Source organism: Sylvia atricapilla, chromosome 8, assembly GCF_009819655.1.
Source record: "Sylvia atricapilla isolate bSylAtr1 chromosome 8, bSylAtr1.pri, whole genome shotgun sequence".
NCBI classification, from domain to species: Eukaryota; Metazoa; Chordata; class Aves; order Passeriformes; family Sylviidae; genus Sylvia; species Sylvia atricapilla.
In genome coordinates, this window is record NC_089147.1 from 8,349,986 (window position 1) to 8,492,841 (window position 142,856).

Below are 142,856 nucleotides of genomic sequence, written 5' to 3' on the forward strand. Positions count from 1 at the left end.
TCGCTGAAGACATGCAGCAAGGCACTGCCAGCAGACGCTGAGTCCCCAAGGAAAGGCACCTGGTCGATGGCCTGGAGAACAGCAGAGTTGCTTGTGTGGGTGTCCAAAGCAAACACAGTGTGAGCTCTGCTGCCATAGGTCACCAGGGCAATTTGAGTGACATCCCGGTTGATGACGAAGTGCAGACAGCTGCTCCTGACAAAGTGCCTCAGACGCAGAAAGTTCTCCAGGCCAACTCCAGATGAGGCATCCACAGCAAATGCCAAATCAATAGACTGAGCCTGGCAGCCTGTGGAAAGGAGCACAAACATGGCATCTCTCAGAGTATATATCTATTCCTTTCTGACAGACAAACAGCAGTGACAGGAGGAAATCATGGGCAAAATTTGACACTGCTGATCACCGATAATGAAGGGTGATCTATGTCTCTTTCACACCAATAGGTAAAGACTCATCACAAAAATCACTCATGGAAAGTTAGTCCCTGGATCTGTGGCTGACAAGCAAAAACAAGGACATTCGTCCTTCTGTCCTTCCCTCCACCCTGTTGGAATTCAGGACACCTCTGCACAGTTTGGCAAACTTGTCCCATAATGCCTGTACCACAGTCTTACCCTCAGGACTGCCCACGCTGCAGATTTTTCTCTGCAGTTCCGGCATCCTGTTGAACAGGTCCTGAGGGTCTGAGTAGACAATGGTCTGCTGTGGATTGCCAGTCACCGTGGTCAGCTCTGCCCTCATGAAGCTGCTGCCTATTCCAATCAAGAAGAGATTTTGGTCCTTCGCATACTTAGCGGCTTCTGCCACCGAATCCTGGGACTTGGAGTCAGTGAGCAGGACAACCACACGTGGGAGATCATCCTGCACATCTGCAAAGACTGGGGTACTCCTAAAACCGTGCTGTGCAATGTATTGCAGGGCTCTGCCTGTCAGGGTTCCTCCTCCACTGAAATTCAAGGCATCAATACTCTTCATGAGACTGAATGGATCCTTGTGTGGGCCCAGTTCAATGGGTATCTTGACATCATCATCATACTGGGCGACCCCCACACTCATGGGTGAGTCCTGGCCCACCACAGCCTGGAGGAATCTCTTGAGGAAGGCCTTGAAGCGCAGGAACCCTTCCAGAGAGACCCCTGATGAGCTGTCCACCAGGAAAAGGAGATCCACACTGCACTCGAGGCTCAGCTTTGCTGCTGGAAAGGGAGAAGGCAATTAGTCATTTGCAGAGCAGCCCCAGCAAGGGCCTGCTGGAAGCCTTGTGGAGAGGAGAGGTTGTGTACAGTGACCCAAACATTTTGCCATTCATATCATGAGCTGGAGGACAAATGAGCCAGGAGCAGGCTTTGTTTTTGTTGGATGCCATATAAGCCTTTAGAGACGAGAAATATCTGTAGGAGCTCATGAACTTTTGGATGGCAAACTTCAAATCGGAAATTACAACTCCATTCTGTTAGTGCTGTGGGCAAAACACTCTGAATGACACAACAACATACTGGAGAAAGGAGAGAGTCCAAGCACCAGACCCTCACCTATGACACGCTGAGACACTTTGAAGTCAGAACCTTGATTCTGGGGAAAGTAAATACAAGATGTTTTCTAATCATCAGGAGGTTTTCATTTTTCACATTGAGCCCCCAAAGCCAGGAGCTCCTGCTGCACCCATGTGTGCAGAGAGGGAACCAACAGACACATCCCTGTCTCTCCGAGTGACTCTGTGTTCTCCTGATCCCATGGCATTTAGACACGAAGGCAGCCGTGCCGGAGTCAAACTGCCAATATTGGTGCTCTTCACACCCACACAGTGTCTGAACAGCAGGACTCAGTCACTGGGTCTGACACAGTCATGATCATCATGACAGTAAACTCAGCCTGCCTTTTGGAGAAAAACACAAAGACTGTGGCCCCACCCCGAGTTGTGCCCAGGGTGGCACAAAGGGAATCACAAAGGCAGGACTCAGCCAAGACAGAAGGGGACAAAGCACAGGTTCACACCTACCACAGTGGGCATCTCCTCCATACCCCAGCAGACAGAGGCAGTGGTATCTGTCCAGTCCCTCTGGGACACATGTGCCACCATTCTGGCATGGCTGGGAATCACAAGGGTCTAAACAGGACAGGGAAGAGAAAAACAGTCAGGAGGGAGCCTGACTCTCCCCATTCTCTGCCAGTATGAGCATCACCATTAGTGGAAAAAGGGTCACAGCTCTGCCCCTCTTGCTAGAGTTTGAACTAACACAGGGCCATATGTACTCTCACCTCCATGGCAATTTCCATTTGGGATGGCTCTCCAGCAGGCTGTGGCAAGAAAGCAAACCAGACTCTGACTTCATTTGATTTGGAATAATGCCAGTGACACCATATTTGTATAAACAGAGAATTGCTAAAGGTCCTGCAGCCCTGACAGATTTTCAGCAGCAATGAAGGGGTCAGGGTCTGGCCTGCTGCTTGGACAGTATTGTACTGATAAAATAAAGCCACTGTCACTTGAATTTGAAAAAAGGACTGAAGGACCACAATTATTTCAACAGCCACAGAAATAGACTGGCAATCAACACATGACAGGCTCCCTGCTCTGCTAATGCTGCTTATGGTACCAAGTGTATGACTGGAGGCATCATTGCATGCTCCTCTGGCTGGAGAACAGTGACTCTCTGCAGGCACTGGGAAGCAGTGCAAGACTGCACTGATGTTCATGTCCCAGGACATGGACAGGTAAGAATTCACTGGCTCCTCAAGTGGAGGAGAAATTAGTGGGAGATATTTTAATCCAAAATAACACTAGTCATAGATACCCATGAGAAACAAAAAATGGATTAAATATCTACTGATATTTACTCAGTCTCTCACTCAGAACAAAAATTTTGAGAAGTGAAAGCAAACCCCTGTCTTTTTGTTCTTTAGTTATTACCTTTCCTGCTTCATAAATTAAAGTTTTGGAGAAGCAAAATCCCACCTGGACACACAGTTCGGAAGCATCTGGATGGGTGTTTTATCAAGACTCGCTTCCACCTGAAACAGGAAGAATAAGACCTGTCATGAATTTAAGTATTAACAAGGTGCCTTCAAGGTGGACCTTACTGTGTTTTCAATGGAACAAATTTTCCTTCGAAAACACAGGTTTTTGAAACAAGTATTTAAAAATAATCACAGAATCACTAAGTTGGAAAAGACCTTCAAGATCATCGAGTCAAACCTAGCCCTAAACTTCAACTAAACCATGGCACCAAGAGAGCCCAGAGCTGGACACAGCATTCAAGGTGAGGCCTCACCAATGCCAAGTACAGCGAAGGAATGACCTCCCTACTCCTGCTGGCCACACTATTCCTGATCCAGGCCAGGAGCTATTGGCCCTCTTGGCTACCAGGGCACACTGCTGGCTCTTGTTCAACTGCTGTCACCAGCACCCCCAGGTCCCTTTCTGCCTGGGCACTATCCAGTCACACTGTCCCCAGCCTGTAACATTGCAGGGGCCAAAATGCAGGACTCAGCACTTGGACTTATTAAACGTCATCTTATTGGACTCTGTCCATCCATCCAACAATTCCAGGTCTCTCTGCAGAGCCCTCATCCCTTTCAACAGATTGACACATGCTCCCAGCTTAGAGTTGTCAGCAAATTTACTAATGAAAGACTCAGCACTGTCATCCATGTCATCAATAAAAACTATTGATTGAACAGAACTGGTCCCAGCACAAACCCCTGAGGGACAACACTAGTGGCTTGCTGGCCAGTCTAAATTAGATAGCAAAAGCAAAAGCATAATTTCATCAAATCTACCCTTTTGTTTTTGAATTCAACTCTAATTTTTACATTTTAAGATTATGGATGTATTTTTAAGACTCAAAAAATGATTTTGTTTGCTTGCTTCTCAGCCAATAATCAGAGCAGAGACTCTTTCTAGGACTAGAGAGAGTCTTCATCAGCCTTCTGAGGGATCTTCATCCCAGTAAAGAGTCAAGGTCAGATAAAAGCCTCAATACTGTCTTTGTTATCTCTCAACCCCACTCATATTTAGGGATGCCCAGCTCACCTGATGAAAGGGCACAGCGAAGCCTGCACTGCGTTGGGCTGCTTTGAGCCTTTCCAACACACATAGGTGCCAGCCACCTCTTTCACAGTCTCCAGGGTCCTTCGTTCACAAGGATGGGACTCAACTTTGCAGCCTGTAGCAAAGTAAACGGCAAACTAGCAACAATTGCCTGAAAATACAAAGGCTGTAAGAGCAGGCAACCACTTTCAACTACCTGACAACAGACTGGGCAGAACTTCCAAGAGCCTCTGTGAGACCTCAGAGGAGAAATTTCCTCTGGAAAAGTCCACCAGCCTACTCCACTTTCTAGGGACATAAATATTCAGCCTCCTTTGCTTTGGTATAAACCTCACGCTGCTGAGTTCATGGTTCAATGTCAGCTTTTCAGTCCCTTTGGTGCCTTTATCATTCATCTGATTTTCTGCTACCTCTGGACCATCCCAGTTCTATCCTTTCTAACTCCTGCAAGCCCCGGGTGCCTCCCTTAACACACAGAGGAGTCTGTTAGAAAATTTAACACAACTGCATTTATCCTCCCCTGTCACATGAGCAAAAGCAAATATTCCCATATTCAGAGGTGAACCAGGATGCAGAAAGATTTAGGATTCTGCAGCTTGGAGGTATTTGGAGAGAATGCCATCCAGTTTGGGCACCAGGAGCAGGTTACCTCGAAGTGCAACATCTGCCAATTCCCCTGTATGCTTCCTGAAACTGCCTTATCTTCTTCGCTCAGTGCCATGCCCAAGCTACAAGCACGGGCACGGAGGTGGGGCCAGCAGGGTCACCTGGAGCAGTGGCAGTGCAGACAGGGTCACTCAAGGTGCTGTACAGGCCGTTGGCAGCATCGTCAGCATCTCCAGCGAAGAGCAGATGCCGCTCAGGGGGCTCGCTGGCCAGCACGTGCAGCTCCTCCCACCTGCCGAGCAAGGCATGGGTCAGCTGCCCGGTCTGCCCTCAAAGAAATAAGAGTCAAGACCAACCCTGTGCAACAAATAGAGGGTTGATGCAAAACCTTGACACTCTTCAGTTTCCAAGATCCTGGCGTGTTTAGTCTCAGTCGGCAGCATAGCCCTAAGTGGAAACGTTTCCTTCATCAACTCTGGTGATCCTTCTACATCAGCTACTAAGTCACTGTTCCCCCCATGCCTGCATTATCCTGCAAATTCCTTTTTGCCATGGTTTAAGTATGGTATTCCCCAATTTAGTCCTCTCACTGAAACCAGCTTACACTTGCTTCCCCTCTCACCTCCCACTGGAAACACAAAAGGCAAAGATCATGGATTGAGATAAGAATGATTTAATGGGAACAGAAATGAGATGAGAAATCAAGCAGTAACAGCAGCAATAAAAATATTAATAACAGAAGGTATAATACAAAATCAATTTACTTGGAAAGCCCATCTCAATACTGACTATTTTGTCCATCACACTTTCTCCCCTCCTTGAAAGGAAGGAATGCCCTTACTCTCTGAAGGGAAAAAGTCCCATTCCCCCACCCCAGGCAAAAAAGCACTATGGATTGTCTCCTAGATACACCCACAGCTATCCCCCCTCAGCTACAGAAAAAAAAAACAAATCAATCCTTTTCTGGCAAAAACTAGGACACCTTTTCTCTTTCCAGTACTCATATGTAGCCAGAGATGACTGCTCACTCACCAGGACTGGCCATTTAGCTAGCTGGGTGTCTACTGCCCACTCTGGAGAGGTTCCTACCTTGGAAACTTGATTCCCACTGCAAAAACTGTGATGTGTCTCTCCTTCACCTGCATTGCAGGCATTGCAGTGCTGCCCTGGGACTTTCCATCCGAAATGATAATCAGGACTTCAGGGACACTTGAGTTCCTGCCACCAGGGAAACCCTTCTGGAGAATGTACTTCAGAGCCTGACCTGTCTCTGTGCTTCCACCTCTAGAAAGCAGGGAGATATTATCAGAAAAGAAGAAATAAAAATTCCTCTCCTGCTACTGAATTTACCATTTTGGGTTTCAAAATTTTACTTTCCGTAATGGGAAACATAGCCTATTTCTGCTTGTTGCCATACAACATATCCTTGGGGGTGTCTAATCCTGTCATTCTTATCATCTTCCTACCCACTGGTGCCATCTATTCGCCCTCATGTCCCTTCTCTCCAGCTCAGAGTGGTCTCCAAGAGACTTTGAACATACAGCAGAGTGTTTCTGCAATTGGTGCAGTAACCAGAACTCTTGGACATTTGAATTTTATTTCCATCTTTGACAAATGTCTACAGCTTCTGTTTTTCCATCTGAAAATTGTGGTAATTTCAGCTGTTGAAGAGGTGCCAAGTGTGGCCCTTTGTGAGACAGGCGTGTTGTGTCAGGGCCCTGGGTGATGTGGGACATTGTGGTGCCCAGGGGCCCTTTGTGACATGGCAGGGTCCTGCCCTGCCCTACCTGTGGTTACCTAAGGAGAACACAGCCCTGGAGAGCTCAGTCCCTGAGAGCCACTCGCTCAGGAGGAAGCAGCTCCCAGGATCCGTGTACCAGACGACGTCAGACATGGAGGAGGACAAGGTGAACCCCAACTCCCAGCCCCCCTAGTCCCTTGCCCCCCCTGGCTGGCCCTCAGCGGGCAGTGGCTGAGGGCAGGGGGCAGCTCAGGCCTGCCCCTGTTGGGACACTGAGGAGGAGGAGGGCACCTTTGCCCTCATGGACGAAGACTGGGAATACAATGTGGATCAAGAGCTTTCCCAATGGGGAGGCGCTACCGGCCGAGAGTTTTGCCTCTGGGAAGAAGTGACACTCCAAGAGTTTTACCAATGGCAAGAAGAAGTGACGATCCAGGAAGTTTCCCCGTGGGGACTGGTGAGACACCAAGAGCTGCATCAGAGGGAGGTAGGTGTGAGAATCCAGTGGAGGGATGGCACACAGCAAGAGCTGTACCGCTGGGAAGAAAGTGAGACAGTCGAGGAGCTGTACCAACTGGACAGAGAGCATGAGATATACCAAGCGCTGTCCCGGTGGGAAGGGGATGCATACCAGCAATTGTCTCCTTCGAGAGAAGAAGTGCAAGGCCATCTGCACACGTACCAGCGGGAAGGAGCCAAGAGAGAACCAGAGTTGTCCCAAGTGGGAAACAACAAGGACAAGGAGCTATTGGAAGGAAAAGACTACAATGTCCGGGAGTTGCCCCAGTGGAGTGGAAGGAGTGACCAAAAGCTGCCCCAGCGGGAGGGAAGGGTCAGCAGCCAGGAGTTGTCCCAGTGGGCAGAAGGCACCAGTTACAAGATACGGGACAAACCCTTGCACCCAGAGCAGGACGAGGATGCCCAGACTTATGCCCAGCAGGGGCCCAGCCCTCCCAGCAGTGTGGACACCCAGGTGGCAGGAGAGGCAGCCCATGAGCTGCCCACAGCCTCTCCTGCCCCGGGGAGTCCCGAGGATGAGGCGGCAGCTGCTTCTGAGGAGGCGGGAGCTGCTGAGGAGGAGGAGCTCCCTGAGCCTCTGCAGGCCGAGGTGGAAGAGATGCCAGGTTCTTCTGCCCTCAGGGAGGAGGAGGAACTTCCCCAGCCTTTGCCAGCCGAGGTGGAAGAGGTACCAAGTTCTCCTGCCCTCAGGGAGGAGGAACTTCCCCAGCCTCTGCCAGCCGAGGTAGAAGAGGCACCAGGTTCTCCTGCCCTCAGAGAGGAGGAACTCACCGAGCCTCCACAAGCCGAGGTGGAAGAGGCACCAGGTTCTTCTGCCCTCAGGGAGGAGGAGGAACTTCCCCAGCCTTTGCCAGCCGAGGTGGAAGAGGTACCAAGTTCTCCTGCCCTCAGAGAGGAGGAACTCCCTGAGCCTCCACAAGCCGAGGTGGAAGAGGCACCAGGTTCTTCTGCCCTCAGAGAGGAGGAACTTCCCCAGCCTCTGCCAGCTGAGGTGGAAGAGGCACCAGGTTCTCCTGCCCTCAGGGAGGAGGAACTCCCCGAGCCTCCACAGGCCGAGGTAGAAGAGGCACCAGGTTCTCCTGCCCTCAGGGAGGAGGAACTTCCCCAGCCTCTGCCAGCCGAGGTGGAAGAGGCACCAGGTTCTCCTGCCCTCAGGGAGGAGGTGCCATCGGCAGGGACAGAGAGCCCGGTCCCTGCCCCACACAGCCCCCCAGGCTGCAGCCAGGCTCTGTTGGATTTAGCAGGGCACATCAGCAGTGAGATCGTGCACGAGGCTGTGCTTGTGATCCAGGGATCTGGCCAGCAGCCAGAGGAACAGGGAGACCTGGAGCAAACCACAGCTGCTGAACTACAAGCAGCAGCTGCAGGAGGAAGAAGGGAAGAGAGCCCCATCTCTGCCCCCCACAGCCCCTTCAGTCCCCCCAGCCCCTCGTCCATCCCACTGAGAGCCCAAGCCCCCAGTGAGGAGCAGGAGGAGGGAGACAGGGAATCAGTCCTGAAAGAACAAGAGACTGAGGAGGTGGCCTCGGCTGAGGAGTTTGAGCATTCTCAGTGCGAAAATGAGGAACAAACAGAGCTGTCCCAAGGAGAAATCAACAAATACCACGGAGGGTCCCAAGGGGAAGCCTCAACTGAGCAGGAGCTGTCCCCAGCAGAAATCTGTAGTGACCAGGAAGGGTCCCAGGCGGAAGCCTGCACTGAGCAGGAGCTCTCCCAAGTGGAATCCAATGGGTTTCAGGAAGTGTCCCGGGAGGATGCCAACATTGAGCAGGAGCTGTTCCCAGATGAAGCTGGTAGCCATCAGGAAGGGTCCCAGGAGGAGGCCTGCACTGAGCAGGAGCTGTCCCCAGATGAAGCTGGTAGGTACCAGGATTTGTTCTGCTGGCCCTGCCAGGCACCACAGCCCCTGTCCCAAGAAGAAATCAACCAATACCAAGAAGTGTCCCAAGGGGAAGCTCACACTGAGCAGGAGCTGCCCCCAGCAGAAATCAGAAACTACCAGGAAGGATTCCAAGGGGAAACCAGTACTGAGGAGTTGTCCCTAGAAGAAGTTGATAGGTTCCAGGAAGAGTCCCAAGGGGAAAGCAGCATTGAGAAGGAACTCTCCTTGGAAGAAGCTGGAAGCCACCATGAGCTCTCTGATTGGGATGAAGGCATGGTGGAAGAGTTGTCCCACGGAGATGTGGGTAGCTACCAAGAAGTTTCTGACTGGGAAGAGTCCATTGGCCAGGAGGTATCCAAAGGGCGTGGCAAGAGACCCTCTGTGCAGTCCAGTTGGGAAGATGACACTGACCAAGATCTTGCTCAGTACAGCTGGGAACAGAGCATGGTTCCCACAGCCTTGCTGCCGGAGGAGGATGAGTGGGATGAAGTGAGTGTCCCTGAGCTATATGAAGGAGCTCTGCCTGTCTCTCATGAGGATTGGGTTGAGGGTGGGGCATCTGAGCTGTGCCCCCGAGCACCCCTCTCTGTCTCACCTCCCCATGTGGAAGCCCAGTCCCCCAGCCAGCAGCAGGCCCCCTGCCAGAAACGTCCCTCCTGCCCGCGGCGGGCGCTGCGGTCACTGCAGAGGCTGTTCTGGAGGCCCTTCCTGGCACCACAGCCCCTGTCCCAAGAAGAAATTAACCAATACCAAGAAGGATCCCAAGGGGAAGCCAGCATTGAGCAGGAGCTCTCCTTGGAAGAAGCTGGAAGCCACCATGAGCTCTCCGACTGGGATGAAGGCATGGTGGAAGAGTTGTCCTGCAGAGATGTCAGCAGCTACCAAGAAGTGTCTGATTGGGAAGAGTCCATTGGCCATGAGGTATCCAAAGGGCGTGTCAAGAGACCCTCTGTGCAGTCCAGTTGGGAAGATGACACTGACCAAGATCTTGCTCAGTACAGCTGGGAACAGAGCATGGTTCCCACAGCCTTGCTGCCGGAGGAGGATGAGTGGGATGAAGTGAGTGTTCCCAAGCTTGGTGAAGAAGCTGTGCCTGTCCTTCAGGAGGATTGGGCTGAGGGTGGGGCATCTGAGCCATACCCTCAAGGGCCACTCTCTGCCTCACCTCCCCATGTGGAAGCCCAGACCCTCAGCCAGCAGCAGGCCCCCCAGAAGAAACGTCTGCCCCTCCTGCAGCGAGTGCTGCGGGCGCTGCGGAGGGACCTCTGCTTCCTCTGCCTGCCACCACTGCCCCTGTCCCAAGAAGCAATCAACCCATACCAAGAAGTGCCTCAAGGGGAAACCAGCATTGAGAAGGAACTCTCCTTCCAAGAAGCTGGAAGTCACCATGAGCTCTCCAAATGGGATGAAGACATGGCAGAAGAACTGCCCCATGGGGATGTTGGTAGCTACCAAGAAATTTCTGACTGGGAAGAAAGCATGGAGCAATGTGTTTCCCAAGAAAATATCAGTACCTCCCACAGTCTCTCTGACTGGGAAGAGCACAGCAAGCATGAGCTGCCCCACAGAGATGTCAGCAGCTACCAAGAAGTGTCTGATTGGGAAGAGTCCATTGGCCAGGAGGTATCCAAAGGGCGTGGCAAGAGACCCTCTGTGCAGTCCAGTTGGGAAGATGACACTGACCAAGATCTTGCTCAGTACAGCTGGGAACAGAGCATGGTTCCCACAGCCTTGCTGTCGGAGGAGGACGAGTGGGATGAAGTGAGTGTTCCCAAGCTTGGTGAAGAAGCTGTGCCTGTCCTTCAGGAGGATTGGGTTGAGGGTGGGGCATCTGAGCCATACCCTCAAGGGCCACTCTCTGCCTCACCTCCCCATGTGGAAGCCCAGACCCTCAGCCAGCAGCAGGCCCCCCAGAAGAAACGTCTGCCCCTCCTGCAGCGAGTGCTGCGGGCGCTGCGGAGGGACCTCTGCTTCCTCTGCCTGCCACCACTGCCCCTGTCCCAAGAAGCAATCAACCCATACCAAGAAGTGCCTCAAGGGGAAACCAGCATTGAGAAGGAACTCTCCTTCCAAGAAGCTGGAAGCCACAATGAGCTCTCCAAATGGGATGAAGACATGGCAGAAGAACTGCCCCATGGGGATGCTGGTAGCTACCAAGAAGTTTCTGACTGGGAAGAAAGCATGGAGCAATGTGTTTCCCAAGAAAATATCAGTACCTCCCATGGTCTCTCTGACTGGGAAGAGCACAGCAAGCATGAGCTGCCCCACAGAGATGTCGGTAGCTACCATGAAGTGTCGGATTGGGTAGAGCCCATTGGCCAGGAGGTATCCAAAGGGCGTGGCAAGAGACCCTCTGTGCAGTCCAGTTGGGAAGATGACACTGACCAAGATCTTGCTCAGTACAGCTGGGAACAGAGCATGGTTCCCACAGCCTTGCTGTCGGAGGAGGACGAGTGGGATGAAGTGAGTGTTCCCAAGCTTGGTGAAGAAGCTGTGCCTGTCCTTCAGGAGGATTGGGCTGAGGGTGGGGCATCTGAGCCATACCCTCAAGGGCCACTCTCTGCCTCACCTCCCCATGTGGAAGCCCAGCCCCTCAGCCAGCAGCAGGCCCCCCAGAAGAAACGTCTGCCCCTCCTGCAGCGAGTGCTGCGGGCGCTGCGGAGGGACCTCTGCTTCCTCTGCCTGCCACCACTGCCCGAGGATTAGGGCCCACTGCCAGCCCCAGCCCGGGCCCTGCAGACAGTGGCTGGCCTGCAGTCTCCCTGGGTCTGGGGCAGTCACATGGGCTGCTTTTGTCTGGATGTGGCCCTGCAGCTCGAGCAACCCCACCTTCCATGAAGCATCCCAAGGTAATCGACACAAGAGGAAATATTATCCATGTGGCCAGCCACAAACCAACACTTGGGGCCAGGTGACTCAGTGGTGAGGGCCACAGACTCATCAAGGTGTAAAGAGACCTTCAAAGTCATCCAGTCATCACCACCACCCTAGCATCACCCCAAAAACATGTCCCCAAGTGCCACATCCAGATGATGCTTGAATACTTCCACAGATAGAAACTCCACCACCTCCCAGAGGAACTTCTTGCAATATCTGACCACTCTGTCAGGGAAAAATTGTTTCAAATATTTTATCAGAACCTCCCCTGGTGGAATCCAAGGACATTTCTTCTCATCCTGAAAGGATTACATGGTGATCCTTTGGGATTTTATCCGTGAGGAACGGGCACAGAGAGGAGATGTTTCTCCCAAGACCCCACTACACACTGCATGACTTTGCCAAACACAATTTATCCAAAACAGAGGGAAGCTGGGTTTTAGAAATAGTAGCAGTAGTAAAATAAACCAACCAAACAACCTAACACAAAACACAACAACAACAAAAAAAAAAACACAAAGAGAAAAATAATAGGAATAGGACTAATACAAAGAAGGTTAAGAGGATGAAGAAATAGTAGTAGTAAATAAGAAAATAATTAAGCATAAGAATAAGAAAAAAAGAGTAAGAATAATAATAAGAACAAGAATAGGAATAATAAAATTATTAGAATAAGAACAAAGGAATGAGAAAAAAATAAGAATGAGAATAGGAAAAGGAATAAGAAAGAGAATAAGAAAGGGAATAAGGAAAAGAGTAAGTTGATGTAGAAGAAAAATAGTAGATGTGAAGAAGAAGAAGGAGGAGGAGACAATGAAGGAAGGATGGAGACAATGAAGACAACTACTAAGACGAAGAAGACGATGAAGACAATGATAAAGAAGAAGAAGATGAAGAAGGAGGAGAAGGAGACAACGAAGAAGACCACAACAAAGAAGATGAAAAAGATGAAGAAAATGGAGAAGAAGATGGAGAAGAAGACGACCACAAAGACAATGATGGAGAAGGAGGAGGAGAAGAGGGATGATAATAATATGATGAAGAAGATTAAATAGTAGTAGTGAATCTTTGTTGTTATTATTATAACAGTAATATCAAGTTGAAATACGTACCCACACATCCTCTAGCATCACAGAAGGGTTTAATTTGGGAAGGACCTCAAAGATCACCTAGTTCCAACAGATTCTCTTATGCTCTTTCTGAGACCACTTTCCTATTTCTAGCTCTCTCCCTCACATTTCTTGTAAATAAAATCCATGGTAAATAAAATATGTATGTTGTCATATGGTCTCACTTGTGCTTTTATTCAGGCAGAGGCATCTCTCCCTAAAACACATTCTCTGCCCAGCCTGTCTTCAAAGCAGTGGTTCTCCAACCCTCTGAGGATCTCAGTTGCTCTCCTCTGAAATTGCAACAGGCCCATGTCCTTCTTATGCTGGGGCCCCCAGACAGGGATGTAGTGCTCCAGGTGGGGTCTCAAACAATGGACTAGAGGGTCACAATTACCTCCCTTGACCTGCTGCTCCTCACTCCTCTCCATGCAGCCCAGCCCATGGGTGGCTTTCTGGGCTGGCAGCACAGATTGCCAGCTCACGCTGAGCTTCTCCTCCAACCACACCCCAGGTGCTTCTCCTCAGCCCCTGCCACGCTCAGCTTCTTTTCACACGTGCTACACATGCCACAGACCTGGTGATAATAAAGCCACTAGAGAAGAGTGAAGATTTCCAATTCGTCCAAGCAATTCCGCTATAAATAATTTCCTGCAATTGCGCTTTAGGACTGTTTTTACTGCTGTCCAGAGCAATTCAGGGGAACCAAACCAAAAGTATCACTCCTTCCTTGGAGTATTCGTGTTCTTTGTCTGCATTGACACAAACACACCTCATTTGCTTTCTGAACACCTATCCTTTGCCCTCGCACCTAATTCCTGATTTGTTTGCTCTAGAAAAGCATTTCATCATGCCCAAGTTCATTGTTTTTCCATCTGCCCTCTGATTTTCACAGAAACATTTTTCATTCCGTACTTGTCACGCCTCTTTGCTTTGAACTTCTTCCTCCTCCATCATTTCCAAACATACTCAGTGACCATGTATTCACAGCAAGTCCAAATTTGCCTTTTTCTGACCAGATGTCTGTGAGATGTTTCAGTGTATAGTGCTTTGCACAAGGAAAAATACACTGTGCATAGTAAGTATGGTGACTGAATCTTGATGAACTCAGTACACTGTGCCCATGTGAGCCTTGAGGATTGAAAAAAGTTATTAAAGAGCTCATTAAATTCAATTGCTTATAAATTTGCATTTGGAGCTTCACTGGGTTTTGGCACAGTGGAAGTATGTTTGAGGCATTACTCCAACAAGGATTTTCTGAAGTACCAGGAAATCTGGACTTTACCTGCTGTCTTTCTTCAGGGACAGCACTAAGAAGGTTCCTCTCGTGTAATCAGCTGCTGACTTATATGAAAGAAATTCATATGAAATTTAGCTCGAGATTACCACAGAGTATGGCTGGAACTGGCCAATGAATTCCAAAGCTATTTGGACAGCATTCACAGAGAGAGACCAGCAGTCTCCAAATAAATCACAAAAGCTTCACTTTAGTCTTGTTCTGCCTCCTTCCAAGTGCTGTCAGCTCTGGGCTGAAGTCAGGAAATGCCTCACTGGCCAAGGGCTCATCAGAAGCACATCAAGGAACCTCTCAACCAAGATGCCAAATACCCATTTTTTTTTTTCAGAAGCCAACTGGAACCCATCCATAACTATTTTATCAACTTCAGAATGTCAGGCTTTTCATTTAGACTAGATGAAATAGCCAGGCAGAAAGTCGTTATTTCTGTTTGATCTGTCAGCATCCCTCTGTTGTCATCAAGGAAATGCAGTGCCAGACAGCAAAAGCTGCTTCACTTTCTCTGCTCTCACAGACTTTCAATAACAACCAGAGAGCGGGAATGTATCTTGTTTTCTGTAAGTTTTTCCTGTAACAGTACAGAAGAGGTTTTCTTGTTATGCTAAACTCATCAAAAGAAATACAACAAAATCCAGCCAACTAATCTTGCTTGAAAAATGCAAAATTGATCACATTTGCTTGCAAGATGTATATCCTGAGAGCAGCAGATATCCATGGGAAATGTTGATCTAACCCTTAGTGCTAATGCAGATCAGCTAAAAGAGTAGTCATCCACAGGCCTTACCAATATCTCATCTATCATCAAAACAAGTGATATTTTCGGCTTATTGTCAGATCCTTAGTAGATCCAAATGTATTTCTCCACGATGGAAAGTTTGGATTTTGAGGTCTAAAGACAGCTCTTCTTTGGACTTCTGGCTTCATTTCCTGGGGTCATGGGAAGACATCCAAGTCTTAACATTGAGGAAGAAAAAGGGTTTCCATCTGAAAACCTGATCCTCCTGAATTCAGCAAGCACACATAGATATCTACAGACCAGCAGTTTGTCACTAACTCACAGGACAAAGGAAATTGTAACCACCAAAAAATGAAGCAGCACACTGTGCTGCCTTAGTGCAGCCATGAGGGAACAACAGGCTTGCTTTTCCATGGAGAATGTAACCCACTGCCTGGCTCAAATAGACAGAAAAAACTGGAAAACTCTCTATTTATCATGTTATAATAAGAAACTGAAAGCTTTTTACCCTATCAGCTTTCACTAAGGTAGACCAGGTTTCACATTTTAGTGGGTTGTGGATCATGGACCACAGTGTTCATTCACCTCCCTCCCTGGAGACATCACACTGTTGTAAGCACAGCAGAGGCAGAGATTTTTAAACCTCAAGAACTCTCTCAATCCAGAGATTATTCATCACCCAGAAAAGAGAAGAGCTGTAAAATAAACTGACCTGAACACAGTCCTCTTGATTCTCTCTTTCACTTCTTGTTTGGTTAGATAAGAATCCAGTGGGAATTCAAGGTGGGGAGTTGAGCTAAACTGTATCATTCCCACACGGACCTAAAAGAAAAGGTTATGAAAGGTTATGAAAAGTGTCTGTGCAAGGTTTACTCTTTTGATCAATATACAAACTTGGGAAGACTAAATTGTATAGAGGCAAACTATGTTTTTGCTGTTGCGCCACAGGCACTCTAAATGAACTTAAAAATAGAGCAGAAACACCAATGTTATCTATACAGACTATAAACAAGGCAAAAAAAGTTTATCTGAAAACAACGGGAGCCTCTGCTGCAGTTAAAGGCAGCTCAGGATCATATTTATCCACCCAGAGCAGTTTGCAGCCCTGGGGGCAGTAAGTTTATAAATAACACCTTCTACACCAACTCATTCATACACTATGCAGGCAACCTTTCCATTACTGAGAGCAGCTCCCTCTGGCACTGGGGACAGCAGACAACACAACCCAAAACTTTATCTAATAGTTCCTCTAAAACCATTTTCTGTAGTTGAAAACATAAATAGACTAAGTGGTCTGTACTGGGCAATACATGCAAAATACTTCACTGAAGTCTTACGAGAAGTATTATGGACTGTGATAATTTCAAAGGTGAAAAGACTCCTAATTTTCAGTTCAGTCTATGTGAGGATTAAGTGAAAGACTAGCAGAAAAATGGTATTTAAAAAATAAAGCAAAACACACCACCAAATCTGAAAATACTAAATATTCCTTGACACAACCTTCCCAAAGAACTGACATTTATTTGGAAAGGCTCTGGCATGGAATCAAGTCCAGCAACTGTCCCAGCCTGCTCCAAGACCCTCAGCTGAGGCAGTATTGTGGGACTGATGCACACCTAGAACTGCAGCCAGTCTGGCTTGAAATCCCCTCAGACAAACCCCAGGCCCAGAGGTGCCTCAAGGCTGACTCCAGGGAGCAGGACCTGAGACTACAGCAGCACAGCACTCACGTCCTTCTGAGGGAAGCAGAGCAAGCAGAGTACATCATTTACATCTGTACAGAAAGGTGGTTAACTTCCCAGAGATTAATTTTGCAGCTTGTCAAGGAAAAGCAAGAGAAAGATCCAACTAATCTATGAGCTTCCAAACCAAAATAAAATTGCTAACAAAACCCCAAATCATAGTCTTTAACCTGAAGGACTATGTCTTTTCTCAAGTTCAAAAGGAACTGCTTGAAATCTGAAGAATTAAGAAACCCTCCAATTCTAATGCTTGGCGCACCATTATGTCTAAAGTGCATCTTTATGAATAAATACTCTGCCCTCATGGCAGCTGGTAGGTTGAATTTTGCAATTTCACTCAGCACGTTACCACTGGCCTTTGGACACACTGCCAAGCTGTTTGAAAATTAGAGGAGATATTCCTGACACTCACTCTGTCTGTCTGGATGTCCAAGGCATCACAGAGCTTGCCTGCAAAGTGCTTGGACCTTTCAAAGCTTCCTTTGCCGATGCTGTAGGAGCCATCCACGAGGAAAAGGACATCTAACGAGGCAGAGCACTGCATCACTAGGAGAAAAAGTTATACACTGTGAAACTGTGCTTTGTTAGCCCCACTCTCTGAAAGCAGGCAGCCAAGAGCTGAAAATCCAGACAAATTGCAGAGGGTCTGGGGCAGACCAATGTTCACAGCCCAAAGCCCACATGCACCCCTGCTCTGGCCTGCAGCAGCTGCAGCTCAGCTCTCAGTGTGCCAGACTCACCTCGGAGCTCAGAGCCCAGCCTGGTGTCAGTGACAGCACAGGAGCAGCCAATGCAGGGAAACATCACCAAATGCAGGGAGAGAGGCTCTCTCAGAGAGGACACAGAGGAAGGGGTGAGCACAGGGAAAGGGAGCCCTGCCCAGTGGGACCTGCAGACTCCCCCAGCCCAAGGCACAGGGGTAAATCCAGGAGGCATTTGTAAAGTCTACCAAGGCCCACAGAGCTCAATGTGTTTCATCTGCAGCACATTTTTCAAAACAGGCTCTGATTTCCCGAAACATGAATTCGCTGAACAGCTCCCAGACACTGACAGAAACACTTCATAAAAATCTGCCTTTATGTCCTCTTCAGAGATGTGTCTTTGTATCACCCCCACCTGCATGAACATGGCTGTTCCCAAGTATAAGTTTCTCAGGTGCTTTTGCTGCAGTTGAAACCCACAATTTCACTGACATAAATAAATGAATGGCAGATTGCAGACTATGAAGAATCATTTTGAAAACATCTGAAGGAAAATTTTTAAGTCTCCTCTGCAGCATTTGCCAGAATCACCTTCAAGAGAAAAAGAATCCAGAAGTTCAATAGAGATCAAGCACACCAACCCCTTAAGAGCTGTTTTGGCCAGTGATGTTACTCTACCCCCCTTATTATAATCTTCTTATTATCACTACTTTTTCCAAATCATTCTCCGCTAGCCAAAACCTGAATTTATAATTAGGGTTTTCTAATACCAGATTACAGGGATTGAAAGTTGTGAGGCATTCCCTTCTGGGTCACTGATTCTCCCAACAGGGCACCCAGCCTTGCCCTGGGGCACTGTGTTAACAGAGGACAAGCTGCAGCACAGCCTCCCTGCCAGCGCCGTCCTGGCTTGTCAGCCTCGCCCTCGGAGCTGCAGCAGGGCTGTTATCCCTGCCTGAGCACGCACAGAGAAAACTGCAGAGCCCCCAGGTTGGGCTCAGCACGGAGAAACACCCCTCAGGTGGCTCTGCAGTTGAGGGGTGCAATGCAGCCCTTCTGCAGGGACTCGCAAGCAGGATGTCTGCAGCCCAGCAAGGGACTCTTAGGGATGTGCAGCAGGGAGAAACACCCAAACATGCATCCTCAGGATGGAAAGTCTGAGCTGAACACGTGGTGCTACAGGATAGAACTGGAGGGCATCCCTGACATAGGAATAAATGCAATCTAACCCTTGAGAGACAATAGAAAAAATGGCTATCAAGAGAGAACTCACGACAGAGTTTATCAGTATCTGATTGCAAGTACAACAAGGGAGCTGCAGGTGAACATGCACTGGCCAGCCAGAGCCCCATCACCCCTGCTTCCAGCAACCTGACTGTGCTGGCTTTACAGCCTGAAAAAACTACCCATGTGGGAGGTCTGATCAAGCCTGTAATTAAACACAGCTCTTTAAATCAGAATTGCTTGGAGCAGGCTCTGAAGGAACTGACAGAAACACCATCCAGTTGGCAAATAGCCAATTTGGGAAAAACAGAGTAGATCACGTCCCAGGAGAGCTAACACCAATGAGGAAGGAAGCCAGGCTAGGGGAGAGGCAGCCACAGTGCTGTGATTGCCACAGCATTGCTGGGGACTTTATGGACTGAAGAGGGGCTAATAAATGTAAATAACTATTACAACAAAAAACTTTAAAAACCCTCAAAACAAAACACACCAAAACAACCAAAGAAAGAGGGAATTCAGAACTAGAAAAGGCTTGCTTTATAAAACAAACTTACACTGGCCAGCAGCTGAGATCTTGCCAATCATCTCCTGGCCAACGTGGATTTGTTGCATACCCAACACCAGGAAAGCTGTGGGATCAAACAGATAATCATCCATGAACAACACATACAGGATTTAACCTATAACAGCAAAAATGCTGGTTTGCTGTATAGGTTTCATGATTACAAAATATAATTTGGTGACACAGCAGTGTATCTAAGTCAGGAAATTCCTTCTAGCAGGGACACAGAAAGCATGACAAATGACATGACTCCAGCACACAGGACAGTCTCCCTGCTCACTGTATGCAGGGACACAGGGCAAGAGTGAGAGCTAGGCCAGCCTTAGGCTTCTGAGATTACAGCCATAAACAGTGGATAGATTTATGTACTTTTAACATCATAACATCAGCTTTTCCCACATCAGCTAGACACTTTATATACAGATCAGTCAGTGTTTGAATTCTCAGAAAAGATGTTTCTCCAGGTATTATTTTCTCCCTTTTTGTATGAAACTGTGTTTCAGAAGTTTATCCCTAAACCTCCTGGATAGGCGCTGACTTGGCTCTCACTCCTCAGAGTGAAGGACTCCAGCTGGAAATAGGGAAGCACCCGAGACAAAAACCTGATGCAAAATGGCAGCTTTAAACATACCTTGGGAAAGCAGGAAAATGCAGATGGGCTCAAATGACAAGAGGTTCATGGTGACAAATCTGGAGGGAAAAAAAAAAAAGCCAACAAAATGAAACAAAAGAGGAGAGGAATAGAAATCAAATTCCTAAAGCAAATTTCTTTTCCTGCAGCTGATCATCTTCTTCCCGGGTGTCTCATGTAATGAGCTCAGAAACATTTTGGCTGAGGGGCAAATGTAACTCCTGCCCTGGGGAGAAGGGTGGGCAACAGATAGAAGGAAGGGAAAATGAGGGAATAATAGAAAAGGAAATCTCTCAAGAGACTCCTCTCCTTTCCCATCACATCCAGAGTGAGCAGCCCTGGCGGGGAAGGAGTGACAGCCAGCCCTGCCTCTGCTCCTCTCCATGGCCACTCAGACCTGACCTCTCCTCTCCTCCCTCCTCTGGGCACCTCCCTTTCACAGCTGAGTCCCACCAGGGCCCCGTGTGCCTGGGGGAGCCGGGGGAGAGCTGAACGGAGCTGCTCGGGGGCTTCACCGAGCACAGTCCGAGCCGCATCCCCCCGACTCCCCACCAGCTCCGGCTGAAACGTCCCGTCCCCGCTCTGGAGCCAGCACAGGGGAACTGTCCCTCGGGTCCTGCCTCGAGCAGCGCTGCTGCCCATCCCCATCGCGGGTCTCCAACAACACTCAGCCCCAGGCTCCTTCATGCCTTATGTTTTACAAGAACTGGCTTTCTGGAGAGATGTTTTTATACATAACTGTCCGGCAAACTCAATTTTCTGCTCATTTTTCCTTTGAAATCAGCAAGGCTGCCATCACATCATAGGTAGATTTCAGTGGCACTTTCAAGCATGCCCAGATTTAGACGAAATGTATCTGTTTGAGCTCTTGGCTTTCTATTTCAAACATGTATATTTATTTTTTCTCCAGATTAAAAGCACTCACTAGACCAGATTCCTGATGGGTCTCTACCCTTGTCATTGCAAAAGAAGATTTTCTTCACATAGTTAAAGACAAGTAAGTGTAGTTCTTGATAACCAGCTCTATTCATTGTTTTTTCAGGAAACACGGGGGGGGGATTTTTCTCAGGAATGACCTGTCTCTGCAGCAAATGTTATATATCCCTCACATCAGACAAGGCAAGATGCCTAAAGCAGGCTGTGCTCAGTTACCTGCATGGGTACAAAATGAAGAGGGGATTAAGAAATCCCCTCTGGGATCACCCCACTAGGGATTACAGACACAATAACAGTGTCTTGCAGTGCCAGGTGCATCAAAGCATCACCCTTCAGCACATCCTCCCAACACCCCCAGGCTTGGCTTAATAAAGGGATTTCAACACAAAACATGATTTCATTGGGGAAGCCCCGGTGTGTGTCCCTCAGGAGCTTCAAGCTCTGCAAACACCACAGAGGGAAAGGTTATTCTTCTGCCATCCTCAAGGACATTGTTCCTAGGAGCCATTTCCAGATTGCACATCACCTAAGGCTGGACAGGTTCCTGCTTGCAGTCAGATGTGACAGGTGTTGTGGGATTTTACATTGTTTTCATACAAAACATTGACAGGCCAAGTTGTTTCTACAACTTGGTTTTATCTTGGGTTTGAATCAACTAATCTGCAGGATGAATTCTTTGCCTTTTAGCCCAGACAGACTCTCAGCAACAGGAACTCAAAGAAAGCTTCATCATCACCTGCTGCTCATCTGCATTAGCCCAGGATTAGCAGCAGCAACCTTAGCAGCTTTGCTGGGGGGGGTGGAGTGGTGAGTGAAGGACATTTTCATTTTATCTTCTCAGCCATTAACATAGGGAATTTTAATAATGTTTACCTCAATAATGAGTAAAAAATATTTGGTTTTAAACCACACTAAATCAAAACTCCTATTTTTTACCAAGATTCTCACTCACTTGGACACATGAATGTGATGGCAACTTACTCAAAGCTAAGTAAGAGTTGTAACCATGTGTACTGTTTTTGGAGGAGTGAGACCAGAGATAGGAAAGAGAGATAAAGAGGGAAAAAGCTCCTCTTGACAAGTACCTTCCCAATATGTCCTTTGACATTGCAAAATATCACTCATTTTAATAGGGGAGAAAGCAGGAAAGATTACACTGCATATTCATTAAAATATCCTTAACTTATCCTGCCACTGCTGAGGAATGGCCCCAGCTTCCTGAAGGGAGCTCACTGCTACTTGCTCATCTGATGTTCAGATGGAGGGAGGGAGAGAGGAGACCAATCTTCTTGTCTCCTTTGTCAGTCTCTCTCAGCTTGTTTTCCATGTTGTTTTTTTTTTTTTTTTTGTGTTTTTTTTGTTTTGTTTTGTTTTGGGTTTTTTGGTTGGTTGGTTGGTTGGTTTGTTTTTGTTTGTTTGTTTGTTTTTTGTTTTTGGTTTTTTGTTGTTGTTGTTTTTGTTTTTTTTTTTTCTTGCCAAAGTCTGGAGGCAGTGGGTAACTTCTGTTAGGAGCCCCACGCATCCCCTCTGCCCAGCCACAGGCATTGATTGGGGGCAGCTCACAGTGGGATCTGAAACTGAAAGGGTGAGACGTTAACTTCTCTTTAAAACAAACATCACAAATTTCAGTCTAAAAGTTTTGACAATGTTTTTCTCCAAGGGATAAACAGGATTAGATTTCCAGAAGATGCTCAGCAAAACCATTTTATTTATTCTCTCCCACCCAGTTCTGCAGTGAGGGAGTTTTGAGAGGTTCTTTTCCCCTGTGCAATGAAAGCTCCTGTACATAAAGAGACCTTGATCTTGCAGCAGCACTCACATGGGGTAATGTCAAAATCAGCATGCTGCAGATCAGATCCTGTATGACCCATGAGTTACAGAATAAAAGACACTTTTCTGACCTGAGAGATTTTGCTAAACTTATTGTGTAGTTTGTTCTGACAGAAATGCTTATGCTACTGACTTTGCCCATGGCTAGAGCAGCAGGAATGTCTCCATGAATGTGTCACTTTTTAAATCTTTTGCCACATGCAAACCCACCCAATGGAGCTGGAGCATGCCTCAGCATAACAAGCACTTGATGCTCGCAGCAGTGGGCAGGCAGTGTGGATGCTGGGAAGAAATGTTTTATGGAGTGGCTGAGAAAAGCAGAACAATAATCTGTAGGAATTTGATTACTTAGGACAAACAACAGCATAAGAAAATAAATAAGGAAACAATATAATTATATTGAGGTTCTAAAAGCATACATGTAACTTTGTCACACACCCAACTGAGAAGTCATTCAAGGTTTTGGGTTCTGGAGCAACTACTGTAATTGGTTTTGTCACCTCTCACCTGAGCTGTGCAAATCTGGGCAGGGAATCTCCAGCCGGGTGTCTGGCCTGACCTGCTCTGCTTTGCACCAGCCAGAAACATCCACACTTGAGGTGGATCAACTACTGATCTACCTATGGCAGGAGCAGGTGTGAACAGTTCCCAAAGAATGGAGTGGGACAGCCATCAGCTTCAGTGGTTCCCTACAGCAGAGGCTGAAGGGTGAGAGGAAAAATCCTTTTTTAACGTCTCTGGCATTCAGTGTACCTCTCACAATACCATACGGTCTGAAAACATCTCATAGTTACCCCCTATTACAAAACTAACCCAAATGCTCACCTTATCTTCCTGCTGCATCTGTGTGAGCCCCAAAGGACAAGCCACAGCCTGGGAATTATCTCCATGGTGTCACTCCCACTAACAGGTACAAGCTGTTACCTGCATGCATTTTCAGGACAGTGGTCTGTGGACCCTGCCTAAAGGATAATTCCTAAGGCCGTACTTTAGAAAGTAGGGATCTTCCACATGGGCTTATTTTCTTTTTTTTGGCAGGGGCAGGGGGGAATTGGGTTTGGTTTTTTTCAAGAGCTGTGATAGGGTCAAGAGAGATCTACTTTGTAAGCCATTCCATCTACTACTTATTCCTCTTAGAATCTTCCTGGAAGACCCAGACAACTTTATGAGCACACACTGAAGATGACATGGTTGATATGTCAACACACAGAAGATGAGAAGACGGTCAGAACACACACTGCCTGTCCAGTGTCCAGTGCAGCCCTTGCTGAATAAAGTGGGAAAATCTGATTGTGTGGACGATTTATCTCATAGTGATACCTCATCTTTACTATGCAAAATAAACGAAAAGGCTACTCTCATTTCTTTCATGAATTATCTGGACACGTTACAGGTATAATCCCAGGCCTTTCAGTTCTTCCTTGATTATGAAGTCTTGATCAAGTTGTTACTGTGTCTTTGACAGAAAAATTTCTATTACAGACATAAAACACAACCTGTTGGAAAGCCTGCCCTGGCAGGCTCAGCATTTTCCCCTGGCCGCACCCCAAAAGTGCTAGAAACAAAGTGATTAAAGCACTAGATTACCGGCTGAGTCTGGTTTCCTGCGGGGATGGGTATTTCATTATTATTATTATTTTACTAACGCACCGTGGCATTATTTATTTATTGGAGGGAAGAGATCCACGCTGTGTTCCGGCCAGGCTGCGACAATCCCCGCACCGATATCGGAATGCCCTGCGGCGGGACCAGAAGCACAATGGCCGAGGCTCCTCCAGCCCCGGCCAGGACCTTGGCTGCGGAACCGGCCCTTTGGTGCCCCGTCCTCCCTGTGTCGGGCTGCAGAGGGGCTCTGGGCCGGCTGCCGCATCCCCGCCGCCGGGACAGCACGGTGTGCCCGCCGGGACGGCGGGGAGCCAGCCCCAGCCCTCCCCGGGAAAGCTCTGCCGGGCTCCATCGACCCCCGGGAAGGTCCTGCCGGGCTCCATCGCCTCCCCGCGCTGCTCCGCGCCGGGCTGGGGAGGCAGTGGCCCGGAGCAGCCGGGCTGGGGCTGCCCTCGAACGTCGCTGCACACCCGGCTCTGCTGAGCGAGCGAGCCCCCGGCACACCTGAGCCCCATATGGCCCCTACGCTCCCAGCCAGAGGTTTAAGATGTTCTCAATTCAAATGGGTGGGAAAAAAACTCTCCGAGTCGCACTTTACCTTTTCTTTTTTTCTGCGCGGGCCGGTGCACCTGCGGGGGTTGAGCCGCCTTCTCCTCACTTGGATTTACCCCGAGTTCGGCTGTGCCAGCCTCTCCTCCACATCCACAACAGCCCGAACCTTAACTACGAACCGAGGGGTGGGGAAACAAGCCCAGGAACACCCACATGGCTGTAGGTTACATTTAGGAGGAACATTGGTGTATCCACTCCCCCAATAGACTCCGCACAGCCAAAGCTGTCAGCAGCCCTGGAGCACAGCCAGCAGGGCTGGCAGCAGCACCGAGCGCTACAGCCACAGTCACTCTGCCTCACAGCAGCCCCAAAGGAGCAGCAGATAGGATTCTGTTATGGGGTGTTTTTTTTTTTTTTTTTCTTGAGAATGTTTCCCTTAATGCTTGTTTTTCCACAGAAAACTATTCCTGACCTGTGAGTAGAAGTACCATATTCACACCTACTACACCGGGAGGAATGATGGAAGGGGCCTGTTTTAAAAACTATGTTTTGTTATTATGCTATTATTATTATGTGTCAATACTAGTAGTTACACAGAACTGAGTTCTTTTAGTCAAAGAAAAGCTTGCACACCCTCTTCCCACATAAAATCTAAACAGAGATCAGTAATTTTTGAATCATACAGAAAAACATACCCTTGTGTCTACCCCACAGTATGCAGAATTAAGAATGGAACACACCAAGTGCTAAATAATAAATAATTTCAGTCAAAGCTGGTAGGCAAAGCATACTCAAGTTACTCAAACACAGCTTCATAAATTAAAATTATCTTGTAAGAATAGAAAAAGTCTTGTTTTGCAGCGCTAAGTAATTTTTATTACTTTCATACTACTTCTCTTTCAAAAGTGCTGTTATTCTAGACTTGCAGTTCAGTTTTGTTCTTGCTCTGAAGAGAACAAAGCAATTTTATTTGCAAGAGCATACATGCTGCTAAGTCTAGATAAATACAATCTATAGGTGACAGTTCATCACTTCAAGAAAAGATTTCAAGTAGGAATTAAAACTAGCTGAGAAAAAACAATGCAAGAGGAACCCAAGACTACATGAGGAACTCCACTGGGTTTCCACACTTTTTGCTTGATTTGTTCCTACATCAATGCTCCCAAGAGCTCATCTGAAAAGAAGGGGTGAGCTACATATCTGAACCAAGTGAAGTCTCTCCTTCTCCAATTACTGCCATATGCCTTTGTGAAACACTAACCACTGCTTCCCAGATTTGTTTACCCAAGTAGAACAAGCAAAGATTCACTGTTCCTTGGTCCTGCTTATGAAATGCTTTTGGCTACTGCAGTCAAACTCATCTGAAATGCAGTAAGTGCTCAGGAGACACAGGATGTGGACAACTGAACAAGAGGTGAGTGAGATGCTCTGCCTGGGGGAAAAAACTTGTGCAAGTCACTCTGGTCTCAGGGAGCCAAAGGACACTTGACCAGGGGCATGAACAGAAATTGAAGTACAAGCATTCATCTAAGTATTAGTTACTGCAAGAATATAGATGCAACAAAAACTAAGAGGCAGGGGAAAAAATCTGAAGCAATTTGAGTGTAATAAAACATTAAGTCAAAGGAAAATATTTTGCAACAATTTTAATCTCAAGATTCTTCCAATCTGCAAAAGCTCAAACTTGAAGTATGAGTTTTAAGTGGAAAAAAAGGCTGACCTTGTAGTTTCAATCAGCAAATGTCTATCGTGTTTCACAAACAATAATCTGACATTCCTGAATTAGTCAGAAATGACAACAAGGCATTCAACTGAAGAAATACTGAAAATCTCTTAATAATTTGATTCAGTATTTTTGTCATAGCCCAGAATGGGTCTTTTTTATTATGATGTAAAAACTTGATGGGGTAGAAATCCTGATGATGTAGCTACACACAAAACATCTTCAATACAATTCACTTCAAAGTAACATTCACAGATGCATATTACATACAGCATTGATGCCTTAAGTGTAAAGAAAGAACTGTGCACATTAAAGTGCTTACTGATTTTTGAGAGAACTACCTGTATGCAGTCCAAAACAACACTCAACCTTTAATGATACTGAAATCAAATTAATGAACAAATGTCGGTCTAACTTCAGACCGGGAATTAGGCTGAAAGATAAGTAACCAAAAAAAGACAGTTTTCCAAGTAATATAAATAGTATCAAAGTTACAATAATTTCAAATGCAAGTCTGCAGAACAGACTCATAATGTAATGGCCATTCCATAAACTTCTGTGCATTCAACAAGAAAATACAAGCAAAAAGTATAGTAGCACATGGTGGAATAAAATAAGAACAGAACAGAAATTTCAGCTTGCAGCTTTGCAATCCTCTAAGTTTACATACTTGTGTCACAGAAACAATCCCAGCATACAGGATAAATGCAGGTATTTAAACAGCACAGTTTCTACAAAGTGACCCTCACTTCTTAAGTTGATGCTCCTGATCTTCTAAAAAAGTAACTGCAGCAACTTGGACATGCAAATGAAATGGTGCATGTCAGAGACTTAGCTCTCCAACAGATTTTTCATATCAGTGAATCCATCTGGATTTCCAAACTTATTTAAAAGGAAGAGTAGGACTTGTTTATGTTTTTCAAGCTGTGGAAAGAGCAGAAAGAGTTAGAAGTATACCATTCTGGCTTTTTTTTTATTGCCAATTTCAGATCAGGGTAGATCTTAAGACAATAAACTCAGCTAAGTACCATATTAATTCAATAGATGTATTTAGTTCCTTTCTGTTGTAAAATCTTCTGGCGGGGGAAAAAGCCAACAGAATTGTAACTGACTTCTCCTTGTCCATGGATGTGTCCCTCCCCTCCTTTTCTTTTTCCTGAAGCAGCTTCCTCAAACCAAATTGATTAAATACTCAAACTAAGATTGAAATCAGCATCTTAAATTAGGCAACAGAGGAAAGTACCACTCCTGAAACTCCAAAAATTAAGTAAGAGCTGCTTGTGGGGCAAAGTACAGACTAATGAAGTCTGTGTGCTCTTAACACCATCCTCCCTCAGCTTCAGTGTGCTCTAATTACTACTGTATATAAAAAAACACCTGAGAAAAAGTGTCAGGATACATTTCATGAAACTTCCACGTTTCAGTAGCTATTATTCCTCTTACTCCCATTTTTTTCCTACACAGGCTTTCTTTTGAACTCTGGAAACATATAAAAGAAAGTATTGCATGGAGTGAATCTTACTTGCACTTTTAACTCTGTGCAGCAGCAGCTGGTCTCGCCTCCATTACCTACAAAAACGAAAGTGAATGAGAAAATACACATGTACATTCCTTCCCCAATTTAAGAGGTGACATGTGGCATTGTCCGGGATTTTTAGAAAAAAAAGCCATTTATCCACCCCCTCCCGTGCTCTTCAAGCTCTTCAGAATATGTAAACTGAAGTAATCAAGCTAAAGCATGTACCTTGATGTTCAGGATGTGAGTTTTCAGCACTGCAGGATGTGACCAAACCCTCCTCTAGCAGTTTGTCAGCTACATTCACATAACCATTGTCAAAGTGTTTCTCCACTGTTACTAAATTAACATTTCCATTAATTCCTTTCACTGTAATTCTGACATATTGCTTCAATAGTAGTTTTTTCAATTTGTCAAGCAATAATGGAGACCACTCAGCTTTCACTATTCCTGCAAAAAAAGGAAAATAAAATTAGTTATATAAATAATTCCTTTAAGCTAGAACTTGGATTGTACATACATGTTTTGGAAAAGATGATGCTAAATTTTCCTAATATAAATAGTTTAAATTCTAGAGATAAGGAACTAAATACATGTTTTCTAAACCAGTTTTTACCACATTTATCAATATACAATTTCAGAAGATCATCATGTTGTTTACCAGTATTAAAGAATGAACACTACCATCAGAACAGGTACAAAGTTACATTCAAGAAAACCAGTCAGGGGTTTCTGGGGTGGGGATTTTTTGCTTATTTTGGGGAGGCTTTTTTACCTGCAAGTGAACATGTAATTGTCTGAAAAGGCAGCTTTAAATAGGAATCTGTGATTGGCAGCACCTTTGAAAGGGGTAAAGTTTCTGTGCTGCCATAGTCTCCATACAGTACTTTCACTGCAGACTGGGAAGATTCCAGAACAATAGCTCTGTACCAATTGCCATTACCTGAAAAGATTGGGACAAGAATAGTCACATATGAAGAATCATCTTATAAACAGTTTATCCCGACAAGAAACTGTGGAGTTTTCCAGGAATTTTTAAATACCGTAGTGGATATATAAAAAGCCAATTGACAAGAAGCACAATTAAGAGATCCATAAGCACTTTCAACTTGTTGTTTTTCCTTTGTCTAAAGCAAAAATGAAAGGTGTGTTTTACACTGGCCAAGGAAATTGAAGGACAAACAATTGTCTCACCTGAAAACTGAGCACAACAGGCTTCACCCAGTTTTGGCTTGAAGGGCTGTTTGTTACAAGATCTACAATAGTCTTCCAGTGAAAACAGCTCCTTAAGGAGCTTCTTTTGACCTACAGAAAAAACCCACATTCACTAACCACATCTGGGTACAATGAAGAGCATTACTTCAGCCCCCCTACTCCCACCTTTGACTTTTTTTTCTATTTTCCTACTGTCCAAGATACATTTCTACACTGTTCAGTTCACCACACACATTCATTTTATTAACTAGCTTGCAACAGTGACTTCTTACTGGTATTAGGAACAATGAACACCTTTCCTTACCTTCATTTGGAGCTGGTACAGCATAGAACAAGTCTGGGCTTACGACTTCTGTTACCCAGACAGACATGGTTTCATCTACAGCCAGTTCAATTGACTTCCAGTGCCCAACTGAGGTTGCTAACAGAAATAGCAAGAAAATGCAGTGTTATCACTGCCCACCAAGCATACGTACATTCTAAGGAAGTGTTCTTTTATTTGATATTTTTTAACAACTTTGAATTTCAGACACAACTACATGTCTTCCCTTCAGGAAGACAAATCTAAATCAAGATAAATGATGCTTACTTTGCTGTTCATGAACTGTTGGCATATAAAAATAGCTAAAGTAAAAAACACCTCAGAAAAAACAAGATCTTGAAAAGCAAACATGAGAAAAGTTTCAGTCATAGAAAACTTCTAATTCTCTGATTCCCACAGAGTCAAACAACATTCATTTAAGACAAACACAACTATTTTTACATCTCTCCTTTTGTCTGTAATGCCACCTGCAGGGCAGCTGGTGTTCAACTGTAAAAACTGACAATATAATCAAAACTATGCATTTATATTAATTGTAGTTAAATACAAAAATAACAGTTAAAAGGCTGGAATACTCAAAATTCTTGTTAAATCTAAAAGTTAACACTCTTTTAATTACCTTTTTGGTCAGCAGACTTGTCTGGAAACTTATTTTTATCTTCTAGAACTTCTTTTACAACCAGATTTTCTGAAGTTAGTATTTCATTGATTAGTTTTGGACAACCTGCAGAATTGTCAGTAAGCACTACACCTGCCCCATCTTCAGAGAGGGAAGTCACTGTGGCTTGAAGCTCTAAGCCTGAAGCGTACATATGAAATCTTTTTGTAGCTTCTGGATTCCATTTGCTATTTCCAGGCTTTATACCTAGGAAGTAAAATAACTGCTAAATATCTCCATTCATTAATATTAATTTTCCTTAACATTATAATTTCCTTTAAAAAACTATTTAGAGCATACCCTGAAATATTGAGGCTACTTTTACTACCCTAGGGTAACACACTGTCCTCCATCCTGTTAATTGCTCTCCCTCTTCCTCCTTTTTTCTAAATGCCCACATTTCCTCAGGACTCCCAAGTTTCATCTTCTGTATTTTATGATTCAACCAAGTAAATCCTTTGCCTTAGCACAAACGACAGACTAAGTTCTAAGACTGTTTCTGAATCAGTATAATCAGACCTTTTTATCAAAGAAGCAGACAAAACCTATGTGTTTTAAGGGTTGGTTGGGGAACAGCAAAAGACACTTGAACAAGATGAGCTTTTGAGCTTTTTCCTGTCTCCACATTTCTTGTTTTTAAACCAAGCAGACTACATCAGGAAGAAAGAAAAATTCTGCAGAATTTTGAATGGTGTGGAAAAGGAATTTGCAGAGCATTGAGAAACGGCCAAATCCAAGTACAAATACAAGTACAGTGACAAATGAAAGAGGACGGAAAGGCCAACTTGCTTCATTAAAACAGATTAGTTCCCTTGCCTGCAAAAATTTTGAGAAATAAAGTTGCACAAAAGCACATTTACTCCTACCAGGGCAACAACCATAAACCAGAAAGCACTACAGATGAAGCAGAAGTAAACAAGCTCCCTTTGACCAGTGAAGCAGTAAGCAGAGCCCATGAAGATCACTCCAGAGAACTGGCAGGAGCTCAGAGAAGAGAAAGCGAACAAACAAACCCAAAACTACAGAATTACAGAGTTCTGCACAGTATTACCTGTCATCACGTCCTTCACCCAAAGCAGCAAGTCTCTAAATGGAAGAGCAAATTCATAAGATTCACCTGAGAGCCAGCACTTAATGGCTTGAAATGGAAGTTTTAGGAATGAGGATGAGATCTGGCGGATATTATCCAATGGCACCTCCTCAGTATTTCCATAGTCCACAAAGCTCACTCGGACACTCCCATCTGAAGTGACATTTTGCACCACACCACGGTACCAGTTACCATCCTCTAATTTGAGAAAAGATTAAAAAAATATTAATAATTACTTCACAAATTTGCTAAGTCTACCAGTTTTCACTTGTTAGTAAAAAAAAAAAAAAAAATTCTTTGCTGTCCTCAGCCAATGTAAACTATCAGCTAATTTTTCACGTTCACCCTATAAAAACAAAACCATTTTAGTCTGTTACTTGCCAGAGTAAAAAGCACAGCAAGGATCTCCACTCTCAGGCTCAAAAACATCTGGAGGCGTTTTCTGACAGTATTCAGACAATGATTTGTTAAGTGAATTTAGAGAAAGTAACTCTGAAAATTAGAAAGGAAAAAACCAAAGATGAGATCAATGAAATGAGCTGACTTAAACTTCAATACTGTTCACTCTACAGTTTCCTTGTAAACTTTCAAATGCATTCCTTAACTATGTAAGCCAAGGAACAAACTTCCCTCACTTTATAAGAGCTGCCCCCCATATTTTTTGTTTGAATGCCTTTAGCTCCCTCTTCAGCCACTGAATTTTGTCACATTGTTTGTCTAGCACTTAAAAGGCCAGTGGCAATCAGAAGTCTTTGTATAAAGACTTCTGGTAGAGAAACAAGATTACTTTTTAACTAATCCAATAGAAGTCACATCTCAATGGCTGCATTTCCATTATGATAGCTCTTTAAGTTTTTATAAATTACAAGAGTGTACTAGAAGAGAGCTCCAGTAAATACAGTCTTGGCACAGGGAACATGTCTTTTATTTGCTTTTATTAACAGAATCATTAAATCATGAAGGGTGGAAAGGACCTTCAAGATCATTTAGTCCAACCATTAAGCCAGCACCACTATAATCACCCGTAAGTACCATATGGAGATGTGTCTTGTTATACTTCCAGAGGCAAGGACTCTGCCACCTTCCTGGACAACTTATGCCAATGCCTGGCCACTCTTCCAGTGGAAAAAAAAAATATATATATATATCCCTTGGCTAAGTTATGGTAACTCTTCCACTCTCCTCTAATGCTTATCTTCAGCATTTTCAGATTTCAATACCATGATCCAATTTCTTTGTCACTCCACTTGTATTCTTAGGTAAAAAACCCAGAGGTAAGCCTTTGTGCTGCAAGCTGCCTTGAAATAGTAGTTCATTAAAACCATAATAAATAACAAATCAGAAAGAATTAAGCTGAATAAACTTACCATGGCTGTTTGAAATCTGACAGTAGAATTCTCCAGGATTGTACACTGTACTTACTATGACACTGAGTGTTTGGTTAGGAGTTAATTTAATCCACTTGCACATTCTTTTGTTCGTTGTGTCCCCTAGAGAGGACACAAAAAAAAGCCATAGAATGAAAAGAAATTAAAGGAACTTTTACAGGAAAAAAACCCAAAACATCCCAAATACTCATTTGCATCCTCGAATTTCTTTTTATAAATTGTCCAACAGACTAATTACCAGGGAGAGCCTCTTTGCAGAGTAAAAACCAAGTAAGAGAAGTATGCCAGTTGGTTAATGTATTTCTTCATTACCAAAAAGAGCAAGCCATAGATAGCAGGGAAGAGTAATCACACAAAGAGGTAAAAGACTAGCTGGCAACAGCCTGGGCAAGCAAGACGGACACTGGAGAACCTTGGTTCCTGCAAACTGGTTAGGGAGCATAGAAGAGGAAAACATCTGTCACCAAGACTACTGGAAACAATCTGAGGAGGAGGAGCAAAAAAGATTACTAGAAAGACCTAGTAAAGTCACAGAAATTTGCACTGTATATTATACTCAGGTGCCTGAAAGAAGCTTATGGACTTGTGAAAGCTCAACTTGATGAGCCAGACTGAAAAGCTCTTACCAGATAAGAGCCTGAATTCTCTGTACCCACTCCAGAAGGAGGTTAAATAATGCCAGTGCAGCAAGATGGGCTCATACTCACCACTGGCTTGCTCATCATCACTCCCTCTGGCTGCTGGTAGGGCCATGCTCCATTTCTCAGCTGCACAGCCTTCCTTGATGAGAAGGCTCGAGATATTTACTGCTGGAGTACCTGAGGCATCTGTAAGCTCCACCACACAGCTGGAACTCTCTTTATCCACTACTTTTACTGTCAACACTTTGTCTTTCACCAGTTTTTTCATGCAAGAAATACCTTCTGAGGTCCATGTTCCTAATGGTGGCTTTACACCTAAAAAGTCACATAGTATAGAAAGGTTCTGAGGTCAGTCCAACTCTCAGCAATGTGTGGACAGGTACAGCAACTTCACAGTCTGAAATATTTTTCACATTTAATAGATATGCCATGATAGTGAAGAATTCTGGAAATAATGCCTACCATTATGTCCATCCTTCCCCATGTTTCAGTGTGAGATAACTACAGGTGTGATGGTTATGCAATACCACTTGTTTTCCCCCTGTCTAGTTTGAAACTTTCATACCTGCCAGGCTACATCTTATGGCTTGAGCTGGCAAGTCCATTAAGCTTGGAATGACAGGACGAAGTCTGGTCAGTGGAAGAGAGTCAGAATTACCATAATCCATATAGTCCACTAAAACAGTGTCTTCAGAAGCATAAGCTGTAACAGCAGCACGATACCAAAGGTTGTCTTCTAGAAAGGAAGATACAGATGTAATGTCTGAGAACAGAATTTTTTTTTGGACAGATAAATATAAAAATACATCCATCCCAGTACAGCTCAGGATTACCAGGTGTTGGCTAAGTAGCATTTTGAGAAGCAGTCTACCAGAGCAGCATCATTACATATAATCTCATTTGTTCTGTGCTTCTTTTGGGGACTGAAATGTCAAAGATATACTTATTTCCAACCCTGGGGAAATAGTACTTAGCAACACAAAAACCCCAACTTTCCATTCTAGTCTAAATAATCTGAAACCAGTATTAAGAGTTTTCTCAATAAAGGGACATTTTAAAATTTGTATTTTACAGATATCATTTTAAAATCAGTCCCAAGCATTATCCACAGCTAAAAACTGAAGATACATAAACTCTACGCAAAACATTTCTAAACATAATTACAAAATGCATCCTTTTGTTAATAAACTCAAGTGACATAACTTAGTATTTGCACTTTATTTTTACCTGTGAACTGGGCACAGCACACACTGCCAGCAGCAGGACGGAAAGATGGACTACTGGGAAATTGGTCACAGTATTCATTAAGAGATGCTTCAAGCTCAGCAAGTTGACCTGATGTTAAAATACACAGGGTTTGGAACATAGGCTGTCTTGCAACTATTACAAAATAATTAAGCTCAAAGCCTGGAAGAACATCCTGTAGTCTAACGGAGATTATTTCAAATGCTGAACATTGAAGAGCCCTAGTCTGATCAATCATTAACATCCAAGAGAGTCTTCATGTGTGTCTGAGGAATCACAGCAGTGAACACACAGGGAAAACTAGTGATGGATTTTTTCAGCAAAGTGTCAAAGTAGAAGCCAGTGCAAATTGAAAGCAAGCTAGTGGAGGCATGCTAAGAAGAAACCAAAGAAGACAGCTCTTCCAACAACAGGCAGATGATGAGGTAGGCCACTTCTTCCCAAAGGACACAATTTGCTACAGACTACCCAGAATTAAAAGGCTGCACATGGACACAGATGAAAAATTCACCTTCCTCCAGCACTCTCTACCAAAGAGAAAAATGCCATACTAGGAATTCTACATCCCGTTTCCAACCCATCACTTACGCGCATTGTGCATCTGCTGACAAAAAAAGGTGTCTGGATTTTTAATGTGGGACACCACACCAGAAAACTCATCTCCGATACTTAAAGAGACAAACTTGGCAACTGAATCAGCACAGTGAGGAGAGTCTTCATCCTCAGGGAACTTTTTGTCACTTCCTTTTGAATGGTTTTCTGATACTACACAAAAAAAAAAAGTAAAAAGGTTGCAAATCAAAAGCTAGCTGACTTTGAAAATATAAACATACTGAAATAGTTTATTCTTTTTATTGATGCTTTGGATTTTGACAGCTCCTGTCATATTATGAAATTAATACTCACATAATAACCACTATACAAATGTTATACAACTATTTAAATATATATGAGCTAATGTCAGTAGTGACCTGAAGGAAGTTCCATTAGCCAACATTTCTAAGTCTGAAGTGATGCTAGTGAGCAGCTAAAATATCATGCAGCACAGGAGGACTTAAAATTCCCCAAGCTTAGTTTGGTTTGCTTGCTTACCTTTTGGAGAGTCTCCTTTGGCATCACATCCTGAAGTTAAATGGGGCTTCATTTCTAAGGGAACTTTATTTAGGCAGTCTTCTAAAATATAGATGCAAGAATAAATGATTTATCATACAAAATAGCCATCAGCTAGTTTCACCTCAGAACCATCCTCTGAGCCAGATCTACATCCCTATCACAAGATGAGCATGTTCTACTTATTTGTTCAGCGCTTAATGTTTAAAATGCAAAGCAAAGGTAATTTCAGAGTAGTTCAACTACTTGAGTTCTCTGAGCACATTCACAGCTCCAAGACTGTCTGACCTCATAAAATGAGCAAAGCAGTAACTATCAACATTTACCTGCAGCCCCTGAAGTCTGTGAGCTGAAAAACTGATTATAGCTTTTCAGACACAAGGATTCGTAACTTACCTCATTATTTACATCACTGAGTATGGAATGATTTAGTCAAGATGTCTCTGTAAATCGGGGTTTCTCAGCTATTACATTCTCCATACCTGATGCCTGAAGCAGTAATCCAAACTTTCAATACCATTATTTTCAAATTAAAACCTCAATACAGGAGGTGCTTCAATTGCTTATAAAGTCTGGGATGAAGGCATGGAACATTTCAAGAATGCAGTGATATTTATGTGATCTGAAAGGTTGGCAGGTTCCATATCACTTTGCCACCAGTGTGCTGTGAAACAACCACATGTGAAATATGCCCAGCACAATCCCTAATCAGTTACATTTACATGGGACTGAAGTGAAGCATCCTTTGACAGTCTGTACAGTATTACATGGAGATAAGCTTCCTGCATATAAGCAAGTTTAGCAGAAGGTAAGAGGATCAACCACCACATCCCTGAACCTTTCTGTGGGCTGCAGATCAATGAAATTAATATGGTCTTGGCACTACATTCTTCCTGCTCTGCAGCCAGAGGAAAAACTAAACATTAAGTCTTCCACATGACAGAAGTTACACCTTACACGTATTGATCTGCTTTGACAAGCAAACCCAGCTAGACTGAAAATCTGAATTCTGACTCCTCAAAGGTCTGTTGCTTGGCTTGTCTCTCACTGAAGCTTGCTAAGTTAGAAACATAACTTTATACAGTTTATACAGTTCTGGATACAGCAATATCCAATGATTGTTCTTTCTTTGGGATACTTCGTGAGCATTTTACCCTTATGAACTGGTAAAATTCTGCGTGTAACTAGAAATTTACACTGTAATTTTTAAAGAGTTAAAAATGCATGAGAAAGAAACAAAATGCTACCACATTTTCATCCATCTGTAAAAACAGGAAAATAAACAAGATAATCCAGAACACACTGAAGTTAGTACAATTCTACTGGAAAAGTAACCTTACTAAAATTTAAGGTCATTAAGCTTAGCAAGGTATTTCAGGTGCTGACATTTTATGGAAAGGTGAAATAAAGTAGAATTGAAAAAAAGAAAAAAAAGTCAAGGGAATGGTTGGGAGAGAGACAATAGGGAGGAGGGTAAAGAAAAAAACCCACTTGTCTTTTACAGGTGTTGGGGAGGGGCATGAACATAAAAGCCTTAATTGTGGTGGGTTTTTTACCCACACAACCAAGCACTTACGAGAATCTGGAAGAACAACATCCACTGCAAAACTCAACCTCACTTCCTCCTGTAATATATCAACACCAGTTAGTGAATAGTGCTTTCTCATGAGCTGAGGAAAAAAAGCTGGCAAAGCCTTCATTCCATCCTTCTTCTTTTCGAACATAATGGGAAAAGAAACACTTAATGGACTGGAAATAATTAAGCAAGAGAGGATAGTACATTATTTCCCCCTAAGTGACTAAATAATTAAGGCCTTCAGAAATATCGCCTTGCATATTAAAGCTGCTTGAAGTGGGGCTTGAAGTGCTATCAATTCAACTAACTTCTGCACTCTCTTTCAAAGAATTTGGAAATTAAGGTAAAAATAAAGAATCCCCAGAAGTTGAACTATCCTATTTAAAACAAGTACAAGTTATGTTTAATATGGAGCTGTTCAGCTGTAGCTCCTTGTAGTAAGGAACTTCAAGAAACAGTGCAGAGATATACTGAACATCATTGGAGAGCAAGACTCACACATTCACCTCCTCACACCTGTTTTACAGGACAACTCAGCTAAAATTCCCACTTATGATGCTCTCATAAATAAAAATAATCTAATTCCACCTGCTTCCCTGTAACTCTTAACACCCCAGAGGAGATTATAGCTACTTCTTTATCTGCTTGCTTCCATTTTAAAAAAGTCTAATTTAATGTAACCCACCTTAATATCATTCAACATGCAATCTGAGTTCTCGTCTATAGAACTTACGAGAGCTTCAAAAGGTGAACAAGTTAAAAAACCTCTTCTCAATTTGAAAATAAAGTGACTGCAAATTTTTTATTCATATTGTACAACCATTTGGTAAAAGGGCCCTCACCACCAGTTGATCAGTTTCATTAGAACCCAGTCACAAGTACACACACAACAGGAACTAACAGGATGAGCTAACAGAAGTCCCATGACACGTAGCCTCCTTTCTAAATTCCTTCAAAAAGTTAAACAGATGAATAAGTTACTTCAAAGAAGTACATGACAAAGGAGTTCTACAGGCTAGTTGGAGGTTTGCATACTTAGTCACCTTCATAGGTGTGATCCCAAGAAAAAACAATGACAGAAAAATCAACTCCTGCTATGAGAAGAGTTCGTAGGAAAACTGGAAAAACGTTTGACTCAAAGTAAGAACAAGTAAGATATAAACACATTGCAAAGGAGAACTGTGTCATCCATTTCCTTCTACAGCAAAGGAACAACAGCTTATCTGCATCTGCTACTGTATAATACTACACTAAATGTGTTTCTCTAATAAATTTTCAAGGCTCTAAGAGTCAGCTCATGATTTTTTCACAGAAACAACACACCAGAAGTTTTCTGAATTGGACACACTACATCTGTTTCCTTCCCACAGTATTTCTCTAGTAGCATCATACATGTATGATTTTTAACTTTTTCACCAATGTTCTTTTTTTTCCAAAAAAAAAAGAAGGGTTGACTAATAGTGCTTCTAAGAGCTCTAGAAGTTACAGTTTTCTGAAAGCTTCTTCCAGTAACTTTTCATTTGAAGCACTGATCTTTCTAAAAGGAGAAACCTGTTCCTTTCCCATACAGGTTAAATGAAGCACTCACTGCCACTCACTCGCAGCAGATCCATTCAAGACATAGTCAAAATTGTATTCCATACCTTAAGATAAACTTCTGTCTTGGATTTGCTATTACTTAAACTGTAATCAAAGAAAAACATGTCAATTTGAAGAACCAAAGACTGACAAGTAGCATTAATAATACAATCTACTTGCAAATAGATAAAAGGCTGTGTTCATAGTATGTGATTTTTGCCACCCCTTATTCCTCATTCACTAAAATGCAGAATTACAAACATGCTAATATATAATCATGACAGGCATAAGATAATGCAGTACTAGCCTAAGAATAAGCAACATATTTTACTGAAATAGTGCTTTCCCATGGTCACTTAGGTTGTAGTGGGAAGGACGTTGTCTTTCTGTGAAGATTATTTGGCAGAATTTCCAACAAACTTACTTCTGTTTAATGGGATCACAAACTACTCTGTGTGCTGGCCAATCTTTTTTCTGACAATCTGCAGAGCAGTAGTATGTTTGCAGACACTGTGAACATCTGAGCTTTCCTAGAACAAGCAAAAACAAAAAAAGAGAAGTCTGAGCAAAAAACATATTGGAAGGAACAACAATTTTTAAATAATTGCTTTACAAAACAGCTCCCCTGCAATTCTAAGCAAATAAAAATAGGTTTTCACATTCACATACAGCTATCAGACATTGCTGCTCAAATGTCCCAAATTCCTTCTACTTATTTTTTAAGGGAAAAAAACCCACCATTTTTGATAAAGAAATGCTGTCTTCTGCTTGTCAGTTCTGTTACTCCAGCTATGTTCTGAACAGTCTGTACTTGTGTCTGAGAGTTAAAAATACACATCCATTTGAAGACATCTCTGAGCAAACCTGGTTTCACTGATAAATGCACTGTATGTCACAGACTACAGGACAGCAGGCACTTACCAAACAGACCACAACGATGGCAAGTGCCCCCTTTAGAGGGTGGCACTAACAAACTCAAGAAACTCTTATCGTAGCAAATAGAAAAAGCACCCTTGGAATATTGCAATTTCTTTGGCTTCCCATTAATCCAATTAGAATGTGACACCTGTGGAAGAAAAACTTGAAGTCATTCTTACTGGAAAAAAGCTGCCCATTAGGGTAGAAATATTCTAATATACAAAAGTATGACAACAAAAGGAGACAAAACTTTAAAGTTCTAGAAAGAGAAATACATGCTGATAATTGCTGCTGTCTAGAAATGCTCAGAATACTTGGGGCAACTATAAAGTGAAAAAACTCACAGTATTTTCTTTATCAGCTGCAGCTATGCAGTTCTCTCTACCAGTTTTGTCTTCCACAGAACTTCCTAGAAGCAGAAGTATTTGCAAAAGGGATCTGATTAACAACACCAACAGGCCTATGTTATGGAATATTTGCTGGAACAAACAAGGCTCTTGGCTACTCCTACTATTCTGCCAGCCCATTTGAGTGAATGGAGATGCTTGGACCATGACACATTCTGGAAGTCACTTGTTTTCATTCTGATACCACATTTGTTCAATAATGCAATCAGTGGTATTATTAAAACAACAGTTTTACCTTCTGTGCTTATCACTCAATACTGAGAAACACAACACTCTGAAACAAGAGATTCTGACTTTCCAGTGAGTGCCTTATAAACCCTGTGGTTCTTTCCTGCAACTTTTTTTTTTTTTTTTACCAAACGACTCTTAGAAGACATTCAGCTAAGCCTGCATATCAATATAGCAGAAACTGTTTTTATAAATGGGCAACTCATCCAGCTACAAAGAATTTGTTTCTGTTCTATGCTACAGATGCCATTCAAATCCTGCCCCAGTCTGGCAGGATGTCCAAGGTCTCCACTGAGACAACACATAGCTTACATGGCCTTTTTTTCCCACATGGAAGCAAGTTAATCTTGTAAACTCTGCCTCAACTACAACTTTTGCCTAACATGAAATCAAATTTCATGAGCTCTCCAGACCCAAGGTGTTTCTACATAAAGCTAGTTCAGATCTCCCAAAATGAAGCCTTTCCCTCTCCCCAGCTTGGAGTAAGAGAACACGGATCAGGCAGTACTGAGGCAATTAAGAGGCAAGAAACATTGCTGAGGGAGCTCCAACTCCCACACACCAGTCCAAATTGCTTAATGATTCGATTATCTTGGTGGGTTTTTTAGTTTCTGAGGCATTTCAGCAGGCACAAGTTTGGATAATTAGGAGCTATATTGGTAAGCCATACTCATACCAATGATGTGTATCAATAATAAAGCATATACACAATCACAGAAGAATAAAATCAAGATACCTCTGTCAAGCTTAATACAAAGTCTCTCTTATTGCACTTGTGCTGTTGTTAAAACTTTCCGTACTGTTTCTACATTTGTCAAAAATACCCTCTACTATTTACTTACAAAATACTGGATTTTGTTAGATATTTCAGAAACTCAGCCTCAAAACTAAAAGCTTTTCAACAGTAAGTTTGTACCTGTAACCCTGCCGCTTAAATCTGACTCTTCATTATGTTGAAGATTAAGTGGTTCTGCCATCATGTAAAGGTTGCCATTAGAGTATAACCAAAGGTGGCTGTGGGCCAGGTAACTGCAAAAGCATGGGATTTAAAGATTAATTCAGGCAGGCACACAAATTAAAGCCTTTTTGGGTCGTATTCTGAAGATACATTTAAGCATTCATTTCGGAAGGCTAATTCTCTACCATCTCTTTCTTTTGTTTGCACAGCAGAACACCTTCTGCATGAAAGAACTCAACAACGAATACTGCAGATTAAATTATGAAAATTCCTTTAGGAGAGGATCACACCGACAAATAGGAGTGACCATCAACACCTGTACGTGAAGCTCACTGTGTCTCTGGAGGAGACACCTCGCTGTACTTTTGTTAAGAAAGTTTGTAGTAATATAAAGCACAGGCTGCACTCCTGGGCTCCTCATGCCCGAGGGGAAGCAATGCCCTCGGCTCTGCCGAAAAGCATTTTAAGCATCTGCTTTCCAAATGCTAAGACGCGACATAATTGTTTTAAATTAAAAGTATAGGAGAAAACAAACCAAAATGAAGCTGTTAATAAAGCGGAGTAGTCTTCGAAGTGACGCTGCACGCCAACTCCACCAGAAACGCGCTTTCAACAACCGCAATTAAAGAGGTGCTATTAAAATTAAGTTAAAATTAAGTCATTTTAAGTAACTTAGAATAAAATTAGACAGCTCCGTCCCACGGCCTCCAGCCAAGCTCGCAGCCAAAGGCGCGACCTCCGGCCCTCTCTCCCATCAGCAAAGCGCTCACCCCGGGCCGCGCCCGGCTCCTTTCCCGGCTCCTTTCCCGGCTCCTTTCCCGGCTCCTTTCCCGGGGGAAAGCGAAGCGACCACCTCCTGCCCCTGTCTCCGCTCACAGCAGCGCTCACCCCGGGCCGCCCCCTGCCTCTCTATCCCCTCACACCCCACACCTCCAGCTCCTGTCTCCACTCACAGCAGCGCTCACCCCGGGCCGACACCAGCCCCTCTATTCCCTCACACCCCACACCCTGCCCCTGTACCCCCTCACACCCCACACCCTGCCCCTCACAGCAGCGCTCACCCCGGGCCGACTCCTGCCCCTCTATCCCCTCACACCCCACACCTCCAGCCCCTGTACCCCCTCACACCCCACACCCTGCCCCTGTCTCCGCTCACAGCAGCGCTCACCCCGGGCCGACTCCAGCCCCTCTATTCCCTCACACCCCACACCCTGCCCCTGTCTCCGCTCACAGCAGCGCTCACCCCGGGCCGACTCCAGCCTCTGTCTCCCCTCACACCCCACACTCTGCCCCTGTCTCCCCTCACAGCAGCGCTCACCCCGCGCCTCCTCGGCGCTGCCCCACGCGGGAAGCAGGGCCGGCCGCTCACTCGAGGCTCGCGGGCGGGAAGAGGGGCAGCGGCGGCCCCGCAGGCCGGGCACGGCTCCAGGCGGGCCGCAGCCGCTCATTCCGCCCCGCGCAGGCGGGACCCCGACCCCAGGGGCGGAGCGGGGCGTGTGCCGCCCGCCGCCGCCAGCCCGCCGCCCGGCCATCGCGCCCGCGGGAGGGAGGAGGCCGGGGAGCTTTCCAGTAATGCGGGTTAATTCAAGCTCCGTTCAACCTGGCCTTGAACGCTTCCAGGGATCGGGCAACCACAGCTTCTCTAGGCAACCTGTGCCAGCACCTCACTACCCTCACAGCGAAGGGTTTTTTCCCAATATCTAATCTAAACCCGTCCTCTCTCAGTTTGAAGCCATTTCCCCGTGTCTGATCACAACATGCCCTTCTAAAAAAGTCTCTCTTCAGGTCTCTTGTACCTTTAGGTACTGGAAGGTGCTCCGAGGTCTCCCCAGAGACTTCTCCAGGATGAACAGCCCCCGCTCCCAGCCTGACCTTACAGCAGAGGTGCTCCAGGCCTCTGAGCATCTTTGTGGACATAATGACCCTCAGCTGAACCAGTAACGCAAATTTATTTCATACAAATTCAGAAAATAGCTATGAGAGCTGTGCAAAAAGCTGGAATTTGATACATAAAACTGATGTATTTGAATTTTGCCCTGCAGCTGAGAACATACATTGCTTCATCTCCCATTTCCAGCCTATTCTCATTTTCCTTTCTCCTTTTTTCTTCTTTTTCTTCTATACAAAGTGTTTTCCCGTCTTCTTCAACTTTTGTTTCCCACCTCCCTATCTCTATCTTCATGGGAAAATACACTTCATCCTCAAGACTGCTGCAGTTTTATGCTGCTACTCAGACGTGATCTCAGGTGTTCCCAGTGCTGTGCAATTAAGCTTTCACCAAAAACTAAATTAATCTGATCTATTTTAGTGCCTACATTGTTGTACTTATTATTGAAGTGTAGAAAATCAGTGATGGATTTTATTGTTACACGTTCTGTACAGCAGGGAATAATTATCTCTGTTCACAGAGAAGTAGCTGAAGCATAGCTATATTGCCTTAAGTCATTTGGCATCTGGCTGTGACAGTGTTTCAGTCTAAATCATCTGTATTTAAGTCTAGGATCCTGTCTGCTAAACTAAGCATTCTCAAAAGTGAAAAACACATCTCAGGACTTCTGAGTTTTCTCTCAGTGCTTTAGATATCACTTACTAAAGTCAGAGGAAAGGCTCTTCCTGGCTCACATGAACCTCCAGCCCCTAGCTGTAGCCTGAGCAGATGCTAAGTGGATCAGAGGCTGCTCTTACAACAAGAAGGAGAATTAGGTGGTATTTGATGAGATGTGGTGGGATTTCAAGAAATCCACGTGGTCAAAGTGCTCAGCATTGCATATCAGAGTAGGCACACTTGTATGTGGGAGATTGCAAGGAGACAGGGCAACCATGATCATGCCACCTTCATCAGATCCCTGCCTCTTGTTCCTCTGTCCCTTAAGACTAGGAAGAACTAATACCAGTAAGGCACTAAGAAGTACTTCTCTGTCATTCAAACCTCTCTCTCTCAAAAAAAAAAAAAAAAATTAAAAAATTAGGCTTTCTTGTAGCTTAAAACATCTAGACAAGGTGACCCAGCACCCTGTCCAGCTGAATCTCAAAATTGCCCAGTGCTGGCGAATCAACCATTTCCTTGGGGAGATTATTCCAATGATTGTTTTTTCTTACTGCGAAGCATTTTACTCCTGTGTCTAACTGGAATCTCCCCAGAAGGGATTTGTATCCATTATCCTTTGCCTTTTCCATGGGAGTCCATATAAAATAAAGGAACTTCCATCTTCTTTGTAGCCACCCTTTAAATACTGGGATGTGGTGATAAAGCCTCCCCTGAGCCTTCTCTTCTGACAGCCAAGCAAGCCCATTTCTCTCAGCTGTTCTTTCTGTGTAAAGCTTCTCAAACCTTGATGTTCTTTGTGGCTCTTCTCTAGTCCCTCTCCAGCCTGTTCAAGTGTAGTAGTGACCAAAAGTGGACACAGCATTTCAGGTGTAGCCTGGCAAGCACTGAGTGGGGCAAATACTTCTTTATCTGTGCTGGTGATGCCCTTGTTGAGGCAGCCCAGCATCCTGTTCACTCTCGGTGAGCTGCTTGTCCACCAGGAGCCCCAGGTCTGTTTACACAGAGCTGCTCCTCAGATGGGTAGATACCAGCCTGTGCTGCACTTTGGGATTACATTTTTCCAGGTGCAAGATGTTATGACCTTGTTAAACTTGATAAGGTTCTTGTTAGCTCACTCCTCCAGCCTATCCAGGTCTCCCTGCAGAGTAACTGAGGGTCAGAGGTGACTGAGGAGAGTGCTCATATCATGGAGGCTGATCAGGAGTGACATCCCAGGAGCTGCACCAGGCTGGTGTGACTTGCTTGCAATTGTTAGCAAGAGCTTTGGGCTTACTTAGTTGTAAGTTCTGTAGTAACTGTACCAGTGTCACTAGCTCTAGGATGTAAATGCCTAGGAACCAGCTGAGACACCACCATGTGCTACAGGCTGAACAAGGACAGTCCAAGCAACATATAATGAAAATAATTTTTTCCAATTGTAACTTACTCAGAGCACTTGAGTGATCATAGTCACACTTGGGATTTACCATGTACATTTTTACATGTGATGGTGGTGGCAAGTAGCTTCAGCAGAGATACTGTCCTTACCTGACACATGGAGGGAAGATGGGGCATTGTGAATGGTGCTCCCTGAAGACCCCTGGCAAACTGTGCTTGCTCAGAATAAAACAGTTACACAATGAAAGTGATTCCCTATTAAGGAAAGAATAACTCTTTATGTAATTTTGCCACAATGTGAAATGCAGGAATCAATTCAGCCCACAATAATTACATCACAAAAGACCAGCCCTCTGATAAATACAGAAGATGGGATTTGGGCAAGCTGGATTCTGCTGCCAGCTCCTCCTCAGCAGTGCCAGACGTGGGCCTTTGACATCAGTGGTCTCACAGGAGTGTGGGGTACCACTCACCACATCTGCTGTTTGAGCCACCTCATTGTTCTCTCTTACAGTGGAGTTGCTAACGCTTCTTTAGCTGAAGGAGAAAACATAGGTTTGTAAGCCTTTTCAGTGGGCAAAGCTATAGAAATACTCTGGATAATGAACAAATGTCATCTGGAAACTGAGCAATTAGATGAGCACTTCCTTTTCTTTTTTTACATAACAAAGCATGAGCCAAAAGCCAGAACTACAACCTTTTGAATATGTGGGCCAAATTCTGCTTCTGCCTCTGCAATGCAGAGCTTGTCTGCAGCAGCAAATCTGTTGTGTAGGACCGTCTGTCTTTCAGATGGTGAGTTCTCTCACTCAGGAATTGTTTTTCTCAGCATTTGTACATGCCAAATAAGAGCTATGGCTGGCTAATTAAGAGGTACAGTAATTCATTTTGACTTAACACACATGCAAGTGGTTTGGGGAAGGTCTCTCTCTGTCACCTGTCATTAGCATTCCCTAAGTATCTATGGCTGCCTCCTGGGGATAAGATACTCTTCAGATGAAAATTTAGCTGAAGCACAGGTATTATAAGAGTCAGAACTGTCAGCATCAGTTCTGGGACTAGAGCTGTGGGGAGTCCAGCTGAGTACAAAAAAAAAAATCCTTTTCTTCTGCCTTTAAAGAAGAACTCCACTAACCAGGCCCTATTTTCTTAACCTGATTTTAATCCTTCTCTAGAAAATGTCCAGAATAAAAGGCAAAAATCAGATGAAATTTACCAGGTCTGTTGGAACACACTAAACCACATACAGGTAACATCAGTGGTTTACATCAGTGGTTTACATCAGTGGTTGACTGCAGACAAAGTGTACACCAAGGTAAAAGCACAAATCTTAAAAAGACTGAGGCCAGAGCATACTGATGTCTCTGCAGTTGTCTTTAAATAACTAGAAGACCAAATAAGAAAAGAAGCATTTGGGCACTGAAGTGATTTTCTTACAGAGCAGCAGTGTGAACTTTGCAGCTCAGCTGCAGAATAGCAGAAGTAGTGGCAAAGAACTCTTTCTGAAAGCAAAGCTTAAACTTGTGCTGCATGGCAATTAGCAAGTGAGTGTTGCATGGCACTGGTTTCTGAAACTACACAATTTTTCCTTATCTCTGTTCCACACCTGATTTTTTATGTATTTTTAGCAAGATGGAATGCACAGCATAATTTGATCAAAGCAAGAGGTAGACACTTGCCTTTCAAGTGTTATTTGGAGGTTAAAGTTGAGGGCACAAGTGTTCTCTGCAACCTACTTCCATTTGTGTTTTCAACTTAATGTTTTTAAAGACATATGCCTTCATATGACTGACTTCTTTGCTGCTTTAGAGGTGATGGCTAGGACATTGTTTAGTTACCTGAAGCAGTATTATCTTGCCCAAAATGATGGACATTGAAAGATTTATAGTTATGATAGCAGTGAAAGATTTACAGATTGATTTTCCTCAAGATCCTGCTGTTGTTTTTAAGAATCAGTTAAAACATTTTGTCATGGTTTTGGTTAGGATGGAGTTAATTTTCTTCCTAGTAGCTGGTACAGAGCTGTGCTTTGGATTTAGGATGGGAACAATGTTGATAACACACTAATGTTTTTATTTGTTTCTAAATAGCGTTTACACTATTGTCAAGGACTTCTCAGATTCTCATATCCTGCCAGCAAGAAGCTGGTGGTGGAGGGGGGGAAACACAGCTGGGACAGCTGATCCCAGCTGACCAGAGATGATTCCATACCAAATGGCATCATCCTCAGTACATAAACTGAGGAAAAGCTGCCAGGGGCCACAGTTTGGGAACTGTCTGGGCATCAGTCAGTAAGTGGTGAAAAATTGCATTGTACATCACTGGGTTTGTAGATATTATCATGATTATTGTTTTATTTTCTGTCACATTAAACTGTCTTTATCTTGACCCACAAATTTGAGTCTTCCAGTTCTCTCTCCTGCCCTGCTGGAGAGGGCAGTGAGCCAGCAGCTTTGTGGGGCCTATTTGCTGACTGAGGTTAAACAACAGGGTTCAAGGAGCATTTTCTAGGACCCTCAGATTTGCAGTTATGGGTCTGAATTCCAAATACCTAGAAAGAATATGGAGAAAAAGAACTTACTTTGAAATAACTGCCTTAATTAATGTTTGTAAGTGAAGTTATGCAGCATATTCCACTTTGAAGGTAATCCACGATACAAACTGAAGAAATGATCACTGGGTAGGTGATGATTTCATTCATGTAGGTATGTGTATGCTTTTATATGTATATAAAAATAAATTAGACAAAATAAAGGAACAATCTGATCTAACATCAGTTAGCCTTGATATGAGTAGAGGACTGGACTTAATAATTTAGAATTATTCAGTAATTCTAACTTCCTTTTCTATTGTTAAGATGTTATTTAGCTGAGCTGCTATAGCAAATACAACTGCTTTCACTTAACAGCTTGTCTGCTAAGGTATTTTTTCAATTTATTTTTTATTAAATAAAATGGCATTTATGCCATGCTCAGAATTCCAAAAAGCTTTGTGTTCCACTGAAAAACTGCTGATCCCAGCACTGAAATGTGGTCCAGATTATTGATGCCCAGCAAAATTTCCACCTTTTTTTTTTTTTTAATCCAATGAGAATAAGGAATGAAGTCCCAGCTAGTGCTAAGTGAAGCTGTTTATTAACATTACTGGATTAACTCTTCCATGGCATGTGGGTGGAGAGTTTTGACATAATGTGCAGGGGTTGGTTATGAAGAATGAGATACTTCCTTACTTCAGGAAGAAGAATCTATTTGTCATGAGCTGTGCACTGGATCTTGCAAAAAGGAGAGGCATCTTTGTAACCATCTCTCTGCAAACTGCCGGGGTGAAGAATCTCTCCCGTAAGGCAGCTGCTCAGGGCTGTGGTTTTAGATAATGCCATGGAATGTCTGACATGAGACCCCTTGTTAACATATGTTTACATGAGAAAAAAACCCCATCTAGTCTGAACCAGTTTTTAGATGCATGCTTGAAATTATCTTGTTGGAAATAACAGAATCAATTGGGTTGGAAAACACCTTTGAGATCACCTTGTCCAACCTAGGACCCCATCATCACCTTGTGAACCAGAGCACGGCACTGGGAGCCACGTCCGGGCTTTCCTTAAAACACCTCCAGGGACGGTGACTCCACCACCCCCCGGGCCGTCCGTTCCGCTGTCCGATCACCCTTTCTGTGAGCAAATTCTTCCCGAATGTCCCGTGGCGCAGAGCGCACTGATACCACACCATTATGTCCTCTATCCAGCCTGTATCGCAGCTTTTAGCACCGGCAGTGGATCGCGGGCTTTCGGCGGCGCGAGTGCGAACGCCGCAGCAGTACGAGGGCGAAGGAAGGCGGCGAGATGGTTCCCGCGACACCGGCTGGTGCCGGCGGCTGCCGCCACGGCCCGATCGCCGCCGGCCCGTGCCGAGGGCAGCGCAGGAAGGCGGAGCCCGCAGGGCCCGAAGCCGCGGCGCTGGGCCGCTGCCGCCGCCCGGGGCTGCCCCGCTCCCGCCCCCGCCGGGCCCCGCCCGCCGCCGCCATCTTTGTTGATGTGTCAGCGCGCCGGGCCGGGCGGCCGGCGGGGAGCGGCGCCGGGCAGTGCCCGCCATGGCCGCGCTGCCGCCGCTCCTGCTGCCTGCGTAGCGACCGGGTGAGGGCCCGCGCCACAGCAAGGGCGGATAGGGCGGGCGGGTGAGTGGGTGAGTGGATGCTCGGACCGGCGTCCCCCAGCCCCGCGGGCACTGCCGGGCTCTGGAGGGGCCGGCGCGGGGCGGCCGAGGGCGCCGGCACTCGACGGGACGGGACGGGACGGGACGGGCGCTGCTCGGCGGGCTCGGCACGGGCCGCGACGCCGCTGAGCCGCTTCACTGTCAGTGGGCGGTAAACCCTGGGGGACGCGGGGGCGGGGGAAGGACGGGAGGGAGGCAGAATTCCCCCGGGTGGCGAGGGAATCTCCCTGTGCAGGTGGGGGCACTGGGCTGGCAGAGGTCGCGCCGAGGCCGTGGGAGGAGGGAGCGAGGTGACAGCCGGGCCGGGGCTGAGGTCCTGCCATAGCAACACCCTCCCGGGCAGGACTCGGAGCGGGCAGCGCCGGCTCCTGTGTCGGCTCGCAGGCTCTTTGTTTCTGTACAGCTTTCTTCTCCGCGGTATTAATTAGGTTTCGCTGTTTCATTGGCTGCGTGTTGGTTTTGCTGTATAGGTAAATAATTAGATAACGAAGCCCAGCAACTGTTACGAAGGTTATTTTTTTAGAGCCGGCTGCGGTGTTGCTGTAAGGGTACGTGTCCTTGTTTTTGCCGATAGTATTTGTAAAAGCTGTTTGCCCTTCTAGGTTTGAAAGAAGGACTTCAGCAAAGTGATTATGATGTAGGCTTGCAGGTTTTGGCTCTTGTCCCGGAAAATAGTCTGCACAGGTGAGTCTGGTACATGTATACTTCCAGCGAGACTCTGTGCAGACCGAAAGAGGATTTCTTAGGGAATTGAAATCTGTGTGTAAGATGAGAAGTACGACATTCTGGCTTTAGTGCTGGTTTGCTTTATCTTCTTGCAGAACTGCTTTTCAGAAGTTAAAATGTTGCAAGCAGAATACACTAAAATTCCAGGTATGGCTGCTGTCTCACTATGTTTTGTTGTATAAGGAAATTGCTGAAACTGTGAGCCAGAACTGTGTTTCTCCATGGGGAAGGAAATGTAATCACTGGCTGCTGTGAATGCTTATATTGCCATTCACTTTAGGGAGGAGATGGTTAAGCTCTGGAGATATGAGAAACTGAAAGTATGAAGATGTTTCAGGAGGCTGTTAGATGACATTTGAAATGTCATTCATTTTATATATAAAAAAAGAAGTAGTTCAATCTTGCCTTTGAGCTCTTCTTTTTCTGAAAATCTCCAATTATCTGTTCTTGCTTGGTTTTAAAACAGTATTTTTCTATCATTTTATAAGACTGGATTTGGAGTTGTTTACAGATGTTTGTTGGCATTGTGATATTCACTGTTTTGAAGTGCTGAGAAAAGGACTGAAGAACCAAATACAGAGAATGGTTAATTTGGTCCTAATTAGCAGCTCTGTTGCTTAATGCTACCTGAAGCTAATACTGAATTTCCTGAAGCTGTTTTTTTAAAAAGCTGTGAAAAAATAGAAAGGCAATGTTTTTCTGGATTTAATAGTATCATTAGGCATGTTAAATTAGTAAATGTGGGCTCCAGGAAGCCGTATCCTGTACTTAGTTCTGGGCTGACTTGTTCTGAACTTATTTTCCAATTGCCAAGGACAATACTGGGTAGCCTCGTGGATAATACTTACCCTCAAGTCATAGTCTGAGACCCTGCTGCCTCAAATTGAGGGTGAAAAAAAATCTCATCAGAAACAAATCAGTGTCAGAATAGAGGGGGAAATCATGACCCTAATTTCAGGAAGTACAGGGAATACTGTTACTGTAATAATATTGTCTATAATACTACTTCTTAGATTAATTAACAGAAGTCAGTCTTCTGTAGAGCTCATTGTTGTTAACTTTTTCACATCCTTAAAGGATGAAGCTGTTTTCTTACTTATTTTCAGGGATACTGGAGAAACTCTAGGAAAGGCAAGTTTGAAAACAGTAGAACTCTACTGTCCCCCCAAATGGTGTTTTTCAGTATGTAGTGACCATACAGACAGTAATTTCATGGCTGGAGTTTTACAGCCTTTTGCATGTTCTGGAAGCGACATTTGAAAAGAGCCATTGAAAGCAAACATGCTGCAATCTCCAGTGCCAAACATGCCAAGATCCATATCTTAGCAATGCCGTGGCACTGCAGGTTTGTGAGAAGGTCTGCCAGAGCTCTGGCTTCTGTAGTGTGAACAAGAGTTATGGCTCTGCTACAGGTGTGTAGAAGACCTGTCATAAAACATGTGCTTTGTCAAGGTTGTGTACTCAGTTGTAAATTTGATTTCTTCAACTCCCTTAAGACAGTCTTCTTTGCATAGGTGATGTTATCAGTGTCAGAAGGTGAATGCAAACAGGGTTCTAGTAAGGACAGAGCTGCTCCTGGCCATGTTGTAAGCAGAGCTAAAGGCAGGGTGCTAAAACCTGAGGGGTAACAAATAGTGCTGTTGCTGGCATTGCATTCATTGGTTGCTGAAATAGACTCATTTTATTGACTTGTAAGAGTAAGAGTTGTTCTGTGCTGAAGACACACAGAAGATTGCAAGTCTGTGTGTAAGCCCTGAAGAATCCAAGCCTCATGTGATGTTCACAGAAAAAGGATGTCTTTGCTAATGTGTTGTTTTCCCCTGATACATGGGCTTCCAATGTTGGGGCTCCTCTGACAAAAAATAACACTCTCAAGGTGTACCCTAAGACTTGTGTTATGATGGGAGCAAATCCTGCCTCACTTGTTAAACCTTAACTGATGAACTTCATTTTGGAGTGTGCTGTTGACTTAAGACATGGAGTTAATATGACCATAATATTAACCATGTGCATGAGTTTGATAGAACACCTGGTACTGCCTTGAAGGAATTGTATATTTCTGTTCAATTCTCTAACTTAAAGGTAAGCAAAGGAAAGCAAATATAAAGTTTGAGTAAACCTTGTCTTCTGAAATACTTGTCTCATGTTCAGAGAATTGATAGAAATGCTGAGCTCTGCACCTTGGCACTGCCGTTGGTGTTTAATGAAGTCACATTAAAAACCTGGGAAGAATAATTGAGTTGAAGTGTTAAGCTGATAAAAGCAAAGAAACCCTGCAAGTACCCACTGTGTATAGTCACTATTCCACTCCTTCCCTTCGATCATGTGCATCAAAGCAGGTCTTTGTGTGAGTTGAGTCAGAAGCGTGTCAAGTTCTGCCTGGGCTGGAGGACTCCATGTCCCAGTGTACAGCCAGCTTCTCCACTTCTATTTGATCTTGGGCAAAAGTGAATTAGTATTGGGACACCTAGTGTGGGTGGGACTCTGGTATGTTGCTTCCCATATGTGCTGTCTGTATATACAGGGTGGCTGGGAGTGTGTGAGATCCCATGGCCACCCTCTTTTTGGATGGAGTACAAGCAGTGGCGATCAACATCATCTCTTCTTCGTAAGCTTAAGAGTTCTGCCTTTTTCTTAGGCAGTGATGCTTTCCAATCCAGTTCATCTCCTTTTAGTGTGTTTCATAACTTGGGTGACTTGCTGCTCTGATTAATGTTGGATGTGGAATTGTAAGCAAATATATGAACCTGAAGCCTGAAGAGCTTTGAAATTCATCTCACATTAGATTATGTAAAATGCCTGGCTTTTTTGGACCTGTTTTTCCCAGTCCCTTTCAATTTAGTTCAAACCTTTGATTTGTCTCTCTACACAGCTGCTATATAGTAGAGCTGCATTTTGTGTCTTACGTAAACCAGAATTTCTTTAGCAGAATCCTTTTCCTTTCTTTTAAAACAAATTTCAGTTGAGAACAGAGTTATCTCTAGTACTTGAGCTTCTCTGTTTTGCAGTGTTACCTGGTGATGTAATGCTTAGTCTGAGAGTTTGTGACAGAGTTCTTGTGAAAGATACCATGCAAAACACAGGTAAGCTGGATATTAACTGGGAACAATAGGGAAGTGTGTTTTGCTGATCTCTGTGTTGACTGGTAGACAGTAGCTATGGAAAAAGTAGCCTTAGGAAAAAGAAACAAAAAACTTCACGCAAAAAGTGAAGTAGAAAGGTGTGGTCGGTCTGTCCAGATTAGTTTAGGTAAAAGTATTATTAAGATTACAGTGAGCTAAAAGAAACTAAAAAAATTCTCTTCAATTTTGTTTTTAGTCTTACTGTCGTGTAAAATTGTTACCAGGAGTTCTGATGCAATGGCAGGTTGGCACTGACTTGGAAAAGCATTTTAGTTTGCTTAAGTATGATTATTATGGAGTAAATGTGTGAAAAGTTCTTGAAGAAAGGCATTTTTGAATTTTGCAATGAAAAACACAACTGTAAGGATCTAGAAATGTTTTCATACCCCAGAATTATTCTGTAGCAATCTTGTTGGGTTGTCATTATACACGTGGTGGCACATAAACTGTCTAACAGGTTCATCTCTTACCTGAGTGTAATAGGTTGGAAATTGAATTAAAATGGCAACCAATTCTAACAGTTGTCTGGCTGTTAATGGTTACTTTAATATCTCTGCCTTAGGATAATGTCTTTAAAGATAATAGAAAGTACTTTATTTTTCTGTTGTGATTCATCCAAGAGTGGAATATTTTATAGTGTGATAGCTAAAGGAGGTGAACAGACCTTTGGGGAACAAACTGTTAAGGAAAATTTTGTTCTTTCTAATACATACTAGGGCATTTGTGAAGCTTTTTTACATTGGGTTGCTGGTTGCTTCATATGTACATGACTTGTCAAGAAAACTCTACAAATCATTATTCTTCTCTTCAGTATTCTTCAGCCAATAAATCCTAATTAAGTCTTTGAAATACAAAGTCCATCTCCGGTGTTACACTGGATTATACTGCATCTCACATTAACTCTTGAGTTTGCAACTGAACTGGCTAAAGCACTTGTTCTTTCCCTTTTTGTTGCTCAGGAACCTGCAAGAAGGAAATGGGTCTGTAATTGAGCTGTTCAAATGGTGCTCATGTGCAGCTTTTACTTTTACTGGGGTGTCTGATGAGCAGCAGAGCTTTGCCATGAAAGTCTTTTGACTTTGACATTTCAGTCATATGTCACTTCGTTTCATAGATGCATGAGTGGAAATATAAGGCAGTAAAAAAAAAATCTCTTTAGTAGAGCCTTTAGTCTATACTGCAGTGATTTGGAAAAGAACCAAGCTATTATTGCACTATAAATGATAAATGTGCTTTTGGTAAAGTTATGTATTTATCTTTGCTTCATGAGCTTCAGTAACTTCATATTTGAAGAGAGGTGCTACCAGGATGGCATTCTGCTTGAGTGTAATGAACCATGTATAAAAATCAGTCTGTGGATTGGAATTTAATATTATATATTCTTTAAGTGAATGAATAGGAGGCAGAGTAGTTTAAATGGTGGAGTATATATTGATTCTGCGTTGGCATATACACTGGCTTCCTTTTTAAAATCGTAATTGTTGTTGAAGAACGACTTCCAAGGGTTAAATGTAAAACTGCTGTCTCAGGACAGATTTAGGGCATTGCTGATCTTTGAGAATTTTTGAAAATTATATCAGAAAAAAAGTTCATTTTGAAACACTGCTCAATATTACTGAGTAAAAGCCAGTCCTTGCTTGCATGTAAAGTAAATGTTAGGTTCCATTCCAGCAGAAAGAGCTGAAGTCTCAGCTCACCTCCAAGTTGTTGCTAAGATGGGAAACTACTTGTGCTCAGTACTTTTACAGGTCAAGACACAGAACACAGTAAGACATAGTGGACATTTCATTTGTAGCTGAGTCCAGTCCACAAGTGTGTCTGAGCAGGTTGCTGAGAGCTTTAACTCGTAGTTGGAGGGCTGGAGTAATGGGAGAGTGATTTACAGTGTGACTTGAAGTGTAAGTGTGAATCTTCAAAATAGCTGTAAAATGTATATAACTTCCTCTTGCAGATTCACACAACTGCATTTTAATTTGCTCTTGAGTGATGCAGGGGAAAAAAATCAATATTTTCTTTGCTGTTAAAATTTTATGAGGATAATGCTTTTCATTGTTAAAAAAAAAAAAAAAGTCTTCCAGACCTCCCAATTCTAGATTGAGCTGGTAGTTTGGAGAATTTTAGTAGCTTTTTGGTGTTTGTAGGTTGGCTTTTTAACCTTTAATATTTTATTATTGGATAATCTTTGAAAGATTGTACAGCTAAGTTAAAAGTATTTCTCTTTTTCAGATATAGCATGTATCAATGAACAGGCCTCACAACTGGGGAGAGTTGTTAAAATGCCAGAGTAATAAAAGTGAACAGTTCCTGGTATCTCTTTAGATCAGCTACAGTTTCAGGTGCTTCAGTGCTCTACTTTGGTTCCTGAAGTATTGCAGGTGAACAAACAGGGCAGTCATTGTGAAAGCATTACATTTCTGCCTGGTTTAGCTGGGGTGTAGCATTTTCTGTTCATCCAGTACTGAGCTGTGCAGAGAGAAACCCCACGACTTTCTATATATGTAGGCAACATATATATATATGTATGTCTACTTTCCTAAATTGAATCTTGCCAAAACTGGAGTGATTCATAGATGTCTGCATGCAGCACCTTCAGTATTAACATGGAGCTATTTTTAACCTTCTTGTTCCCACAACATCGGGATCAGCTAGCAAACAGAAATCTCTGTAAACCCATAAATGGGCATTTCTTGTTGAATTGGAGAAATGTTTGTAAAATCAGTTGGAGTGTGTTACAGAGAGCAGTAACAGTGCCTGGGACAGACAGCTGCTTGGTTGAACTATGTGTTGCTGCCCAGTCTGTTGGTGTGGTACTGGGGAAAAGTCGTTATTTAGTCTCAATGGGGAGTCTGAGGATGTTAAGAGTCAACCCTTTTGTAGCTGTCTCTGTAAGAAACCCTAAAGGACAAGCATCCCTTCTCCTGGTGTCTGACACTGGACACTGAACCTAAACTGCAGAATTCACAAACCAGAACCAATATGGAAGGTTGGTGAGTGTTACAGAGCATCTGAAGAGACTCCTGCTTAAGGATGTTTGCTTGGATTTTTGTGATGAATTTCCAGTGCAACTTATCTTCAGAATGTGCCGTATTGGAAAACAAAATAAATAGTAACAGCAGGAATTTTGTGAGTTATCATCCAGTTCTTGACAAAGAACCAGGAAGTATGGGTCACAAATTCAGCATGAAGAGAACTGCTCTGAAGCAATTTCAAGGGCCTTATTTTCTAGATAGGTTTTTCTTGTAAATACATGGACTTTGTTTAGAGGTGTGCAATCATTCCTTACCAAGTTTACAGCACACACTGCAGTGACAAAGCAACTCTTGAGTCCTGAGGTGACATCAGGATAAGGGCAGTAGGGACTTCTGGGAACTTGGGCTGCTGGTGTTGGTGTCACCAGGTTTTTCTGTCACTGAGCTTCTTGCCAGGCCGTGTCATGGTACTCAGGACACTGCTGAGTGTTGGAGTCATCTGCCTCACTCCTTTCTTTGTCCCCCACCTGTTCCCTGAAATGCATCACAGCCCTATGGCAGCTTTGAGTAGTTTTGAGACTTCAGTGTATTCTAAAGGAATTTTGAGTACTCTGCTGTGACCAATATGACATGGAAAGAGGAAAGCTACCTTGTACTTTTGTTTAAAAATGAGCTTGTTTAAATATCCTATAAAACCTGTCTGGATACTTTTTACATATCCAGAGGTAAAGAAGAGCATATGTGGTCTAAGCTGATGTGAGAACTGCTTTTTTCATGATTTTGTGGCTAGCACATGTACTTTTTCCAGGGTAGATGATTCCCTCTTCATCAGTGACTGTGCTACAAGGCCTCTCTTAGGAGCCCAGCCAGGAGTGGAGAACATCTGCCCAAAGATGATGCAAAACCCTTTCTTGTTGAAAGGAGCTAAAATAATTGACTGCTACTGGCCATTATATTATGTAATACGTAGTTGAATGTGTCTGGTGTCCAGTAAACTGCATTTACTGTATTAAGTTCTTACTACTCTCCTTTTAGAAGATTTTGTGCCTCGAGAGTCACTTACCTCAATGCTCTTCACTTCGATTTTAAGTCTGGGTTGAACAGGGTTTTGTATATGCACACAGCTGTGAAGCATTATTCCTTGCTGCCCTTTTTTGCCCCTCTGCAGTATTTTTAGGCATTGAGGTGAAATTTTTTTTTTTTTTTCTTGAAGCAGTGATTTTTGTTTCTCAGGACCTTGACCTTAAGTTTGCTTACAGAACCACTCCAGGCACACACTTCTGTCATTCTTTAATCTGTTTGCTGTAAAGAGCCCCATTGTAGTAGTTACTAGGTGACAAGGCACACTTTCTTTTTTCCTTTTATTAGTGAAGTCTTCTAGGCAGCCACACCTCAGTAAAGGTTTCCTATAGTTGTCATTTAATGTGTTTCTTAAGCTGTGGTCTCACATGTATTTTGAAATCGGCTGACACAAAGTAATTTTCTCCTTCTCGAATATTTACAACACAAGTATTGAGAGTTCGGGTCAAATTTTATCCATTTTATGAAATTAAATGCTAACATTAGTAGTGCATCTGCTTAGGAAAGGTCTTTGTAGTCAGGGATTTAAAAGAACCACGTTTGCATTCAACAGGAAGATTGAGAAGACAGGTGTTTTGAAATGGCATAATATTGAATTAAAACATACCAGAACCTTGGCACATGCCTGTACTCATTGGATAGCAGGCTAGAGCTGGGAAAGGTGCTGTTCCTAATTGGAATTAGCAGTACTGCCATGGTGGAAAGGATTTTCAACGAGTACAGTGGATGAAGAGCCAAGGGATGAGGGTGCCAACAGCTTCCTTAAAAAGTTAGGAGTGTTCATGCTTTCAGCAGAGGAAAGAGGATGACTGACTGTTACGGAATCTACTTTCCTCTGTGCCAGTGGATGGACTCTGAAGTCAGAATTTGCTGTTACAGCATAAGCTTCTCTGGACTGCTGCTGAAGGTAGCTACAGGAAATACTTTTTTTTCTTCCTTTTATTGGCATGTTACAGGAATATGCATTGAGATTTTTTATGTTCTCCCAGGATAATCAATACTTACACTGTGTCAGATACTTCCTTGAAGAGCTTAAATGACTCATTGTCATATTTGTTCTTTTTTTTTTTTTTTGTCCTTTGGTTAGCAGTTAATAGAAGATGTTTCTGCTGAGTAACAGAAAGTGAATTTAAAAATTGCTATTTCCTGAGTCTTTGCATTCCCTGATGTATCTGGGAGGCATTTGTATTCAAAAGCTGGTGTGCTGTTCATGCACTCCATTGGCAGGCTGTCTGCTCCCTGCCTCTGATTCCAGTCATTTGTGCAATCAGCAATTTAGCAGATAAGCACATCTTAGTTTAAGTAGTGTGATAAATGGTTGTAACCCTTCCCAGCCTTTAATGTTGTGTGTCCTGTGCCAGCTGTTTAACTACTTATTCATTTTAGGTGTTATATTGGAACTTGGAGATCATACGTGCTGATGCAGATTTAAACTTCGTTTTGTGAATAATGATGAAAAGTATGTATGTTCTTTGCATCTTTGAAGAACACATCTGTGATGAGACCAACCAGTGGCTGTTAATAAAAAAAGGCAGATTTGGTTTTGAAGGTACAACTTGGCCTGTGTTGTGCTTGTATAAAGAGGTGCTTTGCAGGTGTGGCTGAGCTGTGCTCCTGTTCCTCATTCCTGCCGCTCTCATCACCAGGATCTGAATTGATGCATTTCCACTTGCATGCCTTTGTGTCACTGCACTGGGGGAGAAAACGGAGCCAGCTGCCTCCTCTGCTGTGGAACAGGAGGATGGGGAAGGTGTGTTCGAGTGTCAGACTAAATCTGAGCTGTAAAACAGAGGAGGATGACTGGTCAGACCAGTTACATGAGTCCAGTCACAGCAAAGAGTCCTGTCCCAGCTGCAGGAAGTGTCACAAGGCAGTGACAGAGCTTTTCACATGCTGCCCTGGATGGATGGCTGTCATTCATGGCATGTGGGTGAGCAGGCTTGGGCTGGGCTCAGAGTGCTGCTTTGAGAAGTTCCTGTGGCACAGGCAGCAGAAGGGACTTTGAGTTCAGGGTGAGGCAAACATCACACTTCTGCCTTATTGTCAAGATAATTGTCAGGCCTAAGGAAGGAGCAGAGCAGGTGGGTGAAGGTAGGAGCTTTGCAAAGCAGTGCAAGAACCCAGCACTTTGTTGTCACTTAACACACTATGTGCTTGTTTGATGTTTAAGCATACCATTACATAAGCCAGTTCACATGCTTCAGTCAAGATTTGCCTTTTTTGGTTGTTTTTGATGCCTTCTGAAGGTATCATAAGAGGCACTAGACTATTTTGTTTCCTTAATGCAGTATACGTAACCTTAGTACAACCCTGATTTTCAGAAAATAATTTGTAAGGATGAGTAGGGTAATACAAGATAAATATTAAACCTGGAAAGGCACGGAGCTCCTATCAAAGGTATCCAAATACTACCTGGAGCCTGATGGATTTGTATGTTTGATGTGAAATAGTCAAATATTGGCATGTTTCACCTCAACTGGCTACTGCTAGACTGGCAACATGGATTCTTTTATCACACAAAACTTACAAACCATGAGCCTTTTCTTTAGTGACGTCACTGCAGTTTTCTGTCTCTGGCAGTATATAGGAAGTCTCTGTTATGTTCAGTTGCCTGAGACAGGCAGAACAAACTTTGAATATTCAGGAGACTTTTGGATATCAGTATGAATTTGCATTGACAGCTGCTCCACGTGAGTCCTTTGTCTGCACATTTCTGATGTGAAAATAAACTGTGATCCTGTGATCAATTATTTAATTTCTGTTTAAGAGTCAGTAATTAGAATGTAAAAGCTATTATTATTCAGTGACAGTAGGGGGGAAAAAAATCTGTGTGTCATGAACAGGTGCAGGTAGATTTGGGCAGATAAGGTTAAATCCAGTGTACTGGAATCATAAAGACTGTAAATTTACTGTGGTAAATTATATTCTAGGTACACTGAAAATTAAAGTAGGACTGCAGGGAACCTTGAATCATCATAATTTACCTTTCATGCTTTAACTGATTTGTATAATCATTACTCAAGTTCCTCGTGTTTGATATAAAACCTACACTCAATTTATGATTAATAATAACTAAGTTATTGTGGATATGGAGGCAGTGGCTTTTTTTTTTTCTCTGTGACTTAGTTGTGCAAATAATTGTATTTCTGCTTCCACGTAGATTAGTCTTTGTAATACTAATACACAGTATTATTTACAGAAGGAAGTAACACAATAAAAAGAAAACTTAGTGACTTTCCTAATGTACTTTCTTAACAGGGCTGTATTTTTCGCTTGTTGCTTCCATATGGAGAAAAATACCCCCCAGTTTTCTGACTGGACTGGAAATTCTACGTGTAACAACCAAAATGGAAGTCCATGTATCTGATTTTACCACTCCCTTTCTTATGGTAAAGGTGAACTGCAGCAGCTGGGCAGTCACAAGCAGGATTGAGGGAGTAGTACATCAAACAACTGCACATTTTGAGAGGTTCTGTAACACTTCAGAGGGTACTTTTAAAAAGGCTTAAACAAACCTCTTGATCATTCCAGAGAAAGCATCATCAAGAACTTGGACTGGAGTAACTACTAGAGAAAAAAACCAGTTCCTCAGCTTTATGCTAATACAGTACCCTTTACAGCTGAGTGTGTGGATTGTAAACTACTTCTGACAAAAGAGAACAGGTACTAGAAGGTGTATTTTTCTTCCATCTTAACTGCATCATTGGCAAATTATCTTATGATTATTGATTGTTTAAAGTGCACTAGTCTGAAAGGATTGGTTTTTAACAGCGTTTTAATTAAGTAGGAGCTAATGTGTTCTCCTGCTGTCAAACTGAATAATACTTCTTGCAGTTAGGTTCACTTTTACTTTCACATTGAGACTGTCAGGTTTGTTCTGTTTGAGAGTAACAGTAGTACATTGTGAACTTTTATTAGTAGCAGAACTTGTCAAAGGGTAGATGGGTTCCAAAAGGGCATTTGTTAGGGCTGCACAAACCAGGCAGTGGGATTTGCTGGTTCCATTGCTGACCTAAACATAAATCTTTTGAAGCAAAGGGTAATCAGGGATTTTATTAATACCAGAGAAGATCTGTTTGTAGAATGGGGAACCCTTGTCACATTGTATAGACTCTCTTATATTCCCCGTCTATGCTCCTTTGTACCTCTCCCTTACCACTTGTGTTCTGGTCTTACTCATTTGTACTGGGTTAGAGGTTGTAGCATTGAGGACTTTTTTTTTTTTTTTTTTGCCTGGAAACAAAAAAAGGAAAAATGGTTTGTGTTACTTAAAAATGTGTGATTCTCATTTGCTGATTTGTGACTCTTGTCCAGTTGTGCTGTATTCCCTTCCACACTCTCAGCTGAATGCTCAGTTTTCCATGTGCTTCCCTCTTGTTGGTTAAATGCCAGCTGCAGGTTTCATGTGGGAGGCATTCCATGGGATTGTATTTCCTGGTAGAAAGAGCTGGGCTGGAGTTGCTTTTTGTGTCCAACAGTGAAAGGTGACAGTGGTAGCAACTAGTGACAGGCCTAATGGGACTCATAAACTCCTCTGTTTTAATGATGTGAGCCTCAGTAGGAAGTGTTGGTTAGTAAGGCAGCACTCTGGGGGAGTGCAGTGAGGCCAAACAGCACAAAAGGGATTTCCTTTCAGGCTGAGGCAAAGGGAAGAGCATGGAGCAAGTACCCGAGTGGCTCAGATGGTGTGGCTTTGTTAAGGGAGAGCTGAACAAGTCAAAACCAAGGATGGAAACAAGTTTGATGTGGCAAATAAGCACTTCCTTTGAGATAGGTCTTGGAACAGCAGAGTTGAATTTATAAATGAAAAGTTTACCTTGTTTATAAATAGCCTAAATTGTCCACTGTAGTAGGATAGGGTTGAATATGAAAGTTAGGATTGCTGTAATGAACTTCTCCTAATGGAAATAAGGGCTTCCTGTGCTTGCTAAAAATACCAGTAGTCTTTTCAGATACAGGACCATCTGGGCTTCCTGAAAAAGAAGATACAGTATTATACCCAGGCTCCTCCATAATTATTCTGACTATTTGGATCTCAATATGGTGTCCTTCTAGTGCTTCTAGAGAGCTTCTACTGAGCTTTTCAAGTTCTTGCTCTGCAAGCTACTGTTTGAGAGAGCAGATCTGCCACAGACCATCTGTGCTCTTCCACAGGGGATTTTGGTTGCTTGAAAACAGATGGGAAAAGAGAATCTCACCCCCATCCAGCCTCTTAGTTTTCTGGGTACAGATGCATTTTGCTGTATGAATGCTCAGTGAGGGAGGACATGACAGTAAGAAATTGGATATTCTGGCTGGACCAGGGAGTCACCCTGTGTTGTGAAATGAGTAAGTCAAGACATATTGTTGCTTTCAAATCATGTATAGGGAAGTGAAAGCTGTAAGACCCTGGGTGCTTAATTTTTTGGCATTATTTATTGTCATTAAGTATTTTTTAGAAGTGATTACTTGGAATTTTTGTGGGTTTAAATGGTAGAATTACTAATTTGAAAAAATTCTGTGTTTTTATTGTCTTGGCATTTGCTATTTCTCTGCTTTCTGTTCTCTATCCCTAATTTCTCATCTTTTCTTAGAAGAACTTGTGTTGGAGCATTTACTTAAAATTTGGACCAAAAGATCAACGAACTCTGTAAAACATATCTAAATTTTTTGCACTTCCAATTTTACTTTCTAGTAGCCTTTATTTCCCCTACCTCAGTATCTTTTGATATTGTATATAATGTGTTGTGATATTATATATTGAATTCTCCATCTAGATTTCCAAAGGAAGATTGTGGAGGAATATTTACCAGAAATGCAGAGCACACTGGAGCCAGTCATTGTGTCAGATGATGCCTCTTTCAAGTCCCCAGAAAATGAGGTGGCTGATAAAACACCTGGAATGGAGGAGTGCCCAAGCATTAGTTGCACTGGAGGTGATGCTGGTGTCTTGGAAAGGGAATTGAGTTCGTCGCCCTCGGATCAGGATGCAGCAGCTGTTGGCACCAGCAGCAATGGGGCCCCAGCAGAAGGACAGCAGCAGTGTGGAGGGACAGACTCGTCTGCCAGTGCCTGCTGTGAAAGAAAGGCAGAAGGCTCCACAAAGCCAGAACACCTGCCTGGGGAAGAACTTGAACGACATGATCCGAAAACTAACCAGACAGAACAGTCATTAATGGAAATATTACAGGACCTACGGGAGGAATCTGACTTTGTGAAGAAATCAGGTGATAAAATCTATTCCGAAAGCCCTTATGACACAGACTGCACAAAGAAGCTGATTTCCACAATACATCAGACTTCCTCACAGGAGGATTTACTAAAGGAAATAGAGTCTGAACTCTTATCCACAAATTTTTCAAAGGAACCAAAGCTCCCTAATGGTGTGCAGAAGGGTGAACATGCCTTGGCTGTATTTGAAAAATGTGTACAAGATAAATACCTGCAGCAAGAACAAACTATTGCAAAGTGAGTATTTGAGTATCTGCATCATAGCTGGAGGTGTGTGCTGAACAGTTTTTTGGCTGCATGTTGTGTGCACCTGCATGCAACATTTTGGTATGAAGCAAGTTGTCTCAAGTTGGTACGAGGACAGTTAATGAGCTTTTTTAAATTGTTTTTTAAGCAAGGAATAATTTTTACTTGTGGTATGTACTTGTAAATTAAAGTATGTGCTTAGATGTCTGAATTCTTGCAGGATTTGGCAGGAACTGAATAGCCAACTGTGTCATTGAATAGCGTGCCAATGTCTAGAATTACTTAAATACTGCAGCAGTAATGGTGATTTAAAAATAGTCCAGGATTCATTCAGTCCATATGTGTCTGTGGAGAAATTAAATCTTTGAAAGTGCTAACTCCCACAATGGGCATTTCATTTATGTTTAAAATTGCTTGTTTCTTTTCCAAGTAGTATTCAATCTTCTGTCATCATACAGAAAAGTTGTTAATCAGATGAAAGTATTGTTTGAGTTGGAAGTGTCATGTATAGATAAACTACTCTTTGCACATTTTACAGAAGGACTTCTGAAATGCATGGCTTCTAAGTATTGCTATAATGAACTTGGCTTAATAGTTCTATCAGGCAGTATTCAACATGAATATTTCTGTTCATCAAAAGCCAGTTCATTGCTTGATTTCATGATTCCTTACTTGGTGTTTAATACTTTGTTGTCTCTTTAGAAATGTTGTTTTGTTTGGGTTTTTTTTTTTTTTTTGCTGACAGAATGTAGCCTCTAACTTAATATTTATTCCTTTTTGCAGAGCTGGAAATTAGTGTCCTACTTTTCATATAAGATTCCAATACCATGGTATAGGAGGACATCAAAGGAAGGGAAACCAGATAGAAGGAGAGAGACCCAGTAGGGAAAGAATTCTCTTGCACTTCACCAGTTAACCTCTGACAGAACCCATCCATGTGAGGAGAGTCAGTTGATGACAGGAAAGCTGGAGAATGCACAGTTAGACATTCAGAAGTTACAGAGGAGGAATGGGAGTCTGAAGTGGTGGGTGTGTAGAGAGGGGTAATTCCAGGAGATGATGAGGTAAAGAGTTTTATTTCAGTGTTTTCAGCTTTGGACCAATTACTTCCTTAGAGACAAGTGTATTTATATGTGTTTTATGTTATATGTACAGACAGAAGGCTTTATGTAAAAACATGTCTCTTCTTTTTGGCCACTGCAACCAGCTGACCCTTGGGGACTCACCTCAAGAGTGTGAAACTACTGCATAACATTTTGTATTTGGTCCAAAGGGCATTCTGGGTTGTGTTTGTTTTGTCCCTTACTTTATGATCAGCAGAATTTCTTGTAACATCATTCTGGAAATAGCCCAGTTGTCTCCTGTGATCTAAATAAATACGTGAGCAGCTGTGGCCTGAATTAAGAATTTGTAATCCTGGAATATTCATTAATAGATTAAAAAGCAGCTCACAAGTGGTAAGGTCTCTGTAACTGATGGTTTTGAATTCCTTGTGATTTAGGAGACTGGTTTGTTCAGAGATTTTTGTTTTCAACAAAGAGGCAGGAATAAAGGGATATTTAAGTACCTTTTTCATGTAAATGCATGCCTCCCACAAATTGATGCAATTAGTAGCCTAAATACTCACCATGTAATAGTATCTGCAAACATGTAAATACATTTAAGACTCTTTATTCAGCAGTTCTGATAATGTTCTAAACTTCTGAGTTTCATGCTAGAATGTCAAACTAGGTCTGAGTTGGCTTCAAACAGCTGAACTAGAACTATTGTGGAAAATTGAACTTTATGAGGAGCATGGGCACAAATACTTGTTACCTACTTAGGACTTAAAAAAATCAGGATTCTGTTTCTTACCAGTTTGTGAATTTCCATGGGTACTCTGAGAAATCCATGAAATTAGTAAAATCTCTGTGTTTTCAAATAAATGACTGCTGAGACTGACTAGAAGTTACTGTCTTACCTTAAAATTACTAACATTTACAGTTTTGTAGTTTCATAGGGTTACCAAATGTCCCATGTCATTATGGACCACAACAATCCTAATATGCTGGAAATATGCAGTTTCCTCACAACGAGGTTGCTGCTTGCTGCTTTGGAGTTAAGTTCCACATGCACAACATTATTCTCTTTTTTTCCTTCTAAGGCTTTTATAGATTTCTTTTTTTTTTTTTTTTTTTTTTTTTTTCTTAGGGGTTCTGGCTTCCAGTAAAAGTTGCAGATTGAAGAGCAACCCCCATGTATCTCAAGATTGAAAACAAGCAACCAAAAACAACCTAGTACTGATGCACTTTTTTTTTTTCTTTACAGACTGATTAAAGAAAATAAAAAGCATCAGGAACTGATTTTGGAAATTTGCTCAGAAAAGGACAACTTAAAAGATGAATTAAAAAAACGAACGGAAACAGAAAAGCAGCACCTCAGCATTATTAAACAGGTACAGATAACAAACCAGAAGTGCTGATTACACCTGTGTATAGTGTCACTGTTGCTACTTTGAACAAAACATCATCCCTGGTAGCACAGAGAAGGTGGGGATGCCCATGGTTATTATCCTAAGCTTTTTAAGAGGATAAATCTACTCTTGTATTCCAAGAAATTGTCTAAAAGCGTTTAGTGAATTCGGATAAACCGATTTTCCGGATTCGCATCCCTGAAGTGTTCTGTATCTGGAAGTCTCTGCTGGTACTAAATACAGGCCTTTGCTCAGGGGCTTGTTAGAACCACAGCAGGCGAAGGAGGACCATGGTGTGTGCATGGTGCAGGCTGGTTTTAGTGTGGGAGGAAAAGATTTCACACCAGGTGTCACTGCTTGTCTGTTATCAGCTCTCTGCTGATGTCCCTGCAGCTGGCTGGCTGGCTTTATAAACTGATTACAGGTTATATCTTAGAATCTTACAAGAGAAACATTTAAAATACTCATTTCTGTTTGTCCAAGTGCTGGTGGTGATCCTGGTTGTCAGGTTTTTGTTGGTGTCTGCATCACACAGAAATCTGTTCACAGAGCAGGGTGTCAGGCTTGACGTGTTCTAGAGGAACATATTCCTGTAATGTATTCATATATTCATGGTTGATTTCAGAGAATATTTGAAAATCATTGATGTGATTGAAAGTTGAATTGAAAAGTGTTATTTTTAGGCTACAAATTGGAATTGCTTGTGCCTGAATAAACCAGTATGAGCAACTCCCTCAGTTTTCCTTGTCTGCATTTCCATGGTAGCTCGGTCATGAGTCATGTATGATTTCATGAAGTTTTATCATGCAGCAATTGCTTTATTCCATTCTGAAGAAAAGTATTTGTGAGGGTGTTTGTGATACTACATTCTTGCAAGTGATTTCAGAAAATATTCTTTTGGACTGTAATAGTTTTATTATGTCTGTTGATAGCATCTGGAGCTGTAAGAGACATTGCAGTGGAACATTTTCATTTCTTCATTTGTAATATTTTATTGCTGGAATTTCTGTATTAGTGCTTTATGATAACCTTTATGTAAATGAAAGCTTGGCTGCACTCAAGCTCTAAACAAACTATACCTGCCTGCTTGTACATGAGAAGCTTTTTCTCTGGAAAGTGATGCATTTGCAGAGCTGAACAGAGTGTGGTCAAGTCATGGGGTGGTAACAAAAGCAAATTAGGTGGTTCTTGCCTCTTTCACAGCAGCTTGGGATCACACAGAATTTACAGTACCTATCCTGAGATACTGCCCCTTTTCCCCCAAAGCAAACAAAACCCCCCAACCTGGGTGAGTTGGCTTTTCTCTGGGACAGGAGGAGAGTCATGAGGCACAATTTGAACAACGTTTGGGCAGTGTCACAGCCTTTGCAGCCACCACGCTGCTCCTGCTGGACTTGCATGACTTGGCAGGGAACACACTCTGGGAAGTGTTCCAGTTAGCACTGGGGATTATTCTTCGGCTGGATCAGGTCTCTGACTTGGTTCACTAGGTGGCTAAAAAAAGTGCCAGCACGATGACTAAGCTCATCTTTATTTGCTGAATGATTTTTCAATGAATTAATTGCCAGTCCAATTCAGTATGGATGCATGAATGCTTTACTGGCATGGTGAAGGATATGGCACAAGGGTAGGAACAAAAGGGTGGAAGGTGAAGCAACCTCAGATAGCAGCCAGCTCTGCTCTGGCAGCTCAGCACTTGCTGTCAGTCTGGTTTTTTGTGTAATAAATTACTGTGCTTTGTGTTTTACTTGATTTGAAGCATCTTCTCTCTTGTTGAAAATGAGAGTTGACATCTTTCATGCTTTTACTAGTCATGCAAAGTTAGATGTTGATATGGGTGGTTGCAATTTGACAAGTGTAAAATACAGGTAAATATCTGTTGAAGCATCTAATTTTGTGTGAAATATGCCTGCCTGTGTGAAACATGATCAAAGAGTTGTTTTCCCTGTAATTATATCATGATGTTGTATTTTAGCTGGAAGCAAGAATAGAAGAGCTTAATAAAGAAGTGAAAACTAGCAAAGACAGACTTGTAACTCAAGATGCAGCAGCCAAAAATGCTATTCAGCAGTTGCATAAAGAGATGGCCTTTCGAATGGAACAGGTAATATGGAAAAACTTAAACTACTGCACATCTACATTATTGAACAAACTTGGTTCTTGTAGGAAACATTGAATTGCTATGTAAGACAGAATTTTCCAAAATTGGAACTCCTAATATTCAGTTGTATAGGCATTTTTGATAACTGTCAGCAGTGAATTTCCAAATAGCTGTTAACACTTCAGGGTGCCTGATAACTCTTCTAAAATATACCTATTTTTATATGTACTGAATTCAGCCCTCAGTGAAATCTCATTTTCTTTACCTGTAAGCTGAACTTAATTCAAAAGAAGCTAAAAGCTTGCAGTAGCTTTTTTCAGACAGGCTGTCAAAAAAATCAATATTTTTTTTCAATTCCAGCACAAAGCTCTTATTTTGTCCTTATGTATTACTGAAATCTGGGATTTTCTTTTTCCTTTTTAGTATCATATTATGCCAAGTATTTTTTCTGTTGAATGTATTCTAAAGCTCAGTGTTGGATTTTACTACTTTTTTTTTTTCTAATTTGAAACACAACTTGTTAGTGCTGGGGTGGAGGGAATCTGTAAAAGTAAGCCACTGAAAGGGAGCCAGCTGAAAAATAAGCCACTGGATAATGATTGTGCAGTTGGCACGTGGATGAAGGAAGACAGAGTACCAGTACTGAGTGTTTGCAGAATCATTTTGTTTCTAAACTTTATACTTCTTTCCTTCTAAACAAGAAATTACTAATGTATTGATAACTCACTTAAGATGTTCAACTGTGAAGATGCAGCTGCTTAGATACATATTTACTGTTAGAAGTAGGAGTAATTTCAGTGCTTAAGAGAGATTGAATGTTAGTCTTTGTCAAACTGGAGCTTTTGAGTCCTGCCTTGTTATGCTGCTCTACTGGAACAAAAATCCAGTTGATATGACTATCCAGTTAAATATCCAGTTAATTATTAAATACAAGGCTTGATTCACTGTGTTTTGATCTTTTTCAAGGCAAACAAGAAATGTGAGGAGGCTCGCCATGAGAAGGAGACGATGGTGATGAAATACGTCCGAGGGGAGAAGGAGTCACTTGACCTGCGAAAGGAAAAGGAGGTCCTTGAGAGGAGACTGAGAGATGCAAACAAAGAAATAGAAAAGCTCACAAATAAAATCAAACAACTTTCTCAGGAAAAAGGAAGATTGCACCAGCTCTATGAAACTAAGGTACTCCAAGTACTGCTGTGTGACTTGATGACTTGATCAAAAGCACTTATCACTCTTTTGCTGTTGTGCTTGGTAAAAGAAGCCTGTTCTCATTTAGTTTTTGCTGTGCAGCTGTGAAAGTCCCTTTCTTCCGAGGGAAGGGGAAAAAGTTGCTTAGTTCTCATTGCAGTCTTCTTGAAGTTCTTTTTTTAATATTTCCCTGAATGTTTGTTTATGAAACATTAGGGGGTTTTTTGACAAAATTGAGAAGACAGTTGCAGATGCCTAGATTTTGAAGTAATTTCTAGCTTCAGATTTTTTTTTAAAAGGCTGCAATGATGTTAAATTATTGCAGCCTTTTTTTGTTGTTTCTCAATGTTTTTCCTCTTTTGTACTACAAAAAATTGATAAAAAAGCAATAGAATTTTTCATCCAAAATTTTGCCACTTGTTTTTAGAAAGCAGTAAGAGATTATTATAAACTGATCCAAGTCTTTTTGTATTGTTATTCACAGCTGTGCTTTACAATTCTATTTCATGTGGAAGATCCAAAAATTAATAAATCACTAGAAACTACCCTTCTGAAACAAAAATCACCTCTGTGGTGCTTTGTCTTTTCACGGACATGTAAAATTACTATATACTAACTGTGTATATATGTGTATATATATACATATATATGTGTATATATGTGTAATGCAACCTTACTTTGCTGTTCAAACCACAACACTAATGGGTTTTTTATTTTCCACTGGCTTAAAACATCACTGGGCATTCTGAAATGTGTGCATGATTTTGCAAAACCCAGACATTAAGGAAAAAGCCAACTTGATAACTGGACAAGAGTTTTGTTGTAGAAACACTGGATTATTTAATTCTGTAAAAATCCTATGACATTTTCGCAGGATGGTGAAGCCACTCGACTCAACAAAGAAATAGAAAAACTGAAAGAAGAAATCAATTCTCATGTTATCAAAGTAAAATGGGCTCAGAACAAATTGAAAACAGAAATGGATTCACACAAGGTGGGTAAAATAGTGCTGATATCATTACAAGAAAATATAGTTAGAGTGATGTAGTTGTTATAGTATTTACTTTCTGTGTATTGTTTCTAATGTGGTGTTTGTTTAATTTGAATACTTGTAGCAAAAGTCAGAATAGTGCTCTCAAACAGTGAGACTGAAATGGAAATGTTAAAAGGATGTAAAGGGAGGATGTACTGGGGGATTCTCTTTAATTTGTTGTTGTTTTCTAGGGGGTTATTTGTTTGAAATAACTGTTATCTTAGTTTTTAAGTGATAGAATTAAATCTCCTATCTCAAAATGTGCATAAAGAAGAGATCTTTTGTGCTCGCAGTGTTGGGTCAAATGGAATTACATAAATTAACAGCTGAATGGAAGCAAGGGGAAAAATAGTGTTGGACTTTTTGTTTTGTTAATTCTTTTCAGACTGAAAAGGAAGCTTTATTATAAGAAATGTGCTTTTCAGATGAAGTTAGGTAAATGGGTTTTACTAGGTTTAACCCATTCTTTTAATTACTGTTTTTGTAGGACACCAAAGATCGCCTCAAAGATGCAATGACAAAATTAACTGAAGCAAAAGAAGAAGGAGATCAGATAAGGAAAAACTGTCAAGAAATGATAAAATCCTATCAAGTAGGCACATTTTCTCAAGAGGTCAAATTATTGTTTAGTGCCCGAGTCATCTTTTTAATTTCTTTCTAGCTTGAGCTATAGCAGGGAAGAATGATCCTGTGCAGGCTCCAAAGCTGGGATGAATAGTGACTGGTTTTTTACTTTACTGGAAAGTTTTTAAATAAAAGGGAAAATGTGTATCTTGATTGGCATGCAGCATGGGGGTCTTTCCTGGCATGGTCAGGATTATCAGAGATGTACTTGCAGGAAAGGCTCAGTAATGTGAAAAGCTGTCTGTACACTCATAGAATAGAAGGGGAAACATAAAACTCTACTTATATTTCTTCAATCCCTTTAGGAGTCAGAAGAAATTAAATCAAATGACTTGGATGCAAAATTCCGAGTAACTAAGGGAGAACTAGAAAAACAAATTCAGGAGAAGTCTGATCACCTGGAGGTAAATGTGTGGTGTGTGGAGTCCGCTTTGTGGTTAAGAATTCCATGAGATAATTATTTTGAGACTCTTATTTTAAAATGCTTACAGTTATGCCAGATTCTTTGGATTTTGTCTTTTTTGTGGTCTAATACTAAAGCCCAGGTGTGTGCCCTCCAGCATTGCTTTTTTGGAGGATGTCTTCAGGTACTACCTTGGATCCACCTTTTAAAAACAGAGTTACAGGAAAATATGATTTAGTGAAGGTGAAAGTCTTGCTTTTCTTCTCAGTTCTCCTGAAAATAAAGAAGCTTTGAGATTTTGCTTTCCTATTTGAAGAATTAAACCAAGCCTTTGGGGTACCTGTTCTTCATCAAGCCCTCTCAGCTGTTGAGGTGGCCTGTATTGGCCTAGATTTTTTTTTTTTTTTTTTTAATTGTGTTGCCACTGTACATTTAGTTTTCTCAATGAGCTTTTTACCCTCCAAAAAGGTGCATCATGCAAAAATAAAAGAACTGGAAGACTTGAAGAGAACATTTAAGGAAGGCATGGATGAGCTTCGAACACTGAGAACAAAGGTAAAGTGTGCTGATTGGAGTGGGGCTGAAAGCACAGTTCTGCGTTTTTGGAACCAGAATGCATTCCATTCCTAGTTGTACTTTTACTTCTTTGGGAATAAACAGTGTGGTTAGAGATTGGCTGGCATGAGACTAGGAAGAATGCCTAATTGTTCACTCTGGATAGCCTTTTTTAGGGAGTATGAGCTGATCTGTAACACAACAGTGTTTTGCTTCATGCTCCTTCCTCATTTGGCTGAAAAGTTGAAAAGCATTTTAAATTTGTAATCCTATAAATATTTTAATTTTTTTTAATTTAGTATAAGTAAAATAGTTGTATGCTTCTCCTACCTGTGAAATGAATTCTGAGCTCTAGTAAGGAGGTTGTGCTGTCCATAACTTGTCTGCGGAACAGCATGCCTGTCCCTCTATCCAGAGCAGCTCAACAGCCCTGTGGAAAAAGGGAGGAGGACATAGTAAGGGATTGCCTTGATAACTGGGGAAACACCATATCTGTGGACCCTGATTTATTAGGCTGATAAGTTCGAGCCTTTGGACAAAGCAAATGTTAAGCACACTTGTTGAATTTCTTGTTAGTTTTTCTGATTTTATTTGATCTGAAGTACTTTGGGATATTTTTCTAAGTTGCTTGTAATCACTGAAAAATTAGCACATGAGCTTTGTACAACAGTCTAGACGTATGGTCAGAATAATTTAGCTCTGAATTTTGTGAAACTAAATCGTTTCTGGTTTTATTATCTTTTTCCATTTAGGTAAAGTGTCTGGAGGATGAGCGTTTAAGAACGGAAGATGAGCTATCCAAATATAAAGAAATAATAAATAGACAGAAAAGTGAAATTCAGAATTTGCTGGACAGAGTCAAAACTGTAGATCAGCTGCAGGATCAACATCAGAGGTACAGCTGTGCACTTTGAGTAATGATTTAAAAGATTATCTGAGATCTGTTTGTTTTATTGAAGTTATTGATGCTTTAGATGTATTGTAATTTGAAGAATGCCTGTCCTGATTTAAATCAGTGTTGCTAACATTGAAGATAACCTTCGTTGCCTCTTACAAAACAAAGGGATTGAGATTTATCAATCTAATTTAGTGTCTCTCATTAGAATAACAAGTGCCTGATTCCAGCATATTCTACAGGAAATTATCTTCTAGGTGTCTGCTCTGTGCTTGATTTATTGAAAGATAGAGGGGAGCAATTAAACTGGAAAGATAAATTGTTTTAAAATTGTGATGGATGAATGATGTACTTGATGAGAAGAATTTTACTTACTTGACAGATGCTGTATTGAGACAGTATGGGGCACTTTTCTTTCTAATGGACTGGAATTCATTCTGCAGTGTCGAAGTTTGCTCATTTGAGAATGTGAGAGAAATAATCTCAGGGGAGGGCTGGGCTCATGTATGCTCTAGGAGTGTCTGAGCATGGTCCCATGTCTGTGTGGTACATATGGGCTGGGATATACAAATGCTGGCCACTTTGCTGGTTGCAGTGGTGTTGCATAAATGGAGATAGACAAATGTCAGATAGGCAGAACCACCCATGTGTCCGTTCCTCTCATGCTGGTAAACAGTTCTTATTTATCATTGGAAAGTATTTCTGTAATTATAGGCCACCTTCAAGGTTTAGCAAATCAACCAGTTTGCATTTGCTGTGTGCTGGTCACCTGAATTGTCACGGTGTCTTTCCAGGGAAACTGCTGTGTGCTAGAAACTACTGGAGCCTACACCTGCATCAGTAACAGTTATTTTTCACTTGGAATCTTGCCAAATGAATTAAAGTGACTGTGATCAAAGTGTGAAACTACAAATGTGTTTCCACTTATCTTTTCCTCTCAGGAATTGAGACATGCTTAAATATGTGTCTCATTCCTATTCAGTTTGGATTTTTTTTCAGTATCCTTCCCATACAACATTTATTATCCCTACATCAAATTTCATATTGTTTTTTATTTCAGTTTCAAGGCAGACACCCTGAAATGTATAAAGACTGTATTAAAAAGTAAATATTCAGCACTGGAGCAATATAATTTTAGGTTCAATGCTGGGAAGAACTTCATGGCTGATCTGGATACTGATCACCTCCAGTGTTCTTGGTCTCCTTCATTTGCGAATTTTTAAGGATAAGCTAAACATCTCTTTTAGAATGGTCTAAACCTTTAATTTTGTCTGATCCAACCCTGACTGCTAGGCAGAGATATCTGGTGTCATGATGAAACAACGTATTTGAAAATGTAAAATATAAGCATACCCTTCTGGCACAGGTTTTTTAATGGGAACTACAGGTGAGATACTTTGCAGCACAAATGAATGGGTCTTGGCTCTTCTTGGGGAAACAAATCATTACAGGATTCTTGATTTAAAGTGAGTTGAACCTCCTCATAATTGCCGTGTCTGTCAGGAAATTAAATGAAACGTGTGCTCTTGCTTTGTGTAATTTTAATTTTGTATTTAAATTTGAATATACACACTCCCTGTGAGAAAGGTGAAGTTTTTTCTGCTGATGTTAGAAAGTAAAATTTTAGAAGTGTGTAAAATACTGTTGAATTGAAGAATTAATGAACTAATATTGCAAGAGCTAATAAGAGGCATGTTTTTAGTCTGTAATATTTTTAACAGCTATTAAATTTTGGAATTAATTTCAAACACTTTTTGTAGAACGTTGATGATAACTGAAGATGCAGCATTTTTCACTCAGATTGGATGTCATAGATCAAAAGTCTCCTAATGGAAGTCTTTCAGTAGAAATAAAAACTTGTTTAGTAGAGAGGAAGGACTTGATTTTGGCGGGAGGAGTAGTAAAGTAAGACAGGCCCTTTGATTCAGAGCTGCAGGGCTTGGATAAGGATGTGTCAGGAATTGCCATACTGCTGTCCTAGAGAAATCCAAACTGGAGTAGTTCCCTGTTTCTTAAAAATAAGGCCTCTTACAGATTGGCCACCTTTGTTGGGTTTAAAAACCTTCCTATCACCTACCAGGTCTGGATTTGAGGGTTTTTTTTGTACCCTGATCATAGATAGGAAGAAGTTGAATATGGAGAGATGGTCCTCCTTGATGAGCTAATGCCTGCGTCCTCTGCAGGATGCAGAAATCTGTCATTTCAGCACTGCAGCGTGTCGTGAAACGAAGTGAAAACTCCCTTCATGTTTAAAATGATCCAGTGACTAACACACAGCCTGGGGTCATTAATTGTTCCACTGCCTTATTTGGATTTGACCTGAATGCTTTTATTGCAGTAAAGCTTCATATCTTTAAGCCCAGGTTATCTCTAATGAGATACAATTGTTTTGACAGAGATGAACAAGAAATCAATGCTTTAAAGGAAGAAATAGATGGTTTCAATTCTCTGGTTGCTGATCTTCAGAAGGACATTGAAGGTAGTCGGAAAAGAGAATCTGAGCTATTGGCATTCACTGAGAAATTAACCAGTAAGAATGCACAGCTTCAGTCTGAAAACAATTCCTTACAGAGCCAGTTGGATAAGCTTTCTTACAGTGAAAGAGAGCTGCAGAATCAGCTGGACTGTGTTCAACAGACTAAAGATGATCTGGTGAGTACAGTCGGCAGCTTGTTTTCCCTCTAGTAAGGTGTCTGATGCAGATAAAGATGTAGCACATGAATACCACCTTGTATCTTCACTTACCTGACTGCAGTTTTTCCTTGAATTTGCCATTAGTAGCAGTGGGATATGAACACCTTATGTTGCCAAGCTGAAAGAAATCCTGAGGCACACTGCAGTGGAATGAGGAGGTGTCACTGTGTTGCTCTTTCTGGCTTATTGGGAGCAGAGAGTTGTTTTCTCTGCAGCTGTAATTGAAACAGACAAAAGGTTCTGATTTGCCTGTGAAATTCATTACTGTAAACTGTTCCTCAGGTCTTGTTTGTACTATGAGATAAATGTCATTTTTAATAAACTTAGTGTGTCATGGAAGGTGACTTTGTACTGTATCATGTAGATGCTTTGGATGTGAGGATTCTTAATAATCATGTGAAGTGCTAGTGTTCAGCCTAAATAATAAATGTAAAGTGTGAATAATTCCCAGGTGAAAAGTGCATTTAGGGATGTTGAGCATGCACTGTGATTAGGCTGGAATTTTTTTGTGTATGACTGAAAATAAAATCCCAATTCCAGGCCATCAGGTTACAGAAGGAGGAGGATCAGCGGAAGTCAGAGGTTGAGACCTTGCAGGCTCAGCTGGCCTCAGAGCAGGGAGAAGTGTCAGCACTGAAGACCCACGTGGATGAGCTGAAGGATGACCTGGCTACCCAGAAGCGCAAGCACGCAGCAAACCTAAAAGACCTCACAAAACAACTTCAGCTAGGTGGAGATTCTTTTCATTTCTGAGTCAGCCCCTTCAGTTTCTAGTAGAGACTCAGGTCCTGTCTGTGAGTGCTCACTGCTTGAGTTGTCACCGTGCAAGCTCTCCCTGTCCCTAAAGACAATGAGAGAGAGCAAGTTAGACCTTGTGGAAACTCCAGTTACAAGCCTTTGTGTTAATTTTCAGTCTAAAATGTAACTTTTGAAGTGGGCTTAGACATAAAATGAAATACTGATTTCAAAAGAGCTTAGTCTTTGTTATGATGTATCTGACTACTGAAATGTCAGTGTAGGTATATGTGGATCCTGGTCTGTGTAGGAGTATATTCAGAAGTTGCCAGAAGTTTTCTAGTTGCTGACTGTATCAGGAATTGCTGGTGACAGTTATTTTTTTAGTATATTAAACAGAGCGCTTCAGTTTTTAAAGCTGGATATGGAGAGACTGATGACTAATTTTGTCTACAAATAGAAGTCATCAAATACCCAACAATGCATAAACTCTGAATGCAAATAGATTTGAAGATAATTAAATGTATTTGAAGTATGCTTGAAATAAGAGATCCTATTGGCACTGTGCAAGACAAGTTCCATGTCTCTTTTTGTACATTTAAGAGCAGCTGTGTGCTTTCCCCTCTTGATCCCTAGTGAGTGAGTGGTGCTTCTGGCACAAGTACTACTCTAGTAATACACTTATGAGATGCTGGAACAGAGTTGCCAACATCGGTGGTAATTTACGTGGCAGACCTAATCAAAAGTAAAATCAAATAGAAGTCTTACTGGTCCCAGTTAATCCTATGTATGACATTACCCCTTCAACTGGCAGCTATAGCACTGTGTAGGGATCATGGTGGGTGTTGCATCCAGGCACTTCATGGCTGGGGTCTGAGAGAGATAAGGAGCTGTTTGGGTTTTGTTTTTAGTTGCTACCATTGTCTTTCAGTTGTCACATCACGTTAAATTAGTGCAGATGATTAAAGGTTCTGTATGTTGGGTAACACTGTAATTTTAGTTCTTACTCTTCTATTGGTAATCATAATTTTGTTAATACTTTCAGCACGGAGGAAATTGGATCAGATGGAAAATGGTAATTATGACAAAGAAGTCAGCAGCATGGGGAGCCGTTCCAGTTCATCAGGTAATGGAGCACATAGCAGGGCTGCCAAACAGCCCTTCAGTCTTAACAAGGTTGCCACAGTGTGCTTGCCTTAATGTGGTTTGTTCATATGCAGTGTGTGGGCAGCCTCTCATTAAAGCTGACAAAATAGCCTCTGTGCAGCAAAATGCATTTGACTGACTGCAGTTGTAGGTGCCTATTATGTGATTGAAGTGTAATGTTTATGATGTTTATATATCTTGGTTCTTTTTAAATACCTGCCTTTTTTATTCCGTTGCTTTTGTGTTTGGAGGAAGCTCAAGAGGACTCCAGTTTATAGAGGACCCTTTTACATGCTGCCAGAGGCAAAATAGAAATGAGCAGTGGCTTCCAACATTGTTTAATTGCTCTATTGACAGTTGCAACTGTGTAAATGAGAAATCAATTAGCATCATTAGAGACATCAATGGGTTTATGTAATATTCATTACTTTCTATCCAGTTAGTGCAAAAGGAGTGATCTTTAAACAGCATGTTTCCTTCCTTGTTATCTTTGAGTTTTAAGTTGACTTAGTTCTGTCCAGGTGTCCTGTAATCTCACTGTGTGAGAGAGACATTCTTCAAAAGAACAGCAGAATGTAAAGAAAATACTGCAAGCTGTAAGTGATCAGGGCTGCAGTGTTTATATGTAGGGCTTTTGTGAGTCTATAAGGTTTTCATACTATTGTAATTTTAGTTCACTCCAAAACACGTTTAAAATCAGCTCAGTCTTGTGCCAAGTAAATGGACATGAAGGTGTTTAAGTGGGAATTCCTGAAAGGGAGCACACTCACACCAAAGGCAGTGCACCCACAGGACAGGAGGGGACTGCAGTGGCTGTCCCAGTGTGTCTCATTTAAACACTGTAAGGATCCTTTAGAGAAAACCCCACTAACACAAAAGAAAACTGGCATGTTGGGAAAGTATCCTCAGCTCCTGACAGGTAGTGAGAGTGCATGCACTACTCTGCTGGGGGCACTTCACCTCATGTAAGATCTGAAGGAGTTTTTACAAAAACTGATGTGTTGGCAGGGTCCCTGAACGCGCGGAGCAGCAACGAGGATCGGTCACCTGAGAACACTGGCTCTGCAGTGGCTGTGGACAGCTTCCCAGAGGTGGACAAGGCTGTCTTGGTTGAAAGAATCCTGAGGCTGCAGAAGGCACATGCTCGAAAAAACGAGAAGATGGAGTTTATGGAGGATCACATTAAACAGCTGGTGGAGGAAATCAGGAAAAAAACAAAGTATGTTCTATGTTCCGTTCAGGCGGGTTTTCAGTGTTGAGCTGATGCACTAGGCAAGTATTCTGGATTTTATGTAAAGAAAAGTAATTATCTAAATGAAAATGTTTTAAACAGTAGAAATACTGCAGTGATAGTAGATTTCAAAGATAGAATTAGTTTTGGGTTTTATTTTCTGTCTTTTCCCAGCAGTTATAGTAATTGCCAGGTTTTTGTCTATTAGTACTATTACTGAATTTTTTCAGGAGGAATAAACTGGCACAAGTGGGTTTTTTGGTAGCAAAATGGTCAGCAGGTGGCTGATTTGAGGTGGACTGCTGCCACTGGCTAACAGAAGAGTCCATTCTCTTCATGTGTTTAAAAGGGTGCTGATTGTGGGTTTTTTTTGGAAGGAGAATCTGCATTATTCCAGATAGTACTCTGGTATACATATCAAATAAATGATGTATCTGAGCCAGAGGTGGTCAGTGGTTAATGTGTGAGACAAAATTCCACTTAAATGAAAATCTCATCTTCCAGGAAAATGTCTGGAACTTCAGTGAGGAGAATAAGAAATTCCAGGCTGCTTATGGAAGATGCAGCTGCCTGTTAAGAACAGCCCTTGCTTGATGAGTCCATGCATTTTTGCCCAGTTGATGCCATTTCACAGAACATGATTACAGCTTGGGAACACTCTTGAGAAATGACTTCGTAATTCTTTTCTCCTGTGTAGAAAGCTTAAGATTCCATGTCTGGAGTCCTTCAGCAAAGAAAAGTAGACTTTTTATGAGGAAGGCCTTTCTTGTCCCAGTAGCTTTTCAGAATGCTTTAAAATAAATAAAACCTGCACACTGTAGTCTCTTAGCTTACCAGCATTTCCTGTATCGCTATTGGTATCCCAAATTTTCCTCTGACATAGAAATTGCAGGAGTAAAATTCCACTGCTTTTTTGGTAATACAGTACTGCTTGAAAATAAAATTACTCATATCAGGAATCTGAAGTTACTTCAGTGTCTGACTCTTCTCTGCCTTGTGATGCTATGATGTTGGTTTTTTATTTTTTTATCCTCCAGAATTATTCAGAGCTATATTTTGCGGGAAGAAGCTGGAACCCTCTCATCAGAGGCCTCTGACTTCAACAAGGTTCACTTGAGCAGGCGTGGGGGGATTATGGCATCTCTGTATACATCTCACCCTGCAGACAGTGGGCTCACCTTGGAACTCTCCTTAGAGATAAACAGGAAGCTTCAGGCTGTGTTAGAAGATACATTACTGAAGAATATTACATTGAAAGTGAGTAGCTGTGCCAGTTTTTCTGCACATTCTTGTGGTTCTCAGATGCTCCCTTCACTGCTTGCTGTAAAAGCTTTTCAGAAGACAGCTCATTGTGATTTGGTGCCACTGACAGCATTGAGGTTAACCAGGGTGTTATGTGACATGATAGCCTGTTCCTCCAGTGTAGGGCCCTCAGAGCACGATGCACTAGTGGGCTGCTGCTTGAGATAAGATCTGCAGTGCCTGTGCCTTCAGCAGGGCACAGCTCTCTGTGCTCTCCCCTGGGCATGTGGAGCCAGAAGCATGGGCCCTGCCTGCTTGGACCTCCTGAGCTGCTGGGGCAGCACCTCTGCTGCCAGGGAGAGATGGCAGGCTGGAAACGGTGTGCAGGCTGCCAGCTGGGCTGCAGGGCTCTGCACAAGCTGGAGATCTCTTCCTGTAACCGTCATTTCCCTTAAATGCTATGGGGAACTAGCATTCTACCTTCTAGGCATCCTGTAGAATACTGGTAACTGCAAAACAGGACTTGCCAAGAGCTTTGAGTTTTTTATTGAAATGAGTTTGGGTTTTTTCTGACTCCAATAATTTGCATTTGTTCTGGATACTTTAAAGTATCAACCTGCTGACATAAACAGTAATTTTGACTTATTAGTGCATTTTGTGCTGATGGACTCATTTCCCTTTATAACTTACCTTATCATTTTTTTCCCCCCACGAAGGAAAACCTGCAAACTTTAGGAACAGAAATAGAACGGCTTATTAAACACAAGCATGAACTGGAACAGAGAATAAAGCAGACATAACTAAAACTTCTGGGGACTAACCAACGGGAAGATGCAGAAAAGGCAGGTGCTACAGACCACTGTGTTTTACATTCTGCCTGCCAGCACAAGCATCTGGGTTTTTGCAAAAGAAGCCTTTGGCCACACAGGCTCACTCATGTGAGAGATCAACAGGATTTGGCATCTGTGTGGTTCTGTCTACCCAGTACCCCAGAGCCTGAGGCACTGCTGGAATTCACTGCACACTACATTTATCTGAAACTTCTATTTGAATTACAGATGCTTTGCAGTGCAGACTGTTTGGAGTGAGTTGCCATGAGATTTTAATTTCTGCACTGTGTAATTAATCAGTCTCTTAATGATGGAGCTTGAAAAAAAAATAAAGCCAATTATGTCTTAGTTGCTATTGAACATATCCAGTGTTACTGAGCTTTAAGGGCTTTCAGATGTTTATTTCCTTTCTTGCGTATTATTTCTGATCTTTGGGTTGATTAAGCATTTTTGACATATGCATGGAATAATGTTTTATTACAAAAATTTTGGAGTTTAAGTGGTGGCCATGATATTGCATATTTTTTGCTTTAGATTAACATTCAGCTGGTCAATTTCTTTATTCCAGGGGAGTGAAACAACAGTAAAACTAAGGAATTAGAAAGACAGATAGAAGCTAATGAAACTTTCTCATTAGCTGTGACTAGACCAACTAGTGACAATAATGGTAAGAAATAAGAAATAGCTCTAAATGGGATTCTAATCTGTTGCTGGACTGTGAAAGTGGCACAGAAATCTGTGCAACCCCTTGATGTTTCTGTCGTGAAGAATTAATTGGTCAAAATAACTGAAAACTGTTACATAGTCCTTCAGGGGCTGAGAGGGTGATGGAGGAAGAGTATCAGGGTGACAAGATTTGGTTTAGTTCACATTTGATAAGTAATATACAGGATCCGAAATATCTTTATTCGAGCAGTATGTGTGTAGTTTCTGTATCTATCACCTCTTGACCAAAATCAATTGATCAGATCACCGTGTAAATACATACTTCAGGTTTTTATTAAATACTTGAACTTCCTATTGCCATGTAAAAAACAGTCAGTGTACATTTATAATAGCAATGCTTTAGCTATTTTAATCAAAAAGGGGCGTGTGGGGAGAATCTGTCTTACTGCAGGCACTGTTTGCATTGTACACAAAACAAGGGACCTGAATTTGGCAGCACAGAGAAGGATAATTGATCAGACATCTGGATGACTTAAGGATGTGAACTCTGTTTTCAGATGCCACTGCGTTGCCTGGGCTTTGTAATAAAAAAAAAAAAAAGAGCAAAAGAGCCTTATTTGGTTTGAATAGTTTGGTTCAAGACAGTGGGACTTCCTTGTTAGTCTAAAGATAGGCATCTCTGACAGTCCTTGTTGGGATCAAGACCTGGTTTGTGGTCCAGAGAGCTTCAAGAGTCTGGGGTGGCAGGTCCCTTCAGTGTCAAAGGATTAAGCATTCCTTTGGAAAGGGAGAATGGGAGCAAATTGTTTAAAACCTGAGCAAGCACTATGTAGAAACTGCAAGCCTTTAATCTGGGTGGGTTTTTATACATCTATTTTTCTAATTCCTGAGAGCAATGGTTATCTGAAATGTTAGGAAATTTGGGCCAGTCCAGTCATGGGACTACTTCTGCTTTACTGTTGTTTTAAGTGATGTGGAGAGGAAAATACCTGGCTCTGCTGAAACAGATTTGTCACAGCTTCCAGGAAGCGAACAGACAGTTGCTCATGACTGAGCTTGGATCTTCTGCTGAGAGAAAGTACTTTAGAACAATTTGCATGCTAAAACATAGCTTAGCTCTTGTGTGTTTGTGCTTTCATGCTTTAATGTACCAGATCTCTGGATGTTTTCAGGCATTCAGCTGAATAACTCCAGTATTTTAGATACCGTGTTAATATTGTAATCTTTTAATGTATGTTCTCCAGGTGTACAGTGTGAATGAAGGAGGGGTGTGGTGCAGATGGAATCAGTGCAATGGCTTTGTAGAAATTCTTACTTCTTTTTGGCATGGTTGTTTCTCCTTTTAAGTTGAGAAACCTAGTTAGCTGTCCTCCTGCCCTGGTGGAAATGCTGCTTGCTCTTTGTAGCACTAATAACTTCTCAGACTTTTTTTTTTTTTCCTTGGTTATGGAGACACACAAAGCAGCCAAAATACCACGTTGTTCATTGTGGACAGTGTTTTCATGGACCAAAGCTGTCATCCACAGGGGTTATTTTAAAGGTATCTGTTAGAGATGGAAAACTCATTCTGGCTTGTACATTGGTGACTCTCCAGTCAGCTTGGGGGGTGATGAGTACCTGATGGGGTCAGCCAGCAACTTGGCACAAGGCTGTTCCTCCTTTTTGAGAGGCAGTGATGTATCAGCCATAAAGTGTTGCTGGCCCTGTTTCCATGGGGTGGCTTGTCAGGAGTGTTGTTGGTGCAGTACTAAGAACACTTTGTATGGAAAGGTGTTTCTGTGGGGTGGCTCACACAGGTGAGCACCAGCTGGTGCAGGGTGGGTGTGACGCTTGTGTAGTGATCTCATCCCACTTTCCCTTGTTTTGGAAATTATATTATGAACCTGAAATTGAAAGCTGTCCTCAGATAAACTGAATTTTAGAGACAAACCGGTAAATTCATAAACTAATCATGAAGGCAGCCTGGAGCATGTAGCTACATGCCTGTCACTGAAATTCAGTGTCCATTAGATGTGTAATTGCCACAGGCTGATTTTGAAAATTCCAAGCTTGTGCCTGGTTGTGTCTTACAAGCTTAAACATCTGTTTCTTAAATACTCAGGGTGCTCTTTTGATTTAAACATCGCACAAACAGATGTTAGAGTCCCCTACAAAAAAGCTGCCTATGCTTTTCCAGCCTCTGTAAAATCCAGCACTGGCATTGTCAGAAGCCAGGCTCTCTGACCTGAAGAATACCATTTTATGCTACAGAAATCACTGGCTTGCTGCCATACAGACTTGTGCAATATTTTTAATTATAGTGTCCAGAAAACTGGAGATTGATTTCTTCCTTGAACATTTTCTCATTATCTTCACTTGTTGCTGGCAACACCTGTAGTATCTCTCTTAAAATATTTTTAATTGCAATGTTCTGGTTCATAAGTGAAAAAGAAAAAATTAAAAACTATGTCTGGCTTCCAGTGCATCATATGTAAAGCTGAGTGTCCACATGCTGCAGAGACCTGAATCTTGGGAGGGGTCCAGAGGGCAAGGCCTGTCCCAAGGGACCCTCACCTTTCCTGTGCCAGTCACTGTGAGGTGAACACCAGCAGCAGGTGGCACAAGGAATCAGGTGCACCCTGTCTCACCTGTCCAGGGACAGGTGCCTGTGTTGCAGAGGGAGCTGGGTGGTATTTAGAGCTTTTCCAAGATGGATGGGTGTTTCCTTCCCATTTTCATGTCTGTGTGAAACTGTTGATTCTTCCAATCTATGTGTGTAAGTCCTATACAAAGAATGTCTGACTTAATTTTGTAGATACCTGTTTCTGTATAAAGTTTTCGAAGGTATTGCTATACCTTATGTATATACTGTACTTTGAAATAATAAACATACGAATGTATGAAAGCTTGGTTTGGGTCTGATTTGTCCCACTGTTTGCTGCTGCCTGGCTCCAGTTGTGCTGGCAGCTCTCAGAGTGGGATGGCAGCAGGCTCTGTGCTGGGTGCTCATCCCTGGGCAGTGAGAGCTCGTGGTGCCTGTAGACAAACACTCTGGGCTGGAAGCAGCTGGACTGTGTGCAGGCTGTTCTGGCCACCACCGAGACTCTTCTTGCTGCCCTCGAGTGGCTCTGGCTGTAGGCAGGGGACCCGAGCAGTGCTGCGGCGTCCTGCCCCTCCGTGCTCGCCTATTGCAGCCGCTAAACGGGAGGTGGCAGTGCCTCTTCTCCGCTGCTGCCACAGGGAGGAACAGCCCAGCACAGCCAAAACACCTCTCCCGCTGTGTTCATCCCTGGGGGATTGCTGTGGACAGGCAAGAGCGGTGCTGCAGTTCAGGACCGCAGTCCCTGCAATTGCCCTCGGTGCTTTTCCCTCCCATAACAGGAATTTTGGGTATCCCACAATCCCAGCAGCAAGGACTGGTTTCTTGGCTGCAGCTCCACATTTGCTCCTCTGATTTATTTATTCTCTTGCAGAGATCTAACAGAGATTGTTTTTTAGCCATAATAGTATTTTTAATAAAAATAGTAAGTGATCGTGTCTGGTTGCTGGCAGTGCATACATTAAAAACCTGGGAATGAGATTGATATGGGTTGTCCTGCCCTTGCAGGGAGCCAGAAAAAAGCGAAACGAATAACAAAAAGTGAAGGTGATAATTTATGGAGTTTATTTTAGTGTCTCCCAGAATACCTTAAATGAGAGAATGAAGTGTTCTATCTTTTGCTGAAATTTAATGGCAAACAACTGCAAGCTTCCCAGGACCAGGCCAAGGGCTCCCAGTGATTTTTGTGGTTACAGTTACGTGTAGGACCCCTATACTGAAATTGTTTCACAGCTCAGTTTCACAGAACAGTTTTTCTTCCAGATTTTCCACTGATAGCAGGTACAGTTGTTGGTGACAGATGTGATCAAAAATCAAGGTTTATTTGTGCTTCTATTTATTTATTTATTTAATTTAAGTATTTCTTTAATTAAATTAAGTATTTTAATGCTGCTGTTTGGAAACAGCCTGAAGCTAAGCTTCCTCAAATACTAATTTTGGCTTTGGTGCTATTTGCAAGTGACCATTTGACCAACAACTTCCCACTCCTGGTTTTGGGTCTATGTGTGAGCCTGACCCAGCTGAGCTCTGTGTGCAGAGGAAGCGTTCTCATGGCACATTAAATGTCTGGTGCTAAAGGAAGCCAGGCTGATACTGCAGCTACTGTGTGATAAATATCTAACCAAATGCTAGCAGTTCTCTTCTCTGGCTGATTGTGAATGAGGAAATCATCACTTCTATTTCTCTCTCTCTCTGTTTTATTTTAAGGGGACTTTTAATAGCAAGCTCTGCTGGAGGTTTTGTTGCGGTTGTTTTTAGGCTGTTTTGCATCAAACCACAGTGGGTCTGTGCCAGATTTTGTGAGATTTTTGCATGCATAAATGTAACTGTTGCAGTAGCAGAGTGCTGCTGAGCGAGTTGTTCTCATCTAAGGTGTATAAATATGCTGTTAGATGTGTTAGTTGCTCTTCTGCTCCCGTGGATTGCCCCATAGTCAGGAAATCCTCTGGTCCAGTTTCTCTGGACTCTTGACCATGTGCAGCTGCCCACACATCTCAGCAGGGCTGCTCAAATGCCTCAAGTGAAGCAGCTTGCTCACTAGCAGGCTGAGCCCTATGAATGTCTAAGAGCTTCTTAAGAAGTTTCTATTTTAAAATAATCCTGAGTGTGAGGAATAAGGAAAAGCAGCAAATCAAAGCATGAAGTCTGTGAGCTCTGACCAAAGTGCACTGGTGTTTGACACCAGGTAGGTGAGCACAGCCCAGCAGGCACTGCTGCTTGCTCTGGGGTGTCCTTAAACACTGCCCTGGGCCATCCAACCTGCAGTTCTTTGGGAGCTGCAGCTGCCTTTGGAGATGGATTGAAGCAGGGTGCAAATGCAAGGCAGTTTATTCAAGCTGCGATCTGCAGCAGACAGAAGGGTTTGTGAGGCTGCACTGTGAAAGGAAGTTGTTAAAAGGTCTCTGAAAATGATAGATCTTAAATTATTTTAACTCTCGTCAGTGCCTGGCTCAGGGGAGAGGAAGAAGGTGAGAATTACTTGTATCAACACTGTGGGTAAAAGCAGCATATGCCTGCAAAACCAGACCTTGTGATGGTAAGCCTAGACCTGTGTTGTGGTCCTGCAAACTCTCAGAAAACTTCAAGTCAAAGAGGTTGAAAAAACCAAACCAAACCTGGGCTCGGAGCTCTGACATGTTCATGCTGTAAGTGACTTGTCACTATTAACTGCCCTGGCTTCATCTTCGTAATTAAATTATCAGAGCAATATTGATTAGATGGACTCTTGAAAATATTTAAGGGCTTCACCCCTCTGGAGAAGGGATCTTCACCCATGAGGTAAAATGAGAAATCAGAATGAGCTGCTGGCAGCTTCTCATGTGGAGTGACACAGGCTGCTGACAACCAAACCTGTAATGCCCTTCCCCTGTTCCCTTCCCCTTGCCATGTATCTGCTTTGACCCAGAGCTCACTCAAACCCATGGGGGTGGCTGGCACAGGGAACAGGACTGTCCCACAGTGAGGTCTTTGCCTGTCCACCTGCTCCTGGAACTGTCCAAGCAGCTCCTGGTGCACTGCGGGTTATGGCTCAGCCTTTTGAGGCAAACAAGGATCTTTGTTTTCCCTGGCAGTGCTGCTCTGTGACCTGCAGGTTGTCCAAGGTGGTTGCACAGCTCCCACATGCTCTGTGCTGCACAGAGTGCCTTGAGCGAGGCAGGACAGCTGGCAGTGAAACCCATCCACAGCTCCAGGTAAAACCTCCCCCAGAATCCACAGCCCCTTGTTTTGCTTGGCTTTAATCAGACATTCCTGGGATCTAGAAAGATCCGGCTAGTGCCAAGCAGGTGTTTTCCATCAGCAAGGATTGGCAGAGGAAAGCCTCTCCTTGATAAACCAACCTGCTAAAGAGGACAGCCATCAATCCAGTGTGACCTTGAACGCTGCGCTTGGGAGTCTTTGTGGTCTTTCCCAGGCTGTCCAACCCCAATACTAAACGCCTCAGGAAGTCTCCTGCCAGCAGGGAATGATTACCATACAGGCACTTCAAAAATACGGGCAAACCTCTAAACCAGGACCTGGCCAAACACAGGTTGGATGGAGTCACCTTTGCTCCTGAGGCAGGTGAAGCCCTTGGAAAAGAGACGTGGCAGATTTGGCAGCAGGCCTGAAGCACGAAGCTCACAGATCTGTTCTGTTTACCTGAATTATGTCAAATTATTTCCCTCTCTCAGAATTTCCTTGCAGTCTTCCAAGGCTGCTTGTTGATGCTGAAAGATCAGTGAACTATTTCAAAGTGATTTGACCTTGCTTGGGTTGGTGACAGAGCCCAGGCCTCGCGGGTAGTGGTCACCTTGTAATGCCAGAGCCACTCTGGCGTGTCTGCCATTGAAGACAATGTTCAGGCAATGCCAGGGCACAGTGGCAGGTGAGCTCCCTCCCACTGCACTGCAGAGAGCGTGATTTAGCTTCCCTTGGCTTTGGTGGTGGCTGAAACAATAGAAATGTCCCCAAAGGCCAGGACTTGCAATCCAAGGGATTCTCTAGAGAGCAATAAATGGAGGCAGTTACGTTTCATTAATTGTGTATCAGAGCAAACACTGGAAAAACACCAACCAACCAAAGCACTGACTTTACCACTAACTGTTGTGGGGAGACGTCTGCCAAGAAAGCAGCCTTGGATCAGAGAGCAAGGAAGTGAAGTCCTTCCAGAGGATGATTCAGAGCAGGCTGACGGGCTCCTGTGCTGATGCCCCGTCACCACTGTGCTGGATGAGGCACAGAGGAGTAGCTCCTGTCTGGCCACCATCCTCTGTGTGACTGCCTTGGGACCAGTGAGGAGCCTTCCTCAGACACAGCTGCTGGAGAGGTCAGCTGGGGTTCTGATCCTTCATATCATAGAATCAAAGGATCATTTAGTTAGAAAGGGCCTGAAAAGCCTTCTATTTCCAAGCCCACTGCCATGGGGTCACCTTCCACTAGACCAGGTTGCTCCAAGCTCCATCCAGCCTGGCCTTGAACAGTTCCATGGATGGGGCATCCACAACTTCTCTGTTCAATTTGTGCCAGTACTTCACCAATGTCAGAGTAAAGAATTTCTTCCTAATATCTAACAAAACCTGCCCTCTTCCAGTTTGAAGCCACTCCCTCTTGTCCTATTGGGGGACAAGGGAAAATGTCCAAACATTTATAACAAGTCCCTTTATAAATGTCCAAACGTTTATAAAAAGTCCCTCTCTCTCTTATAGCCCCTTTAGGTTGTGGAAAATGCTCCAACTTCTCCCTGGAGCCTTCTCATCTCCAGGCTGAAAAACCCCAACTTTTTCTACCTGTTTTAATAGTAGGGGTGCTCCAGCCCACTGAGTATCTTTGTTGACCCCCTCTGAACTTTCTCCAACAGGTCCTTATCCTTCTTCTGCTGGTCCCCCAGAGGTGGATGCAGCGTTCCAGGTGGGGTCTCACCAGAGTGGAGCAGAGGGGGAGAATCTGGCCTACTGGCCACAGTCCTTTAGATACAGGCCAGAACATGACTGGCTTTCTGGGCTGCAAGCACACACTGCCAGCTCATGCAGAGCTTCTCATCCACCAGCGCCCCCAAGTCTTTCTCCTTGGAGATGCTGCTTTTCCCCAAAAAGGCCTAAGATCAACACACATGGGAGAGGAAGGAAACTGGCTAGCTGGTTTAAGACTGAGGGATGGGGAGAAAGAGAAATATTTTTTTTAGAAAGGCCATCCTGGCACAAGAGCAAACCCTGGTTGCTTTTGGAATGTCATGGCTTTCCTTCTCCTCTGTAGAATGAGCTCAGGGTGCTGCATGCCCAGATCTGGAGTGCAGCTGACAGCATGATCCTAACTTCTCTTTGTTCAGCCCTGGGGCATCCAAACATGCACTTCTGAGTGGCTGTATGTGAAAGAGGAACAGGAAAATCTCTCTTTGGAAATGTGGCACAGAAATGGCTTGCACAATTGTATTTACTTTGGAGGTTCCTTCTGAGAAGTGTCTGCCTCTTCTAGTCTGTGTGTCGGCTCACAGCCCCATCAGTTTTCCCTTTTCCTCTTTCCTCTCCATGCTTCTGGGAGTTCACTGCCTGTGTGGGATCCAGGGACCCCAGCCCCTGCCAGACCTCACTCAGCTTCGTGATTCCTGACACTGTGTTTCCTCCAAGGAGTGGGACACCATCTCTGGGCACAGAGCACAGAAGTAGAAGTGCATGGGCAGGGGGAGAGGAAAGGAAGATGCAGATTCTAACTTCTGATGGATTTAGAGAAAGAGGTTGTTTTGGGGGGAGCTGATTGCTTTGTCTTTCTTTTACAGACAGCACAGGCAAGAAATATAATTGGTAATATATAAGAAAACACAATTCTCAACTGGCAAAACATATGTGTATGATTTAACTGTCAGCTCATACAAGAAAGGGAAAATTGTGTTACAACAGTACTGGAAAGAAAAAACGTGAGGATTTGCATGAATCCATCAAGTGCCCTGCACTACTGTTTTAGGATACCTGTGTTGCTGCAGATACCTTGAAAAGAGAACTACCAGGAATAAGGAATAGCTTTGCTAAACAGCCCAGGAAAAAACTAGAATCCCAGATTCATTCTGTTGTGAAGATGTGCATCCAGAAAAGGACAAGCAAACTGTGACCACTCAAAAGTACCTAGATATCCCTCCAAGTTCCTCTGAAACCCTTTGCACAGGTGCTGACAAAGGTCTGAAAATGACTGATACCAAGAATATGCATCTATCATGATAAGTAACATTGCATTATCATTTCCTGGTGATCCTATTCTCCTGTCCTTATCCCTTTGCTCTCACATGTGAAGGTTAGAGCAGAAGCATTTGACGACCAGGAGTGTTGGGTTTTGCCTGCACAGAACAAATTCTTCCTGATCCTTGCAGGCATCTTCTAGGCACTGCTGTCATAATGAAAACTTTAAAGATTTCATGTAGTACAGTAACAACTTTGATCCAAGTACTGATACATGAAAATGAAAGGAGCAAAGGAGCGTGCTGGCCATTGTGGATGGGCAAGGGAGGAGCTGCAAAGACAGTCCTTTGTGGTTTGGTCTCGCAGGGGCGAGCGCAAGGTGCGCAAAAGGGGAAGCGGCGTGAGCAGCTATCGAGTGTCCGTGTCTGCAGAGATGCCCTGGCTGCAAAGCCAAGAAAATCAAACCTGCAGCCAAGAAAAACACCATTAAAATGATGCAATGACATAAGCTGAGCGCCGCTCGTGGAATCCAAACTGCACGCAGAACAATCAAGAAGGAAAACACCGACGACATTCGCTTGTGTAACAGGGGTGTCGGCCTCCCAGCTGGCAGGCGAGCAAGGGCACAAGTGCAGGCACAAGTAAAACCAGTGTTAAGAAAAGGGACTTGACCTTAATGAAAGCATCAGCCAGGCCTGTCCCTTAGGGGTAATACTGCAGCAACCACAAAGACTTCATGTTCAGGTTTGTACATTTTAAACTGGTTATTTTATAATCCGCAACATTTAAAAACCCCACTAGGACAAACACGCCTGATGAGAAGGGCAAGGCAAGAAAGCTTCAGCTCAGCACCAGGACACTGCCTCTTGCTCAAATAAAAAGCTGGATAAGGACATTCTTAGCATTTCTTGAAAAAAAAAAAAAAGGAAAAAATGCACTTTACTGAGGGATCTTTGAGATCTGTGTCAGGAGGGGTTGTACCTGTAAGACAAGTACTGGTGGTTGCACTGCAGGTAGGACAGAGGTATGGGGTATGTTCTCTAGATTTCTGCTCCGTGTCTTTTACAGGCTCTGAAAATGTTGTAATCCCAGCACTAGGTATACTGGCATTGCAGTCACGTTATAGAATGGTCATGAGAAAATACAAATGTAGATCCACACAAAAATAAAAACATTCTGGCTCAGACCCAACATTAAATTGCGCTACAAAGCAGTGAATAAAAATTTCTTGATCAGGGAGTAAAAGGTGGTTTATTCACTCATCACCTCTTATTAATAGGGTGTGCTTCTGGGGTATCTACTGATGAGTAGCATTTATTGTTCATGCTTCACAGCTTCATCTGTATTTTAGACTTTAACATAAGCAACGTGATCCAACCCCTCCCTGATAAACAGGAGAGAAGAAATAGATGCACAACACAAGGCGTTCCCATCAAAATCTTAGTTCCTCTTAACGCACAGAGAACTTACAGGACACAATGTTGCTCAAATGCAAACATCCTACTCGAGAGTCAGGAAGGAGAGGTCATCTGGTGCCTTTAGGCACAACCTTCAGTTGCCATGTCCTCAGGATCTCCTGGTGACCCCTGGCCTCACCCTCAGACTGGTGTGCAGCTGCAAGCTCATTTGAGGTAATTTGTGGTGGACCCCAGGCTGGACTCACAGCACTGCCCTCACCCCACACCAGACAGCAGCTCTGGGGGAGGCTCTTGCACTGAGCTTTCAGTGGAGCCTCCTCACAGGCTCAAACCCACAGACAAACCACTTCCTACCCTGCCCTCCTCTTCCCCTAAAATGTTTCTTTGCTGGCAGCTTTAGGACCTAGGTCTGTGAGTGAGAAAGTAGGAGCACCCAGAGTCATCAAGCTACAGAAAGTCCCCAAGAACAAAAGATTAATTTAAATGTCCTGGCTTTGAGCAGCCTTGGCCGTTAGACTCAGGAAATCTTCATCAGTTGTGCGGAGGAGGAAGCACCTGGAAATCACAGAATTGATTCGATCCGAAGAGATTGCTTTCTGGAAAAAACATGTGTCAGTCCCCATTACTCGAGATTGCAGGGGCAGGGTTGGGACAAGCCACTCGTGGTGTGCAAGTAGGCTGGATGCCAGTCTGGTGACATCAGCTCAGCCAGGCGTTTCCTCAAACCAAAGGCCCGGGTCAGCTTGGCACCAGGCTGGGCCATCACCCATACCCCAAAACCTCCCCACAGCCCTGCCTTGAGAGGAAGGGTGAGGTCAGCAATAACCAGAAAAGAGAAGACAAGGTCTGGAAGGGAAGGTCTGAGCTTCTCCATGGATGGGGATCCCAGGTGAAGGCCAAGTCCCACAGGAGATACAATTCTTCCCTCCACAGCCCCACAATCCACACGTGAGCTCAGCAGCTTGCATTTGACATAACAGGGAGCAGTGCAAACCTTGCTGCTCACTGCACAGTAAGAGCAAAGGCACAAGGTGACAGCTGCAGTGACAGCAGTGACCAGCCAGGGTGGAGCCGGGGTGTGCAGTGCCCTGGGTGCTGTGCAGAGGCGTTTGGAGCTGACAGCTGACCCTGCTGTGTCCCTCTTACTTCACAACTGCTCTTAGAAACATGGAGGTTCAAGATCATTTATCTTGAATTCCACTCTTCATGCTGAAGATGCTGACCCCTTTTAAAGGGGATGTATCCCATCCCTTTTGCTAAATTTGCTTGAGTCCTTGCAGCCAGAATGTCCACCTCATCTCATAGCTCACATTTAGGATGTTTGCAGGGGCAACTGCAGTGCAGCAGACACTGCCTTGGAGTCATCTCTGCACATTCTACCCCACCCATGCTGAAGTGCAAAGCCAGGACAGGGTTTGACTTTTATTCTTAATTCAGAGGATCCCAGAAACAGCAGATTTTGGGAAATCAGAGCCAAGAGAATTTTCTAAAGGAGGCTAAGGGCATGTTATCTCACTCATGATTTCGATGATACTGAGAAGACAGGCTAGTGGCCAAGTACCAAACTAGGTCAGGGAACGAGGTTTGATTTCCCATTGCAACATGCAGAAAACATTGCAGACCACAAAGCCTCGCCTTTGGTGGGATTGAATGCAGAAATGTTTCTCCCAACCCTTGTTTTGGCACCATGGTGTGCCCAAGCAGCGCCACATTCCTGCATGCAACCAGTCAATGCTGCACCTGCAACAGAGTTCAACAAGCTTCAGCACAAAGCTAAACATCATGTGTGTAGTTACCACCCTTGTGCTCCCAGTGCCTATAAATAGGCTGTGCATTAATTCACACAAGCAGGGTGACAGGCTTCTAACACCATTTGGGTCATGGCCTGTCAAGCAGTTGTAACTCAGTTGTACTTCCTGGCTCTCCCTTTCCTTGTGTGAGGGGCTGCCTTAGTCCACAGCTGACAGTGAGAAAAGCTGCAAGCCTGAAGTGCATCAGATAAAGGAAATGTGACAATAATTCCTCAGTTTATCCACAAGGCCAATTTCACCTGGCAAACTCTCATTATTTGGAGCTGTACCTCTGTGCTGGAATGAAGGAGAGACAGAAGCAGTGCTTTTCACTGTCAGGTGGAAGGGAATGCAGACCAGGGCTGAGACTGCCCTTTCTCCTCTCAGCCCAGGCTGTGGCCCCAGAAGAGTTGACCACATTGCACCCACCTAGCATGAGGTGATGGGGGAGCAGAGAAGGGCAGTGCTAAGATGGACAATTGTCTTCTCCCACCTGGCACAGTTCAGATGCAAAGGGAGTGGGTGAGCACAGGGAGCCTCTCAAGCTGCTCTAACCTGAGCATCTGCCTCTCTCTCAGAGCAGGAGCGTTTTGTAAAATGCAGCCACAGGCACTTTCAGTTAAGTGGTCATAAGTTTTGAAGCAGTTGGACAGTTATTGGAATAAGTGTATGATAAAAGCCTTCCCGCCCGCATCCCTCCCACGCCTACATTTGGATTCCATGATTGCTTCCTTGTTTGAAATGATTCAGCAGTAGACTCTCAGATAATCTCCATCTGGTTAAAAATAGTTACTTGCCTCATATGGCTTTAGCATGGTACTGTCAACTCTAAAATGTTCCACCTTCCAAAAAAGTAGAGTGAAAAATGAAAGTGAACTTTCACACATCATTACTCTCTGCGGCTAGACCTCCAGAGCTCATTCCAAACTCATCAACGGAGGAGAGGTGAGCTGGGAGGGCAGGCAAACAAGATGCTTGTGTTACTGCTTGATGCCCTGTGGGTCCTTGCAAGGCTCTGCCCTCTGTGCACAAGCAGCCAGGAAGATGGTTTGCTCATTTCCCAGAACAAAACACCAGCTTATTTTCAAGAAACATTTATTTGTCGGATTTCTGGAATGTAAGACAAGTTTAGTCATCGCAGTTGGATATCTTCTGATATCTGTTGGGGGTCAGTCAGCCAGTTCCCTGCTCCAGCAGGGAGCCAGTACAGCCCAGCTGGCTGAGGAACATTCCACAGTCACCCCATAACACTGAGGCAGGAGACCATGAGAGCCACAAGTCGTCTCAGACATCTCACAGCTCCTCTTCTCTGTAAGCATGGGGATCAGTGATGGGCTGGCACAGTGTGGCCAGCAGTGCTGAACTGCATGTGCTTTGGGGAAAAAATGGGTCACTTTGTGGCAATAGTGGACAAATGGTGCAGGTGGATCATTTCACTTGGCTCTCTGGGTCACTGCACTCTTGACTGTGTTTACATTCAGGCCCAGCTGCTGGAAGGTGTGTGGTGGGATCCTTCTGCCACAGGGGTGTCACAGGGAGGGGACACGGAGGCACTGCAGAGTGATAAATGGAAATTGTGTCGGGTCCAGCCCAGGAGGGGACAGAAAGCACCTCTGCAGTGCCCTCAGCCAGCCCCTGGTCCCACCCAGGGAGGGAAGCATGGCTCAGAGGGAAAGCCTGAGCTGCAATCTGCCCCACGGCCCCTGGACAGAGGTGGGACAGCAGCAGCAGCTGTAGTGTTCTCCCTGGCTTCTCCCATTGCTGAGCAGTGAACAGGCTTGATGTTATCCACCTGCTCCCAGTGCTGAAGAGATTCAGAGAAGCCAGAGGAGGTACAGAAACATCCACTGCTTTTCACGGCACACTTCACAACATCAGAAGCTGACTCTAGAGGCTGCATGACAAATTGCTGGTTAATACCCACATTAATTCATTTTTTCCCTCAGAGTTACATTTGCTGTGCCTGCAGAACCACCCTCTGCTGGTTTCCTCAAGGTGATGTGCTGAATCCTGCTCCCTGGACCGTGGCAATCAGCTCGTGCTGGAACGCGACCAAGCCGCAGACGCCGGCTGAGGGAATGGCAGAGGGACTCTGCACTGCTGAGCACCACGGCACAGCCTGACCAGCTCCACGGGGGTAGGATTGCACCCCAGACTCAGATCTCCCACAGAGTGAGCCAGGTGATGCAGCCTGGCCGTGGGGTGCTCTGAGCACCCACCTCTGGCCCAGGCAGCGCTCTCAGGTGCTGCTGCTGTGTCTGTGAGTTCCAAAAACACCCGTCACACTGCCACACCGCCTCATAATGGTCACTCCATCCTGAGCCTTTGCTCTGGATCACCCTGGACAATACAAGGGATGAGGCTAGAGATTAATTACTCCTACAGAAAGGGAGAGGTTTGAAGAAGAGCAGAAAGGGACCAAGCGTCCCCGTTTTGGATGCCTACTTGTGTATCAGACTGCAGCTGTGTTTATGGGAAGAGACATTTTCACAAGCCAGTAATTTTCATGCACACCAGGCCTTGTGCAATTTTTTCTGTCCATTTACAGTATTATGTATTTTATATGATAGATTTGAAGTGTGGCTTTTGTGCATGAATGATACCATTTCCATAATATTTTTTCATCTGCAGAGACATTTTGATCTCATGGGGCATGAGTCAACTCCTATTTTGAAGCCACTGGAGTCCTTCCAGTGACTTTCCCAGAGCCTGGCTAACTGGGAAGATGAAGACTGATGCATTGTAGGTGCAAGGCAGCATGCCCTGTCCAGGCTCAGGGCAGCTTGGTAGAGCAGCTCAAATAAAAGAAGCTCAATCAAGAAAGTACGTCAATAGCATTCAGTGTGCTCGGTGCAAAACCAGAGCCTCTGCCCCAGGAATGCACATGCTGCAGCATCATGAGCCCCTGGGAGAAGTTGGCAGCAGTGAGTGTTCAGCACTGCAAGATCCACAAAGTGCCCATCCAGAACAGGTGCCAAGCCCCTTAATCTCAAGGCTGCAGGAGTCAGGATCAGCCACAGAACTCATCTGAGTGGGACAAACATGATCCTGGGTTTCCTGGATTGCCCAGGCCAGGCTCTGCACCCTCACAAAAGCAGCAGCCCTGTGAGCTGACCTGGCTGCTCGTGAGTGCTGCCTGCACAGCAGAGCTGGGGCCAGAGCTGCCACCATCCCCAGTGGAGAGCCCTAAACACACTCCTGAACACACACGTGTCTCCCATGAAGACTTTCCAGACTGCCCGTGCAAGTGTGGGATCCCACACAAATTCAGGCATGTCCCATCCAGTATACATGGATTTTATTCTCCCTTTCTGTGGACTGCTGGAAGAGTCATTTTGGTTTTTGGTCGGAGCAACTTTCGATGGGGAAATAACAGGTTCCATAATTCAGCAAAATTCTAGCAATCAGAAAGATGACCTTGTTCTGTGGGGTCAGTAAGGAAGAGAAACAGACTCTGGAAGACATAAAATGAGCAAGAAAGAGGTCAGGTGCCCAAAGTTACTGACTAAGCATCCTCACTGTTGACAAGGCTTACCCAGAGCTGTGTTAGTGGCTGGCCAGAGGGGTTTGTGCCATGCACACAGTGCTCCTGCCAGGCAGCAGTGGCACCGTGGAGAGGTCCTGGGCACCAGTCACCACGGCCCCAGCAGGTGGTAGCCTCTGCCTGGCTCTGCTGCCAGCCCTGGCAGGGACCTGGGGCTGCTCTGCAGGACACAGGGCTGCTGCCGTGCCCTCCACCACCGGCCCTGCTGAGCAAACCCCACGTGGTCTGGAAATTAGGTGAAGGATTTTGTGTTTACGAAACAACTCCCAAGAGTTTGAGAAGGGCACTAGTGGTGTTTACACACAAGCTGGACAGACTTGAACATGGTGCATGCTCTGTTGTGTCAACTCCTGCACCTGCACAAGATATTTTAACATATCCCTGTGAAATGAGGGAGCCAAACAACTGGGTCCAATCAGCCCTGCCTGTGCTCCCACTAGAGCCACACTGACTATTTTTGCTAACAGAGCTGTGGGATGCTGTGGAAAATCTGCTCCCCAAAAAACCCTTTGCTCCTGTCTGAAGTTAAGGCTGGCCAAAAGCAGGGCATGGGGCTGCAGGGGAGCAGGTGCTGCAGCAGCCTGTGTGCAGAGCTGATGGAGGGCTCCTCCAGAAAAGGGGAGACCCTGCAGGGAGCCCAAGTGTTGCAGCACTGCAGCCCACTCACTGCTGGCACGGGGAGAGCAGCAGCTCAGCTAACACCACCTTCACCCCCTCTCTGGCAAAGAGGAGGCTTGGCCAAAGAAGAATGAAGTCAAAGCACATTTTCTTGTGCTCTCCCAAGCCAGCAGAGTCACCAATGTGCTGCTCATTGTGTGTTTTGGTTTCCTATGCCAGAGAGTGCCTGGGCCCCTTAGCAACATAGGTTCTTTTTTTTTACCATCTGCAGAAGGTCCTGCCTGGCCTGTGTTTTCTTGTAGAGCGACACCAGGACTCAGTCCATAGAAGGTTGTTGACCTGGGAAGAGAGAGCTTCTAGAATTCAAGGGCTGGGCAATTTCTTGGAAACTGCCTTATCAGTGTGGCTACAAGCTGGAGCTTCAACAGCCCTGCACGTCCCTGGTTCCTATTCCTGCAGTTCAGTGTCTATATCCCGTACACACACGTTTGTTTTGTAGTTTGCTATTTAAAACAGCTTTGGCCCCAGATTGTCACAAAACCATGAAGCCAGGATCAATTGCTTTGCTGATACTGAAATCAGGGGTCAGGGAAGTCCCAAAGCAAACCAGTAGTGGGGAGCAGGTGTCTGTGCACAGAGGCTGTGTGAAGGCTGATTCCAAGAACCTCACGTGCTCTTCCTTCACTGCTGGAGAAGGGAACAGCACAGGGAGGTCAGGAGTTGTTATCAGCAGAGCAAAAGGTGGTGAAATAGGAAGAGAGAGGCATTGCTTTGCATGGCAAAGACATTCACCAGGGTGCAGGCTGCTCCAAGAGCAGTGGAGCTGGGCTCAGTGGAGATGGATGAGTGCAGCACTCCAGGGATTTAAAACAAAAAAAACCAAAACTGACAATACATTAAAGCCTGCTGGAGGCATGAGCCTGCACTCACACAGGCACAGAGCTGCTCTGAGTTTTTCACAGAGTCAGGACAGGCTGGGTCACTGTGAACCCCCAGGATGTCAGTAATACTTCAAACCTTCCTGGCTAGAGAAAATCTGGCAGCCTGGGCAGAGCTGCCACCCCTTGTCCTCCCCCAGCTCCTCTGCCAGTGCTGGCCCAGCTAGGTTTTGGGACAATGCACAGTCAATGCTAGGTTTTGGGACAATGCACAGCTGGCCAGTGTCCATCCCACACATGTCTGGGGTTCTGGGGAAGGCATCTTCCTGGGAGAGCTGTAGAGAGCAGGAGCTTTGCATCTGGGATTCAGCCCTCATCCCTGAGGGGCAGTCCAAATGAGAGCCCACCTGGCCTCCCACTGCCCTCAGCAGGACAGGCTGCTCTGCAAAACCAGCAAATGTCCACAGAGCCCCACGCATGCAGCACCAAAAACTTCACCTCCTGAATCGCTGCTGTGATAATCCTGTTTGCTCTGTCTTAGTGACTGGAGAGAACCATAACCAAGGAAAACAGCAGGATTATCCCCCAGCACCTGTTCCCACTGAAAGGATTATCATAGCTGGCTGCATCAATGACGTCCTCTGGGTATCACCATGAAAGCAGCCTGAGTGACATGGCAACCCACCTGAAGAAGACCTCTGTCTCCCCTTCTCCATTCCCCTTCCCTGGGTATTTTTGGCTTCTGGAAGCTCCCCACAAAGGCCAGTCCATACATCCAGAAACAAGTGTCAGTGTTTTCATGTCTGCAGAACACAGACTTGCTCCCCAAATAGCTTCATCTTTTGTTTCTCTATCTAATAGGGAGGCAGCATGAGAAGTATGGGCTGTAAACTGCGGGGCTGAGAAGACAGACAGCAGCTTTAAAACACTTTAAAAACAAGCTTTTTTTCTTGCTCAACATTCCTTGGGTTTTTGTTGTTGCAGCACAGTATCTGACCCACTCACCTCTCAACATGGTAGGGCTCTGTTGTGCTGCATTTACATCTACAGTACAATGGTAGCTGATGCAACAGCTATTTACTGCAGAATGAAAATGATTGATTGCAGAAAGAGACATCTTCCTCAAAGCTGTTTACATGGGGAAGCAGGAAAACTGGAGAGGGTCCAGAAAAATTTTGAAGGGACTCAGCATGCAACCCTCCTGTAGATGGAGGACTTGTGTTTAAAACTCACCTTCCAGACATGAAACCTGCCCCACTGAGCCCTCTTGGCTCTCTTGTGGGGTCACCTGAACACCAAGATTTGCTCAGTCACTGTGAAATTGCCAGTGGGCTTTGCAGCAGTGCCCTGAGGGCTGGCTCTACCTCAGAGAGATGCTGCAACTGCCCCAAGGCCTCTGTGACATGAGCTGACACCTCTTTCCATCAGTCTTCTCAAGAAAATCCTTCCATGTCTTAAGCAGAGGCCTTGGAGGACAAATTACCACAGACACAATTTTTTTTCCTATAATGGAATGTAACATTAAGCACTGGAACATGGAGAAAAACAAAGCAAAAAAGCCCAGGGAAATAATCCTTAGCTTCTAATGATTTTTGCAAAACACTGCTGAAATTAGGTTTTAGAGAAAAAAAAAAGTATTTATCATATCTGTCAACACTGAAAAACTATGGTTAAATTAAAAGTTTATTTTAAACTCTGACTATGATCCAGCAGTGATATGAAATTTATAAATAGCTTATCATACACCACAGTAAAAAAAGTACACTTAGCCTCTTGTTATTGAGACAAATTCATTGTTTTATATGAGACAGGAATTGGCTTTACCCTTCTGACCATCAAAACAGAGAAAAAAAATTAAAACCACAGGGAGGAGAGCAAAACCAACCCACACATCAGAGTCTCCTGTGAAAAGGACCATGGGAAAATGGTCCCTGTTGGAAAAGGCCACCCCAATGCTGAAGCTTGTCCCCATCTGGGCTGAGTCCAGGCAGTGCCAGGCAGCAGAGGCCTCTGATTCCCACCGTGGTGCACAGGATTTCAACCTCTGACCTGCATAAAAGCTGTCCTCAAGCCCTGAGGCAGCCAGGTCCCCAGTTTGAATCAGTTACACTGTGGATGGGTGGCTCTTTCCAAAGCCTTCACACTGTTGTTTTTGGCCGTGGCTTTGACAGCACGGCTGCAGACAACTCCTTGTGCCAGCTCAGCTTCAAAGCAAGAAAAGTCCTGTGGGCCTGATACCAAGTACAAGGCACTGCAGAGACTCTTCAGTAACACAGGGAATAAACTGGGCATTCAGTCTGACTATGCAGCTGTTTTACCTGGCCTGGAATTTTCACACGGCTGATGATGCTGGTGCCTCTCCTGTGTTCTTGCCATGCTCCTGGAGCTTCCCAGTGGTTCCAGGTACCATGCTCAGCTACAAAGGGGCAGAGCCTGCCTGGGTTTTTAAGGTGCCCCCTGAGATCTCCAAGCAGCCCCATGTCAGTGGTGCCTCTGCCAGAGGGGACCAGCGGCTTCCAGGTGGGAGAGGATCAGAAGAATTCTGCTTAGATCATTCAGTCTTGGAACCTCAGACAGCATGCCTTTATCCAAGCTTCATTCATATCCCATAAAACCAGACAAATGTTCTTCATTCTTGGGGCCAGGCAGAGTCACTGTGCTCTGCTCTGGCCGTGGCTTTGTCCCCACATCCCAGGCTCTGTGTGTGTGTCAGGAGGATGCAGACGATGGGCTGTGACACAGCAGCACAAATGCAGCCCCATCAGGATGCTGGCTGCCTGCAGAGCATGCAGCAGCCCAGCCCTGCTGCTCCTGCACGCAGTGCAGAGGCCATGGCTGAGGTGACAGGGAGTGTGTGACCACAGGGTGGCCGTGGAGAACGCTGTGGAGCAGCTCAGAGAGGGAAGAGGGGAAGCTTGTGGCGGGAGGCTCCAAGCAGCAGCAGCAGCAGCCAGGAGCCAAACTGTGACATGAGGAGATAAGGCTCTTGATGGATAGACCTCAGAAGGTTTGAAGGTTTTTGTTCTTCTTGGGTAAGCGGTGAAATATTCACACAGATAAGCTTCAGAAATGCATCTGATCTGAAGCCCTTTGTGTCTTAAAAAGCAGAGCTGGAAATAGAACAAGAGAATTCCTCTGTGGCTTTTGTGGCTCCTGAGCTTTCCTTCTCCAGCACCAGGACGACCAGAATTACCCACACAAGCAAACCAAGAGTCAGGACAGCTCCAACAGCCAGACCCTCCCTGAACCTCAGGCATTCAGCTGTGCCTGAGCACCAGCCTAGGTGAGGGCTGAAGACAGCACTGAGGATGGCCACCAATTAACCTGCACTTGGAATTGCAGTGCTTGAGTGGAGTGCTTTTGGAGGGTGCATCACTTCCTTGGAAATAAATTAGAGTCCTGTACTCTACTCCAGCAAGTTTCCTTGTACCATAAGTTGTTTAAACAGTTTGTCATTATGCATTTCCCATTCAGACAAAAAACAGACCACAAAGCCTGAGGCACCAAGGCTGGTAGGAAAACGGAAATCCTGCTCCAAGCGGGCAGAGAGCAGCTCCCTGGCTCTGGGCAGCGCTGGCAGACCCAGCAAAGGTTTGGGGCAGGAAGTAGCAATTTCTGGCTCTGTAGAAACCTTTCAGGTTCACCTTTGAAATATGACTCCCGATCAGTTCTGCAGGGTTTGTGCCTGAGCATCCCCCAGGTTTGGCATGCCTTAGGGAGGAACCAGATCCAAACCCCGAGGTCGGAGCAGCAGAGGGCTTCCAGCGAGCCGGAGAGTCCATTTAGGGTCCCATTCAGGGTGAGCTCGTCTCTTCCCCTGTGTCTCTCCCTGGGCTTTTCAATTTGCCGTTTGTTACTTTGCTCTAATGAGTCTCCCCATCCACCCCCCAGCTTTAACCCCTTCCCTGCCAAGCCGTGTCTGGAGTTTACAGGAGAAAGTTGTTTATGTTAAATAGCTTTGTAATAGTTTCCTCCTCCGCCACCTCCCTTCCTTCCCCCATAAAAGCCCTACGGCATGTTTGGCAAAGCCCGTAAACAAACAGGAGGGTTTGGAGACCCAGCAAATATTTGGTGAACCCAGTGGGGAAATAATGTCTTTTTTGAAGGACGTTACAGCCTGAATTCATAATAGTAGGAAACTAGTGTCCACCCTAGGTAAGGAATTGTCTGCTTGCAGCTACCAGGCATAAAATACAGATGCCCATGCAGCCAAAAGTCATCACTGGGTGCAGGGGGTTAACCCTGTGCTTTCCTCCCCAGTCAAGGTGGTGCTGATGGCAGCAAATGTATGTGTTTGCTAATCTCCAAATACTTGAAGTTGTGACAAGTGGGCAGGGAAAGAAGAACACAAAAAAGGCAAGTGTTTTGAACTCACCTAGGCTGATGAACAGAAGCACAAGGCAATGAAAATCCATTAGCCTGACTGCTCCCTGCAGAGGAAAACCAGGCACACAAAATCCAATTCATTATTCTCTTTCTTATTTAACACTAAGTAAGTCATTCAACTTTACTACTTGATCTATCCATTTTCTTTCGTAGTAGGGCTGCAGGAAATCTTTCTCTTCTCAAAGGGGGTTTCAAGTTTCTCACTGATATCATGTAAAAAATACTTGGGAGTGTATGAGTAAAAAATAACTGCATTTCAAAGGGAGCTTGAGCCACGCAGATAATGATAATTTTTCTTCTCTGAAGCACAGAACAGAAGAGTGGAGGCCCCTGGGAGCTGGGAGCACCATTGTTCTTCTTCCAGGCCATTATCTGGAGACAGGCTCTGAGATAGACTCCGATGAGGCCACAGGAAGGATTATCTGTTCGGAGTGCTAATGGCATGCATTTGACAACATCAACCATTTAATTTATGAGGTGCCTTGTAACTTAAAGGCAAAGAAATTCATACCATGCAATAGCCCAAACACATCCGGTGCAATTAAAAATCGTCTGGTCAAAGCCCAGCCTGCTCTACAGCCCCACTCACCTAATTACAGCTATGTAGAAAAGTTCTACATTCCTAAAAGGCACCTTACTGGATTTTGTACTGTGATGGCAGCGTTATATAATGAGAAATATATTAATGGAAACTATCCAGCACTGAAATCATTCCAGCCTTTTTATCATCACATTCCTTGCTCCCACATAAGTGAAGTGTGCAGGAATAAAAGCTGCTAAACATCATTCACCAGCAGGCAGGATGGGGATTGCTCACAAGCCCCTAAGAGCTCAGTGGTGCCCATGGGTGTTGGGATTCCCTACATACACTCTGGGCAAACAGAGCTGCTCTTCCTGGGGAATTATTTTTCCACTGTCCCTGGCTTGTGGCCAGGTCACCCTCTTGTATTTGAGGACAGTTTAGTGCTGTGACCCACATGAGTTGCTCTTTCAGCTGCCCTGGTCCCAATCTCTTTCGAAAGTTTGTCCCATGCCCCATGTTCTGGAAATAATCAGACTTAATTTTCTTTTCTATTGCACCAGTGTTTATAAAAAACTAAATTTATTTTGACTTTTCACATACAGTGAGAAGCTTAATGCCTTAGTCACTAAGCCTCTGAATAGAATATTCTGAGCAGATTCTGAAAGGGAGAGAAGGTTTGAGTGGCGAGTCCTCTTTTTTCAGCACCACTCAAGCAAAACAATGGGCCAGAGAGGGCTGGTCTGGGTCTCAGCTTCTGCAACGTCACCACCAGACATGAGATTTGTGATCACACTAAGACATCTAAATCAGGGCTGCTACCAAAACAGAGATCCCTAACCCATCACTCTGCATCTTCCTATGCCAATTGCTACCTGTGTCCGTGCTGGGTCAGCTGAAACAGACTTTGAAAGGGCTGGTTTTCAGCCACAGGAGCCCACTGCTCATGCAGCACCACAGGCAGCAGAGCCAGGCTGGGGAGCAAGACATGCAACGGGGCTTGGGGGCTGGGGAGGAGAGGGGACAAGCACCCTGGCTTGGATGGGCTGATGCTGAAAACCAGAGAGGCATCTACCCTGTTGCCAGAGAGCTGAAAACTACCTGGCAGGGAAACAGGAACAAAACCTCTCCCATGGATGTTCTCAAGGCGGTTCAGAGCACTGCTACAACACCTGTTGTCACTGGCAATGACTGCAGCAGCTGCCTTGTGCTGCATATTAGCTAAAAGCTCCCCAAAGCCCGAGTATTCGACACAAGCTGTTTTATGAGCATCCCCACAGATGCTCCTGGATGCACCGGCAGTGTGGCTGTCCTAGTCAGGGAACCTCCAGGGTCCCAGCGATGCTTCCCTCAGTCGGGGCTGTGTGTGAGCAGCAGGTCCCGCTGCTGCCTGCCGTGCCCGCAGCCGGGATGAGCGCTGCCTGCCAGCCAACACATCCCACACCGCCCTCCTGTCCTAACGCAGCTAATTGAGATTTCATTTGACGGCTCCCAAGTGAGCATTTAGGGGAAGAGCAGACAAACAAAACACCCTTGGCTGAGGGCGGGCTCTGCGAGCTGTGAAACAATGGGAGCGCTGTGGGACAAGTCCCGGGTTACCTGCTCCAGGCCAAGAGGAAGCGCTCCTCTTGTTATCCAAGACACTCACCTTCGTGTCTCAGGACACCTCTGCGGTCCCTCCGAGGGACACACATTTCACACCCGAAAGGCAGCAGAGGGAGGTGTCTGTGCGGTGGCTGAGGTGGATGGCGTTGTCCATCACCACGGCATCACACACGGGGTGCGCAGGAGCATCTGTAACCCTCAGTGGGGCGGTCAGTGCGGGGCTCTTCATCTGCACACGGAAACTTCATCCCTGAGCGCTGTTCTCCCTTCCCCACTGGGAATTCCCGCCGGCGGCTTTTCTTGATGCCTTCTTCTTAACGAGAGGTCTCTAAATTTTGGCAGCAAATCGCTCTTCAAATTTTACCACCAGGAAAAATCTTTTGTGATGGGCTATTGTGCTGTCCCTGCCATTGTTCCTTACGGTGGCAGGGTGTCCCCTCTGAGGGAGGGCAGCTTGCAGATTTTAAGGGGACTGCAGCATTCACCTGGCCCTGCAAAATGGCTTGTTGGTAGCTGAAATATTTATACACCCAGCAGCTACTGAGATTTTGAGGTCTTTAGTGTCTCTGTTTGCCTCTTTAGTGTACACACTTAGATCTGCCTTTCAAAGCATTGTGCCAGTGAGCTTAAGACTAATTATCAAAATAACTTTAGTCGGAAGAAGCCAAATATTGTGGCTTTGAGAGAGACACTGGACCAGCCTTGCAAAGGTACATCACTGCCTAGAGACACGCAGCAGTTGCTAATGGCTAAGGCACTGAACTAGTAGAAAATCCTCATTAAATCTCATTAAGGACAACAGGATTCGGTGCATTACACAGGATCAGATGGGAAGGGTGCACCATTACATCTGAGATGCTCTGCTAATCATGGCAATAGCAAAAGTCTATAGATGGTAAGTTTCTGTTTTCTTCTTTAGGTTGTGAACCTGGAGGTGAAGACTCATTTCCTACTTGTCTGGGAATTTTGCACCCTGGTGCAGCCAGTATTCATAACTCTGAACATCAATCCTGAAAGGAATGGGTAGAACCAAACCCAGACACTGCCCAGAACCTGGTACAGCTCATGTCTGGATTCAAACAGCTGCCAGGGCACAGACAAAAAAAAACTTGTGCTCCTGGGTGCTAAGGCCAAGCAGGCAAACATTACCATGAAGAACCTGGAAACTGAGTGGGGGGAGGCAGGAAAAAAAAAAAAAAAGGTTAGCTTGTGAAGCAAATGTGAGTATCAGGCTGCTGGTTTTGGTGAACCAGGAAACTGATCACCAGTTTACATAACAAACCCAAACTCTGCTCCAGTTCCAGCACGGCGGGCCCGATCCTGCGGCTGGTTGGCAGGACAGAGGATGAGTCAGGGCAGGGGCACACCCGGCATAGCCAGGGCAGAGCGGGCACAGCCGGGGCTCCCCGGGCACAGCCACACCCACGGGAATGTCCACACCCGGGAATATCCACACCCCGGGAATGTCCACACCCGGGAATATCCACATCCCGGGAATATCCACACCCCGGGAATGTCCACACCCGGGAATATCCACACCACGGGAATATCCACACCCCGAGAATGTCCACACCCGGGAATATCCACACCCCGGGAATATCCACACCCCGGGCACATCCACACCCCGAGAATGTCCACACCCCGGGAATGTCCACACCCGGGAATATCCACACCCCGGGAATGTCCACACCCGGGAATATCCACACCCCGGGAATGTCCACACCCCGGGCACATCCACACCCCGAGAATGTCCACACCCCGGGAATATCCACACCCCGGGAATATCCACACCCCGGGCACAGCCACACCCCGGGCACAGCCACACCCCGGGCACAGCCACACCCCGGGAATATCCACACCCCGGGCACAGCCACACCCCGGGAATGTCCACACCCCGGGAATATCCACACCCCGGGCACAGCCACACCCCGGGAATGTCCACACCCCGGGAATATCCACACCCCGGGCACATCCACACCCCGGGAATATCCACACCCCGGGAATGTCCACACCCCGGGAATATCCACACCCCGAGCACAGCCACACCCCGGGAATATCCACACCCCGGGAATGTCCACACTCCGGGAATATCCACACCCCGGGCACATCCACACCCCGGGAATATCCACACCCCGGGAATGTCCACACTCCGGGAATATCCACACCCCGGGCACATCCACACCCCGGGAATATCCACACCCCGGGAATGTCCACATCCCGGGCACATCCACACTCCGGGCACATCCACATGCCGGGAATATCCACACCTCGGGCACATCCACACCCCGGGAATATCAACACCCTGCCCGCAGCGCTGCCACCCCCCGAGGCCACGGGGCACCTCCACTTTGGCACATGGAACAGGAGGGTGGCTCCAGACTGAGGGACCACTCCAGCTCCAGCGAAACTCAGGTGGAGCCACTGGAGAGGAGGGGGCGATGCTGAGGGCTCCCGTGTGCCCACGGCTGGCCAGGGAGCTGCGTGGCTTTACATCAGCAGAAAGCTACTCAGGTATGCTTTAGTCTGCTGCTGTTATCCACAAAGAATAAGAAAAACTTCTAGGAATGTTTTGGGCGTATGTCAGCTGCCAGTCCTTTGGTGGCATGGTCCTGTATGGAATGTCCGACCTTTCACACTTCTCAACCTGTGTTTCCACAGTGCCTCTGCCTGACGTATCCCTCTCCAAAGCAACTACACTTTACCAGTAAAAGGCAACACGTACAGCATGGCCAAGGATACCCCTGCGTTCCTTTTTGCACTGACAATCATGTGTTTACTAGCACTACCTTTTTTATCCTTTTCCCATCTTGGTCAGTTTTCCCAGCAGAGTCTGACAGGCTGGAGTTACTGAATTGCAGGGATAAATCACCTGCTGTTACCATGGGCTGCTCCTCGTGGATGGGCAGGCACACAAACACCTCAGAGAAAAAGCAGATCGATTTCTTCTGTGACATGATTGACACAAATATTGTCGAACTTACATTATGCGTGATTGTTTATATAAAGAGAAAGAATCCTTACTTCCTCCTGGGGTGTTTGGGAGTTTGGCAGGGTCTGAAAGAGAGTCAGTGGTGCATAGGCTAATGCTCCTGGGGGAGAGTGTGCTCAGTGCTATTGCAGATCACATTAGTGCTCTTGACACAATCAAACAGAAAGTCCCAGCTGAACAATGAGTTTTTAGGATGCAAAGTGAAACGTTAGGAGGGTGTGTACATCGCCGTGAATTTGCTTCACCTTGCTCGTTGGTGTGGCAGTAATAGAACTATTTTTAGGTATAATCCTTCAAACAGAACATGACTTCTCCTTTCTGATTAGTACAAAGCTGGCTGCTAGTCAAAGGATAATTATTTCCCAACACATCACCTAACACAACCAGCAAACAAAACACTCATTATTTGAACTATCCACCACTAACTGTTGTTTAGCAGTTAACATTTTCTCCGCAGCTTTATATAGGACTAATTGCTGCAGCTTCATTAGCAGAGGTCATTTGCTGTTGGTAACAATACTTTTCTGGTGATAGTCTCTCGTATGAGATTAGATTATCAGGTCAAATTCTGCTCCCAGTGGCAATGATGCCTGACCGCATTTGGCCTCACGAAAGTCTGCTCTTTTCAGCTCATAGCTGTCCAATTTCCAGCCCTGCAGCTGATATATTACATAAAGGAAGTAAGTGCACTCCACCAGACGGGAAATTACAATAAATTAGGAAAGTGTGCAGCACAAGGAAGGTTTGCAAAATAGCCACTTAAAGGTTATTAATAAAACTTCAGCCTCAGATAGAGTTTAGGGGAAAAAAAAAAAAAGGTGATAAAGAAGTTGTCCTTATAGTTGAGGACACGTGGATACCCAAGAGGGAAAGCAGCTTCTGCATCAGAATCAGTGCATGCAGCAACTCAAACAGCCAGCTGACTCTGTCAAATGCACAGTTCAGATCCTAAGCCACCTTTTTTGCACACAGTTCCATGCTGCTTGGAGCTACAGACAGTGGATGCTGAGGGCTGCAGTCTCAGAGTGCAGTGGATTTGCAGGAGGGCTTCTGTGCGGCTCTCACTGGTGGGGAGGGCCTGCTGCTTGTCTGAAACAGCCTCAACTTCTCTGAGCACACGCAAAACTGAATCCAGTCCTTCAACCTGATCTATTCCCATTTAAACACGTGGAGAGAGGCAGCCTTCTTTTCAGAAGTGCTGAGCAAACACTGCACAGAGTGCGGCCGGCGCCTCGGAGAACCAGGCGTCTTCCATGTGGAAGTCTCCAGGCATCCTCGCCAAATAATTTTGGTCCTGGCAGCTGCAGGACATTTTCTCTGAGTGGATTTCTGCCTTACCTGTGTCTCCCTTCCCTGCAGGCCTGTGGCTCTTGGCTGTTGCTTCCCTGCCCACGTACGTGTGCAGCCGCATGCCTACCACCTTTTCCTTCTGACTTGCAGCTCCAACTGCTAATCCACGTCTGGTTTTCGTCAGAAAAAAATATTCATCCTGAGTGTTTGACTCACTGCCTCCGGAGTATTTCAGCTGCCCCACAGCGCTTCTCAGAGTATCCTTCTCTGCAGAGAACAGCCTGTTCTGAGTGTGATCCACAGCAGACTGCTCGCCAGCAGCCTCCCCTTCCCCGCACACGTGTGTGCCATATGTCCTGCTCTGTCCTCACTGTTCCTGTGCCTTTTCCCCACCATGCAAGATGGACTGGCATGCCCTGTGCAGGCTGCCAGTGGGATTTACTTCAGCTGTCTATGAAGAGACTCAGTGTGTCAGCCTCCAGACTCTTCCAGCAGGTTGTCAACTGGCAAAAAATCAACAGCAGACGAATCCTGGCTGCTTTGCTGACACAGCTGGCCCTTCTGAGGTCAGTGGGCTAAACTCATCCTGCCTCAGTGCCATTACACTTGTTCAGGAGGTGCATCACCCAGCTCAGTTCTTCAGCAGGGCATTTTTCTGGCCATAAATTTCCCACCTAAGTTGGACTCTGTTGAGACAAAATTGTCAGCACTTTCTAAAGTCTAAGGACAGAAGTGTTTGGATAGTTAAAACTGAGCATGTGAACTGATTTATGAGATGAAGATCCAAGTCCATTAGGCTGTCCTGCTCCGTGCAGTAGGCACTGTGCTTCCTCAGGATCCAGCACCCTGCTGAGGATGAGGGTTTGACAGCCACTTCACTTCCCAGCCAGGTGCTGGGGTCCTGTCCTGCTCTACCCAGCAGGCTGGGCCCTGGCCCTGCCCTGGCTCTGTGGTCCACAACATGCACAAGGAAAGCAATGCTGTCTCCCCATCCCATCCCAGACATGCACAGCCAACATCTCGCTGCTGGCATCAGACACCATCACCCAGTGCACCCTTTTGGTCCTGTTGTGTTTGCTGTAATCAAAGATAAAACCAGATTGTTTCGGGTTTTTTAATAATTTGGTGGCAGAGTGACAGAGCCCACTTCACTTAGCTCCTGATCTGATGTCACCCCAGCATTTTCAGGGGCCCATTTCACTGTTATCAAGGACAACAACATTAACTGCAGCTCACATCAAACTCCAGTTACATCAATGGAAAAGTATTGTTTACTTCTCCAGTCCCTTTATTTTGCATTTGCATAAAAAAGAGTAACGTTTTTTCCCCCCATGAAAATACAACATTAGAAATTGCAAAGGACAAATTCCTTAACTTCAAAAACAAAGAAAAACGAACAACTGGTTTCCAAAACAAACTGCAAGCCACCACCCTGAAGAACTCACGTTAGGAAATGCTGTTCCTGGGAGCTGATATTTAATTAAATCATACTCCTGAGTTTAATAAAGCTAAAAAATTTGCACTTTTATTCTGCACTGTCTTTTTGTTTCTCTGTCTGCCACGTATTCATTTCAGTAATGAAAATCTTTATGAAGCCACAAGGATAGAGCACATCTTCATAAAGCAACGAAGGAAGACAACCTTTTGGAGCAGGGACACTAAGCTGCAGCACTTCTGTTCACTGCAACTCCTTACTTAGAGCAATGAAAAATATAACATTCAGTTATCATGACCTGCTTGGGCAGGATCAGGCCTGCTGTCAACACGAGGTGCACTTAACTTGTGGAGTGGCACGTAATGTTTACAGAGATTTCTTTCTACTCAAGACCATTTTAAGCTTTCAAATTAAGTGTCCTCTATAATCTTAAATATTCTGGTCTCCTGACTCCCAGCCATCTACTCCTATGACAACAACAACAAAAGAAAAAAAAAAAAGAAAAAAAGGAAACAAAAATAGAGAAGAATATCTTCCAGAAAGGAATAGTTGAAGAAAATGCGTATTCATTATCAGAGTGGAAACACCTTGTCTTTAGCCATTAATTTAGCCATTAATTTTTTCCCATTAATAAGGGAAGTCAGTGGACCTCAATGCAACAGGAACACAACCATACTGGGTTTCAAACAGGTTTTTTACAATACTGTGTCAGGAAAAGCCATTAGATCAAGTTGTATTGGTAATCAGAGCCATCTTTGGAGAAAAACAAATGCTGTTCTTCCCATTATAGGTTGGTATTGTTTCAAAACCTATAGAGACACACTTGCTTGTGCTGCAATGGTATTTATTGCACATAGACCAATTACTTACACAGTAGTAAATTGCACCAAAGTATAAATATGTTATAAAACACACACAGAGAGGAAAATGGAAATGACACACAAGTGCTAACATAACAGCAGATTCACGTGGGCATTTAGAAATAAAAATAAAAATAATAAAGTCTCTTAAGATATTTTAATTTATAATACGGATATATTTACAGTACCTGCAAAAAATAATATTAAAAAAGTCACTCTCTCAAGAAAACTATAACACATCAGACAAAACCAGAAATCAGGTTCAGGGTCGGTGTTACTTAAACCTCCGTTTCCTTTTCAATCTGCATGTGTGTATGTGTGTGCAAGTAACATCTTCAAATAACTTTACAACTCTCTAACACTGTGCAAAAAACGACTTTGTCGCCATTAAAAAAAAAATAATAAATGTGCAGTAAATTTTTGTTGCCAGGATTCTCCCCTCTCCCCCGGTTCATCTGTAATTACAATGAACAAGCTGCAGAAGGTTCCTCACAGCCTCCCCCCCTCCCCGGCCCCTGTCATAAAACCCTATTAGTGGTATGTAAATATGCTGTTTAATATAAACATGGTCCCTTCATTCCCCTGTACAATATGCACAGTTTGAGGTAGAAGTTTCTCAGCCTGACTGCTATTGTCTGGCCGAAGGAGATAAGCACAGTAACTCACTGCTGCCTGATGCAGAGGGAACAAGCACAAGAATGTGGGTTGGGTGGTTTCACCCCTTTTCAAAATACACCAGTGCTCCTCATCGCTCATCGTTTTCTCTCTCGCTGCTCTGCAGACGAGGAGAGCACGGCTACTCCGAGCTCAAAACTCATCTTGCCAGCACGTCTCCGTCCTGCCGGCCGCGCTCTGCTCCCGGAGCACCTGCAGCAGCGACCCCGCGCCTCCCAAAATCCCGCTGCCCCGGGAGAGGGGGAGAGCCCCGGGGCCAGGCGGCGGTGGCCGGACACAGCCAAGGGCCAGCAGCACCCGCTGGCTCGGCCACCAGCACGGTCCTGGGACAGTCCCCCGAGCGCGGGCGCTGCCGCCAGTCCCCGCGACAGCGCGTCTCCTAAAGACAAGGTGTTTGTCTCTGGGATGGGCTGTTTATTTCCTTTGTTCTCCGGTCAGTGGGTTTCCTGTTTTCTGTAGTTTCGGATGAGGTATGTCGTACACCGCCAGTTCACCTGCTTCTATTCCTAAGTAAACAGCCGCACTCCCCCTGCCAAGGCAGGGATCGTTCAGCTCGGCAGTAGCATTACCATGCAGCTGCCGGGGATTTTTCCGCTCGTGCGCGTCTCCCTGCCTGCCTTTTCCCTCCTGTCCCGGCTCGGACGCGGCCCCCACGCCCCTCCTATACCTTGGACTCGGAGTCGGAGGCTTTGCTCTGTCCCTCGTCCAGGCTGGACTCGCTGCCGCCCCGAGTGCCCCCGTTGCAGTCGGACCAGGTCCCGGCCAGGCTGCGCTCGGGGGAGCCCACGGTGCTGACGAAGCCCCCGGGCAGCCGGGCCAGCTCCCCGCCGCCGCCGTGCAGCCAGCGGTCGGCTTTCCGGCGGCAGCAGAGCAGCCTCTTGAAGGCCTTACGAAAGTCGGGGCTGCGGCAGTAGATGATGGGGTTGAACGCGGAGTTGGCGTAGCCCAGCCAGTTGAAGAAAACGAAGAGCCAGTCCGGCACCAGGTCCCTGTTGAAGACGTTGACGATGTTCACCAGGAAGAAGGGCAGCCAGCAGAGGGTGAACACCCCCATGATGATGCCCAAAGTCTTGAGGGCTTTCTGCTCCTTCATGGCCATGATGCGGGAGGTCTTTCGCTTGCTGGCTCGCCCGTTGCCGAGGATGGGCTGGTGGTGAGGGTGAGCGGGCAGGGGCGTCTGCGGCTGCTCCTGGCTGCCGTAGAATCGGCCCTCGCACCTATCGATCTTCCTCATCTGCTCCTTGGCCTCCCTGTACACCCGAAGGTACACGAAGATCATGATGAGAAGGGGGATGTAAAAAGAAATGATGGACGAGGCGATGGCGTAAGCCCTGTTGGTGACGAAGTCGCAGCAGCCCGGATCCTGGTAGCACTCCAGAGCCTGGGGGTCGTCATCCCGCCACCAGTGCATCATGATGGGCAAGAAGGAGACCAGGGCAGAGATGGCCCAGACGGTGCAGATGATGCCCTTGGCCCGACCCTTGGTCATGAGGCTCTGGTAGCGGAAAGGCGAGGTGATGGCCAGGTAGCGGTCGATGGCGATGACGCACAGGGTCTCGATGCTGGCCGTCACGCAGAGCACGTCCAGGGAGGTCCAGCACTCGCAGAGGAAGGATCCCCAGAGCCAGGTGCCCCGCACCACCAGCGTGGCCCCGAAGGGCACCACCAGCAGCCCCATCACCAGGTCGGCGCAGGCCAGCGAGGTGATAAACAGGTTGGTGAGGGTCTGCAGCCGCTGCGTCCTCCCGATGGCCGCGATCACCATCACGTTCCCGGCCACGATGAGCAGCACCACCAGGGCCATCAGCAGGCTCATGCCCACAGCCCACTGCTGCGACAGCAGCTCGGCGGCGGGCAGCTGCCTGCTCCCGGGCGGCACGGCCGTCACCCCGGCCACGGAGCGGTTCTGGGGGCCGCAGTCCGGAGGCAGCCACCCATCGCCCATGGCTGTGCGGGGCGCTCCGGCCGCCGCTCCGCACCGCGCCGCGGGCAGGAAGGCGGCGCCGCCGCCGCTGCCACCGCCCGGGGGCTGCCGCATGGCCCCGCGCCGCGCCGCCGGACGGGCCCGCCCCGGCACCGCCCCGACACCGCCCCGGGACCGCCTTGGTACGGCCCCGGTACCGCCCCGGCACCGCCCGCCGCCAATCGGCACTCAGGGAACGGGACTGACCCGCCCCGCCCGCGCACCGGCGGCACCGCTGTCCCTGCCCCTATCCCTGCCCCTATCCCTGCCCCTATCCCTGCCCCTATCCCTGCCCCTATCCCTGCCCCTATCCCTGCCCCTATCCCTGCCCCTATCCCTGTCCCTATGCCTGCCCCTATCCCTGCCCCTATCCCTGTCCCTATGCCTGCCCCTATCCCTGCCCCTATCCCTGCCCCTATCCCTGCCCCTATCCCTGCCCCTATCCCTGCCCCTATCCCTGCCCCTATGCCTTCCCCTATGCCTTCCCCTATCCCGGCCCTTATACCCGCCCCTCTCCGTGTCCCTCTCCCTGCCGGTACCCCGCCCGGACCCCCCGGACCCCGTCTTTGCTGTGGCTGCGCTCTGCTGCCCCGCGGCTGCCGGGCCCGGAGCTCCCTTCCCGCACGGCAGCGTGGGTGTCCTGGGCATGGGGTGTCTGTGCCCGGCAGCGGCGGGGCAGGCAGGGGACACGGGCAGGGTGGGCTCCTACCGGCTTCTGGAGCAGAAGTTACTTCTCTTTACCCCTGGAAAAAGCAAAATGCCAGCACTGCCAGCATCATTCTCCACTGGAAAGTAATTGACATCCCCTCCCGTTGGATGTCCCCATCAGGGACAAGCGTGGCGCTCGCAAGCCCCTGTCCCCAGTGCCTTCTCTCCCAGCCTGGGCAGCCCCAGTGGCCCCGTAAAACCCGCTGAAAGGGACGATGCTGCAGCTCCGTGCAGGGACCGCGGCTGTCGCTTGTCCCCTGCATCTCCCCGTTGCGAGTCCTCTTGTCCCCATCTCCTCCAGCCCTGCCAGGCCAAGCCACTGCAGGGTTGGGAGGTGGGAGCCCCAGCTCCCTTTTCTGGCATTTCTCTGCTGTACTGAACAGGTCCCTCTGGACTTTTAAAAATGTACGCAGTAGCTTTTACGCGGCCTGATCAAACCCACTAAATCTAGGGACTGCTCTAAGTATTAATGCTGTTAGTACAATTATTTGGTAATTAACACTAAAGTACGTGAAACATCAGGAGGCTGCAATGCCCAGATAATCAACTGAGCAAATCCTTGCCCAGGTCCCATCCCCTACTGTGAAATCTGCTGCTAGGAACTTGTTTGGTTAGATTTCCATTTACCTGCGTGGCTCTCTCTTCTGTTCTGGAGCTATAAGACTGCATTCTACTGCATTTTACTCCTGTTTTAAACTTATTGAAATAATGTGGAGCAACCACTGAGTAAATGAGAACAATGCCCCGTCTCTCCTGCCTTTTAAATCATTGGCATGTCTTTACAGCAGCACCAAATGTTCCCCACAGTACTCTGGGAGCAACTGGAAGGCACAGTTATTTTCTTCCCCCTATATATTTATTCTGCTAAGACTGCTCTGCTGTTCCAGCTAGCCCATAAAAATCCCTTCTAGGCTTAGGCTTGATTTACAAGGTCACAACCTGGGAGAAAAATTGTTTATTTATTTATACATTGTTTATTTAACCCTGACCAAAGGCCATACACCAGCATGGACCTGCTGCTTGGCAAACCATTCCCTCATGTTCCCATGGACTTTGCTTCTGGTCATCTGCTGGACCAAAGCATGACCCTCTTTAGTGGGAAGAGAAGGAGGCATGACATCTTCAAGAACTGAGGGAAACCTTATGCCAAATGAAAAGCAGAAGGGTTGTTTCTAGGAGTATTTGCTCAGGTCTGGTAAGTGTAATCCTGATCTAAAAAAAAAAAAAAAAAAAAAAAAAAAAGTAATAATATGAAATCAGGTTAGTGGAGCTGCGGGATAGAAACAGTTTTTTTTCTTTTCTACATTTAGCTGGAACACTTAGAGTAAGTATGAGGCCCATGGTGCATCAGCGCACCAAAACCTTCACAGATGAGATGCTTGGATGAATTTTGTGAATGTGTACAGTCCATTTCAGCGTAAAATCATCCAGAAAAAATTCTGATAAAATCTTAAATATTTTTCCCAAGATGACACTAAAGCAGTGGTGAGGATAGGCTGCAGCTGTTTTACTTGCTATTCCTGGAGCACCATCCATCTGTCATCTGTCCAGATCCATTATTGCTGTAATATCTTTATACAGTTAATAAATACCGTAAACTAATAAAATGCCAGCTCTTTGCCTACCAAGCTGTCCTATCAGATCTCCAGCAGGAGGTCTCTTCCCACCATGAGAGAAGATAAGTTTAAAGGCTGGAGGAGTAAAGGAAATTATTAGCAAGTATGCAATAAAGCAGAAGACACATAATTGTTGCTTCTCCGTGTCTTTGCTGGTTCCACAAGCGTCAATCCGGAATGTCAGATCAGAGCTGGAGCCAGAATGTCTTTGGGAAACAATGCATCTCCAAAGGAAAAAATAAGCAAGTTTACAGAATTCTGTACAGAACATCCCTCTGGCCCTTGCAGCACAGAGCAGCCAAATATCCACTGTAGACTTAACCCTTTTCAGAACATTACCTTTTGCAAATCTCCTTTAACTCCAAATTTCCTTGGATTTTTATTTTTTTATTTTTTCATTTCAGACAGCTCTTCAACATTATTTAAATACTTCCCTTTGCATATTATTTAAGGACATTATGTTCGGTCAAGAGAAGAGCTTACAGCACTGAAATGATTTGTTTCTACTTGCTCTCCAAACCACAGTTTTTAAGGAGCAACTAGTTTATTTTTTCCTCTGGAAGTCTTAAAAAAATTTTAAAAATAAAGCTCAAACTGTCGGTAGTTATTAGGAGAGGTCAGTCTTATATTGCATAGAGGATAACAGGTAGATGTGATGGCCATCAAAATGTATTGCCTTTGAGGAGCCCTGTTGGCATGAGCTGTGAAACCTGAGCATTTCAGGAACTGAAGTGGGCTATGTGGGTGTGTTTTTAAACACAGTCCTTTGGGATGCTCTGCACAGATTCCAGCTTGCCTTCGTGTGCCTCCCTCCATGCAAAACAGATTGCAAGATGAGGGTGCTGCTGAATGGGTTCTGTCCCCACCAGCAGCACCAGGAATGGGGCAGGAGATTGGGAGTGGTGCTGGACACTGGGGCTAATCCCTTCCTTCACTGTAGCTGTAGCTAGGGCAGTGGATTTGCTGTTGTCAGCTCTGACTTGCTGCTGTAGGGCATCCTTGAACCTCCAGGGCTGCTCTGAGTTCTATGTGTCTTGTGATGCCTCTTATGGCCCAGAAGGATCTTGCCCAGTGTTGGTCCAGCCATGCCTCCATGAATCGAATTCAGGGACCACTGTTATTAACATAATGCTCTCTAAAAAGATGAGCTGTTTGTTCTCTTAAGGCATTAATCAAAGTCCACTGAAAAGCCTGGAAATCCTCCCATCGATTTCTGTGAGCCTCATGTTGTCATTCCTCCTCTGGAGAAAAAGAACTACCTAAAAGCAAATTAAAAATGCATTTGCTGTCCCTTTTTCTTCCTGCTATATTCCTAAATCTCTCTGTAAACTTACTATGTATCTGATAAATCATTTTGTGTTTGCTACCTGGACAGTTGACTAAAACCTGTAGGAAAGCAGGTGAGAAAGAACTCTGCGAGTCCTCCTGTGAAGTGATCAAGGCTTTACTCTCTCCCTGCTGGCCCAGGAAGAAATCATCTCTTGGCTCTATTCACACTGGACATTTGTTATTAGAGAAATAGAGACATGATGGAACACTGCCACAAGATCCATGTCTCTTGTTTTTAAAATAAACATCTTGGCTTTGACTTGACGTTTATTTTCCATAAATGCCTCGGCTTCAATTTGGCATTTCAGCAGCAGCAGGAGGCTGTTATCCTGTGACAACACACAATTCCATTGACATTATCTCCTGAGCACATGTGACGTGCTCCAAATACTGTATGTAGTTGATTTTAGTTAACAATATCACGAAAGTATAAAGCAAAGGTATCAAAGAACAGAACTGGCCCTACTTTCCAGGCCTATGCTGTGTTTGTGACACTGTAATTCCATGGGGAATACTGTGTACCAGTGTGAGCTACCTTTGGAAGCACATCCTGGGTTTGACTTTGGGGGTCTAAAGCAGTGAATGCTTGTTAATTCCTGTTCACTCAAGGGCAGTGGCTGATGTGATGGTTAGCATGTACAGGACTGAGCATATCAGCATTTTGAAAAGCTCCAAACCAATCTGAACACACATAAATAAATCCCGATGCTCTGGAAGACCCTGTCACAACAACCCAACGGTTGTTTAGAGTATTTTTGTCATCAGGAGATTGTCTTACAATCATGCTGATTCATTAATTCCCACCAGGTGATAAAAGAGATGCAATATCTTTTTCTGTCTCTCTCTCAAACGCTGAGCAAAGCAATGCTGAAGAACAGCCAAGTCATGTTTCTTGTCTCCTGGAATCTGTGTTTCATTGCTGCTAAAAGTCAAATTTCAGAAAAAGGCTGAATGGTGTTTGACCAACACCAACCAATTCTCCCAGAATGGACTGTATTTGCATTCTGGACTAATATTAATCCAGAGCAATAGTAATGTGCTCATTAATCCAGATTACAACTGACTTTAATTGCTCAAGTTATCAAGTCTTCCTGTCTGCATCCCCCTATACTCTCTTGACATCCTGACTCCTCTACAGAGACACTGGCACTGTGAGAAAAGGCTGCCTCTTTTTTAAGCATCAGCAATTCCTGTGAGAAGGGTGGCAGAACATTTTACAGCAGGCCAGAAAACCCTGCACTGGCCAGAGCCTTTGTTTATACAGAGAGATTGTGGTCAGAGATGACAGCAGAGGAGTGATGACTGAGTCCTCTGAGATTTCATGCTAGTCTATTCCTGCTTCAATGCATACTGGCTGTAAGAAGTTGCCTTATTTCTCCGTCCTGATGCTTACCTATACATAGGATGACAGTAACATGCTTTGGGAAACTCCATCTCACATTTTACCTGAGGAAAAAACCTGGTGCTTTAAAACCACATCTTGAGGTCTGGGCTCGATGAAAAAGCACAGCAGCAGTGTTTTGGTGTCCAGCAACATGCTGGGTGGTGAAATGTGGAATTCAGACACCATTTCTTTCCCGTTCACATCATGGATAACTAGAGCACATAAACAAGTGCCTGGAATGTTCAAAAAGACTCATTCAGTATTTTTGGATGAGTGGGAAATCTGTATCTGTGTGCTGAATGGCAAAAGACTGACTCGAGCAGCGTGGCTGAGGGGTCAGCTCCAGCTGGCTGTGATGTGGGTGATGGTTGCCACTGATTTACAGGTCTGGGCAGCCCAGTGCTGTTGGCTGAGTGTCTCCAGATGTAGCACTGAGGCCTTGGACTCTGTAGGAACATGGGTTAGGGCTCCCACTGCGAAAAAATACATTCTGGATTTATTTTTTTTTTAAGCAAGAAAAGCCAGTTGTGGTCCACGCTAATTTAGGGCAGTACCATGGGAAAGATCTCTGAAGAGCTGAGATTGTGTCACTACATGCAAAAAAGCTAAATAGTGGTTCCTTTTTCTGTGGCGTTAAGAATGCCTTTAGAAAGTTTTGGGAGATTCTGAATTGCAAATTTTAAGTTTGAACCTATCTTTTTGGCAGTTTAAAATATTCAGTGACAGGGTTTTTCAGTGACTGCTTTTTTTTTTTTGGTGCAAATAAATACAGGATTAGCTAAAAGAGGAAGATGCATCAGTGTTTGATGGGAGTCTTGCAGAGCCATGCAAGGCTGCTATCAAGTAGCATAAGAAAACACAAATATTAACAATAATATCAGAAAAATATTTTGTCACAACTTTAGTTTAATTTTACATTGTTTTTTTTTCCTAACCTGTTGCTTTGTGTCTCTCTGATAAGTGTCTTCGATACCTGCTTCTGGAAACTGCTGAAAAAGTTTAAACCTCCTTAACATCAACCTCAGATGTAGTCAATGCCTGTCACTGAGTGAAAACTGCTGGGCTTCAACCATCACAGAATAAAAGGTTGACTTGCACCTACCTTGCATGTAGGTGAGCTCACCCCTTACAGGGTAATGCACTGCCCTGACTGACTTGCAGACCAGCTGAGCCTCTGGCAAGTGGGGAAGAAAAAGTGGAAAAAAGGAATCCTGTGGTACCTCCTTCTAAACACATTCCCAGTGTTTAAAATAATGCTTACAGTAACACATCTGCTGTTAATAACCTCTTCTTACTGGTTATGAGACACCTCTGCTGACCATTTCTTGGTGGAACTGGTACTGCTTCTTTGCATTAAGCTTTTTGTCACCTCTGCATCTGTTGCTTTTCAGTAGTTGTGGACCAAAGCATCCAACTTTTTTTCATTCAGTCTATCATAAAATCGTCATTAAGATGCTGATAAATTGCCTCACTTTTCACCTGTTTGCTTATCAATTTGTAATTACAAATTAAATTATGATACTGCAGCTCTGCAAGTAACATTTCTGATGGCAAATCCCCTTTTAGGTACCACCTACTGGGAAATATCTCTTCAGTCTGCATTTGGCAACAGACACCTGGAACAGTAAGGTGAAGTGCTCAGCATTCCTGTTTCCTGGAGGTAAAGTGGATAAATTTGTGTTCTGGACTTTTGGAAGTCTGGTTTAAAGCTATATATCTACACCTTTCAGTAAAATAATGATGGTCTTAAAATGTAATTTTAACTAGGAAAAAAAAAGGCAAGTGAAGTGACGCTTTACTCAGTGAGTCTGATTTTGGTTTCAATGTCTTTCTTTTCATCATGACTTGTCACAGAGTATTTTTTGAGCTAAATGACTCTCCTGCATGCAAACCCATGTGTTGGGTGCCACTGGCACCTGGCAATGCTCTGGGCAGCACATCAGGTGTCACTCTGGGGCTGGCAGCTCCAGCCAATCCCTCCCGTGTCCCTGACACCCTGTGCCCCTGGTGCCACCTCTCCCAAGACTTCCTCATGGCCAGTGAAGCCACAGCACTGGCAGAGTGCAGGCTGTGATCCAGCCAGGTAGTGCTAAGTCAGATTTACACGGATTTGGGGAAGATTGGATAGGACTCAGCCCCTTGCAGGATGAGGCCATCAGTGAACTTCCCCCACACCCAGCAAAGCCTTCCTGTCAGATTCCTGTCTAGTTTTGTTCAGTGTCTGATGAAGCAAAGTTATTATTGAGTCTTATCTCAATTTTTATTGTAAGAGCCTAATTTTGAAGTCGGTTTGACCAGACCTCCCTTTCCCTCACCCTCTTCATTAAGCAAGGCATTAAGTCATAAATGAATACCTCACTATGTCTTCAAGCTAAGTTTATTTATGACCACGTAACAGAAAGGATACTTGCAAGAAATTCTCGGTATGCCTGCTTTTTATATACAATGATTTTGGACAAAAAGAGAGATTAGCCTTTTTGGTTTTGATGGTTTTTTTCTATTAGCTGTGAGATTTAATGCCTATAACTAATCTGAGTAGCAAAATCTTGCATCTGCCAACAAATTTGTAATGCATTAGTAACAAAGCCATAATTGTATCTAATAAATACTCTGTTTGCTCTCTCTGGGCTTTTGTAAATCTGAATAGCTGTGAACCACTTTGCAGTCCTCATCTGAAAGGTCTCCTATAGACAGAATATTATGACTATTTTAAATATAAAAGCTGTTACTGAGGCACCCCTGTACTCAAGCTGTTCTTGACAGTAACCACAGGCTGCTCACTGCAGCCTTGCAATCTGAAACTGCTAAGCTTGTAGTTAGCTCAGCTTTTGTCACTCAGCAAACACCTTGTTCCTTATGATTTATTTATCCTTCTGTTCTACAGACTGTCCAGGGATGAGTTTGGGACTTTTCACACATTAATTATTCATAATGATGCAGGGAGACTGTTTATGCACACACATTTCAGGCCATAGGCTCTCTATGAACTCTTTGCCTTCCTGCTGTCTTTGTGTGTTTGCTGCTCCTCATGCATTGTCCACGGAACTCACGGATCACTGCAAACTGTATCACGTGGCATTGCTTTTGTTCCCCAAACCATGAGTCCCCAACCCATGGGAGGCACTTCTGGAAGGAACACAGGAGGGTTTCTGATGTGAGCATTAGGCCACCTCACTGTTTCCCACTTTTAGGCACCTCTCATACAACTGTTTCTGAAATCACGTATTTTTGGAGACTAGGTGGGGCAGCTGGAATTGCTGTCAACTTTTTTACTTCAGTTGCTACTCACAGTTGTGCTACAGAGGGATTGGTAGTTTGAGTGAGGTGAGAGAATGACTGAACCTGATCTGTGGTACAGGAATGCCCCCCTACAGACTTAATCACATTCATTAGGTCAAAGTCAGGAAGGGAATCAAAGGGGCGGGCAGCAGAAATGACTTTGCCCAGAAGGAACATTTCAAGGTTGGGTTGTAACTGGCAACTTCAGCATCTCCATTGGTGTTTGGCCTGTGGGATTGGTGCCTCTGATTGCAATGAACTTGTCTTTTCCTCTTCATGCCCATTTCCTGCTCTTATTACTCTTGGCACCAGTTACCATACCATGAAAAGACATTCTTGTGGGAGCAGGACTAAGGGGGCAGGGCCCTTGTTTCACTCCGTGAAAATGTCTGATAATCCTGAAGTGCTGCAAGGCCTCTGGGGAGTGGTGGCTGCACTTGCACAATCACCAGGAGCAGGAGTTACATTCAAGACATAAAGTAATCCCTCTGCTCTATTGAAAATAGAGTAGCAAATAAACACCTTGGATTAGCCTACTGGCAATGACTGTGTCCAGGTTTAGGTGCCAGCTTTTAGAAATATGTGAGCCGAGTGGCACGATCCCAAAAGCAAGCAATGAGAACAGCCAGAGGCCTTGACACTAGCTGGAGTGGAAAGACTGAAAGAACTGTGTTTGTTTACTCCAGAGACATCACTAAGGGGACATGATGGCAGTGTAAAATGTTCCTGCAAAGAAGAGAGGAAGAAATTGTTCTCTACTGGATACAGGAGAAAAAGGAATGGACATTACAGCAAGAGCCATGTATGCCGCAGTGGAGACGGCTGGACTCGAGTCTGGGAAGTAACATTTTGCAATTAAGTGAGGTCTCAGGTTAGAGGCATCCCTGAATTTTAGAGTTGAAACTTCTCTTACATGTAGCAAAGAGAAATGTTAGTTCTGGCTGTGCTTCAATACTCTTTGAAGAAGCCTTTTTAGCCTACATTGTCTAATGAGGCAGCCCAGCTTCCTACATTAGCCAATTCATTTAAGTGCCTGAAGTTAAAAGGGATTAATCTGGGCCTCAGTGACTGGCCTTTAGCCTATGGCTCATCCTCGGACCCTGTGCCTCCTGTGTCACCCTTCCAGTTTCTGCTTTCATCATTGCCTTTCAACTCCTTTGATGCAGCAAATCTTTGCTTCACAAAAGCTTGAACAACCTTAACATTACACATATCTTCTGTTCTTCAGGAAAATTAAGCATCGGTTTACTGTGCTAAACTGTTTAATTATTTGCCCTTTGAATGTGTAAATTTGATTCTAAAGGCTTTATCAGCTAAACCATTTTCCTTCTAGAATAATTGATAATGAGCAACATTTTGCCTACTGGGTCACATTCCAGCATAAGTGCTAAAGAGCAAATAAGGGAAAAGAGGGTTTAGTCTCTGTTTTCAAAGATTCATTAGAAACACCATCAAATAGCATGAAAAACATAGAAAAAGATGGCACAGCCACACCATAATAACCTGACTGTGCTACCAGGTCAGAAGACGTAGCACTAACAGAAGTTTATCTATAACCTCATTACTGTGAACTAAGGCAGTATTAAGGCATCGTCTTGGTGGTTTAACACCAAACACTGTTTTGTGGCAAAGATGCCCTCTTTTGAGGGCATTGTAAAATCATACTGGCCTAAAACACTGCAGGTTTTACATTTAGAAATTCTTTCTTAAATGCTCTGTTTTCTGGGGTTTTTTGCTTGTTTTTTTTTGCTAGTTGATTTTTTTCTTTCCTTGAAATTCTAGGGTGTGCTTGCTTTGCTTTTCATGTTGTAAGCCAGCAAGAAAATAGAAGGTGCAGGTCTTCAATGAACTTCCTGGAGCTGAAACTGAAAAAAGCATGGAATTGATGTTTCAAACTGGAATTAAAACACTTGCATTGGATAAGCTTCTGCAGCATGACAGAAAGTCTGTTACATGGCATATGTTATATCCACGCTTCCATGGTCCATTCATGGCAGGAATGAACTCTGATGGAATGACTGCAAAGCATGATGATGAGGAGGAGTCTAACCTGTCTTCTCAAGTCTTTCCTCCTGTTGTCTAATTGCAACCAGGCCTGACACAGGACAAAAGATCTCCAGTAGAATAAGTTCCCGTCAATGTTAACGAAAATACTATTTGGCCAGAGTGAAGGAAGCCTACCAGTGCCTCACTCACAGAAAGGCAGCTGCAGAGCTTCTTTCACAGCAGATATCCAAGAACCCACACGACAGAAGTATATTTGAAATGGAGCTCCCCACAGATTTATTTTTCAGAGAAGTAATGGCTTAAAGGACCTGTGGTTGGAATTATGGCACTTAGAGACTCAATTGCTGTATTGCCACCTACTCCTCATCTCCCAGCCCCAAGTACTTTGAACCCCTTTGCTTCCTACCAACAAATTAAAACTAAAGAAAACTTAAAGCACCACCTAGGAATTACATTTCTCACTCCTGTATTTATTCTCTACAGCCAATCTTTACTTCATACTAACTGCAGTTATTGTTACAAATCAGGATTGACTTTCTAATTTTGATTGCCAGCTCAACCAGGTCTGCTTGATCCTTTAGAACCAAACACTGTTTCTCTTCCAGCTCTTTAAACAGTGAAGCTCCTGGGCTCAGCTAGACAGTAGCTACTGCTCTCACACTGCTGTAAAGGCATGAGCTGTATCAGAGCACAGCTTGCTCCTGCAGCTGCCTTGGCTCCAGAGGGGTGTTTGTGTCAGTGAACTAATCACACATGACTTGGACAAGAGGCAGGCAGGAGCAGATAAGGGGCTGTTTTTGCAGAGCCCGTTCTTTGTCTATGGCTGTGTTTTGGTGAATGAAATCATTGCAGTGCAGACAGCAGTGTGACTGAGCAGGAAGGGAGCCTTGTTGCCCCTTAGTTACAATCCCCACTTGGTTATGGGCTTCCAGCCTTGGACATTTAACCCTTATGTGGCTTCTTCGCTAAGCAGTAAAATTTTGTGTAAGAACAGTGGTGTGTTGTCTGGAGGTGGTGAACTTTAATACCTTTAAAAACAACACATATGCTAAACAAGCAGATAGTTAGCAAAGAGAAGCAAAAAAATTCCCCAGCATCTTCTTCATACGTGTGACAGAATAGGAAGAAATAGCACTTCTTCTGTGCAAGATTTGTCCCTCTAGTATGAGTGGGAAGCCAAAAACTTGGATATTTTTAGTCTCAATGCCATGAGTTGCTTATGGCACAGAGTAGTTCCAATACAAAAATTATATGCTGTATCTCTTCCCTAGAGTCAAAATAAATAAATCAGTACTTTCTTAGCTAGGCAGTTCCCACATTTGTTGGTTTGGTGAGTGAAATGGAGATGATCTGTCTGTGGGTGCTGCCCACCACACATCAAGGGACTTGATGCCCAGCAGGAGCCATTCCCAAGAATCCCAGCTGGTGAACTATGGTTTGCCCTTCTGGGCTTGAAAGCAGGAGTGCCTTCCAGGGACGACCCGGTTTTGAAATTTTAATTGACTGCATGTGTTCTTAATTTCACAGGAAGATGATTGCAGGAAGGAAATGACCTAAGGTGAGCTGTGAGGGGAAAGAAAATTAGCACTGTGAGACAGATAACAAACCTGGCGTGCTGCTGGAGAGGATTGCTGTGAAGATGGATGGGGAAGAACTTCTGTGTAAGGGAGTGAGTTTAGCACATAATGGTAGATGTCCTAGATGTCCTGAAAAGTGTCTTTGGACAAGAGACCTTAACATAGCTAGAGCAGCTGAGAAAGGAGGAATATCAAGAAAAATTTCCTGCTGGTGGGATCTTGTAGGCTGTGGAGCAGTCTTAGAGAAGCAGCAGAGATCCTCAACAGATCACAAAGCAGAACACAAATGGGATCAGTAGTGCTCAGCAGAAATGTAAGGACTATTCCTGCCTTTGGAATTCAACATAGCAAGGATTGTCTCCTTCGAGAGAGAGATGATACTGAGACTAGAAATGACTAGAGATTTTATTTTGTGGAAACAGAAAACCCATGGATGGGCTTATCCACACAGTTCACCAGTTCACTAAATCAGGCTGAACTCCATTATTCCTTATTGCTTGATATGTCTTTCCTGGAAGCTCAAAAATATGACTCTTCATCAATTAAGCAATGCTGGCTGGAGTCTTAAAACCTTGCTGAAGAGCCACATCCAGAAACTCAGGCAGCTGGCTGGATCTCAGCCACTGGGTTTTGACTTGAAAACAAAAAACCCCTCCTATGAGCTGAGAGACCTATTACTATCAGTCTGTCTTTTGTCTGAAATGAACTGTTATCTGCTTGCTTAGGATCAAAGGTAAATAATTCATGAACACAAGAGAAAAGGAAAAAAAGGTTCCTTTAGCAAGAGAACTGCACATTTTGAGGCAGCCTATTGTCAGGTCATGGCATGGCATTCCTATGTCACTGATCTGAACAGTGACAGAGAAAAAAGGTTTAAATGGTGGAAAAAGGTTTTAAAAAAATGAATGAGCTCAGATTTTTTTTCACAGATGGCCTTGCAGTGATGAGCACACAGGGTCTTCAAGCTGTGACTGTTGGATTTGTACCCTGTCCCTTCCACCTAGCCAGCCTGAGTGGATGGAGAGCACTTTGCTGTGGCTCACACTTAACATGTGCAATTATTAGCACTTTTTATGTGTTCCCTTCTACATCTCTCAAATTATCACCTCTTTTACATTCTCAAGGCATAGACTGTACTATATATGTTTGACCCACAAGTTCTTCTTGCACCTTTCTTGGTTGGATGGGTTGAGTGTGGTGTTGCAGCCATGCAGAAGAATCAGTTTGCAGGTGTGGGGTCAGGCTGGAATAGTTTACCCTGTCCTACTGTCCCTCAATACTGATAGGAAACTTTGGATCATCTCAGCAATAACAAGTTATTTGTCTCTAATTATGACTCAAACTCTGTGCTGCCTTGCTCCTCAACACAGTGAACTCTCTCAAGTGTTTATTGCTGTCCTGGTTACCTTTCCCTCACTGCATCAGTCATGTAAAGAAACCCCATTTTTTATCACACTCATCGTCATGACAACACGTTTGTGTGCTGCTGCTTGTTATTTTATAGCTCTAAAGCTGAGGAAACAACACTGCTGTACTCCAGCCCTATGAGCCTCAGTACTTTATGCTCTTGTTCTGCCCTGAGCTCATTTGAACTTCTGCTTACTTCCCTTTCTCTAGGGAAAACAGAGGGAAGGGGCTAAATTGTTAAAGCATGGGTGATGTCAGGATGGGCCAAAGGGGGAATGAAGAGAGAACAAGAAGTGAGATTAAAACTGGAAAAAAGCCTCTTCTGGTGTAACACTGATGCACAGGATAATTCCTCCCATCCTCTTCCCACTTTGGATTCATAAACATGACAATATGCTTAGGTAAATCAATTGTCATTCAGCCTTCCCTTTGCTGCTAGATGTTACAATTTCATGGAAGAAAGGAATCCTACTTTCTGAGTAACTTTTAAATTTCTTATCCTCTGGTTCTCCATTGGTAACTGAGGAAGAAATTTTAGCCTACTTTAATATGGTGTTTGAGACGGGGATTATGCTTCCATGGGCAGGGGTTGTCTTCTGATAATGAGATCCTGGCTAGTACTATGTTCTGGCTGGTGTTCTTCTAAGCACTAAGACCCCATCTAAATTATGGAAAAATGCCAGTGATTATGTTGATAAATAGGACAATCCCAAAGGGCTTTAAATAGCACTTCACAGCTTTGACAAGCTGCCTCAAAATTTCCTTGCAAATGAGAAAGTTAACACCTGGCAGGGAAATTTATTAAAATTGCAAATGTTAATTTGCTTCTGGCTTGACTTGGATCACTCATAATCTACAAGAAAATTGCACAGGGAGATTTGACCCAAAACACTGAATTATTTGAATACTTCCATTTCAAGAGCATACGAGTTGGTGAAAATGTTACTGGAAATAATTATGTTCTTTCGAGTATATTGATCAGAGCCTACCCTGGTGCTACAAAATTCTCCAAAGTGGTCTGATGGACATCTCCAAGGACTTTACTTGTAATCACTGCATGGAAAGTTCCTGTTACACAATTATACTTTATATCTGAGAGAACTAGTGCCTTTCCTGGCACTTGAAGTGCCACAGCAAAAAGCACTTGAGACCACCTTCTGTGGAAAAATGAAGATGTGCTTGACACATAATGACATGTAATTGGAAGTGGAATTATCCTTGAGAAAAGAATATGCAGCCTTAACCTTCCCCCCCAAACCACTCATGACCATAGGACTGTTCCTGCATTACTAAAGAGAACACAAAGATTTGTGTTACTTTATGGCCACTGAAAGGGAATTGAAAAGTCTTTCAGACCCTGGCAAGTGAAAGGAGAGACATGATAAAATGTGTATTTAAGATTAAGATAGATGGAGTGTCCTTCCTGTGGCCTGATCCAGTGAGGATATAAATCAGTCATGGCTCTGAGTTTCTTTAGCTAATTTGGCACCTCCACCAAAGCTGTGGGGTTTGGGAAGATCCTGGGGTGCACTACCTGTAGCTGTCTTTACCTCATCTCTCCTAAATCCCAGCCACTGCAGCTCACCAGGGTGACAGGACAGAGTCACACAGGTGGATTGTATCTTATGGTGAGTTTCGTGCCATCCCTCTTTTCTGTAATTTTGTATAAATGCAACAGAGTTTGGCCCAGTACAACTACCTGGGTTGAATTTCCCCAGCCCACCACAAGTCCTGCCCCTTCAGGTACATGACCTAGTTTGTTCCCATACCCCAGGGACACACACATCGTCCCAGTGGATTTGCTCAGATCTCTCCAGCTCCATCCCTCTGCTGGGTGAGGCCATTTGTGTTCCAGGACTCACAGATCCTCCCTCAGCAGCTGATGTTACTTCAGCACGAATAAAAAACAAACTGGGTTAAGCTTGGTTTTAATTAAACATTTCCTGCTTTCACAATGAAAGTGGAAAACACATGTGGGTGTCTCCTCACACAGTGTGAAGGACAAAACAATGTTCTGTAGGAATGGTGTAGATGTTAAACCCTTTGGCACATCTTGTCCAGATGACTTTACTTTGAACTCAGGCTGTACTTAAAATGTTTCCCTCCTGTGTGTGTCATAGAGTCCTACGCATGATGGGGAGAAATGAAGAGTCATGCAGGCTCTTTCAAACAGAAAGGATTCTTCACCAAAAGGGTCTGTTTCCCCTAGTTCCTAGCCCTGGAAGGAATGATAGGATTGGAATAGATTCAGTCTCAGAAAGAGATGCGATGCTTTGATTTCAGAATGGCTGTAGGGAATCTATTGTTTCCTGTAACTCTGTGTGTACAAGTTGTAAAACTTCTACCTGGGCAAAACCACTCCTGACTGCAAGATTCCTCTTTTGCCCTGCTGCACTCTCACCACTTGCCAGTATCTGGGACTACATCAAAGGTATTTTTCTGAAATAAAAACTGGTTTAGAGGGAGATACTCAGGGGCAGTCAAATAGCAATCACAGCCTGGTTGACTAGATGGGCTACAGATACGGCTCCACATGACACTTTATAGGCTTGCAAATCTCATGGAAGTGGTAAGGAGCTCTCACATGGAAGTCTGTATTTCCTAAAAGATGTGGAGTTAGTGGTTGCATCTATTGCACTTTTGGCTTCAGTCCCATAACTGGGCCCAAACTCGTTGCTCATGTGAACTGGCAGTGCTCTGGCACCGGGCTGCAGTGAGTCGGCCCATGGAGCAGAGGGATTAACTGGTGCCACTGAAGGTCACTCAGGGATGTTTTCCTTGGAGTGCTGCCTTCCTCTTTCAGCCCTGTGGGCAATGAATTAAAATGAAGACACTCTGTGGAATTACATGGAAAACACCCTGTTCTCCTGCACAACTTGTGTGGATGTAATTGATCGATGCTAACTCATTTTGACTCTGAGAACTCAGGCCCAAATTCCATCATGGCAACCGTGGAAAGCAGGAGAAGAGGGCTCCTCCTGCCCATTGCCCTCCTCCAGGGCAGAAGCAGCTTTGCCTTTGTTGTTCTCACCCATTCCCCACTTGTTTTGCAGAATCTCTTTTCATGCAGATTCTGTGGCATCCTCAAGAAATCTACTGCACTGCTTCCCTACAACTTCAGCCAAAATGTTGTCCCTACTGTCTGGATTTCCCGTGTTGCAGCTGATGCTTCAGCTCAGATGTTCCCAGCCCCATCTGGAGTAGTGTCACTCCACCAACCGTAGAACCTTTCCAGTCTGGGCAGCCTCACCTGCTGCTCACCTTTCTACAAAGGGACAACATGAAACTCAGCCTGTACTTCAGTTTTTCTCCTTTTCTGCAGTTAGTTTAATTATTTCTGTTCTGCTGTAGTCCCTCCAGAATTATCTTTTTTTTCTACACTTGTGGGGCTTTTTCCTATCTGCCAAGATATTTTGGCATTTTAACTGTGTTTGATTTGCAGCCCTTCTCAGTTTAGTGGCCTCTGCAACTTTAGTCCCTCTTGGTGGAATTGTGAGGTTTAAAATCATCTGTATAGCAAAGCTCTGAAACTGGAAGTGAATCTGACATCCAAATTGTACAGCTCCCCTAGAACCCAAGGGGTTTTGGCTGAACTTCGTCTTTTAATAGCTTGCATTAACATCAAGGGCTACAATTGTGGCCTGACACAAAGCTATTGTTAGAGATGTTTGCACTTTCCTAATAGAATATAAATGTTCTCAGAAAACAAAACTCCAGTGAAGCTTCATTACAGCAGGCTAGTGAAGCTCAGGGGATGGAAAGAGTCACCAAAGGCTTTCAGGTATGAGCCCTTTTTCTTGTCTGCCTGTAGTTTTATTTGACTGCTCATATTATGATCTTGGCATAGATAAAAACCCCATTTGTGTGTGATCAGGAAGCAGCACTTACTACCTCATTGTTGGACTCTGCTGCAGGGTACAAAAGCATATTTCTTTCTCCTGCATGTAGATGGATATTCCTGAATAAGGTAGATTATGTCCAAATATTAAGGAAATAACTTCTAAGAAGAATATCTATCCTTCGTGGTACTAATCTTGATTTTACTCTTTCTTTAATTTATAAAGGTTATTTACTATTACACTGACAAGGTTTAGTGAGATGTGCAGCCCTGCACCATCAGGCAAGAAGAGTTATTGTGACAGCACAAGCTCTAACACCATGCATCCAGCCCATCAGTCACTTCTCCTGAAACACCCAATGAAAGAAAGCAGTTTTCTATCCCCTTCCTCACTGTTTTTACTCAAAATAAGCAGAAAATAGATGAGATTGTGTAAGGCCAAGCAGACTGAGTCAATGCAGTCCTGCCTGCAAACTCCTTGCCATGGAGACAGATCCATTCCAGTGGCAGATGACAATGGCATTATGATGACATCCATTCCTGTTAACAGAGTGCTGCACTTTCACTCTTGTTCCTTGGGCTCCACTTCCCCTTTCAGTAAGGCAGGTGCTGGGGCAGGGACAAAGGTCTGAATTCTCTCAGGTTACCCTAATGTCCTGTGGGTCTCCTTGCCAAGTGGCTGAAGAACCTGACTCAGAAAAAAGTTTGTCAGAGCTCTGCTGATCTCTGTAAAGTCAGGATAAATTGTGCCAGCAGAAGCTTTCTCAGGACTCTTAAGAGGAAATAAACTAGAGGATTACTGGGAGAACTGTACTGATATTCACAGAAAGGGCTAATCTTGAATATGACTGGCTAAAGGAATTGCTGGCAGTAGAGAGTAGCACAAGAGTCTGTCATGGAGAACAATCTGTCCTGGCTCACCTCGCACTGGTTATCTTGAGAGCTGTGGGCTGAGGAGATGATGCTGACCCAGTCCCCTCTGGCAGGGCTGGTCTGGCTGTGGTTTGGTGCTCTGGAGACAGCACTGAAGGGGTCAGCTCAGGAAGCCCATTTGCCCTTTCAAATCAACTTATCTGCTCTCCCTTGAGCTGTCTTCTCTTCTGCAGGAGGCAGCAGCAAATAGATGGAGGGTGGAGGCAGAAGATACGTGGTGTCTGAAGACACACAAGGCCTTGCCCATGGCTCATCAATGGTCTTACTGAGGCTGAGGAACTGAGGATGTCAGGGCACCTTGGGAGGAGAGAATGAGAGCAGAGGAACTCTTGCAATTTTCATTAGAGTAGGGCCCACTGAGGTCAGTGTAACACAAACACAGGCAGGGATAGCTATAGCTCCAAATTAAGATGGAAAAACAAAGGCTTAGTAAATGTCCTGAGATACCCCAAGCCCCATCAGAACTCAAGAGGCAAAGCCAGGAAGAGAACTTTTCCAATGATTGATGGTTCTGTTTATTTTTAAAAATTATTAAAATCTTTCCAACTCTCTGCCCCACAAGTTTCTGGAATTTGATGTAAAGAAAACATTTCATTTCAGATTCAAGCATTGTAGGATGTTCTAAAACCTATTTTCTTGAACAAAAGGGAATGAAATTTCTAAATGAAGACCTATTTCCAGCAGGAAACCAAATGTTCTGGCTGGACTTGCCAAGAGGAAAAATTTCAGCTCTCACCATTTATTGTGGTTTGTTATTCATGGACAGTTGAACACAACTGAGACAAATTCACAAAACGTTTACATTTGCTGGCAGGTCTCCTGATGCTGCCTCCTCCATCATGAGGGGCTCCTTCAGCTGTGGCCTGCCAGGACAACTTGCTTTATTTGCTGTTTTGCAGTTGACACCTGCCTTTCTAATGTTGTTACCTGTGACCTGTATCACTTGACAATGTAGCAGTAGACAGGAGCCCCTGTGCAGTACTTTTCTAGACCTGGGGGCTCTGGAAATCCAAAGAGCTGTCTGTCCTGGGTGTGTATTCAGTAAGGGTTGTCCTGTGTGAGCTTGGGCTGTGGTGCACCTGCCCCAGATGTGCTGGGCTTTTCTGCTTAAAAATGTGCAGCACTGGAGAGCCTCAGTCAGAGGCTGCTGTTGTGGTCAAAGCTGATTTCTCCAACTCAAGAAGTCTCCAGTTTGCTTGAATGTGTCATTCCAGAGGCATCTAAAAGTTGGATTGCTCACAGGCTAATTTAGCTATGCCACTACTTATTCTGTATTCAGTGAACATCTCCTAGGCATTCAAGAACCTTCAGCTTCTTAATCCAGGGAAAGGGGAGATCAAATACCCAGTAGCCCATATCTTTATTAGCAATTTCATTATTAAATGATTTTTTAAAAGGGAACACGAATCTTTTTTGTCACAAAAATATCCCCACAGTGCTAACAGAAACTTATTATTCCAGATATTTGAGTAGAAGGAATGTTTAGCAACTCTTTGCAGGTGCAGGTGGCTTGACAGAATTTAAAATGACATAAAACTGTCTCCTCCTTTAGATAAACCTTAAAGCTATTTATAGCTACTTATCTATTATGTTGTAGCCCTTCCTGGCTGTTGATAGCATCATGTAGGGCACCACTGGGAGTTACCATGGTGCTTGCAGGGAACAGAACATGAGGATGTGGGTTCTGGCACTGTTTCTATTTTGCAGCACGCTGGTGCATACACATGGACACACACCTCTGGTGCCAGTTGCTTGCCAGTACAAAAGAACAAACTCCCTGGTGTGCCTAGAACATCACCCCTTCACATCAGCACGGCATTTCAGTCTCTGTGATTTATGCCATGCTGCTGCAGGCGAGTGCTGGGGAGATATCTCCTGCAGGTGGGAGCAAGAAACCCTGCATGACACACAGCAGCTGCAAGAGGATATAACAAAAGTGCATTAAAGTTTATATCAAGCTTTCAACAGCTTCAAGGGTGTTCTGTACATGCTCCTGGGCATTTTTTGTGTCATGAGAAACATCAGGAAATTGAATAGAACAGAGACCTTCATCTCTGCCGAGAGAGTACAAAATCTTGAAAAAGGGGAAAATGGGTTAAGTTGTATGCCCAACAACTGTTCAAGCTGCTCCCTGTCCAAGAAGAACGGAAACACAGACTTATACTTTTAAACATGGACATTTAGTTTGTTAACATACTCTTTTTTTTTTTTTTTTTTTTTTTTCTATCTGTAATGCAGACGGAACTTAAAAGAGAGGAACTGAACCTGCTGTGGTGTCCACTGTTGTTTTCCTTCTCTGACCATTTTGGGCAATGATACAGATAAACAGAATTCACTGGATTCTGAGTTTGAGCTCCTGGCTCATGTTCCCAGGACTGTCGCCAGCTTAATGAACTTTGCCCTGAGCTCTGTTTGGAGTTTTCACCCTTGGTTTGACAAAATGTGAAAGGTATTAATGACCTGATGACTTAGTGCTTTTCGTCTATAACATGAAGCTTCATAAACAAAGGGCCAAATTATTTTTAATAGTCCAGATCCTTAGCACACAAGTCACCTTTCCTTGCACAGGAACTGGTTGAAGATTGCTGCCATTTTCCTCTGATTCTGTTCCTTCTTGTGTCAGGCTGGTTCACCTGAACTGTAAGAGCTGCTCCATCTGACATTGCCCTTCAAAGGCAATAAAAGGCCAGAAACAATTCAGCCTATGAGCAAGCTGAGGCCATGCAGTTCCCACAGCCTCCCACAGAACAGAAATTCTTATTTTACTCCTACACAGCTGGGAGGTCATCCTTTCCCTGAAAAGACCCACACAAGGCTAGAGAGTTGTAGCAGACAGAAACCATGACTTTGCACAGGAAAATCCTTATTTTCTGGGCTAATTAAAAAATATACTGATACTTCTTTTAAAACTCATAGAGTTTGGTTAATAAATCAGGCTTATTATTTCTCAGCTTTATGGAGCAGATTGTACATTTGGTTAACCCAATGTGTAAGCAACCTTGAGTTTGCATCTCTGAAATGCAGTTTGTTTGGGCACTCAGAGTCTTGCTTTCATGGTGAATACCATGGTCATTTGCCACTTGCTGGAAAAAAATCTCTGTTAACATATTACCAAGAGGGTAAAATCCAGGTATGTTTCTCTTATAAGGGGCACATGTTCCTATTTTCATTGCCCAGTCAAGTAAAGAGCTGACATTGCCCTAAACATTGGTCACAGCTACTTGGAAAACCTTTTATTCCCAGCCACATTCCTTGGATAACATTGCTGTAATTCTTAATAATGAAATACTCTCAAAACTTCTCCTGAGACATGAGTAACACAGGCAAATCCAACTCTTTGCAGCTGTAGATATACCTAGGAGCTAAAACCTCCTAAATATGTGGAAATTACCACCATAAAGCCTTGTTCTGCCTTTTGAGTGCAAGGAAATGGGACCTGCAATGGTTGGTGCTCTGCTCAGGTAATTCAAATCAAAGAGCCTTTGCAGGAATGGCTCTTCCTGGACATGGTGGCATTACAGTGATCCAGACTTAGACTTTTTTTCCCTTTCCTTTAAGGTAAAGATGTTTCAGAGACATCCTGCTGTGTGAGAATAGTTCAGAGACGTAATGGGCCTTCGGTGAAATGTTGTGCTTGGATGTGAGGAAATTGAGACTCCTAAAACCAGCAAAAGTTGGTGTGACACGAAGCCCATGCTCCTGGCAAGAGAGCAGCTGCAGAGAGCTCTGGGGTGAGGACATCCTCACAGAGCCCATGGGGAATGATGCTGTCTGCTGCTGTGGGAAAGAAAAAGAACTGCTAGAAGGGCTCCATGGGAGATCATTGATTTCCTGCTGTATTTCCCAGCTTATCTAAACTTCTGGGCTCACTTGTGTGGAGAAAAAGTGGGAAGAAAATACAGTTGGGACTTTCAATTTGTTTTACCAGCATTAAAAAAAAAAAAAAAATCCCCATAATCTCAGAATAGCAGAAATGGTATCAGAGTTTACAGACAGAAGGAGATATCTGTTTTAGGCCCCATTACATTTAAGTGGATTCTTTTCCCTAAAGCAATTCACTCTCTACATTTTCTTCAAGTTAGCTCACAAAGTGGAGGTGTTTCCCCTGTGCAGCACATGGAGCAGAGGATGCTGAGAGCTCATTAGCCCTAAGTGCTGTGTAGCTCCACATCCATCAGTGTGCAGGTGCTTTCAGCAGAACACAACTGCACTGTCAGTCAGGAAAAGCTCACCAGAAACTAGCAAATATTTAGGAAGATGTAAAGATAAGAGGTAAAATTGGGGACTGGAATAGGACATAAATGCTGTTAGATATGAAGAGGAAGGACAGATTTGTAGAGAAAGGTTTGGAAGGTCCTTCCAATCACACGTCTCCACAGAGCCCAGAACAAAAGGTCCACAAGACCCAGTTGGGGACTGTCATTGCTATTATAACTCTTCCACCAAATACAAAATTCCTTGTCAATGAGTTATCTCACCTCCACTCACACTGTCTTTACATAAACAACACTTTATGCAAGCAGGAAAGTGTGTTATTTATTAATGGTTATGTGGGTGGTGACATTTTTACCAGCACCCAACATCCAACTCAAAAATTCCCCTTCCATTACAGGTTTTTGCTGCTGGTATCTTGAAGCTGTTCTTCACATAACATTAAGCTTTTAATTTCTTTCATGAACAAATATTACCCAAGTTTATGTAACATCAGCAATCTCAGGTTTTTACAAAAGAACTTGAAAGAGTTTTAAAAGCAAGACTTGGCAGAGAGGTTAGATAACCTTAAAGTCTACAAACATAGAAGTTCTAAGAAAACACCATATGTATTTTCCATTCTTACAGCACTTCACACCTAATGCTAAACTCTGCCTGACTCCATTCTGTTAATGAAGATTTGATTCCTGGCACATATTTAGATCCATATAACATTAATAAGAATAACTAATAACAGCCAGGTCTAGAGATATGAAGCTAGATTAACAAAGGGTTAAGGCTGTTTCTGTGCAGAAGGAGTAAACCCATCATTTTTAATGTAAATCTAGATCCAAGCACTTATAAATTACCATGGATATTCTTCTGGTCTGTGTTTTCCACAGAAAGGAAGACGGTGCCACACTTGCTGTGGGGCTAATGGCTGAGAATTCCCAGCCTCAGCTCACATTTTTATTAAATGTACAATGGCAATCATACAAGATGCTTTTGGTGAACAAAAAAAAAAGTCTGTCCCAAATAGTGTTCTGCCTTAAACCAGCTTACAACGAAGAGGAGGAGAATTAAATTAATTCAGCTGTCACTCTTAGCAAAGTGTGGCTGGGAACCTTTGGTATTAAGGATCACAACAGTCACTAAAAAACAAGCAGTCACAGCCCTTCCCCAAAAGACCATTTCTGTGACCTTTTGGATTGCAGAGAAATGTAAAAGCATCTTCTATGAAGACAAAATATAGGCTTTCTAAAAATACATTTTTATTTTATGTCAAACTTTTTGATGTGCAGAAAGTGTGAGGGGAAAAGCAGCACATTTTATGTGCGTGATGTCTGTATACTTACTGTGCAATTAAGGTTTTGGGGTGTTTTTTTGTGATAGAATACAAGTCTACTTGGAAACATTTTTGCAATTTCTGTTGAATTTGTGAATTGTGCAGTAGAAACTGAGTTACAACAACCTGTAGATCTTTGAAAAGCGGCAAGTGTGTTTTTTCCGATTCAGTTCTATTTATAAAAACACCCAGCAGCTGGTGAAAAATGAAGTCTGTGTCTCTCACACTGCCCCAGAAGTTGTGAACAGCAGCTAAATGAAATCCTGACAGGCCAGAGATGCTGTGAGCCAGAAGCTGCATCTGTTCACTTCTACCCTGTGAAATAGATGAGTATGAAGGCAGGGAGTGGGAAATCTCTTCTGGTCCTTTCTTTGCTGTTTGTTCTAAGGAAGTGATGGAGAAAAACTAATTTCCTTTAAACTAAAGAGGGCATTTTGAAGGTAGGAGTGTGACAGGACTGATTCCTTTCTTTCTGGCTGAGGATTTTGAGTCTTTGGAGTGGTGCTGCAGGAGGCTAAATTATTTCCACCCTTGCAACACTGAAACAAAATTAGAACATAATTCAGAAGCCTTAATTGGGATCCCAAGTGTGTGTTGCCCACACAGCTTCTTCAAATTGGAAAAATCCTCAGAAGAGCACAGGAACACAAAGCAGTGCAGGAAAGCCCATAAGGTATAGGAAGATGCCTTTGGTCTTTGCCTCACCTCCTGCCACTTCAAAAAAAGGAAATTAATCTGCAGTTTTACTTTTCACTAGCTAGTCACTGTTTGCTACACCTAATCTGTAATTGATGGCATGGATGTTGCATTCTGCAAAGTTAAAATATCACTTATTTCACTAACAACTGACTTTGCAAAGCTTTACAATGTCACCACTTGCCATTTTAAAAATATACAGTTATCCTGAGTGCTCCTTCAAAGAGAAATCTCAAGGTCTGTGTGGAGTAACAATAATATCACCATCACGATGTTTAAACTCCAAGACATGAGAAGTTAGAACCAAAATCTGTTGCTCTTCTCCAATTTTTTAAAAAAAAGTGAATATGAGTTTATAAAAATCTCACATGACTCACTGAAGTGCAGGACAAATTTTATATCCTGCAGACAGGATATAAGAGACTTTATAATATTGCAGTGAGCTATTTTCATCTCAGTGATTCTTCTTGCAACCTGGGCCATTTTCTGCATTCAAACAGGAGCCTGGAAGCCTGGCATGCTGTCACTCCATAGCTTCCTGGGCCTGCTGCCAGGTCCCCAGGGCATCAGGATGTATGGTTAGAAGGCTAATATGATAAATACAAGAAAACTCATCATGAACATAAAACCTGTGGCTGACACACTGTAGCCTTGCCGTAGTGTGCAGTCCTCCTGCCAAATCCCTGGACCTCTGTTTGCCTCTCACCCACTCACCACCCCTTGGATAAGCTTTTTATTAACTCACCTCAGCTCTGGGTCTGACAGCTGACAACTGCTGTGCCAGCTGCAAAGGTTCCAAAGGCATTTTTGATATCCAGAGCTGCACACAGCACTTGCTGTGCTGTGAGGAAACATCACAGGGAGGTGATAGCAGCCACTCCTTGATGGGTCAAAGCTGCATCAGAGGGAACTTAGACTGGACATTAGACAGCTTTTCTTTAGAGAGAGGGGGGTCAAACACTGGAACAGGCTTCCCAGAGAGGTGGTTGATGCCCCAAGCCTGTCAATGTTTAAGAGGCATTTGGACTATGCTCTTTACACTCTTTAACTGGGTCAGCCCTGAAAAGCTCAGGTAATTGGATTGGATAATTGTTGTAGGTCCCTTCCATCTGAAACATTTCTATTCTATTCTATTCTATTCTATTCTATTCTATTCTATTCTATTCTATTCTATTCTTATGCTATATACCAAATAAAACTAAAAAGTGACTGTGAATGCAGGATTAAACAAATGTGGAAAATATGTTTGTGCTCATCCACTTATGTTGAATAGAGAAATTTGTTCTCAGCCCTGGCTACCTGACATCCAATGTACTCATTTTCCATTTTCCATTTGCAACATGGCGAATTTCCATTGCCCCCTTCTCTTTCCTTTAATTGTAGCTGGTTTTATGGTGTCTTAGTTACCATTACGCACAACCAAAACCATATGAAGATGCACTGTGAGATCCTTTAATTCCACATAAACTTTTCACAGCTTGGCCTCCCAAGGATTTATTACTGACTGAGTCGTGCTGACATGTGGGATGACTTCTGCTTGCTGAAGGGCTGAAGACTTGAAGGAACGTCAACACAGATTTTCACACGTGCTTCTGACACATCTAATAGCTGAGGATCCATCCCCACAAGGTGTAGCTCCAGCCAAGGGTGGGATACTGGTTCTGTGTCAGGGCCACACCAGCACCTCAGGCTGTACCTGTCCTGCACAGCCCCAGGATGCCAGAGAAATATCAGCTTTCATGTTGTCAGTGTCACCTTGGGTTGTGTCTCTCCATGAGGCTTCACAAGGAACCAGAAGTAACTTCCTTGCAGCTTTGTATTACTAAAAGGCAGTACCAAGTCAGACTGACTGGGTGTTAAGCTTTGTGATTTAAGGCTCCAGTTCACAGCACTTGTACTTTTTTATACATACAAATCCCCAGGAAAGAAGAGCCAAATCCTCCTCTCCCCCAGTGTAAACCTTGTGCCATCCAAGGTGCCAGAATTCAGTTTTCTTTGGATTTGTACTAGACAAAGCAGTATTTGTGCAGTGTTTTTCCTGTCTGAGACTTATTTCTTTCTCCTGTTTGCTCCATCCATCTTTAGTAGGAGTTTAATACGGTAAACTAAATAACAAAAGGAAAACAGCTGCTGCCCCAAACTACTCTAAACCCAGTAAATGTCCTAATTCCTTTACCATCTCACTTACAGCTCCCCATATGGTAATATTAATAAGGGCAAACTCCTAGGGGCTTAAAAGGCAATCTGTTTTTACCAATTAAAAGAAAATTAATTTGTGAAGTGGGCTGACAGGGAAGTCAATCCCAGCAGCTCTGTAATCCTACCAGGGCAAGGTCCCAACTCTGTGGCAGCACTGACAATGTGGAATCTTCTGAGTTTATTATGTTGCTGGTATGTCAGACTTAACTAAAGAAGGAAAAGAGAACAGAAATTTATGTTGGCATCTGCCTGCTAAAAAGATCAGCTGTAGAGCTTAGGCATTAAGGAGTAGAAAAGAATAGAAAATAACCCCAAATTGATATTGCCTGGATTGCTCATTATAATTCAAGAAGCTCCCTCTGGTCTCCTTAAACCTCTCCATAAAAACCTGACACATAAAAAGCAACACACCTTATGGCTACAAATGATATTCTTCTAGTACTGCATTTTACTTCAGAACAAGAAGGAACCAGAGACTGAAGATTCCTTTGGCATTTAAGCAGGCTTTTAAATAATAATGAGGTTCTCTGCAGCTGAATTTGCTTCTTTAAGGTTTTCTGAACATTTCTTTTGGGAGTGGGTGTCATTAGGGAGTCTTCATGTTAAAATTGTATTAAGACATCCTCTAGATATTCTTTGACCCCTCTCAGACAGAGAATTATTTTCTTCCTCCTTCAAGGAGTATTAAATGGAATGAAGAAAGTTACTTCTCTGGATGACCCAAGGAATCCACAATGAAGTGGGAATGGACCCCACTATTCAGCACTCAGAGCATCGGTCTGGATGTTACTGTTTTTTTCTGGGACATAGTTTTTTTTATAGGGCAGCAATAAAATCCAAAACCAGTCCATCCGAAATCAGCTACATGAGCAGTCTTTGATGGGAAAGAGAGGATCTTTATTTTTGAGACCTCTGCCATGCCAGTAATTTGGGTTGTTGTCTGGATATTTTCAACATATTTGCCTTGATCAACGATACTGTTTTCAGCCACAGGAGTTTTCCTACCTGAATGAAATATTACCTTCAAGCTGTACAAAATCACACTTCCTATAAATGGCAGAAATTGCTTCATTAATACAAGAACTAGATTGCTTCAACAAAGGTTCTAATATTTCAGCCCTCTGAAAAGTACATCTTGTCTTTAAGAGAGAATTTATAGCAAATTTGTGATTTAGTCCTCCCACAGCATCATATATAACCAGCTGCACATGGGAAAATTCTCCAAAGGGTGACAAATCTTTTCTTGTGGTAACTGGGAAACCTTTAGCTTCTCAGCATTAGAAGCATGGAGGAAAGTTCACACAGAGATTGGCTTACTGCTGAAAATTCAACACCTCCTTGATATTTGATGCAATTTTTTGCCTGTCACTGGGACAGGTTGTGGATGTGGGAAAAAAAAAAAAAAAAAAAAAAAAAAAAAAAAAAAAAAAGAAAAAAAAAAAAGAAAAAAAAAATCACTCCAGAAGCACTATAAATGGGCATACAGAAAGAATTTTGGTTTGTGTAGTGGGATGTTTCCTGCATGAAGGCAGCATGTGCAGTGCTGCAGATGATCTATGAGAAGAACCAGAGCCTAAAGAGATCTGGAGATAGAAGGCAGGAAGCTTTGGAGGAACAGAAAGGCAGGTATCAAAGCAACCAGCCTGGGAACAGAGAGTCCCATGCTGAACAACTCCTTGTCTGCTTGGCTGGCACTGTGGCTGCAATCACGCTGGAGTTAGACCGACACTGGCAGTGAACACAGAAAGGCTTGGCATTCCTCTTCCTTTACTGGAAAGAGATACTATGGAAATATGGTAAAAAAATAAAACCCTAGGCAGAAAAGAACAAGTCAAATCCCAAAATATTAAAAACACTTTCCTACTGAAATTTAAAAGCATGTGATAATTGGAAAAAGAAGGAAACAACATTCAACTGATCCAAGGAGTGATTGGAAGGAGTGAAGAACTGCAGAGATACTATTCATTTTCCTTCTCTTTTTGAAATACAGTTTAAAATTCATGCATATCTTTAGAATTTGTTACTAAACCAGAACACAAATATATCTGACACTGCAATCTTGCTACTTTTAATCATACTAGAATAAACCCAAGTCTTAGATTCTTGGGGAAATGGGGACTTCACAGAATCACAGAATGGTTGGGGTTGGAAGGGGACTGTGGAGGTCACCTTGTCCAACTTCCCCTGCTCAAAC

The 142,856-nt window shown here is 44.0% G+C and overlaps 4 protein-coding genes across 8 annotated transcripts in view; 1 reads left to right on the top strand and 3 right to left on the bottom strand.

The window, feature by feature from the left end:
• Positions 1 to 20,326, bottom strand: part of VWA2 (von Willebrand factor A domain containing 2) — a 24,655-nt gene extending 4,329 nt beyond the window's left edge. The window contains exons 1-13 of the mRNA XM_066324438.1: positions 20,231 to 20,326; positions 19,810 to 19,904; positions 19,679 to 19,737; positions 19,040 to 19,114; positions 16,973 to 17,106; positions 15,531 to 15,640; positions 5,747 to 5,941; positions 4,819 to 4,949; positions 4,034 to 4,166; positions 2,957 to 3,012; positions 2,000 to 2,107; positions 615 to 1,196; positions 1 to 289 (exon numbers count right to left, since the gene is read on the bottom strand). The exon at positions 1 to 289 is cut by the window's left edge and continues 263 nt beyond it. Coding sequence (XP_066180535.1) covers positions 1 to 289; positions 615 to 1,196; positions 2,000 to 2,107; positions 2,957 to 3,012; positions 4,034 to 4,166; positions 4,819 to 4,949; positions 5,747 to 5,941; positions 15,531 to 15,640; positions 16,973 to 17,106; positions 19,040 to 19,114; positions 19,679 to 19,737; positions 19,810 to 19,904; positions 20,231 to 20,326 — 2,063 coding nt within the window. The remainder of the gene's footprint in view (positions 290 to 614; positions 1,197 to 1,999; positions 2,108 to 2,956; positions 3,013 to 4,033; positions 4,167 to 4,818; positions 4,950 to 5,746; positions 5,942 to 15,530; positions 15,641 to 16,972; positions 17,107 to 19,039; positions 19,115 to 19,678; positions 19,738 to 19,809; positions 19,905 to 20,230) is intronic.
• Positions 20,327 to 26,835: 6,509 nt separating this feature from the next.
• TDRD1 (tudor domain containing 1) lies at positions 26,836 to 41,594 on the bottom strand. The gene is made up of 21 exons (XM_066323543.1): positions 41,133 to 41,594; positions 39,926 to 39,990; positions 39,585 to 39,729; positions 39,088 to 39,193; positions 38,729 to 38,768; positions 37,086 to 37,134; positions 35,492 to 35,572; positions 34,988 to 35,164; positions 34,382 to 34,489; positions 33,720 to 33,890; positions 33,221 to 33,469; positions 32,493 to 32,615; positions 31,507 to 31,617; positions 31,153 to 31,323; positions 29,997 to 30,242; positions 29,360 to 29,476; positions 29,035 to 29,145; positions 28,616 to 28,783; positions 28,069 to 28,290; positions 27,847 to 27,893; positions 26,836 to 27,248 (listed from the first exon to the last, which is right to left on the bottom strand). The coding sequence occupies exons 1-21, from the start codon at positions 41,194 to 41,196 to the stop codon at positions 27,156 to 27,158; spliced, it is 2,664 nt and encodes an 887-aa protein (XP_066179640.1). The 5' UTR covers positions 41,197 to 41,594; the 3' UTR covers positions 26,836 to 27,155.
• Positions 41,595 to 49,112: 7,518 nt separating this feature from the next.
• Positions 49,113 to 84,342, top strand: CCDC186 (coiled-coil domain containing 186). Of its 5 annotated transcripts, none has more exons than XM_066323548.1 (16): positions 49,113 to 49,231; positions 62,964 to 63,654; positions 65,971 to 66,097; positions 68,091 to 68,219; positions 69,183 to 69,395; positions 70,279 to 70,398; positions 70,925 to 71,029; positions 71,367 to 71,465; positions 71,933 to 72,019; positions 72,772 to 72,914; positions 75,311 to 75,566; positions 76,149 to 76,338; positions 77,389 to 77,469; positions 78,498 to 78,708; positions 79,758 to 79,977; positions 80,679 to 84,342. In XM_066323548.1, the coding sequence occupies exons 2-16, from the start codon at positions 63,002 to 63,004 to the stop codon at positions 80,760 to 80,762; spliced, it is 2,718 nt and encodes a 905-aa protein (XP_066179645.1). In that variant the 5' UTR covers positions 49,113 to 49,231; positions 62,964 to 63,001; the 3' UTR covers positions 80,763 to 84,342. The 5 variants fall into 5 exon arrangements, with proteins under 5 accessions (XP_066179645.1, XP_066179644.1, XP_066179641.1 ...); XM_066323547.1 differs by lacking the exon at positions 49,113 to 49,231 and adding an exon at positions 53,092 to 53,119; XM_066323544.1 differs by lacking the exon at positions 49,113 to 49,231 and adding an exon at positions 59,792 to 59,897.
• A 15,753-nt stretch (positions 84,343 to 100,095) lies between these two features.
• ADRB1 (adrenoceptor beta 1) lies at positions 100,096 to 114,262 on the bottom strand. The gene is given in 3 exon segments (XM_066323554.1): positions 100,096 to 102,785; positions 102,788 to 102,860; positions 112,858 to 114,262. Coding segments are annotated over 3 exon segments (1,539 nt in total). The 5' UTR covers positions 114,229 to 114,262; the 3' UTR covers positions 100,096 to 102,690.
• Between the last annotated feature and the right edge of the window lie 28,594 nt (positions 114,263 to 142,856).

What these genes read in the sequence shown, in the direction of transcription:
- TDRD1 (XM_066323543.1), bottom strand. Translation starts at nt 41,196, where the DNA reads ATGATGGCAGAACCACTTAATCTTCAACATAATGAAGAGTCAGATTTA. An exon ending in CATAAGATGTAGCCTGGCAG is followed by an intron (nt 33,470 to 33,719) that starts GTATGAAAGTTT and finishes GTGACTTTTTAG; the next exon opens with GTGTAAAGCCACCATTAGGA. An exon ending in CATTAAGTGCTGGCTCTCAG is followed by an intron (nt 30,243 to 31,152) that starts GTGAATCTTATG and finishes TTTACTTCCTAG; the next exon opens with GTATAAAGCCTGGAAATAGC.
- CCDC186 (XM_066323544.1), top strand. Translation starts at nt 59,807, where the DNA reads ATGTTCAGTTGCCTGAGACAGGCAGAACAAACTTTGAATATTCAGGAG. An exon ending in ACCTCAGCATTATTAAACAG is followed by an intron (nt 66,098 to 68,090) that starts GTACAGATAACA and finishes GTTGTATTTTAG; the next exon opens with CTGGAAGCAAGAATAGAAGA. An exon ending in CTGCAGGATCAACATCAGAG is followed by an intron (nt 72,915 to 75,310) that starts GTACAGCTGTGC and finishes TTGTTTTGACAG; the next exon opens with AGATGAACAAGAAATCAATG.